This window comes from Delphinus delphis, chromosome 17 (genome assembly GCF_949987515.2).
Source record: "Delphinus delphis chromosome 17, mDelDel1.2, whole genome shotgun sequence".
NCBI lineage: Eukaryota > Metazoa > Chordata > Mammalia > Artiodactyla > Delphinidae > Delphinus > Delphinus delphis.
The window spans coordinates 6,282,936-6,427,114 of NC_082699.1; the positions used below are offsets into that span (position 1 = coordinate 6,282,936).

At 42.1% G+C, this 144,179-nt stretch overlaps 2 protein-coding genes across 5 annotated transcripts; one reads left to right on the forward strand and one right to left on the reverse strand.

Annotated features, from left to right (window-relative positions):
• Window positions 1–7,336: 7,336 nt before the first annotated feature.
• SDCBP (syndecan binding protein) lies at window positions 7,337–39,074 on the forward strand. Of its 2 annotated transcripts, XM_059994682.1 has the most exons (9): window positions 7,337–7,466; window positions 23,712–23,777; window positions 28,229–28,307; window positions 29,419–29,528; window positions 32,296–32,457; window positions 34,207–34,382; window positions 35,728–35,899; window positions 36,661–36,752; window positions 37,996–39,074. In XM_059994682.1, exons 2-9 carry the CDS (start codon window positions 23,727–23,729, stop codon window positions 38,048–38,050), a joined length of 897 nt encoding a protein of 298 aa, XP_059850665.1. In that variant the 5' UTR covers window positions 7,337–7,466; window positions 23,712–23,726; the 3' UTR covers window positions 38,051–39,074. The 2 variants fall into 2 exon arrangements, with proteins under 2 accessions (XP_059850665.1, XP_059850664.1); XM_059994681.1 differs by lacking the exon at window positions 7,337–7,466 and having other exon boundaries at window positions 32,299–32,457.
• A 305-nt stretch (window positions 39,075–39,379) lies between these two features.
• On the reverse strand, window positions 39,380–100,554 carry NSMAF (neutral sphingomyelinase activation associated factor). Of its 3 annotated transcripts, none has more exons than XM_059994679.1 (31): window positions 100,452–100,554; window positions 85,957–86,046; window positions 82,836–82,914; window positions 82,671–82,738; window positions 82,555–82,591; window positions 76,454–76,504; window positions 73,842–73,913; window positions 73,486–73,533; window positions 73,329–73,381; window positions 63,614–63,743; window positions 61,901–61,972; window positions 60,088–60,196; window positions 57,908–58,084; window positions 56,796–56,875; window positions 55,818–55,908; window positions 55,656–55,719; window positions 53,428–53,479; window positions 53,203–53,323; window positions 52,701–52,832; window positions 51,927–51,969; window positions 51,453–51,616; window positions 49,911–50,010; window positions 47,557–47,615; window positions 45,341–45,408; window positions 44,518–44,585; window positions 43,987–44,110; window positions 42,969–43,052; window positions 41,942–42,092; window positions 41,399–41,501; window positions 41,162–41,271; window positions 39,380–40,240 (listed from the first exon to the last, which is right to left on the reverse strand). In XM_059994679.1, exons 1-31 carry the CDS (start codon window positions 100,508–100,510, stop codon window positions 40,146–40,148), a joined length of 2,754 nt encoding a protein of 917 aa, XP_059850662.1. In that variant the 5' UTR covers window positions 100,511–100,554; the 3' UTR covers window positions 39,380–40,145. The 3 variants fall into 3 exon arrangements, with proteins under 3 accessions (XP_059850662.1, XP_059850661.1, XP_059850663.1); XM_059994678.1 differs by having other exon boundaries at window positions 49,911–50,019; XM_059994680.1 differs by lacking the exon at window positions 52,701–52,832 and having other exon boundaries at window positions 49,911–50,019.
• Window positions 100,555–144,179: the final 43,625 nt, after the last annotated feature.

Sequence of the window (144,179 nt, forward strand, 5' to 3'; positions counted from 1 at the left end):
TAGATGTTAGGTTTACGGTCATATATGCCCCCCTTGCAGAGGGTGGGCCTTCTTAGGGTCAATCTCTGGAGCAGAGGCTAATTGGAGGAAACGAGACCCCCTAAAAACTGCCCAGGGTGACGGAAAGGAATTCTGGCCTTTACATTCTTTCTGGCCTTGTTGCCTTTAATTGCACAAGCTATCTGTTTCTTCCCTAGTGGTTTTGCGTTACTTCACTGAGCAATCTTTTTGAAGGCATTTTCAGTGACAACAAGGAATCCAAATTTAAGTTAAAAATGTAACAGTTGGAGTGCTAATAATGTAACTAGGTGACTGTTCACAGGGTTGCCCGTGGAGCTGAAGGGGAACGCTGAGCTGGCAAAGAAAACTGTCTCAACTTCTCCCGGCAGCTGAAATATTCCACTGACATCATTACAGAAATGTGAAGTTCTGAGTTGTTCAAAATGTGGAAAACAATGTGGCTCATAGAACCAGGAAAATACGGTGATTCTAGAACTCTAGAAAACTGTTTTGTTTCTTGGAAATTGTGCCAGGCATCAAAGACCTTTTAAAGCATAGCCCCAGCCCTCAGGAAGTTTCTATAAGATGAAGTAATGATTAATACAGAAGAAACCACAGGGGAGAGAAGCAAAGACCACTGCTGATCACATGTAAAATACGGTAAGGACTATAATAGCTGAAGGACAAGGGTGAGGTCCAAAGGTCAAATTAATACAATTGCCCTATTATCCACACACACGGAACTAAATTAATGAAAGAAACTACTGTAATTTTCCACACGAATAGGGTTCCGAAGTTATGCATTTTCCTGGCTGTGTAAACACAGCTAATATGGTTGATTCTGAACATCTGGAACACTTTTGGCCACGTGTAACTTGGAACAGAACATTTGGCATCCTTTCTAAGGGTGTGTGTATTCACAACTTGGGAAGGAATCTTCAACTAGAATTCCACAGTTAAAAGCAAATACAGTTTTTAACATACTGAAAGAGTACTACTATCCTGTGTGGTAGAGAGACACCAGCCAATAAAAGATGGAACCCAGGGCAACACAATGTCCACGTGGCACATGTCCTGTGGAATGTGGATGTATTCAGAGACTTCAGTGATTTTAAATTCTTAATGGAACCCAGATGCTCTTAAGTATTCCAGATATTATTAAAAATTAAACGGAATAAGAAGTGGCCACAAAATACTGTAGTGTTCCTATAATAATTGTTTTGAACACTGATGTACAAAGAGCTGCCTCCTTTTACCAACATGGCTGTTTCAAACCTACACTAGTAAAATTTTATGTAGTATTGATTACTTTTTTATATTTTCTGTTATAGAAATCCTGTACCAAGGGGGATAAGATATATTTAAATTTCTTTCCTTCTAATTATTATCCATCATGGCCAATGCAAGAAGGTAGAAAATAGAACCTTGAAAATGACCCAAATGACAGTTGAAGCTCCTTGTTTTTAAAGTCACATGTTATTTTACCTTTGCTCTAAAGTTTTTCAGCAGCCCCACAAAATATTTTGTGGTGGAAAGAAATTTCTAAATATCATAAAATTTGTTTTAATTTTTTAAGAAAGCAGAATTCAACATACACCTTTGAAATGGGAGACAAGTGCCGTACGGTAAGTTAATTTAACTTATATTTGCAAGTTACGTTTGAACTTAATGGGATGTCAACCAACCATATTTGTATCAAATGTCAGAGACATGGCTCATGACTGTGATGGAATCTTTAGTACACATGATCACTAGGGGCAAAATAATCTCTGATGAAAGAACTTTACAAATAGCTTTGTAAAAATGGTAAATACATGGGGAAATGGTAATTTAGGATGAGACTATTATCGTTTACAGAGGAATGTTTCTATTATCAAATAACCAGCTACACTCTATCCAAACTTAAAAAGTAGTATTTACTAAGAAATAGTTACTCGCCTTTCACAAATGTCTAGGCTGTACAAAATGATTTGCTTCAATGTTCTTTTTAGACAGTGAGCAGCCCTTGTGCATTTAAAAAGTGATCGAGTTGACAAAGTATCATTTACATTTTTTTTTCAGGAACATATTCCCTCTTAAGTGAGATTCTCTAGAAGGTACATAAACAAATTTGTTCCAGGAAAGTCAGCTGAGGAGTGTTTTGAGTGGCAGTTTCACTTCTGAACAAAGCGTTGTTTATAACCTTGTTGATATAAAACCCTGAGGAGGAAAATGTATTTTGGAACAAAGGCTAACGTCATAAGGAGTTTAGGGCAGTCTGGTTTGTCATGTGGCTGAGATTTTTAAAAGGAAGCGGAAGTTACATAATTCAGTAGATCAAGTGGTCTGCAAGGGTTTGACTATTTTTGGTTCTGATGGTGAAGTTAAATCTTCAGAAATAACACTGCTAATTAAGATAGTGTTCATATTTCAGGAACCTTAAAAAGACAAAATTCTCAGTTCTGAAAATTGAATACAAATGCATGCGCCTCTTTACTCCTTCCCATATGCAACATTATCAACCAGAAAGATATCTAAGAGGCATCCTTTTAAGTAAGAGCGCTGTACTTTAGGTTTCCACTGTACATGGAATATTAAAGAGATTTTAATGTGCAGTAATATCCTTGGGTAGTCATGCCCTACCATGGTAATTGTTAGCGTATATTCATATTTGTGGTCTATTTTTGTATCAGACCACTGAAAGTTCTAAAGAAAGTAACATGTTCTGGAAAATAACTGCATTTCAGCTGTAGCTAATATATTTATGATCACGGTTTGACTCTAAACCGGTAATATTTTGATCTTACTATGTCTACATAAATATTCAAAGATGAGTCATGTAGAGTGATTACATTTCTTGGTCAATTTTCCTCACTTTTTTTCACTGCTTTGTACTCTAATTTCTTATCATTAATTCACCTCCCCACTCCCAGAAGCAAGAATCCCTCCCAATGTTCAAATTATTATTCTTTGGGGAATTCGGTGGTTAAGACTCTGCGCTTTCACTGCTGAGGGCGTGGGTTCCACCCCTGGTCAGGGAACTAAAATCCTGCAAGCTGTGTGGCATGGCCCAAAAAAACAAAACAAAAACAAGTTGTTACTTTTTCTGGAGACATTCCTCCTAGAGCCTTCTATCACCCAGTTTCATGTGGGACTGCATAGCCATCATCCTAGAATCTCCCTTCAACATTGTCCTTTGACTCTCTGGGCCTCTCTCCAGTGCTCTGGGAACCTTCTCATCCCAGTTTTCCTTTCTTGTAGTGTTCTTACTAAGTGCAGCAAAGTGTACATTTCCTTTGTCGTTTACTTCCTGACAGAGGGAACACGAGAGAGGAGCTTGTCGATTCCTTGGTTGATATCAAAGTGTCTTCATTCTATCAAACTGGAATGACATAGTTTAGCCCGGGATAGACTTCCAGGTTAGACATCACTTTCCGTCATAATTTTGAAGGCATTGCTCCATTGTTTTCTAGCTTCAGGCATTTCTGTTGAGACGTCCAATCTATTCTGATTCTCAGTCATGGGTATATGGCCTGTTTCTTCTACCTGGGAACTTTTAGGATCTTCTCTTTAATGTTTAAAATGTCACATCTTCAAATTTGCCTTCCTTGAACTCTTAGACTAATTTTTGTTCCCTTGTATATTTCCACAGTCCCCTGACCTTTTTTGTTTTTTAATTTACTGAAGTACAGTTGATTTATAATGTTCATTTCTACTGTACAGCAAAGTGATTCAGTTATACATGATCTATTTTTCATATTCATTTCCTTTATCACAGGATATTGAATATAGTTCCCTGTGCTATACAGTAGGACATTGTTTATCCATTCTCTATATGCCCTTGAGCTTTTTCTTAAACACCCATCACAATTCTATTTGTGTAATTATTATATTTTAAATTAATAGACTTTATTTCTTAGAACAGTTTTAGGTTCACAGAAAAATTGAGCAAATAGTACAGAGTTCTCAAGTACTCCCATCTCCCCACAGTTCACCCTTAATCTCTGGTATTAGTGTTGTACATCTGTTACAAATGATGAACCCATATTGATACATTGTTGCACATCAGGGTTCACCCTTGGCATTGTACAGTGTGTTCCATTCCATCAACAATTCTTTGACACCACCTGGGTGTCCTACAATTTCATTCAATCTGGCCCTAGCTACCCAGAGTTATAGTGTCAGATCCTACAGGTTAAGGACAAGGTCTCTAACAAGACTGCACCCATATCACCCAGGAGCCACAGATGGCATCCTCATGATGTCAGCACTTCTGTCCAACTTGGTTATAAATCTGGTGATTCCCACAATGCACCTTCAAATTTGGTGCTAAGAGTGACTCACTGGAAGCACCAGACTTTGGATTACGGTTTTATTATAAAGTACACAAATAGCCAGATGAAGAGATACACAGGGCAAGGTCTGGAAGAGTCCCAAGCGCAGAAGCCTCAGTCTCCTGAGTTGGAGGTGCGTCACTCTCCCGGTACCTTGATATGTTCACTATGATCAGGAAGCTCCACCATGCACTGGTGTTCAGACTTTTTATCTGGGGTTTCATGACGTAGGCGTGATTGAGTAAATTACTGGCCCATAGAGGAACGAACTCTTCGGCACCCTCCCCTTCCTGAAGGTTGGGGAGTGGGCCTGAAAGTACCAACCTTGTCATCTTGTGCTTGGTCTTTCTGGTGACCAGCCTCCATCCTGAAGCTTTCTAGGGCCCCTATTCCCCCACCCACATTTCAGCCATGAGCTACCTCCTTAGCATAACAAGGACACGCTGGCACTCATGAAACTCCAAGGGTTTTGGATAAGACTAAGTATATATATACATATATAATTATACCACGTATTTCCGTAATGTCATGTACCTACCATTCTAGTATCCTACAGAATAGCTTCACCATCCTAAAAAAAAAAAATCCCGTGCTTCACCTACCTTATCCTTCCCCGTATTTTCCAAACCCCTGGCAACCACTGATCTTTTTTTTTTTTTTTACTGCTGCTACCGTTTTGCCTTTTTCCAGAACGTCACATGATTGGAATCATATAAGAGGTAGCCTTTTCAACTGGTTTCTTTCACACACACAGTATGCATTTAAGGTTTCTTCATGTCCTCCACGGCTGCAAGTCTTTGAGCAGATATGTATTTTGCGAATATTTTCTCCCAGTTTGTGGCTTGTCTTTTCGTTCTCTAAACAGTGTCTTTCATAAAGAAGAATTTTTAAATTTTAATGAAGTCTAACTTGTCAATTTTTTCTGTCATGGATTGTGCTTTTGATGTTGTATCTAAAAAGTTATCATCAAACCAGAGGTCACCTAGATTTCCTTCTGTGTTACCTTCCAGAAACTTTATTGTTTTGAGTTATAAATTTAGGCCTATGATCTATTTCAAGTTAATTTTTGTGAAAGTGATAAGTTCTGTGTCTAGATTCTTTAAAAAAAATTTTTTTTCTTTTGCATAAGGAGGTCCAGTTGTCCCAGTACCATTTGTTGAAAAGATTACCCTTTGTCTATTGAATAGTTTGCTCCTCTGTCAAAGATCCATTGAATGTATTTGTGAGAGTCTGTTTCTGGGCTCTGTATTCTGTTCCATTGATCGATTTTTCTATTGTTGATACCCCACAGTCTTGATTACTGCAGCCTTTTTTTTTTTTTTTTTTTTGGCAGGCAGATTCTCATCCACTACGCCTCCAGGGAAGCCCTGCGTTGGGTCTTTGTTACTGTGCGCGGGCTTTCTCTAGTTGCGGTGAGCGAGGGCTACTCTTCGTTGCGGTGCACGGGCTTCTCGTTGCGGTGGCTTCCCTTGTTGCGGGGCGCGGGCTTCAGTAGTTGTGGCTTGCGGGCTCTAGAGCTCAGGCTCAGTAGTTGTGGCGCATGGGCTTAGTTGCTCCGCGGCATGTGGGATCTTCCCGGGCCAGGGCTCGAACCTGTGTCCCCTGCATTGGCAGGTGGATTCTTAACTACTGCCCCGCCAGGGAAGTCCCTACTGCAGCCTTACAGTAAGTTTGGACGTTGGGCACACACAGGCCCGTGACTTTTTCTTCTTCCAGTTTGGGTTGGCTCTTCTGGGACTTTTGTCTTTCCATACAAACTTTCGAATCAGTTTGTTCATATCCAAAATATAACTCGCCGGGATTTTGACTGAGATTGTGTCAAATCAGGTTGGGAAAAACTGACATCTTGACAATAACAAGTCTTCCTATTCATGAACGTGGACTGTCCTTGCATTTATTTGTATCTTCTTTGGTTTCTTTCATCAGAATCTTAGTTTTTCTCATATAAATTTTGTACATATTTTGTTAAGAGTTTTACCTAAGTATTGTTTCATTGTTTTTGTGCTAATATCAGTGATATTGTGTCCTTAATCTCGAATTCCAGTTGTTTATTGCTGTTATATAGGAAAGTGGTTGGCTTTTATATGTTAACCTTGAATCCTGCAACCTTGCTATAACTGCTTAGTTTTAGGGTTGTTTTTTTGGGGGTCAATTCTTTGGGACTTTCTACATAACCATGTCACCTGTGAACAAAACCAGTTTTGTTCCTTCCCATTGCAATTTTTTTCCATTGCAATTATTTTAAAATGTCTATCAGACCACAAACTCTCTGAGGGCAAAGTTTTCATCTTATTGTCACTTCTTTTATGCTCAGGTTTTTATTTTACCATAGACTAAATTATTATGGCACTAAATAATTTGGCTAGAAATAAAATGCTTCTAAGTTAATGCTATTTTGTCAAGTACTCTGTTACTCCATGGTAAGTACAGAAAACTTAGGCAAACTGTGCCTCAGTGTCTTTGCATGTTAAAGAAGATGCTGTATCTGTCTTTGATGTAAGGACCAAATAAGACTGCTATACATCAAGTTCTTCGGACAGTGCTTGGAACGTAGCCCTTAAGAAATAGTTTTTCAGTTTTTGTATTAGGATAAAGCTATTACTTTTGTGCACTACCACACATAACCTTCAACAACCAGCAAACTTCAGCTCAGACGGACAAAGTAATAAATGCCAAAGAAAAAAGTTGTAACGCAAAGAAGGCAGGAGTCGAGAAGGGTTAGTGGGAGGAACGTTGCGGAGTCCGTGGGTGTGGTGGAAGTTTAGGGCTGGCTGGGAAATGGACGAACGGTAGGTTCTCGGGCCTCTCGATGTGTCGGAGGTGATGGGGAACTAAGTGACCGTGAGAGCGGATGATCAGCAGTGAGCTGGGGGCCCCCGGCCGTTAGGCAGGGAACTGTCTGGAGAGCGGAGCAGGTGGGCGGGAGCGGCGGAGCAGGCGCACGCCTCGCCCCGCCCCCGCCCCGTTACCATGGGGAGCGGGTCACCTGACCGAGCGCGCGGAGACGGAAGGCGTGGGGGGAAGGCGCGGGCGGAAGGCGGGGACGCGCGGCGCGGGCGGTCCTCGGGCGCGCACCGTTCTCCTCTCTCTGGGTCTCGGAAGTCTGAGCCAGTGACCGGCGGCGGCTGCAGTGTGTGCGTCCCTGCGGCCTCGGTGAGCAGCCCTTGGGGGGGGGGGGCGGGAACGGGGAAGCTCACGGCATCTCGGGCGCGGGGCCCCGGACCGCTGGGCGGAGGGCGTCTCGGCGCCGCCTTCCCCTCTGTGGGCTCCGCTCCGCGCTCTTCCCGGCGCCCGGCCGGGCCCGGGGCGAAAGTTTGCGCGAGCGCCCACCACCCTGTGGGTTTCGGGGTTCCGTCTGGGGGTGGAGGGCGAGCCTGGGGCCCGGCCGGGGGCGACGCCCGCCGCCCCCAGTCCCCGTGCGCCTCGACCCTTTTTGTTCGTGTCGGGTGAGCTACCCGGGTCTGGTGAGGGGAGAGTCGCCGGCTGCGGGCTGTCCCGGTGCCGCGTCCCCAGGCTGGGCTGCGTCGCCTTCCTCGGTGGCCGCTTCGGAACGTCGGGACGTGGACGGAGGAAGGAGGTGTCCGTTGCGCGGGCGAAGCCTTGCCTTTCGGGAGGGGGAGGGGGAGAGGTGTTCGCGGGGCGCTGGCTTCTGGAGAAGTTGGAGGAAAGGGAGAAACGCCCCCAGCAGGGTGCGCTCAGCAGGAATCCTCCCTCGAGGGTCGCGATTCTCAGCTTTCGTTTCAGGATTCGCTTGTAATACGGGGCAGGCGGAGGCATGTAGATGTGGGTAAAGTTTTCCCTTTTTACCAAAACGGATTCATTTAAGCAGGGAGTCTGTTAAGGCGCTAGTTTTTAACGGGAGATTTCTAGGTTTATCTGGTCTGTGTATATCATCTGTACAGCCGTTCCCGGTTATTTTTAATATTATGTACCTCTCTTAGGAAGTACGTTTGGTTTACGAATCTCACAACATCCAGTTGTTTCAAAGAAGAAACAGTTGATTAAAAAGGAAAGTTACAGGGGAACTCAGCCGCAGCCTGGTTAGCTTTATCGCCAGTATATACAAATGGTGAAATAAAATGTGTCCATTCTTTTAAGTTTTTCTCTTTGAGGTTGAGGGCAAACGGTAAAAATGTGTGCGTTTGTTTTTTGATTTGCTCTGTTACCAACTTCGTTCTACGAACTTCTGTTCTTTGAACGGTGTGTAAACATTATAGATCAGATAGTTTGTGCTGCAGAATAAAAATAAGGATATGGAATGTCTTTTTTTTCTTTTACATCTTTATTGGAGTATAATTGCTTTACAGTGGTGTTGGAATGTCTTTTAATAGGTTTAGGAAAGAGTCATTCTATTATAATTCACATTTAACTTTGGCACCATTAGTTTTTAGTTACGTTTGGGTGTTATAAGAAAGGATATGAAAATCGTGACTAAAAGAGGAAGCGTTTACTAATAGTTGGCGGTTGAGTGTACTATTCAGTAAACAGTTCCTTTAATTGAGCATGACTCAACTCTTTTTTCTTTCCTGTTTTTTTTGTCGGATTTAGGTACTTCTTTAGGTAGTAAATGCTGTAAGTTTCTAAAAAGAAAGATTCCCCCCCCAAAAAAAAACCAACCGTTACATCTAGTCATAGTTATATTCACATTTATTCATTTCTTTCCAAGTGCTGCCAAGATTTTTTGCACGTTTATTTAGTTTTTGAGGAGGTAAGCAGTTACAGCGCTCAGCATTTAAGCAAAAAAGGGTATACAGTGTAAAATTTCCTTCCTTCAAGGTCCTCTAGCCAACCGTATTCTCTTCCTGTGGGAGCCAACTGTTCGGCATTTTTTAGGTATCGTTCCAGGGATATTTTATACCTGTACAAACCTATAAATATATTTTTCCCCCTTCTGTTGTTTTTCTTTTTTTTTTTTATTGTGGTAAAGTACGCGTAAATTTTTACCATCTTAACCATTGTTAAGTGTACAGTTCAGAGATATTAAATACACTGACATTGGTGTGCAGCCATCGTCCATCCCCTTGAGTCTTTTCATCTTAACACTGGAAGTCTCTGCGCATTAAACAGTAACGCCCCATTCTGCCCTCCCCCCAGCCCCTGGCAACCATCGCTGTACTTTGTGTCTTTATGATTTTGATACTGCAAGTACCTCATGTAAGTGGGATCACATATTTGTCTTGCTTGTGTTTGGCTTATTTCGCTTCACACGATGTCCTCAAGGTTTCATCCATGTTGTATCAATAGTACGTTGCAGAGTTTCCTTCCATTTTTAAGGTAGGATAAAGTTCCGTTGTGTGTGTGTGTGCGCGCGCGTTTGTGCGTGCATATATATGTGTTGACATTTTGTTCATCCGTTCATCTGTCGATAGACACTTGGGTTGCTTCCACGTTTGAGCTGTTGCAAATAATGCTGCTGTGAATGTAGGTATACAAATACCTCTTCAGATCCAGATTTCGATTCTTTTGGGTGTATACTCAGAAATGGAATTGCTGGATCATACAGCGTTCTATTTTTAATTATGGGGGGAACTGCCATACTGTGTTTTATAGCACCTGTACCATTTTCCATTCCCGCCAACAGTGAATAAGAGTTCTAATTTCTCCACGTCCTCGCCAACACTTGTTTTCTTTTTTTGATAGTTGTTACTCTGGTGGCTGTGAGGTGGTATCTCATAGTTTTGATTTTGTTGTTGTTTTAGGAGTTCTCTAAATATTCTGGATATTAATCCCTTATCAGTTATGATTTGCAAATATTTTCTCGCATTCAGTGGGTTGCCTGTTTACGCTCTTGATAGTGTCCTTTGATGCACAGATTTTTTTAAATTTTCATTAAGTCCAATATGTATTTTTCTTTTGTGACCTGTGCCTTTGGTGTCATATCGAAGAAACCATTGCTAAATCCAATGTCAGGAATGTTTTGTCCTGTGTTTTCTTCTAAGAGTTTTATTGTTTTAGGTCTTACCTTTAGATCCTGGATCCATTTTGAGTTAACTTTTGTATATATTGTGTTAGGTAAGGGTCCACCTTCATTCTTTTGCATGTGGATATCCAGTTTTCCCAGCGCCATTTGTTGAAAAGACTGTCTTTTCCATTGAATGGTCTTGGCACCCTTGTCAAAAATCATTTGACCATGTATACGAGGGTTTATTTTAGGCTGTCTGTTCTATTCCATTGGTCTATGTTTGTCTTTATGCTAATACTATACCATTTTGATTGGTTTTTTAAAAAATTTTTCAAATTTTTGGCTGTGTTGGGTCTTTGTTGCTGCACGTGGGCTTTCTCTAGCTGCAGCGAGCCGGGGCTCCTCTTCGTTGCGGTGCGCAGGCTTCTCAGTGCGGTGGCTTCTCGTTGCAGAGCACGGGCTCTAGGCTTGTGGGTTTCAGTAGTTACCATTTTGAATACTCTAGCTTTATAGTAAATTTTGAAATCAGGAAGTGTGAGTTCTCCAGTTTTGTTTCTAAGATTGTTTTCAATTTCTTTCAGCAGTGTTTTGTGGTTTTCATTGTACAAGTTTTTTACCTTCTTGATTAGATTCGTTAAGTAGTTTATTCTTTTTGATGCTATTGTAAATGGATTTGGTTTCGTTTTCCTTTTCAGATTGCTTGTTATTTACGTATAAAAATGCAGCTGATTTTTGTGCATTGACTGTATCCTGTTACATTGCTGAATTTGTTTTTTAGTTTTAATGCTTTTTTGTGGAGTCTTTAAGGTTTTTTAAACCCTAAACATACACGGTCGTATCTGAAAACAGAGATAATTTTACTTCTTTTCCCGTTTGGATGCCTTTTATTTCTTTTTCTTGCTCTGGCTAGAACTTGCAGTACTGTGTTGAAGAGTAGTGTTGAAAGTGGGCATGCTTGCCTTGTTCCTGACCTTAGTGGAAAAATATTCAGTCTTTCACCATTGAGTATGATGTTTGCTGTGGGTTTTGCATATATGGCTTTTATCATGTGGAAGTTGTTTTCTTCTACTCCTATTCTCTTGTGTGTGTTTATCATAAAGCGGTGTTGAATTTTGTCAAATGCTTTTCCTACATCAATTCAGATGATCTTGTGTTTTTTGCACTTCATTTTGTTGATATGTATTACTTTGAACAATTTTCATATGTTGAACTATCTTCGTATTCCAGAAATAAATCCCATTTGTTAAGAGATGTCTAATCCTTTTAACATGCTGTGGAATTCTGTTTGCTAGTATTTTGTTGAGGATTGCATCAGTGTTCATAAGGGGTGTTGGTCTATAGTTTGCTTTCTTGTGTCTTTATCTGGCTTTGGTATCAGGGTAATGCTGTCCTCATAGAATGAAAGTGTCCCCTTTTCAATTTTTTTGCAAAATTTTGAGAAAGATTGGTATTCAAGTGTTTAGTAGAGTTCACCAATGAAGGTTCAGGGCTTTTCCTTGTTGAGACATTTTTGATTACTGATTCAGTCTCTTTATTAGTTTTGGGTCTATTTAGATTTTCTATTTCTTTCTGAGTTAGTCTTGATAGGTTTTGTGTTTCTAGGAATGTGTGCATTTCATCTAGTTTATCCCATTTTTTAGTGTACAGTTGTTTATAGTGCTCTCTTGTAGAGAGACTTAATGTTTTATTTCTGTAGAAACTCTGCTAGTATTTCCACTTTCATTTTAACATGTTGAGTTTTCTTTTTATTTCCTAGTCCATTTAGCTAAAGGTTTGTCGATTTTGTTGATCTTTTTAAAGAACTAAATTTAGTTTTCATTCTCTTTTTTATTTATGTCTGTTACTTCCTTACTTCTGCTAGCTTTGGGTTTAGTTTGTGTTCCCTCTTCTGGTTCCTTAAGTTCCCCCTTCCTTTGAACACAAATTTGAGCATACTTTATATACTGCACTAAATAATGCTTTGTTTTTTCCAGTTAATGTGATAATATTTTCGACCTCGTTTACTATTTTGTGTATCTAGTACTTCCTCCTTTGTTTAAAGAATTTTGCTATTACAGTTGGTGTTTCAGTGAATAAAATGTTACATTTGTTGCTTTTTGTGTGTAGGTATATTTATAGACTAAAACCTGAAGTGGTATTGCTGGGTTGGAGGGTATCTGCATGTACAATTTTCGTAGATATTGCAAACTTACTCTTTGTGGAAATTATACTACTTTACACTTTTACCAGTAATGTATGAGTGTTTCTCAGAGCCTCATTATCAGAGTGTTGTTCAGCTTTGGATTTTTGCCAGTTCAATAGGTGGGAAATGGAATCTTATGGGTAAAAAGAAGTTGTACTTAGAGTAGACTTCATATGACCATAATTCTCAATTGCTTATCATCATAGTCTCCTGGGATATTTATTAAAAGAATAATTCCTACGTCCTTCCATGAAATCTGTGTCAGCTTGGTAAAGTATTTTTAACTAGTGCCCAAATAATTCTGATCTGGTGGTGAGCCAAGTTTGAGAAACACTGCCATGAAGACTGTTTAGGACTTTATCACAGTGTGTTGCTTGACACCGTATGTGAATCGTCTGGAATGCTTATGAATCCACAGTGTGCTAGAAAACATGATCATTACTATTTATCATCTGGGTCCAGTGAATATTTTGTATAATTTAGGTCATTTTATGAATAACTTGCAGAAATGAAAATAAAGGCATAGGGAAACACGGTTTTACTAGAAACAGAATTTTAATAACAACTTGAACATAAGAAACCAAAAATTTTGTTCTAAGTTTTCCTGGTTTTGAAGGTATATATAGCTGAAACGGGCAACATCTTTGAGTGCAACTAATTGCTCATCAACTGTCCTCCATACAGTTGGGAGATATCCTTTTTATAAATATTGTTCCAGATTTCAGTTACATCTCTAATATATCTTAGCTTATCATTACTTTTAGGTTTTTTTTCACGCACTTGGTTGTCAAAACACAATACTGGATTTTAGATTTCATACCCATCTCTCATAGGTTCTAACGTTACTGTTCAGTAATTTTTGTACTTGCGTTGTCAAAATGCAGTATTTTTGCAAACTTTCATGGTTCATGATTTTGCAGGGATGACCATCTAACTTACATTTGCAAAGAATTTTCATTTATACTTTTATAAATACCAATTAGAATAGTCAGTGCAACAGATTTTTTAAAATTTCTCTACATTGCTATTTTCATCTGGTCACCTTTGTTTAACTACCTGCCTTCATTTGGCTACTTACAAACCAAATCCAGTAAGTTTTGCTGTATAGATGTAAAAGGGGAAAGATGGTAAATATCCTTTTAAACAGGATCTAGGGACTTGTTTCAAAATATTGTACGATAAAGTGCTTTCTTCAGAATGACTAACTGAAAAATTGTATTTTTTTAATTAAGTATAGGCATATTGTTTACTCATTGATCTTTAAGTTTGAGGAATTTCAATTAAGATATCTTCATCTGAAAACTCAGTCTGAGGTTTGCTTTTGATCAATTCCCTCATTATCATAAAAGTCTAGAGTACAGCTATTTGTTTCTTTGTATTCATTTCTGATTTGTCTAATGTCTTCCTCCAGTTTATTCTCTGTGCCATCATGGGTGAAAAATGAAAAATCCCATATTTTCTACTGTGTTCAAAGAGTACAGTTTAAAAACAAGGCTACAAAGATGGTGTCTCCAGACTTCATACATTTTTGGAAGAGGATGCAGTACTTTGGGCAACACATACTGAAGGATGACATAATGTATTCCTAGAATGAATAAGAATGATTCTACTTTTTGTTGCTATTGTCATTTTAGTTTTTTCTTTAGCATACTTGGGAATAACGGATGAATAATGATTAAGTAATTCCTAGATACAGTAGCAAAACTGTTTCAAGATATGGGAAAAATAAGTTCACTAAGATTCCATAACGCATCTTAGATTTATAAAGGAGTCCAGTTGAACCCTTGTGATATCTGTAAGGTAGGGTGATTTTACTCTATTTAAAGATTTTTTTTTTCCAGTTCATCCCTCCCTCCCTTTCTTTTGTCTAAGAAAGAATAAAAGTCGTGAAATAGAACTTCTGAAAAAAGAAACTCAGAATTTAAAATTGTGTCCATTGGACGCTGATGGTATACAAAGGGTTAAAGGGCAGATTTCTGGAACTCTACTCCAGACTTACTCTTTTAGTTTCTGGGGCCAGGACTCAAGAATCTGTGTTATTAACAAGATTTCCAGGTTATCCTTATGGACTTGAAGACACGATGTTTTAGGACCTTAAGAAGGTTTTTACTTCACTACCATATGGAAGTACTTTAGATTACTTCTCTGATAGAGCATTTCAATTGTTTCCTGTGCTGTGAGGTGATAATCTCACTGTGGTTTTGATTTGCATTTCCCTGATGATGTTGAACACCATTGCATGTATCTGTTGACCATCTGTATGTCTTCTTTGGGAAAATGTCTGTTCAGATCCTCTGCCCTTTTTTTAATTGTATTTTTTATTTTATTTTTTTCGTTGTGGAGTTATATGAGTTCCTTTTTTAGCTTGGCTGTTAATCTTTATCAGATGCATGATTTGCAAATATTTTCTGCCATTTGGTAGGTTGCCTTTTCAACTGATTGTTTCCTTTGCTGTACAGAACCTTTTTAGTTTGATGTAGTACCACTTGTTTATTTTTCTTCTGTTGCCTTTGCTTTTGGTGTTAAATCCAAATAGTCATCACCAAGACTAATGTCAAGTGGCTCATTGCCAATGTTTCCTTCTAGAAATTTTATGGTTTCAGGTCTTAGGTTCAAGTTTTAATACATTTTGAGTTGATATTTGTGTATGGTGTAAGATAGGGGTCAGATTTCATTCTTTTCCATGTGGTTGTCCAGTTTTCCCATTTACTGAAGAGAATGTACTTCTCCCATTGTATATTTTTGACACCTTTCTCACAAATTAATTGACCATACATGGCGTGGGTTTGTTTTGGGGCTCTTTATTCTCTTCTGTTGGTCTATGTGTGTGTGTTTATGCAGTATCATACTGTTTCAGTTACTATAGCTCTGTAATATAGTTCGAAGTGAAAGTGTCATGCTTCTAGCTTTGTTTTTTCCCTCAAGTTTGCTTTGACTATTGGGGTTTTCTATGATTGCATACAAATTTTAGGGTCGTTTATTTTCTTTCTTTTAAAAATGCCATTGGAACTTTGACAGAGATTGCATTAAATCTTTAGATTACTTTGGATAGTATGGACATTTTAACAATATTAATTCCTCCAGCCCAGGAGCATGGAATATCTTTCCAGTTATTTGTGTTGTCTCTCATTTCTTTCATCAGTGTGCTGTAGTTTCACTGTACAGGTCTTTCACCTCCTTATTTAAATTTATTTCTCTGATGCAGTTGTAAATGGGATTGTTTTCTTAATTTCTGTTTCTGGTAGTTAATTGCTAGTGTATAGAAAGGCAACAGATTTTTGTGTATTGGTTTTGTATCTTCCAGCTTTCCTGAATTTATTAGGTCTAACAGTTTTTTGGTGATTCTTTCAGCTTTTCTACGTATTAGTAACATTTCACCTGCAAATACTGACAGTTTTACTTATTCCTTTCCAATTTGGGTGCCTTTTATTTCTTTCTCTTGCCTAGTTGCTCTGGCTTGGACTTCCAAGAGTATGTTGAATAAAAGTGGCAAGGTGGGCATCCTTGTGACTACATTTTTACATCCCCCACCCCCGTTTATACTTTTGATGTCACAGTTTACATCCGTTTATCTGTTTCCCTTAACAAATGGTTGTAGTTAGTTGTGTTTTGTTTTGTCTTTTAACCTTTATTCCAGCTTTGTGATTAATCCACCATGTTTACAGCTTTAGGTTACTCTGAATTTTTTATATATTTACTTTTACCATTGGGATTGATACTTTGTTTTCCTGTTACTAATGAGCACCTTTTTCTTTCAACTTAAATCCCTATAAAATTTCTTATAAGGCTGGTCTAGCGGTGATGAACTCTGTTAGCTTTTGCTTGTCTGAGAAACTCTTTACCTTGCCTTCAAATCTGAAGGACAACTTTTCTGAGTGGAGTATTTTTTTGTTAAAGATTTAATTTATGTTTGGCTGTGTTGGGTCTTTGTTGCGGTACGTGGGCTTCTCCTTGCGGTGGCTTCTCTTGTTGCGGAGCACGGGCTCTAGGCGCGTGGGCTTCAGTAGTTGTGGCACGTGGGCTCAGTGGTTGTGGCTCGCGAGCTCTAGCGCGCAGGCTCGCTAGTTGCAGTGCGCGGGCTTAGTTCCTCTGCGAGATATGGGACCTTGCCGGACCGGGGCTCGAACCCGTGTCCCCTGCATTGGCAGGTGGATTCTTAACCACTGCGCCACCAGGGAAGCCCCCTGAGTGGAGTGTTCTTGGCGGCAGTTCTTTCTTTCAGCGCTTTGAGTTATATCCTGCCACTTCCTTCTGGCCTGCGGTGTCTGCTGAAAAGTCTGCTCAGAGTCTCTTGGGAGTTCTCTTGTACATAACAAGTTGTCTGTCTCCTGTCACTTTTTAAGATTCTCTCCTCGTTTTGATATTTTAATTATAATATGTATTGGTGTGGGTATCTTCATCTCTTTTTTGGAACTCCCTGAACTTCCTGGATCTAGATGTCTGTTTCCTTCCCAAAATTAGGGAAATCTTCAGCCATTGTTTCTTCTTTCTTATGTGAAGGAAACTTTCTTCACGTAAGTTTTCTGCCTCTTTCTCTCCTTTCCTTCAGGGAACCTTACGATGCAAATGTTGGTTAGCATGTTGTCTCATACCTCTCTTAAGCTATCTTCATTCTTTTTTCTTTTTGCTGCTCTGATCAGATGAGTTACACTGCCCTGTCTTCTGCTTTGTTTCTTCCTTTCTTCAGATTCATTTCTTCCTTTATTCTGCTTTGTCTAGTCTGCTGTTGAACTCCTCTGTTGTGTTTTTTAGTTAAGTTATTGTATTTTTTGGCCTTATGATTTCTACTGGGCGCCTTCTTAGATTTTCAGTATCTTCTGAAATTCTTTGTTCATCCATCGTTCTTCCGAGCTTGGTGAGCATCTTTATGACGGTAATTTAAACCCCTTTATCAGGTAAATCACTTTCATTAAGGTCTTTTTTTTACAGAGCTTTTATCTTGGTCTTTCGTTTGGGTCATATTCTTCTGTTTCTTCGTTTTCCTTGACTCTCTGTTTAGATAAAACAGCCACCTCTCCTAGTCTTAAACGACTGGCCTCATAGATGAGCCTTCTCCTTCGACCCTGCACCAGCCTTGGTTGTGTCTCATAACCATTCAGCTTTCCCAGCAGCCTGCTTTATTGCTTTTGGCTCCCAGTAGCTGAGGGTGTGTCAGGTCTGTCACTGGCCCAACGGGGAGGATTGCGGTCAGCCCCTAGATTCAGGCCGTTGGGAAGCCACGCTCTCAGACAGCAGTTTTAAAAGTGTGCGAATTTACCTGTTTCAGGGGCAGATTGGGAAATAGGCATTTCTGTCTGCTCCCTCTGCACTGAGCCCTGGTAGGACTGCCAGTTGACTGTGGCCTGTTTGCTACAGTCCTGCTGAACTGGTGGCCGCCAGGGCCAGGGATGTCCCCTGTGGGCGGCAGACGTGTACACTGGCACTAGGTCCTTGCTCAGAGACGCTGGCTGCCTCGGGTGGGACAGAGAGAGGGAGAGTGCACAGATGGTACCTGCTGGCCCTCCCAGTTTCTGGAGAGAATTATAGCCCCTGGGTGTGTGTTTAATTACAAGCCTGCCTGCTCTACAGGCCCCAGCTTTGAAGATAAGGTAATCGACCTCTTTTACGGGGAGTCTGGGGTGCAGTTCAGTCTGCTGTCTTTACACTGTGCCCTGGAGGAGAACCTGTTAAGAACTGTTTTCTCGTAGGCCAGCTGGTGGGGCACCAACTTGTATGGGTTCCGCAGTTAGACCATCACTGGGCCGCACCTTTGGGCCGACAGAGCCAGATGATGGTGCCGTTGTCCTCTCCACAGATGCAGCGCACTGTTGGCTTGGTGGTGGTGGAGGGGACTCAGGTAGGGTCTTCCTCACACCTGAAGCTGCCTTCGGGGTGAGCCTGTCATACAGGTCCAGCCCCTTCCATGCAGCCGTCAGTAGGAGCGCTGTAGTCCTGGGGGACCTGTGAACGTACGCCCTGCTGGCAGCCGGAGCCAGGCGATCAGGGGTTGTCCCCTGGGCGGCGGCTACAAAAACCGGAGCACCAGACGTGTTGCGCCGTGTTTTTTTTTTTTTTAAGATCAGTGGTTCTGCAGTCCTGAATTTTCGCCATCCCAAGATTTTTTAAAACCAACTCCGACTAAACAAGCTGACAAACATTGTTTTACCTTGAACGATCACACCATTTTGAAAAGGGGAGGCCAGTTGTAGTGGGTGGTTTGAGAGAAGGAATGAGTCAGTCGCCCAGAAAATGATAAGTGCTGCCATTTAGGTGACATTAACGGGACATCTTCACGAGCATGTTTCCTACTTTGTTGATCAGAGCCTTGCTGCTAGAAAGCAAGTTAACTGGGTGTTCCAAAATATCACAGTGTCTGAATTTCGGAGTTCTTTGGTCTGTGCACATACTTAAGGACTGAGGAGGTTACCCTGACATTGCCCTGAGGAGGTAGAGGGTCAGATGGAAAACTTGATACTGAGGCAGAATTAGTCAAATTTTTTGTCTTCAGTTGCTCTGGAAGAACCCTGAAACTGTTCGAAGCACTGAGAAATCTCTTCGTAGTAATTGATTTGGGGGGTTATTTTCTAAAGGCCTGCACCACGGTGTGCAGAGGCGTTCAGTGAGGCGTGAGATGCAAGGAGGTTGCCGGAAGCATAGAGTGGCCCAGGCCTGGGTTTAGGGGTCAGTGAAGAGCACCAGTTCTTCCCAGGAATTAGACCAATGAAACAAAGTTGTTATTTTGTCAGGAATGTTGTGAGCAGACCATTAGAGTACATGGCAAAGGTGTGGTGCCTACTGATCTCAGGAGCAGTGAGAGCTGTAAGCTCTCCCTTCTCACTGATTGCTCCGTCGGCTGAAGAGAAGGCCTGCAAAGAGATTTTGTCTTTAGTTGGTACAGTCATAGTGTTTGATAGAGTTTTAAGTGAGAGTAAAATGGGAATTCTCACACTGATGTAATGGAATTATTTTCAGAGTTCTCTTAAATCTCATTATTGATCATTCTGAAATTCCAAACGTAATTGAAAGGATTTCAAGAGTAGCCTTGTGGTTCTTCAAAAAGGGCTAAGTATTTTTTTTTTAATATTTATTTATTTACTTGGTTGCACTGGGTCTTAGTTGTGGCAGGCAGGCTCCCCAGTTGTGGCTCATGGGCTCCTTAGCTGTGGCATGCGGTCTTCCCAATTGTGGCATGTGAACTCTTAGTTGTGGCGTGCATGTGGGATCTAGTTCCCCGACCAGGGATTGAACCCGGGCCTCCTGCATAGGGAGCGTGGAGTCTTATCCACTACGCCACCAGGGAAGTCCCCAGGGCTAAGTATTTTTGACACTTAGCTTTAGGTCAAAGGTTTAAATATACCATACAAGTGAGTTAATGGAGTCCTTCAAGAAAAATAATACAAACATTTATTATTTTCCTGGAACGCTTTTAACAGTGTTGTTTGAAGTAGTAGGTTTGTTGGGAGTTCCCTGGTGGCTTCGTGGTTAGGATCCCAGGCTTTCATGGCCCTGGCCTGGATTTAATCCCTGTTCTGGGAACTGAGACCCCATAAGCTGCTCGATGTGGCAAAAACAAAACAAAGCAAAAAAAACCCAAAAAACAAAAAAACCAAACCCAACAAAGTAGTAGACTTGCAAGGTGAGACAATTAGAACTTTCCAGTAAGTTTTAACCATATCTTGTTTACTGTAATTTTGATACTATTGGCTAAAATATTTGATAAACAGTTGTTTCCTGTCAGGATAAGGTATTGTGTTAGATAAATAAAAAATTAAATGTGGGCCTTGATCTCAAGTAGCGGAGTTAAACATAAACCAGCCGTGATGAGAGGCAGAGTGAAACTGCTGACCTGAGAAACAAATGATGTCTGACTGAAGTCATCAAAGGTGACCTCACAGAAGTCACCTTGACTAAGATGTTGATAGAAAAGTCCTGGGAGAATATTCCAGGAAGAAGACAAAGCTTTTATAAAGATGTGGAGACACAGAAACACTTGACCTGGGTAGGAAATGGCAAGTCATTTGTGGCTGGAATGTTGTAATGTTTGGAAAGAAACTGGATGAAATGAGACCAAGAAATAGTTTGAAGTAAAAACATTAAGGAATCCTTTGTATTTTAGAAGAGTGGTGAGATTTAATTAAGGTCAACATACTTAAAATGAACAAACTAAATTTTTAAAAAAGTGTAAGTTGGGGTGATATTTGTTTTTAAAAAAATTCTGGAAAGCCCATTTCTTTTCTTGGCCTGAGTGTGTGGGGTATGAGTGACCTCAGAGTTGTTGAGACAACTTCAGTTAATATTAGTTTGAAGAAAAGCTGCTGTGGGGAAAAAAATGGAGAAAACTACTCGGTGAGTTTTGAAATGAGCCACTCGTCCATTTCATTTTTCATGAGGAAAAATGGGATCTTGTAGGTGACCAGTGGCAGAACCAAACATGGAAATAGCACCTGGATTACTGGTCAACATTAGTTACAGTGAATTTAAAATGATTGTGTTTATGATGTCGATAAAATGGTTGAAAGTTTAAATAAAATGTGTTTAAGGAGAAAGCTTCTAGGGAAGTGATCTTTTGAGACACAAAAGGTACTTCATTTTGTTTCCCCGGATTAACAGAGTTAAGCCATGTTTGATTGTGCTTTCTCAAGAATTTGCATTTTATCCACAAACCTAGGCCCCGTTTTCCTCTTCAAAACTGTATCAGGCTACTGCTATTCAGCATTTTATTGGAGGTTCTACCCCAGGGCAATTAGGCAAGAAAAAGAAAGAACATGGGCAGAGGATTTAAATAGACATTTCTCCAAAGAAGATATAAAATAGCTACTAGGCACATGAAAGATGCTCAACGTTATTAGTCATTAGGGAAATTCAGATCAAAACTACGATGAGATGCTGCTTCACGTGCAGCAGGATTGCTGTAATAAACAGCAGACGATAGCGGGCACGTGCTGTGCCGTCTTACGTAAGGGCCTTGAGCCTTCACAGGCTGTACGTGTGCGGGCGTGGGCAGCGGGGCTCTTAGAACCAGTCCCTGCAGATGCCGAGGGACAACCGCACTGGCCAAGATAGAGAGAAACTGGAACCCTCTCATGCGCCGGTGGGAATGTAAAGTGGTGCAGTCACTTCAGAAACCAGTTCAGTTCCTCAAAAAGTTAGAGGATGCCCATATAAGCTGGCAGTTTTACTCTTAGCTGTATACCAAGACAGGTAAGCAGTGTTTACACACAGATTTGGATATAAATGCTCATTAGCATTATTAGCAGCATCGTTCGTAAGTCAGAAAGTGTAAAGCCACCCAAAATGTCATCGACTGCTACCCAGAAGTGTCATGTCCATACAATGGAATATTGTTCAGCCATTAAAAAGGAGTGAAGTACTCGTACTTGCTACAGCATGAATGGACTTTGGAAGCATTATACTAAGTGAAAGAAACTGGACACAAAAGGCCACATGTCCTGTGATTCCAAGTTAAATGTCCAGAACAGGCAAATCGAGAGGCAGAAAGTAGACTCATACTTGCTGGGAGCTGGAGGGATGGGAGAATGGGTGGGCCTGGGGCTTCTTTCTGGGGTGATGGAAATGTTATATTAGATGATAGGGACGGTTGCACAGCTCAGAATGTACTAAAAACAGTCAAATTGTATACTTTAAAAGAGTGAATTTTGTGGTATGTGAAGTGTATCAATTTAAAAAAGAACTGTCATTTAGTATCCAACTAGGAGACAGAAACCATATAGTAATTTGAACAGTGAAAGTTTAGTGTACAGAATTTTTAACGATACCATGATTGAAGAAACAGGGATTGGCCAGTCAGAAGTAAAGAGAACTTTAAAGAACACAGGAAGAGCACATTTACTAAGTGTCTGCTCACCCCAGGGCTGAGATAGAGTGCCCCAGGATGAGCTGTCCTCTTCCTGTATCGGGATCCAGGCTTTGTTGGAGAGAGTGCAGCCGTCACTCAATGGACGGTGAAGTTGCTGAGATACCAGACTTCCTGGATAAGTCTCCCTTTGGGGTGCTGCACCTTGGAACTCGCTGCAAGCCACAGGAAGGGGGTGCTAGGGAAAGCTACTCATGAGGGATGCCTGGCTGGTGACACCATTGCTGGGAACGTGCTCGACAGAGTATTGGGGACGGTTGGCTGCTGTGCACTGCGGGAGCTGGGTGCTTAGGCTGCTCCAAGCTGGCGCCTGGCTGGAGCCATACACTGGAACTTAGAAAGGAAAAAACCCTTTCTCCTGCGGTGTGCCTCCAGCTTCCTCTGCTGACAGAGCTCAGTATCTTGCCACCTGGCAGAAGAGCAGATAATTAGAGGGCCCATCTCCATTTCCACAGAGCAGCCAATTATGGGTGGATTTTGATTGGCAGGTAATAAATTGATATGTCAAACGCTGTACCAATTTAGAATATATTCTGATTTGTTGGGTTTAAAGGAAGTGTTCATCTCAAAACAGCTAAACAAAATTTTGGAGTGTATATCCCTGTAATTCTTTTAGAGAATTGTGTTTTAAATTACTACAAAAAGCAATTCATGGTCACTAAAAATCGTTGAACAATATAGGAATGTTTAAAATATAAAAATGTCCCTCTTATCCCTCAGTCCCTTACCATCTATTTCATTCATTTCTCTTAAAGATAGAACTCTTGATAACAGTTGGTGTATATTGTTCTTTTACATATACATATTTATGTAATATGTGTATATATATATTTTCCTAATAATAGAGGTTTTATACATAGGTAACACGTATGAGCTGTTGTAGATTTTTGTTACAAGGATGTAATAATACTGGCTCAGTTGCCAAGCCCTTGTGTAAGCTAGATGAGTCACATAATCGTTCTTTGATTTTATTTTTTTTGGGGGGGTACGCGGGCCTCTCACTGTTGTGGCCTCTCCCGTTGCGGAGCACAGGCTCCGGACGCGCAGGCTCAGCGGCCATGGCTCACGGGCCCAGCCGCTCCGCGGCACGCGGGATCTTCCCGGACCGGGGCACGAACCCGTGTCCCCTGCATCGGCAGGCGGACTCCCAAACACTGCGCCACCAGGGAAGCCCCTCTTTGACTTTCTAAACTTCAGAAATCAAGGGGCTTTTTACTAAGGGACGTTTAAGATCTGTAATGGATGTAGTTTGATCACAGAAGGGAGGGAGAGGTAGTTTGGCAACCATTCATCAGCCAGCAGTTTTTAGTATAGCTGCACGCTCATATTTTCCCATGTGTTTTGCAAATTAAATGTCTCTTGTGTTAAACATTTATACACGTTTATGTGTATGTTGCTGGCTGCATGTACTGTTGAAATTTCAATAAAATCTGAATCGTAGAAATTTTTTTTTTTCTTTAGGAAAATCCTGCAAAAATGTCTCTGTACCCATCTCTTGAAGACCTGAAGGTAGACAAGGTGATTCAGGTATGTTTAAGTCCTTTAAGTACTTTTTTTTCCCCGTGTACTCTGCCATACGTTCTGGTTATAGGTGAAGTGAAGTAAGAAACTTAAATAGTAGATGTATTTGTCCGTTTTAACACTTTATAAACTTCAATTTTTTCTAAAGTTTTTCTAACTAAAAAGTTAGAAAAGCTAGAGATTCTTCTTCATTTCACTGTGGATTAATGGGTACAGGTTATTATTTCTTTGAAACGGGACTTAAACTCTTCAAAGATAGCTTGGTTTTATAACTAAGGTTTAAATTAAATACATTTTTTTTTTCTCTTGTTGCGGTACGCGGGCCTCTCACTGTTGCGGCCTCTCCCGTTGCGGAGCGCAGGCCCAGCAGCCATGGCTCACGGGCCCAGCCACTCTGCGGCATGTGGAATCTTCCCAGACCGGGGCACGAACCCGTGTCCCCTGCATCGGCAGGCGGACTCTCAACCACTGTGCCGCCAGGGAAGCCCTAAATTAAATACATTTTTAAGTTGGTAAAATATACTCCAACTTCTTAGACGTTCATTGTCTTGTTTAAAATTCGTACGTTCTTTTGGGTTTTCAGGTATGACAAGTCTTTAACATAATTGTCTTCTCTGAAGTTAAAAATCATAGAAATAGGGAGGTACATGCTGCTTTAGGAAGAGTAGTAGTGTAAATGCACAATGAAAGTGTAGTGATTTGTTTCTTTTTAAATGTAAGCAGCAGACAGTTTACTTGTTCCTGCTCTAAGTGGCTGTGTTAGTACAGTTTTTCTAATTTCATTAAGTCAGAAATTTTTGTATTCCTTTATGTAAGTATTAGTTTTGAAGGTAGATGCTTCTGCTTAAGAAGAAAGTTTGCGATTGGGATCAATTCTTGCAGTTCTGTAAATTTCTATTCTTTTTAACTAGAGATAATTGTATTTAATGAACCCATCGTGTTTCCAGTTTACTTTCAACTTGTTCTCTCAAAGTCAGAATTTTTCAGCTGTCATTTGTTCTTCTAATTTGACAAGACAGATTGAGCTCCCTGTTATACTTCTTTATTGCTGAAATCTTTTTGATATGATAAATGTGATGAAATTCTTTCATTTTGAGTTGTTTTAGTACTTCAAAGCTTCTTCCCCTAAAGATCATTTTACTTGAGGTCTTGACCTCAGTTTACTCTAAATGAGATTTACTGCTTAACAATTATTTAATGAACAGAAAAACGTTTATTAGAAACTTGTGAGAAGAATACAAGAATACAAGTGTTTTTTAGGCAAATTGTTGGCCCTTTTAGGGTGAAAAAACCCCCAGCAAAAATAGTGACAAATGTGTAGCTGAAATTGTTCGCCGTGTAGCAGTGATTGGATAAAAATGGGGGGGTCACGGCCACTTGCTTTCCATCATGGCGCCCCTGCGGATGTTGATGGGTGGTTTGTAAAATCGCTGACATCCGTTCAGCTGCAAAGGCTTTGGTGCCGGACCGTTTTAAGTGGACTGTTCGGTCATCTGAAATCTCTTTTTTTCTTTGGTATTTTGTCATTGTTTTTCTCATGGTTTTTATTTCCACGAAGTTCATCTGGACAGGCACTTTCTTTTTAAAAAGCTTTTATTTGAAATATTTACCCTTCAAGAATAACACTTAAGCCATTAATGTGATATCAGGGCACTAAGTGATAGGATTTGCAGATGGGTCTGAGAAAATGACTCATTTCCTTTTCGTGCTTTTTTTTTTTTTTTTTAGTTTTGATGGAATTGAACTTTAAATTAACCATAGTAGACTTTGAGCAGAGGTTTTTTATTTTGAGAGCAGCGGAAAGAGAAGGAAACAGTTGATACTGGCAAATGTTGGATTGGAAGATAAAGAGGGCTGTAGTCTACGTCAGGCTGACCTCTTGAAGGAGAAGGCAAATCATATGGGTATTTCCATTAGAAGACTTTTTATGTCCTGAGCAGAAAGCTGGCTGCCTGGAGATATAACAGCACGTAAGGAGGGGGGACAGATGGTTCTTAAATTCTCACTGGATTTTAAAAGATTCCTAACCCAGCCACTGCAGTCTGGGGCTGGTTTTATTTTTTGTCTTCATTTTCTATGGTAGGTGATACTTGGGCTTTTGTTTTTGAGATGCCTCTGTAAAGGTGGTGGTCATTTTCTCCTCTCCTGGCCTTTTATACCACGGCAAAACTAAATTGCAGCATTTTGTAAACTGTCTTACAATCAACGTTAGACTTGTGGCTTTCAGTATCATACAGTCCCTGAACCTCCCTGTCCCCTGTGAGTCTTTGAGAGGAACCTGTGGTTGCCACACCTGTGCAGAATAAGCTGGTAAGAAACCGTGATTTCGTTAGTTTCCTGTCACAGTGAGCAGAGATCGACACTGGTGGCTCCATGAGCATGGTGTCTCCACATGCTTTCTGTAGTGGCGGAAACAACACGCTCTGGCATAACTGTGCGCTCCGTGGGACACCCCCTGCCTCCAGACGCCATCCCCCTCCCACCCTTTTATTGAAAAAATAGTTTGAGATTTCAAGTATGTGTGAAATGCTGTGCTACATTTAATGGCTTATAGTCCTTAAGCCCTTATTGTACCATCTTTCTTTTGTTTTTACTACAGAATATATAGTAAGTAAATACATAACTTTGCAGAGAGCTTTTTATATATGTTCTTACTTCAGTATTCCTTGGATGAGAACAATAGCAGTGAATGAAAGAACAGAAAATAATAGATCAGTGTAAAAAAGGATCAACTTTTTAAAATTAGTAAATTCTATTTTTTCAGAGCAGTTTTTAGGTTCACAGCAAAATTAAATGGAAGGTAGTTTCCATGCCAGTGACCCCTCCCATGCACCTCCCCCCGACTCCACCTACACAGTGCATACAGTGCCCGCCTTCCCCACTGCCAGCATCCTCCCCAGCACGGTGTATTTGTTACCGTTGATTAACCTGCCCTGACACAGTACTGCCACCCCAAGTCCAGAGTTACACTTGACGTCCACTCTTGAGGTTGTTCGCTCTGTTGGTTTGGACAGATGTGTGGTGACATATGGCCACTGTTGTAGTGTCGTGTAGAATATTTTCACTGCCCTCACCGTCCTCTGTGCTGTCCATTCCCCCCTCCTTTTCCAGAATGTCCTATAGTTGGAGCCTTTTCTGATTGGTGTCTTTTGCTTAGTGATGTGCATTTAAGATTCCTCCATGTCTTTCCATGGCAAGCTCATTTCTTTTTAGTGCTGAACAGTATTTTTTTTCTTAGAGATTAGCCAAGAAGCAGTCCACTGGCCACTAGCTCCTTTTAGCTGATAGTTGGTGAAAGAATTTTCATAATTCAGCATACTTTGAGTCTGTGGATATGTTTAAAATTATAAAGATTTTCATGCTGCATTTTATTTGTTTAGATTGTGACAGATTATGAAACAGTAAATATTAAAGAATGACTCAATAACAAGCATATCAGAACATTTACAATCCAGAGAGTGAGGTACCTTCAGTGGTTTTGTAGACTTTCCTTATTTAATTAAGCTTCTCTCTCTCTAAGCATCTTTGGGACTACTCTTAGCATTAATTTCAGTGCTAGGTTGATATGTAGGTATAAACTTCATTACCTAATCGACATATTTCTGACTAAGTAAAAAATGATATTAGAGATGGATCTTACAACTTACTGCCAACCAGTGACATGTCTCTATTTTAGAAAGTCAGATGTATCTGTAAAGGAAAAACGAGTTCCTTCAGTGGAATACTTAAAACGACACAGGCTGCAAAGGCAGCCCTGGGAGGAGTTCCTGGCATGCTTGCGCATGAGTCCTACTGATTGTGTGCGCACTGCACTGTCAAAGTTTCTGCAAGCTTGACAGTTATAAGTTACATTACTTTACCATCATTTTTATGTCAGTGATACAGTATGTGTTTTGCATAGTTTGTATTATTTATGTATTTAGTATAACATAACCCTTTCTCATACTTGCTAAAATGTAGATAAAGGTTATTTCAGTGGGATATGCTAAAATGGCGAAATAAATATAAGTAACTTAATAAATATTTAAATTTTCAGGTGTTTTTCTGATATATGACGTTTTATATAAATACGGTTAAGCTTTTTTCACATGTAAATAAGATACTTAGACTAATTAGCAAAAGAATAACGAAAACGTAATGTGTGTAACCTTCATTTTATAATGCATTTTGAAAATATTAATTTGCAGTAGCACTGTGAAATATTGATTATATTTAGAATGGTGCTAAGTCACGTTTTATACGACAGTGTTAAATATTTATAACATGAAATACATTTTTGATTTGTGGATTTTCTTTGAAAAATATATTGCTGAAAGTGTTTGGAATTAAAATTTCTTGAATAAAACTAAAGTGTTTTAGTTTCTTTTTGGAATTACTGGATTTAACTTATAAATTATATAACAAGTTTAAGTATCTGTATAGCATTGGTGTTAGAATTTTCTTCTTTTCTTTTTCAGGCTCAAGCTGCCTTTTCTGCAAACCCTGCCAATCCAGCGATTCTATCTGAAGCTTCTGCTCCCGTCTCTCAAGATGGAAGTAGGTTTATACTTTGGGTTCATTCTCCTTGAACACAGATACTTGTTAAGCCTTCTTTTGCTGAAATAGGGAATCCAAGATTCTTTTTTTTTTTTTAACATATACAGCATGAAATGGTGGTTAAAGCTCTAATAGTAAGAAGAAAAAAAAGTTCATTTCAAAAAATAACCCTTTAATCAAGAAGGTGAACTGTGAATATGAGGGTGTGTTTTATGACTTAATGAAAATTAAGTTAAATGGAACTCGCTGGCTGAACTGTCCTCTCTTTGCAGGGCTTGGGGGTTGGTAGAGTTGAAATTTCCAGGTGCTTCCTTCTGAGGGAACTTCCCAAATCCTGGAATCTCTCCCCGGGTTTCATATCCTCCTTCCTGGTCCCTTTTCCTTCTAAGTTCATAGGGATTCAGGACAGAACCCTTAAGTAACATGACTTAAGATACAAAAGGAGTGTTCAATGGGTTTTTATGGCCTGTCATCTTAGAACATTGTTTCTTTTAGAAAATTCATTTTAAGTCACAAAGCATGTCAAAAAGAGCTTTTGGAAATAGTATCTGACTTTGCTACTCGGTTAAATACTGTCAGTATTTAAATGTACTGTTTCCAAGATTTCATTGGTATGTGCTTTTCACATTCCTAAAACGATACGACACTAAATAAATTTACAAGCTTTCAGTTTTTTTGTAGTTCAGAAGAATCATTTCATAGCTGTGTTTACTGAATGAATTTAAAAGGTAGCTGACTGGACAGTGTACATTTTGGTCCGTTGTTCTTAAGTGGAGAATCAGTGGTATGTTTACAAAATTCCTAATCAAATAGGTTTAAGAAAAAGGCAAGGCAAGGTAATTTGGAAAAATTATTTCTACTCTTGAATATTGTGAAATCTGAGGTTTCAGTTCAAATGTCTTATTTTACTTTCATCTTTAACTTTTTCTGTATTTTCCATTTCTACTTGTCATTACAGAGAGAGTGGGATTTTCCAAATTGCTAATTTAAATCCATCTTAGATTTTATAAGTTAAATGTAATTTTTTAACACAAGTAAAAGTCCATAATAACAACAGTTTTTGAGTATTCTATCAATGTTTTTTCTTTATTCATTTATTCATTTATATTAGATCTCTATCCTAAACTGTATCCGGAGCTCTCTCAGTACATGGGCCTGAGTTTAAATGAAGAAGAAATGCGTGCAAATATGGCCGTGGTCCCTGGAGCACCAAGTCAGGGGGTATGTATAGTGTGATGTTGAATTATGTGAAATCATACTTTACACGTAGATATAAGCTGACTCGTCTCTGTGGCTAACTCACAAATGTATAACTTTAGCATTGACCTCTTCTCAGGGATTTTAGATTGCCTTCTAGATATCGCTTTTTATGTAGTCTACTTATGTGCTATGGCCGCTTTTCTAATTTATTAGGAGTTAAAGATTCAGATGCCTCTGACTGGTCCATTCTCCTTCATCTTCTGCATTTAGTCAGTTAAAGACCTAGTGATTCTGTTTCTACTGTGTTTCTTCTATTCATGTAATCCATTCCAGTCCTGGTATAACCCTATTTAGGGTTCCTGTACTTGTAACCTAGATTATTATAGTAGTCTCTGACTTTTCCTCTAGTAACTTCTTATATCAAACAGTACTAGGCTGCTGCTGGACTCGTCATTCTGAAATACAGGTCTGTCATACCTTCTTGTTGCTCATAATCTTCTAACGTTAAGTCTAAAGTTCCTTGTAATTAGACACCAAGTTCTCAGCTTAAATATAGTGTATCTCAGTCTTTTGTTAAGACTATTGCGATAAGACCATAGTACTTTATAGCACTTGTCATAATTATAGGTAAATGCTTAACTTCATGAAGATGGGGTCCATGTCTGTGTTGTTGCCATGACCCCAGTGCTTAACACAGTACCTGGCTTTTATTTATTCACCAAATATTTATTAAAAACTTAAATGAGTCAGGACAGTTGGGACCATAGAAACCACACTAGATTTTTCAACAGAGATAACTTAAGAAATCACACAGGTTGAAGAATTTAAAAAAGCAAAAGTGGAACACAGATGTAATTGCAGAAGGTAGCTGCTTCTCCTAGGACTGGGGCGCTACACAGGGTGGAGGTTGGAATTATCAGAGCTGACAGGCATGGTGGAAGAGCCCCGTGACCTGGACCTGAGGCGGGGACGCTGGCTGTGGGTACTGGTGCCTCTGACGGGTTGTACCAGGGAGGCTGGTCCTGGGAGTGTCAGTAAAATCTGGAGAACGGAATCAACTGCTGTCAGCAGCGTTAAGGGATAGACTGAGGCAGTGCTGCTAGCAGCAGGGGGCAGGCAGGAGGAACGAGACACTTGCCCTCCTCCGCGTGTGCTGGGTGCTAACCAGAAACCCCCGGCAGAGGAGTGTGTCATTTGCATGGTCAGGCCCCAGCCGCACCAGCTAGGGTGGGTTCGGAGCTGACAGTAGCTTATACCTGGTGCTGCCTGCTCCTCTGACCATTCAGTATATCCACATGCTTCCTTATAGTTTCCCTTAAAAGATGCAGTTCTTCCTAAGATTGAGGTTCAGCAAATATTTTCTGTTAAGGGAACCATGGTAAGTATTTTAGGCTTTGCTAGCCACATATGTCAGTACAGACAGAGAACTCGAAAGCCTTCAGGCAGAAGTGAACTTGGCAGACCTGAGAGACAAGGCCTAGGTGATGGGCAGACAAGGCAGAACATGGTAGCAGATGGCATTGGAGGGGTTGGCATTGGAAGGGTAGTCAGGGCCAGGTGGCCTGCAGCCTCGTAGCTGCCCTTGGCAGGAGGGGGCAGAGGTCACGTGGTGTTGATCATGTGGTCTTCTTAGTAAGAATACTAGGCAAGTGCTTAACAAAACTTGGTGGAAAGAATGAAGATTTCTTTTCCAAAAGCAAGGCCGCTGCAAAGCTGCTCCTTTTTTTGTCCTATATTCCAGCGAAACGAAATAATTCATTTGCTTAAGTTTTTCTTTTTCTATCCTATTACCTAATTTTCCTGTGCTCTTATAGCTATAATCATTGACTTTTTGTAATTCTTCAAAAGTTACATTTTCTGGTATTGTGTTCTAATTTGTAGTATAGCTCTGTGTGTTACGCCGATAGACCATCAACTTTGGAATATGGTATCATAATTACCATGAATTCTGAACGAAAAAATTTGCAGTCCGTGGTATGTGTGTAACTGAGGTTCCTCTTTCCCTATCATTGCTGCTCTGAGCATCACAGTTATTAGGTAGATCAGAGCTTTTTATGATAGATTCCAATTAAGAAGCCTTGGTAATAAGCTCTTCCCTCACTGTCTCTGGTAGAGGGTAAAGGGTCCACTTAAAACAATAAACTGATTTTGGTCAAGAAAACTTGAAAAAATGAGGAACTTGAAACAATGGTACCTGACAGAGTCCCTAGTATAGCTATTCTAGGGCTGTTTGGTGTGTCTGTTCAGTTGGTTAATCCGTAGATGTTTATCACTGGGGACGAGAAATACCATTTGACTGTCTTGTGTGTGCCAGCACTCGTATAACATGCACTTTTCATCCTCACAGTGGAGCTGTGAGCTAAGAAGTTTTCCCCTTTTATAGAAACTCTGAAAGCGTAAGTAGATTGTTGAAGATTGTTGAAGAAGGCCATATAAAAGAACCCTCTGGAAAATGCTGAGTGAATTTCAAAAGTATGATATGGCCTTTTTAACATTCAAGGATAATTTGGCTTGAAGACAAGCCAAAGTACACATGCAATAGATGCCAGTGAATTCACGAGGCAGCAGAGAGAGTCTCTTGGAGACATAGATGTGGGAATAAGTTACCTGAAGAATTAGTTTAAAAAAAAAAGTCATTTTTGCAAAAAATCAAATTTTATCTGAAGGAAATAATTTTCAGATTACATTTTGGGAAACCACAACTGAATATATTCAAGTAACTTACCATTTTAGAGTTTTTCAGGGAGAATGTTTCTAAATATTGACAGGTTGTGTATGTTTCTGTCAGCAGTTGGTAGCAAGAGCTTCCAGCATGAACTATATGGTGGCTCCTGTAACTGGTAATGATACTGGAATCCGCAGAGCAGAAATTAAGCAAGGGATTCGGGAAGTCATTTTGTGTAAGGATCAAGATGGAAAAATCGGGCTCAGGCTTAAATCCATAGATAATGTGAGTATTTTGTACTGTTTATTTGAATTTGTCTATTATTAAGTGATCAACGTTAGAATAATTTAAAATGTAGGTGCTTTAGTTTTAATGGTGCTCTGTGATCGAGAGTATTTTAAATCCAACGTTCCACTTGGAGACGCCGCCCTGTTCTGAAGAGGCAGAGTTGGGACTTCCAGCATTACTGTGAATGAAATTTTTTTTTCTTTTTTGAGTCCTTTTCTTGGAATAAAGTTGACTAGTCTGCCTGTAAACATTAACAGTTTATACAAGTAGAATTCTGGCATTGAAATAGGGCAACACATGAGAAAGTTAAGGGAAGACTGACCAGTGAGAATCAGTGGTCTTATGATGTGTGTTTTTAAACTAAAAGATCATATAACTTGTTGTAATGTGGTCTTACAGGTCTGTTATTTCCATCCTTCAGTTTGGGTTTAATGAGGCATTTTCTAGGCAACAGTGACTTTCAAAAGTACTTTAGAGTTACTTTTGCCTCTCACCTTACCAGACTGAAGAAATTAAACCCGGTTACTCTGAGGAAACGTTCAGGAATGTCGAGGATGTGCTGAGTCTTCACCCCGATTTGTGGGTTTAGGCATTATGTATTGGATTCCTTTTCAGTCTTCTTAGCTCAGTGTGACCACCTTTGCACATAGAAAAGGATGGTGTGGCCCATGGCGGAAGGTGGCTGAGGGCATTGTGTTTGTCTTTGCACACTCGTGGCTTGTGCAAGACACGTGAGCTTGCTGCTCTGGGAAGCTCGGACTTCTCTGCTCTCCCTTCCTGTTCGGTGAATAGAGTACACTGCTGCCCCTTCCTCTGTCCTAAAGAAGGAGACCACACTCTTCACAGCCCATCCCCCACAGCAGTTATCCTTGCAGTGGGTTTGTCCACTTGACTGAAGCTCGTTGGTCCAGCCACTTTGCTGGGTGCCGCCTAGTTTCAGGCCCTGCCCTAAAGTGTAAGACATGTGACATCATGTCTGCCCCAGCTTAAGGCGGGAGAAAGGATCCAGCCTTATGAATGCTTTCGTATTGATGCTTTACCATGCTTCCTTTTCCTTCATGCTTACTTATTTATATTGTGCTCAGCATCTGAGATTGAGAGTTTACATAAGTAAAAACATCCCTGTGGGTCTAGTTCTCAGGTACTCGTACTTGAGTTTTCTGTATTTACTTCATAGGAGATTCTTTTAACTGGAATGGTATTGAATGTGCCCACCTTTTTAGGCTGTTAAATCTAATCGTAGTGATTATGCATAATTTAGCAAGTGGGCAAAGGAATTCTTCAGCTCAAAAGGTAGAGTTCTGACCTTAGACTATCATTTTTTAAACTGTAAGAGAAATCACACAACTTCTAACACTTTACTCCCTTTCCCCCTAAATAATGATCAGGTGCTAATACCTGTTTGGTATTTTATCAGACTCATAGAAGCTTACATTTATTACAGTAATCTGACTTTATTTTCCTTAGTCTTTTTATTCCAAGATGGGGGGGGGGGTGATGGAGGTTGGTCAGGTGGGTCATGATTTGAGGTAGAAATTACCACTGAGATCTCACTTTTTTACCTATTTCTTAGGGTACTGCCTTGATAAAATTTTCAGTTTCGTTCTTGGGGATAATGACACATACTTACTCATGTAATTTTTTTATTTTTAAACAGGGTAGATTCCTAACCAGTTGGTTCCTAATTTTCCAGCACTTTTAAACATGTAACAGCGGTAAATGACCGGTGATTTTCCTGTTCTCTAGGGTATATTTGTTCAGCTAGTCCAGGCCAATTCTCCGTCCTCGCTGGTTGGTCTGCGATTCGGGGACCAGGTGCTCCAGATCAACGGGGAGAACTGTGCTGGCTGGAGCTCCGACCGAGCACACAAGGTGCTCAAGCAGGCTTTTGGAGAGAAGATCACTATGACCATTCGTGACAGGTGAGCTGACTAAACAGTCCACGGGGACACTCAAGACTCGTTTTCCTTTTCTTGGGCTTTTAAGATTCTGTGAATGTAATATTTTGTTGCAGAAAATGATCAAATGTTTCTGATTAGCCTTCTACCCTTGCAGTTGTGCAGTGCAGATTTTTCTTACGTAGTTTGACTTTTTAAAAATAGCATTCTGGTTTAGCATACACTTTATTTCAGAGCTTATAGAAATCGGTCCTCTAAGAAGTCACTTTCCTTTCTTAATCTGTTTCTCTAGAAAATAGAAAAGAAGGATAGAAAGGTAACTAAGCAGGCGTCTCAGCCTTGCTTTCCGGTTTCCTGCTCAGGGTAGACACGTGGTGCAGGGCCCCTGCAGAACTCCACGGGGTCTGCAGGTTCAGGAAACCCAATCTGGCCTTTTGGGTGGATGAGGCTCTAGTTGTCAGATGGGAGGATGAACGCTTTCTTTAGCGTTTATTTATATTGGAAACATTCAGCACACGTACTGCGGGCTTCCTTCCCGGCCACATGGGCGTTGAGGGTGGACCTGTATCACATTGTTAGCTTTAGGGGCTTTATTCGTCTTAAATTTGTTTTATCTACCTGTGTGTTTCCATATCACACGTGGTAGGTGGTAAACATTTTGTAGAGGAATGCCACCTTTGCTTTATATCTAAGGAAAATTTCAAAAAGTAACTTGGACTAACACGAAGACATGACTGTTGTGAAGTTTATAACGTGCAGTTCGTATTTTGTCATGAAACCTGTGCAGTCACGTGGCAGCAGAGTTGCAGAGTGGGCAGGTGCAGCTGGCGGGCGGCCGGTGCACACAAGCACACGGCCGTCTTAACCACCTTTTCTCCTAAGGGGCTGGGGAACTTCCGTCTCGCTGCTTCTGTGGTTCTTCTAAAACAGAGCAAAAATATCTTCTATAAAGTTTTCGAAATCAAGATGTGAGAAATATTTTAAAGGTTCTAAACAAAATAAGTATTTCCTAAGAAGTTAAAAAGATAAAAATTCATTTTTAAGACTCATTTTTGTTCAAACCTGTCTTCATGTTAAATTACAGCGAGTACTGTAATTTCAAGGGAAGAGCATATTGCTAAACTCACGAAGGTTAAGTCTTTGATGCTTATAAGAAGGAAATCGTAAGGCAGGCAAACCGTCATGGAGAGGATTTCTTAAAAAGTCATCTTTTGCACTAAGATGTACAAAATCCGTGCCAGACATACTAAGTAGCTCTCATTGGAAACAGTGAGCTTATCGTGACAAAGTATCCAGTATGTCAGAATGGAGAGCCATGAAAATGCTTACTTTGGAATTAAAGTTTTAATTGAAGCCATTATGTTTACAGGCCCTTTGAACGGACAATTACCATGCATAAGGACAGTACTGGACATGTTGGCTTTGTCTTTAAAAATGGAAAAATCACATCCATAGTGAAAGATAGTTCTGCAGCTAGAAACGGTCTTCTCACGGAACACAACATCTGTGAGGTCAACGGACAGAACGTCATTGGACTGAAGGTCAGGAGCACAACTTAGGACTCACTCTGCTGCAGTTTGATTTTAGCAAAAGCGTCTTTTTCATTTGTCTATTTCACTGGTGCTGTTATTGACCAACCTGTAGAAATTCAGTGGGGTCCTGGCCTCTGGCCGTGCTCTCACGCTGGGGCTACCACCTGGAATTGTGGCTTCTGTAGTGGGGGGCAGGGGCTAGGCTAGATCTCTGAAGTCCCTCGACCTAGAACCGTGGAGACCTGAGCACTGAAGATTTTGAGGACACTCTGGATGGATGAATGATTTTTTCAATCCAGGAGTTGTAGGAAATGCGCAATAGTTTACGTTCAGATTAGTACTTCATTCTTATGGTTTATTCCCTCCACATATTCCTAAATAGAACTATTTTGAGGTCTAAAGGTTTTCATTAAGACCTGCTCGTTTCATTAACCTGGGTTAAGAATACAGTTAGCCGAGGGGCTATGGTAACATTGTATATGGGGACAGTGATTTGATCGTACGTGATGAGAAGAATGATTTGTTGGCTGATATTTTCAACTCGGTTTACTTAGCAGTTACCACTCATGAAATTGTGGTTCTGTTGAATTGAAACTTGGTAAAGAAACTAGAAAAACTATAAATGCCAAGGGTCGGGATTTTAGAGGCATTAGCAAAACCTCAAAGGACATATATATATATATATATATATTTTTTTTTTACCAACAACAGTTTTATATGTATTTAACAAAGCCTCAGTAGAATTAATTTTCATTGTGTGTTTTCAACAGGACTCTCAAATCGCAGACATACTGTCAACAGCTGGGAATGTAGTTACTATTACAATCATGCCTGCTTTTATATTTGAACATATTATTAAACGGTAAGTAGACAAATTCTTCAACCTGATGCTACGTTCACGTGACCTCATAGAAGCACTGTGCTTCTTGTAATTCTCAAACCTTTGGGTTTTTTTTTTTACCTAAGAGATGACATTGGCATTATCTAGAAATTTGAAGTAAATGATTTAAATCAGAGGAGTTGGTTGGTAAGGATGACCCCTCACAAATTCCCAAGTATGGAATAAAATCCACTTCCTAAATTTTGATGTTTCCTAGTAGAAAAAGGTACACAGCAGGGGTGGGCAGGCTCTTATCTGTTTTCAGTGAAATCGTAGTTATGGTCTGCCTGCAGCTCCTCCTCTCAGTAGACACCTGCTTGTGGTTCATGAAGAATTCTTGCATGTGGGGTGTTGGAGGGAGTCTTTTTTTTGGCTGTGTTGGGTCTTCGTTGCTGTGCGCGGGCTTTCTCTAGTTGCGGCGGCTTCTCGTTGCGGAGCACGGGGCTCTAGACACGCAGGCTTCAGTAGTTGTGGCACACGAGCTTTGTTGCTCGGTGGCATGTGGGATCTTCCCGGATCAGGGCTGAAACCCGTGTCCCTGAACTGGCAGGCGGATTCTTAAGACTGTTCCCCAGGGCTTCTCTGGTGGCACAGGGGTTGATTCCCGGGAGCATCTCAGGAGGCAGCAAAGCGTGTGGGGTGTGCTGTCCGTCCTCAGGAATGGGACTGGAAAGCTGAGGAGGGAGAACAGAAAGGGGGCGGCCAGGGCTGTCTGCCCAGCAGCTTTTACACTCTGGCTTGGCTCAGCCAGCGTAGAATTCTTCTTGCAGAATCTACCTTGCATGTGGAAACAGAATTTAAAATATTAACATACCACCTGTAATGGTTTGTTTCAGCTTCTGGGCAGAATGCAGCTAGCCGCTCTTGGGGTCTTGGCGGGGAGAGTTGTCAGGGCTGATCCTGCAAGAGCTCACTTTTCTTAAACCAGTAATAGCTCCCACCCACTTCCTGCCAACAAGTGGCATTGTCGTCTTCTTAACTATCCAGCCTTGATATACAAAGAAACAAGGACTTTTCTGTATCTTATCTAACTTGACTAGCCAAGATGCAGATAGCTTTTCACACTGGGTATTTTGCAAACTACTAGATTACCTGAGACCCTTCCTTAAATCTGAACTCATTAAAAAAAAACAAAAAACCTTCCCCCCGCATTCCAACCTGATGCTAACAGCGCTAGTCTGGATTGGAGTTTCCTCGGCATTTAATAGAAGCGACTCTCTTGTAGGATGGCCCCGAGCATTATGAAAAGCTTGATGGATCACACCATTCCTGAGGTTTAGAAGCCGCGGCGCAGTGGAAACTTCACTCAAGTTCTCCCGTTTACATCTCTGGCAACGTACCTTTCTATTATGCACATGAAGCTTTCTAGGAGCCAGCAGGCGTATTTCCTGTCTTACAGCAGGGCTGGGGATCTTACTGTCTGATCCGGTATCTTGTTCAGACTTCAAGATAGTTGTAGCCTTATCCTGATTTTACAGTTGAAAGACTTACTTTTGTAGACTAGTGTCTTTACTGGAGACCGACTGATACAGGCTCAGCTCTGTTGGAACCAGTCACCTTCAGTCCTGGGTATCAGGTAGTGCTGTTCATATCACTTTAGTTCTATGGCATATGTGCATTTTTACTGTTACCCATAGTACATTTAGAATGATTACTTTTTTCTTTCAGTTCTGTTTGTATAAAACACCAATTAAGTAACACTGGTTTCATTCCATGTAAAGCATTATTATACAGTGTATGGAGGCTGCAAGAGACTGTACTGACTCGCATTACGTTTTAACTGCCTTTACTTAATATGCTTGGAGTGTCACCATAACAACGTTAAGCCTCTAGAATAAAAGCCAAACTCTTGCTGCCTTTCTCAAACCCCCAATGCAGTTCTCTGTTAAACGGACACTAGCCCAGAGCAGTGTAACGGTACGTGCTGAGCAATAGCACAGCTGCTTAGCTGCATTTGAGATTTTCTAGTCCTTGTGTAATGGAAACTTCTCTCAGTTACCAGTATCATTTTCTGAGAAATGAATCACTATATATGTAATGTAAAAATTCTTGTGCTCAATAGGAGAAACTTTGACTTCTTTTCCATGTGTAGATTAAGTGGGATAAGACCTGGTTTTAGGCACTTACATGTAACCCAGCTGCTCTGGGATGCCTTAGAATGCTATCATTTGTTCCATTTCCTGACCCCTCCCTGCAAACAGAATGACAGAGACACTTCATCCTGATTTGTTTTTCCTTCTCTTTGGTTTATGACTATTCTATTTTAATTGAAAATGTATAAATAAAGTTAGAGTTTAGTCTGTCTGTTATTGCGTCATTGGAAACATTAGGCCTGTGGGAGAGAGTCAGCTCCCAGAGCGGCCGCCACCCGGGAGCCTGAGGAAAGCCCCTCTGTCCTGAGAGGGCCTGAGTGTCGGGAGAAGGGCCTCCAGGCGGGAAGCTGGACCACACTGAGCCTATTGCTTCCCTGGGGGCACCCAGGCCGAGTCATAGTTAACATTCAACATACACCAGGGCTTGTAAACGGTGCAAAGATCTTACGTCGCATACTTGCTGTGGTTCAGAGGTCGTCAGTGCTACTGCTTCACAGCTTACCTCGTGCGAAATTCAGAAAAGCCAAGCACAGCACGTTTCTCAGTTTGATTCTCTACCTCGTTATCTGGACTTCGGTCTGAAGATAGTTACGAGGATGTTCACGGTACTCAGTATGGTTTTCTGGAAGGATCAGTACTTGAAGTACCCAGTACTTTGTTAATAAATCATTTAAATGAGAAAATGAAAACTGCTTTCATTACAGAAAAATATTTTTAATGTCATAGAAAAGATGGGCATTTAATAGCTATAATGAAATAAACCGTTCCCAAGAGCTGCTAATCCTTCCCCAGGTTCTTAGAACCTGGGGCCAGGCGGTTATAGAAAGTAAGCACTCTGTGGAAACACACGTCCCAAAACCCAGCGGGCAGCAATTGTGTCGAGTAGGAAGACATAACGGAGTGCCTCGGCAGCAGAGCATACTCACATTTTCTTGGAAAGTCCTTAAATTGTTCAGTGCTTTTGGGAAGTTTCCCCAGCGGTTTAGTATCTCTTAGCTACGCTCTTTGCCACCCAAACCTGTCTTCTGACCATGGTCATCCTGGGCTGACCACCTGCCTTACAAATGTTAACGTTTTTCTCCCCAGTACTGCCACATCTCCATCTGCCTTAGAGCATGACAACTAATGGCTTTCAGTGAAGTCACCATGATTTATAAAGTTTAAAACCACAAATTTCTCATGTGGTAAGACTTCTACTATAATTGCACGTTCACCAGTTCGTTTAAAAGTTTGGTTTAAAAAAGCATTACATAGAGTTCAATAATATTCGAGGAAAAGGCACTTAATACTGCAATTTCCAGAACATAATTTGTCTGTCTTCCCCTCCCGTGATGACACTGCTACACTGGTCGTTCATCCACATACACGTTACGGCACCTGCGAGAAGAGACGTGTGGTTAGGGGGTGAGCTGACCAGGAGGTACCACGTGGTCTCGTCCTATAATACAATCTGCATGAACTCAGAATAACTACTCAGTACAAGGAACTTGGGAGGAATAAGAAACTATTTGAATGTAAAGCTAAAGCAACTGGGAATTGCAGAACAGAATACAAATATTATATACACCTGTGACAAAAGTCAGGCAGCAGATGAGAGAAGTAGGGAATTGGTGTGAGTTTGCTGGTTTACTTCCATTTCTATCAGGAGTCAAAGTGTTATTTAAAGCTTGTGAGCTGGGGAAGAAAGGCATAGACAAGTCACTTCAATGTATAATGTTACGAAGAAATAACCACACACAACAGTGACAGGAGGAAGAGAGTGAAGGTGGGCAGTCAGTAGATACTTATAACCACAGCCATTACAAGAATTAACCATAAATCCTCCAAGTGCTTGAGAGGAGAGGAAGACGTGCAAATGTAAGCAGAGTGAAAACCCAACGGGCAGAACGCTGACGCACACAGCAGCGCATCCTTCACTAATGTGAGACATCTCCAGAAACCCAGCTGCAGAGTCTTCCCAGGATGAGGCCCGGGGCAGGGGGGGGGGGGGGGTCTGTGGGAGGAAGACTTCATTTCCACTGATTCATTACTTTGGTACCGTTTCCATTACTTCCGTATTGTCTCTTCCTACCGTGTGCATGCATTAAATGCACGTGAGCTTCTACTTGGCTTTTAATTCTCCACGTGGGAGCTAAGAACTTCCACTCTGGAGTCGAATGTCTCAACCCCGCCAGGATCTGGAGGGGAACGTCCACGGCACAGAGGACACACGGGGAGTTTTCTGCTTGAGAAGGGCTCGTCTGCTGGTGGGAAAAGCAGGTTTGGTGGAGTCAGGTCAGCGGCAGGCAGACAGCTTACCTGTGTGGCCCTGGATTCTCTCCCTGATCTTCCCCCCGAGAAGGTCCCAGACAAGCAGCTCACCGGACTGACTCCCGGATAAAACAGAATTTCCGTCCCAGAGAAAGCACCTGCAAGAAGGATTCAGAGATCATCCTTTCATCGTTGGTCACGAAGGAAGGGCCAAAGCAGGCCCTGCGCCGTGATCGTGAGCCCGTCCATAAATGTCTTCACCACGAGTAACTCGAGAAAGTGCACCTCTGGGGCTCTTCCGAAGTCATAGAAGAGATGAGCATTCCTGTCTGCACGTCGACGACGTTTAGACAGCCGTCTTCTCCTGCGCTGAGGACATGGCGACTGTCTGTAACACAAGGCGGAACGTGGATACGGGTTACGGCTTCACAAGTGTGGTTTAGATTAACCTGAGATTTTACTGCTGAATCCAGGGGCCAAATGTTCGCTTGAGCTACAGCTGCTTGTTGTAGTTAACCAACGATGACTAGCCTCTCCCTGAAACGCTTCTGTTTTTAAGACACTGGGCCGATGACCCTTTGGTGTGAATTCATTTACACCTTATAAATTAATTTCTCCAGTGAGGTGAGGAATTAAGAACAGTACCTGATACTGCTTTTCTGATACAAATACCACATATACCGTATTTTACCATGAAGCAGCCTTACCCATAGGCAAAACCTCTTTTTATCAGCAAACAGTGCTTTGCTTTTTATGTTCTTATTATATATTTCAAAATAATAATTCCAGTTCCCCTGGTGTTAGCTGTATTAAAAAGGCTAACACTACCTGGGCTGAAAGCAGTATCACATACAGTCCCTGAGTGACATGGAATCTGGTGCAATACGGTGGCTGCAGTGAGGTCCCAGATAGTCACTGTGCCTTCTCTGGTGCCTGAAGCCAACAGTGTGCTTGCAGCGCTTAAACTGATTGTATCGACCTAGAAGAGAAGACAGACGGTACTCCATTTAGAATCATGGTCACTGAGCTGCGTTTCCCCAGCCCATTCTTTCAACACCACCTACTGAATGATAATTCATTTAAAAGTGAAATTCTTCATATGCCAGTGAATACAATGAAGTATTGCTGGGGTAAACATAACACTTTTCAAAAGAGCCTAAAATTGACAGTCTCAGAATGACGACTCCACGAGTAATAAGTGGTAGCAGGGACTGCCTGAAGCACAGCGGCTCCACGATCACCTGGGGAGGTGGGCATCTCTCGGGGTTATCCTCGCACGCCCTTCTTGAACTACACAGCAAATAATATGTCTCAACCCCAGTCAGTCTGCTGACCGTGCAGATTCGGCACCAGTTCACAACCTCAGAGGAAAGGCAGTAGTACCGCAGGCCACGGCAGGAGATGCAGCCGTGACCTCGTGGAGACAGAGCGGGTGAACAGGACGCGGTGCCAGGCTTGTGCGCCCGCTGCACGCACCATGCAGACAGGTTGGTGTCCTCACCTTAGACAGAGGGCCCCCTTTCCACCCTTGGTGTCAGAAAACACATCTAGTTGCCCCGATAGTGTGAGGATACCCAGGTATTCAACGTCGTGCTCAGACACTGGTCTTTTGGAAGTCTAGCTGGACGGTAGCTAATTCTCAAAGAAACAGCAAACTGGGGGAAAAGAGACAAAGAAGACTTGGAAGCCCAAAGAGCTCCAAGAAACGAGCTGAGAGTTTGCCTGTGCTCTCCCCTCCGATGAGCAAAATTAGTAAGCAAAGCAAAAGATCGTAAACACACAAGTGAAGCCAAGAACCTCCACCACCCCGGATGGGTCAGCTGGGCTCCCGTGCAGCTCTGTTGCCGGTACTCACGCTGACATCGTGCTCCAGCTCGGCCAGCAGGTCAAATTGGTGTCTCCTGGAGCCTGGCATCTCTGCAGGAACCCCGGACCACACCTACGACGGGACCCATTGCAGAAGGTAGTTGCAAACACTATAAAAGCATTTCTAACACGTGCAGGAAGAACTCTCCTGACTGACCAACTCCCCAGCTGCCAACAAAATGAAATGTCGTGAGGCTCGGTCCCTCTGCCACATGCCTGAGCTTTTATTCCCGCCACCACGTGCTTCCCGAGAGTCTGCTGTACCCGTGTCTGCTTCCGTCTCTTGCACTTGCTGCTGTGACTTAAGTATTGTGTGAACTAAAGAAATCAGAGTGCGGAAGTGTTATGTCTATTAAGGTTTTGAGAAAACTCAAAAAGGCAAGTCACCAAAAAAATTTACTGAAATCACACGTAGGCAAGAAAACTTACCTACAATAATGTCCCCCCTCAGAGGCGGGGGCACAGAAATGATGAAAACGTCTTGAAGAAATTCTAGTGGTTTTAGGTTCTTGCTTTCTGTTTATATAAATGCAAATTGGAAACCAAAGAGGATGAATACTGCTGTGGTTTATGCAATAAAGTTGTGCAGAATTCCAAAGAAAAGGCCAAGTATGGTCCTGCGTCAGTAATGGTGAAGGACTGTGTGTTTCTGTGTTCTGACTTTAAATACAATGTCTTGCCTTACAGTGATTCTCCACTTTAACTTGGTATTTACTGATCAACTGCTAGTTCCGTAGCTGCGTGAGGTAAGAGGGGCTGCTGTATGTTTCCCTCTAAGTCCGCTGTCTAATGAACCACCCACCCCCCAGCGGAACACACAGGACAAACTCAGGAAAACGTCCTCTTATATTAAGGTGTGCACACACTAAACACAGGCAGTAACCTTCCACATCCTTATACGTCACTCACACTTTGTGAAAAAGTGACAACACGTCAACAGCAGCGAGCTGAATGGCTTATAATATTTGTATTATCCAAACATTTTAATTTAGAAATTGTATATAAACCTTCACAGTAGAGTCCCACGACGCAGAATACAGCCTGTTGTCATGCCAACAGATCTTACTAACAGCATCATCGTGTCCCATTAATGTGTCTTGGCGTCTTCCAAATGCAATGGAATAAAAATAGCTAACATAAAAGATAATGAGAGCGATTAAGACAGCATTCCAGCTTAATGTTAACACTCTTAAATACATCTTCAAGAAACTTTAGATCATTTAATTCTATACTTATTAAGGCCCACTGGAATTACAAATTACTTGTTCTCATGTTATTAAACCAAATACTCAAAATGTGAATTTAAAACTAGAGATTTCCAGGTCTGGCTCATCTGTGTTTTTACCTCAATTTAAAAACTTAGAGGAAAATAGAGTCCGACTGGAGAAATTACTAGATTCAGGTAATCACATCCAAACCCAACTGTCCTCATCTGTTCCCTTTTGAAAACAACGGGAGATCCGCCCTCTCCTGCGTCACGTCCACACAGGGAGCTGCACTGCGTGTGGAATCGCGAAGGGGCCCGCGCAGATACATACACGTTGTTATCCCACGAAGAGCTTACGACAGTGGCATCTCCTGGTAAAAGTAAACACGATGATAAAGCCTGAAATACAAATGATCCAACATTAATAATTTACAAAACTTAGTGAATCCTTAATGGGGTAAAGCTATCTTACAGGTTCCCCCAAAATTCATGCTCAAATTCCGTTCATGTTGGCCTTCCTCATATTCATGAAGTTTCTTTTCATCTGGCTAATTCCAGGTGCCTAGTTTCTTCCCAAATGTAGGAAAGTCAAAAGGGTGTCGAGTGCACGAGGACCTAGCCTGACGGTCCTCACTGCCCTGGGCTGAGGGACCCCTACTCACATCAGAGTGAGTCACGAGGGGTGCAGGTGGGGACGGTCCTCAAGAATCCAAACACCGGCTCTGGGTTACAAGACTCAGGTGGGGAAGGAAAGCTTCCAAAAGTCTTTAGGGAATTTCAGAATCTTTCGGATGCTTTACATTAACAATAAAATGTATTTTTTCAGAAGAACTGATCTTCTAGTATTAGGCATCCTATCAACTCAGAAGTGCATTACGCTTTGTAAGCAGCACACAGACATTCAGTCTGACAGTTCCGAAAAAGGCAAGATTTACTAAGGAGAATTCTACTTTTTAGGTTACAGATAAAACCACAATACCATGAGAAAGGCAGCCTGAAAAAATTTCTAGTTTAGAAGGAATCTATCTAAGGCATTCTGAACAGAAATAAGCCCGATTGTTTGGGAAGAAACAAACTCATATATGCGTGTACATAAAACAAACTGCTACATGAAATTCCACCGTAACACTGATGTGAAATTAAAATGAACTCACCATATTTGAAAATGATATACTTCTTTGTAGCATCTTGGATTCTTTGGAAAACATCTTCAAGGTGGAATCTAATTTAATAATGACAAAGCAAACATATAAGAAAGATTTCCTGACCCTTACAGATGACCAGCACACGCAGAGGTAACAGGCGAGGTGACCGAGGGTCATGTCCCCGATGAGGACGCTACGGTCTGTGGAATTCTATGATCTGCGGCTCCACAACAAGGAGGTCAACTTAAAGCCATGACCGAAGGCAGATTTAAGCCTAATTACTGACAGAAGCTAAAGAGGAAGAAAAGAGCAATTTTAATATTAAAGAAAACAAAAAGATTTGGGCAATGTTTTTCTTTTTCACATAGCCCAATTATGGTGTGATATCCTTGTAGCGTATGACCATTCATGGAGGAGAAGCACTAACTTTCTAAATAATAATAAACTAGAGATTACAATGTCCAAGCTCTTAATTTCCTTGCCTAACAGAAGCTTTTAGAAGTGCATCAAGGTAAATCTCTTAAGCGACAAGACTGCAAATTACAGTGTGCTCCAAACATCCCATATTTGCAATATGTAACATTACGGTTCCTAATTTGAAAACATACAGCATGATAAATAAAAGGTCAGGTGAGCTTCAAATAATGTCTTCTGTATAGTAAAATCTAATATTGCCACCTAATTTTTGCCAACACCAACACGCAGACGTGCACTGGGGCGTCCTACAGAAAACAGTCAGCCAGCCTGGTGTGTAAAGCTGCTTTTCTCAAAATCAGAGGTTCCCTCTCGTACTAGAGGTAATCACATCAGAGGCTGCTGAGAGCTGGTCCCCCAGGTGATGGGGTCACCCGGGGGGTCACCCATAAGCCTGGACACACTCCACCTCTGAGGAAGAACCGTAACTGGGGTGATCGTCAGGGTATATATGAGTCAGTAACGCAGGTGGAAACAAAAATGCGTATAGGTCAGCAACATGAGTTATTAACGCTGAAGAAACAAACAGAAAACACAAAAGCTTCCGACTGAAAAGAACCCCCCACGCCCCCTTATTTGGCAAGTTCACAAAGAAGTGCTAGGCTTACTAAGCCTCAGAGGGTTAAAGCCCTGATGCTCGTAAAACTCACGGTTTACAAGGTCAGACCAGTACAGGGAACGGGGGGATTTAAACCATGACAGACAAATCCAGCCAAGAATGCCGGCTTTGCTAACAGGTCAGGGTCTCGTCTCGGGGGGTAGCGCCGGCAGGAACCCTGGCAAAGCGCGACTGCTCACTCGTGCCACCGCGTCGTCGTCTCGGTGACCCTGGAGTGGCCCCGTGTGTACGCCGCACGTGAACCAACTTTGGTCCACAGTGGGATCATTTTCTGTGCTTTGTGGAAAACTGTTTTACGCAATCTGAGATCATAGTTGAAAGAGAAAGGAAGGACGCTACGGATGTGAAGCCACGATCCCAGAATCTGAGAGCAGTAACTCTGATTTGCCCGGAGGTGTGCAGCTGGACAGCACCTTTCCTTAACTTCATGGATGAAAAGCAGAATTTCCTACAATGACGACCAGAGCGCCAGCAGCCAGCCACTCACAGCCAGGTACGAACTCTGTGCACCAGGCAGCCAAGCGCCTCGCTTCTCATCTCCGCTGCCCCCGGCGCGCCTGTCAGCACGCTTCAAACGGGACGGGGACCAGGTAAACAATGACTAATGGTGTAGACGGCCAGGAAGGCTTGACGCTTAGCCCTTTCGTAGGATCAAAACAGTGAAGTTCCAGTGTGTCATCAAGCTAGTTACAAGTCCCATCAAACAGCCACTGCAGGGCTTCTGCGTGACTTTGGTAACGTGTAAGACATTAACAATGTGTGAATTAGATTTCGAGCTAAATCCTCCAGTCAACACCCAGAAGCACACACCCAGTGACGAACGTGAAAAGCTGACAGCACGTGTGCCCTATGCTGGCGACGCCCCGTGTGCGGCTCAGCCCTCAGGGCGGGAAAGGTCCCAGCACACGCTCTCGCCGCCCCAAATCCTGGGAAACCTTATCAGCAACAGAGAGGGATTTTTCATTACTGTTTTTGGCTAATCACAGTGGAATGTTACACAATACACAACAAACTAACTGCTCAAAGTTTATTTTACGTGGAGGCAGCACATGAAGGTACAGTCCTGGACCGAGTCAGGAAACTTGGACATTTGTGATTCCAGGTAACCCCCCTTTCAGGTAGGAAAACCTACCTTGTGAGGTTGTAAAGACAGACGACCCACTGTGAGAGACTGCTATTCCAGTGACTGCCCTGTTGGAAAACAAGGTTTCATAAATTACCATCAACCACGTGCTAGGACACCGGTCTCCTTCAAGGCCTTGATTTAATTCAGCCCAAGTGTCTGTCATCGTTTTCGTCACAGCTCGTTCTGCGGGACCTGTCCCACCTTCCACCAGGCGTTAGCAAGTCATGGCTTGGCAACTTCTAATTCTGTCCTGACAACGCCTGCGGCTGGAAAACACCCCGACCCTTAGGTCCCGGGCCGCCCTGCACGAAGGCTGCCTGCCCACGTCTGCCCCCTAGATAACCAGTAATGCTAGTGACCGCCACCCAAACCACTGACGCCCCCCGAGCAGTCACTGCACTCGCTTCATCACTTAGCATCTGGCCAATGACAATGTCACCGTCTGGTCCTGAGGCAGGCTGGGACGGGGACCCTTGGCCACAGTGCCTGCACCCGGATGAACGTCTCCTCCGGCAACAGATACACAAAGAAACTGTGAAACTATAAGGAACTGAAAATAACTGCGTGCGTGCGCAGCTGGGGCAAATTATGGGCAGCAAGATACAAAAAGACCAAAAAACCCAACTGCCACTTCTGAAGAGCTCGGAGCAAAAGCAGGGCACTGCCCGAGCCCCCTGCACACAGCACCACCCAAGGGGTGGGCACGCCACCTAAGCCCCGCTCCCGCCGACCCCTGGACACACCCCTGCCCTCACCCCAAAGAGGAGACCAGCTCGCCACTGCCTCGTGGGCCCAGCAAGGGTACCTGCTGTTTGTTCTCACTCCCCTCCCCCCGCGGCAGCAGGAGCCCCAATAAAGCCTTGCCTGAATCTCCTGTCTGGCCTCTTATCAGTTTCTATTGATTAAGGAGGCCAAGGACCCTGACTGGTATCAGTCCTGGCACGTCCTCTTAAAGGTTCACTCATGTCTTCACTGCCTCGGGTGACAAGGCCCCTTTCTACGTGCCGTTTAGAGAAGGTGACAAAGGAAAGCCGTGTTATAACGAGTAAGGTGGGACTCTGGGTTGCTTTGCAGGAGGCTGTGCTCTGATTTGGAGCCACCGATCGGACGGGGACTGGCCCGTTCCGTTCCACCCATGACCAAGTGTACGTGATATCAAACGTCAGACAGGACGTCGGTGGCCCTGGAGCAGAACAATGGGCCTCGTCCCTGGCCCTGAGTTTTCTTTTCTGGAACAGGATGGGTCAGCAAGGTCAGTGCTTCCCCAGCCTTCCCACCAAAGTCCATCACTAGCCCTGCAGACAGGGGACCAGGGACACTCATGACCCCTCTAGGGCCAACAGCAAGCCTGATTTTGGGGAAGAAAAGGTTTGTTAGTTTTTTTAATAGATCTTTATTAGAGTATAATTGCTTCACAATACTGTGTTAGTTTCTGTTGTACAGCAAAGTGAATCAGCCATATGCACACACATGACCCCGTATCCCCTCCCTCTCGAGCCTCCCTCCCACCCTCCCTACCCCACCCCTCTAGGTCATCGCAAAGCACCGAGCTGATCTCCCTGTGCTGTGCTGCTGCTTCCCACCAGCCAACTATTTTACATTCCGTAGTGTATATACATTGATGTTACTCTCACTTCACCCCAGCTTCGCCCTCCCACCCCATGTCCTCAAGTCCATTTTCTACGTCTGAGTCTTTATTCCTGCCCTGCAACTAGGTTCATCGGAACTTTTTTTTTTTAGATTCCATATATATGTGTTAGCATACAGTATTTGTTTTTCTCTTTCTGACTTACTTCACTCTGTATGACAGACTCTAGGTCCATCCACCTCACTACAAATAACTCAATTTCATTTCTTTTTATGGCTGAGTAATATTCCATCGTATATATGTGCCACATCTTCTTTATCCATTCATCTGTCGATGGACACTTAGGTTGCTTCCATGTCCCAGCTACTGTAAAGAGTGCTGCAATGAACTTTGCAATGTTCTCTGTGTGTATAACACACACATCTGTTACCATGTTTTAAAAAAGATACATTTTCCCTGACAATATCAGTAAATGCAACACGTGGGTAAGACATATCCTGTTCCTCCCCGAAGGTTCCCACCATCAAGGACTGGAGGTGCCGTGTACTTCTCTGAGAGGCACACGGCTGCCTGCTGTCTGCAGACCCCATCCCGTGCTCTAGAATGACCGACAGCAGAAATGACACACACCCATTTTGTGCCAAGCTTTCCCATGCCACACTGACCCCTGGTGGCTGTTCACTGCTATGGACAGTTTAGGGGGATTAAAACCAATAAAGACCCCCAGGCCAAGACCCCGGCATGTGCGAAGCCGCGGCCGAGACGTTCTTACTCTTTGTGGATTTTGTGCTGCTCGTGGAGCTGCAGTCGTGTGATGTTACTCCAGGCCAGCGTTCTGCTTTCTTCGGTCAGGTCTTCAAAAGACTCTTCACCTGGAGAGACTACGTTAAATTGCAGCTCAGTCAGTCAGCTAAATTTCTGACCAGTGTCGGAGACGACAAGCGTCAGAGGCACAAGATTTTCTATTAAAATCAAATAACCAAGAAAGCAAAACGCCCACCGAAACAGAACTGCTTCGAAAGGTCCATGTTAGTCAAGGGAGAAGAATGAGGTGCATCATCGAAATAAAACAGCAATCATTTGGAGAAAGATTAAAAAGTATCTTTGAACACTGCAGGTCTTTGTATACTTCTATCAGTGTTTGCAGAGTTTTCACTCCGCCCCTAAACTGGGAACTTCAGGAACCATGACACTGAGTAACCATTTCCTTGTCAGCAATCTTTGTAAAAACCTGACAGTTCCCTAAGAACACTGCCGTTTGCTTTTGGCTTCCAGACACAGGAAGAAGAGATGAAACCAATTACTACCACGCTCCTGGACAGGACTAGCTAAGCAGTCCCTTCACTTCTGTTTTAAGAAAGGCTGGAACAATTTCCCTTTTAAGATAATCCTCGTGGATGGGCCTGGTGACTAAGCAGAGCACGGGTTTAAGGGCATCACGAGATAATCTCCAGTCTTCATGACTTAACCCCAGAGACGCGCTGCCGGCCAGCCCTGGGTCGCGTGACCGCGAGAGGCCCAGCTGTGTGGCCCGAGAAGCCTGGACACTCCTGGGATGGAGCGCAGAGCGGGAGAAAACGAGAAATCCAGCGACTTTGCTCCCGAGGTTCCATACAGTGTCAGACTCCTGGGGGTCTGAGGCTGTCTTATGTGAAATGTAAAACGTGGAAAACTGGATGAAGGGGAGCACCTTCTCCTCCCTTTCCAAATACCAGATGTGACACAGTCAAGTTCATTTCAGCATCTGGCATAGACACTCTGTAAATGTCTGTCAAATGACTGAATAAGGAAACAGAATCAAATGAAGAAAACAGAGCACCCCGCATTCAAGATCTGTGTGTCGGGGTAGAAGAGGAGAGTCAGGACGCTGGAAGTCGTTCCTGGGAAAGAGCAGGAACGAGCAGGGCGACGGGGACTGCTACAGCAGTCACGGCCAGGGCGGATCAACAAGAACACAAGAATGGCTAAGAATCAAACACCAGCTGGGCAAACCTCAGAAAAGAAAGAACATAACAGCAACAATGAAAACTACTGCCAAGTCTCATTAAATTACCAGAAAGTGAAAGTGATTTGATTTCCTTTAAGGTCAAAAGTTAAAACAAACAAAACAACAGCACAACAACAAAGCAACAACTAAAAAAACAGAAAAGATCTGTTTGTTTGCAGGAGAAATGCAGTGAGACAGTAAGACAGAATCATCTCTAAGCTGCCCAGGGTTCATGACTGGTCTTCTCTCCAGAATCCTCAGAAACGTCTTAACCAGAAAAGAGAAACAGAAGGTGCTCACATTGTTTATTCTCTTTTCAAAATTTACCTGGAGTATCTGCCGTGGAAGCATTGTAACTGGAGGGCTGGGACAAGCTTTTAAACTTTGGGGTGATCCTTCGAGGATGCGGTGTCACAAAGAGCTGCTTTGGTGTCTGCCCGAACTCCAAGATCTGGGTGAGCATGGCTACCTTCTCATCAGGGTCCTCAATGCTTTAGGACAGAACACAAACCATGTGGTGACCTCTAGGTGCAAGCTCCTTGATCTGTATCACTTGAAATTTGTGCATTCAACAGGAGAGAGATTAACCCTCAAACAGCAATAGACGCTGCATGCCGGGACTGTCTAGACCGTATCACACATCTTTAATTTCTGAGGCTCGGTGATGTACACAGTGGTGAAAGCAAGCCGTAATTCACGGTAACATTTCCATACCTTAATATCATCAAATAACTGCACTAATCATGTAGACAAAGAGGTCATTTGTACTCATGTAGAAACTCCTTACTGACATATAAATACCTGTTCAAGTCGACACCTCCTTCGTAGGTCAGGGGATGAAACACTGAAAAAAAGAGACGTAAAACACTATTGAAAGATGTACTATTTTGTTATAATATACACTCTGTTTATTTTAAAAACTCAACAACTTTAAACTTTTATTCAAAGAAACCGATTTTCACTTTGCGAAACAGCCTGATAATATCCAGCTTGGGTAAGTATCAAGCTGAACTGTTATCTTTTCTGAGCAGCGATCCAACTGGCCGTGGGACGGTCTGCTACCTCAGGGTGCTTCTCGGTCAGCAGGCCTCTCCCCAGGAGAGTGCAAAGCACCCTGTGCGGCACGTGAGGGGTCAGGTCCACACCCATCCCCGTCGCCAACGCTGAGAAGCCCGGCGGAGGAAGAACCGGCCCCGAACAGGAGAGGGCGACCGCGGGCTTCCCTCCGCTCAGTCACAAAGACACTCTGGGGCCTTCGTGGGAACCAAGGCCACCGTTCCATCCTGCTCTGACAGAGCTTTGGTAAAAGTGATGGAACGGGATGGAGAGTACATGCTAAAATTAGAAGACTCTAGCAAAAGACCTCTTGGGACCATGGCGAAGCGGGTATTTTTAGACAAAAGCACTTTCTCTCCCACCTTTTATTCAGTATCTAGTCTGGGGTCGCTGAGCCAGGAGGCACCGTCCGCTGAGACAAGATGCTTCTGCTAAGGAAATAAGCTGCTCTGAGCTCAGTTTGGGGGTTGCTTTTGTTTCCATCGAATGCTACACGGAGTTTCAGTGACTGTTACACACCATTGTGGGCTCCAACAGCATCCCTGCCCTTCTGCTTGTAGCCAAACACGAGATCGATCCACTCGTGAAGGTGCTCTGACACGTAATCGCTTTCCAGCGCGTCTCTGCTCTTCTGGAGAAAGTCCTCGGGACCTAGTAGGTTAGACTCGATCAAAACACCCCATTCCTTTCATCTATCCATATGCAGACAGAGCTTCTGGGACAGGCACGTGGGACATATTTCTTAATGAGTCTCCCCCCAGTCATATAAAATATAAATTCTGGGGGTTGGGCGGAGAGGCAAAAACCATTTTCACCACACTTAGCTCTCTCGAATGCGTAATAATGGTTTTACATCACAGACTCATGGAATACTTACAATCTGGAATAAGACGTTACCATCTCATTTAGGTTGAGGATTATACTGTTATTTTGAAAAATCTAAGCCACTAAATAATAACACTGAAATTGCACGACTAAGTAGAGAATTTCTATAATTCAATACTTCCAAGGTGGTACTCACTCCGTGCCCAAGGGGGGAGTTCTACGTCATCAACCATCTGCCCTCCTTGTCTCTTTCCCAAATCCAGCTTCAGACTATTGACTAAAAAGCTGACATCATCACCATAGAATTCCGGAATCAGCTGAAAGTTTCAGGGGAAGAAAAAAAAAAAGAACAGTGACAAACATTTTTTAAAGCAGTCACAAACCACAAGCCCAGTGAGTCATTGGCTTGGTAACTGCTTACCTCTTTAAAATCAGTCGCACCGTCCAAACAGTTTTTCCAAGTTTCTGCAATACTAAATATGAAAACAAAATTCAACTGATTTTAAATCTAGGGAATGGAAACAGCAACAGCAGCACTTTCTAGGCCCCTGGGTGCTATTCTACACTGTACCTAAACCACATCATCTCGCTCATTAATCCACAATCCCCAGTATTCACAGGAGCTACCCCATCGGAGGAGCTCACGTGGATACTGGGGATTCACAGAAAACTCTGGGCCCACACAGGGAGTGAGCAAGGAGTCGGGATATGGACCTGGGGGTGGGTGTCCCCAAGTCCAGGCCAGGGACCTCCCCCATACATGGCCTCATTGAAGGGCCACTCGGGGCAGGTGCTTAAACATGAAACATCAGCAGTTATTCTAAGGGCTCATTTCGAAAAGGGATTATAAACAGCCATGTGCAGAGCTTAGAAAAAGACTGTAAAGACACAGACCAGGGCTTCCCTGGTGGCGCAGTGGTTGAGAGTCCGCCTGCCGATGCAGGGGACACAGGTTCGTGCCCGGGTCCGGGAAGATCCCACATGCCGCGGAGCGGCTGGGCCCATGAGCCATGGCCGCTGGGACTGCACGTCCGGAGCCTGTGCTCCGCAACGGGAGAGGCCACAACAGTGAGAGGCCCGCGTACCGCAAAAAAAAAAAAAAAAAAAAAAACAACACAGACCAAAAGATGAACAATGAGTGTTATCTCAGTGTGGTCAGGTGCCACATGAAATTTATTTTCTTCTTCATATTCTGATTTTGGGGGGTAAGAAAAGATTACCTTTATAATAAAAAAATTATTTAAATACTCACAGGGATCGTATTCAATTCATAGCAAGATTATTTAGAATAATGAAATGTTGGAAACAGCCTAGGTGTCCAACCATAGAGAAATAGTTAAAATAGTTAAATTATGGCATATGTTAGGATGTGATACATTAATTTAAAAAAAAAATCACCATTTTGAAGAACATCCAATAATACAGGGAAAACTTCAAGATCTAACAAAAGGCTATAAAATACAAAAGGCAGGACAACAATACTGTATTTAAAATATGTTCTCCATCACTAATCATTAGAGAAATGCAAATCAAAACTACAAAGAGGTATCACCTCACACCAGTCAGAATGGCCATCATCAGAAAATCTAGAAACAATAAATGCTGGAGAGGGTGTGGAGAAAAGGGAACCCTCTTGCACTGTTGGTGTGAATGTAAGTTGATACAGCCACTATGGAGAACAGTATGGAGGTTCCTTAAAAAACTACAAATAGAACGACCATATGACCCAGCAATCCCACTACTGGGCATATACCCTGAGAAAACCATAATTCAATAAGTGTCATGTACCACGATGCTCATTGCAGCTCTATTTACAATAGCCAGGACATGGAAGCAACCTAAGTGTCCATCAACAGATGAATGGATAAAGAAGATGTGGCACATATATACAATGGAATATTACTCAGCCATAAAAAGGAACAAAACTGAGTTATTTGTAGTGAGGTAGATGGACCTAGAATCTGTCATACAGAGTGAAGTAAGTCAGAAAGAGAAAAACAAATACCGTATGCTAACACATATATATGGAATCTAAAAAAAAAGAAATGGTTATGAAGAACCTAGGACCAGGACAGGAATAAAGACGCAGACGTAGAGAATGGACTTGAGGACATGGGGAGGGAGAAGGGTAAGCTGGGACGAAGTGAGAGAGTGGCATGGACATATATACACTACCAAATGTAAAACAGACAGCTAGTGGGAAGCAGCCGCATAGCACGGGGAGATCAGCTCGGTGCTGTGTGACCACCTAGAGGGGTGGGATAGGGAGGGTGGGAGGGAGACGCAAGAGGGAGGGGATATGGGGATATATGTATACGTATAGCTGATACACTTTGTTATACAGCAGAAACCAACACACCATTGTAAAGCAATTATACTCCAATAAAGATGTTAAAAAAATATATATAATACTTACACAATTGAACAAATATCAAAAAGAAAAAAAAGATGTTAAAAAATAAAATATGTTCTCACATTTACACACACACACGACTACACAAAGCCTGAGAGGAATAGATACAACAATTACTGTAGTGGTGTTTTTCATTTCCTTCCATTTTTGTTTAAATCTGGTTTTTTGAAAAGAACGTATTGCATATGCATAATGAGAAAGTTTAAAAAGTGCTAAGTGAGGCATTTATGCCGAACCTGTTGAACATTCTGTCTGCGTTGTCGAATCTTCCGTTCTGCAGACACAGCATATACTCTGGTGCTAGAGGGGGAAAAAGTCAGAGTTAAGCAAGATCACAAAACCACTGAAGAGTCCACGTGAAATAGCATGTCCCTGGGAGAGACGGCGAGGAGTCTTACCAATCCTGACCAGATAAAACAGCACGTAGCCCGGGGAGGAGTAGTGGCTGCCGTACATGAACTTGGGCTCCGGCATCTCCTGGTAGCGTGTCTACAACACAGAGAGAAAAAGTCCTGCTGAGCGCTGGCTGTGAAGACAGTAACCGACTCCAGTAGTAAAAGCCTAAGGAAGTCGTGGCCTGGACACATTCTAGCCCCTAATTTCTCTCCTAAAGAGGAAAAGGAGAAGATAAAAAAGAGGGGGGGCTTCCCTGGTGGCGCAGTGGTTGAGAGTCCGCCTGCCGATGCAGGGGACACGGGTTCGTGCCCCGGTCTGGGAAGATCCCACATGCCGCGGAGCGGCTGGGCCTGTGAGCCATGGCCGCTGAGCCTGCGCGTCCGGATTCTGTGCTCCACAATGGGAGAGGCCACAATGGCGAGAGGCCCGCGTACCGCAAATAAATAAATAAATAAAAATTAAAAAAAAAAAAGAGGGGTGAAAATCTGAGTAAACAGAGCATTCTTGCAACAAGTATCTTGGTGTTCTTGGCCTCATGGTAACAATGTCTGCCGGGGCAGGACTGAAAAGAAGAAATTTTATGCATGTCTTGTGCAGTTCACCAGAGAGCACCTTCGTGAAAATAAATGGGTAAACCTGTGATCGGCTCAGCTTCCTGCCTCCTGAATTGTAAGCAGAAATGCAGATGGTGAGCTGCTAAGTTCACAGGGGAAGGAAGGCAGCGGGCAGAGGGAGAGAGGATACGCTCAGAAACTTCGGTCTCTCCAGATAGACTTCCCCTAAGTCTTGAAGAAACGAGTTTCAGGTACTATAAAAACACAGGGGAAGGGGGTTCAATCCCTGGTCAGGGAACTAAGATCCCACGTGCTGTGTGGTGTGGCCACAGAGTAAATTTAAAAAAACCAACAAAAACAATCAAACAAAACATACGCCAAGGCTCCCAGGTTGCTTAGACACCAGGAATCTCTGAGTCCACGTACCAGCAGCCTCTCCAGACGTTCCTTGTTGAGGGCCCCTACTGGCTTACTGAGATCCCGGAAGGTTCCTGGATTTGACAGATCTATAAAAGAAATAAATTTTTAAAAATTACTTACAATAAATAAAGCCAACAAGCTTACCCTTAATAACATTATCTCCCTGAACGAATTCACATGCACACATTTATTTCCAAATAATAAATAGCTTTTTAAAAATTGAGACAGATCCATTAGAATTAATATTTCTGATGATTATTAATATAGCTGTAAAGGTTAGAATTTGAAGACCTACTGACACAAAAAACTATATTCCAAGTAAAACAAAGAAAAATAAACAAATTTCAAAAGCGATTATTCTACCAAAATTTACTTTTTAAGTTTGAATTATAGTGAATAGTATTATTCTGTGATAACAGCATAATTTGAGAACTGGGCACCTGAATATTATCAGATAAATAAATTATATTCCTAGAAAATCTGTTACCTCTTTCAACTACAAGGGGGCAATCAGTGTCAAAAGTGATTCAGTGTTCACAATATCTAATTTTAAGATACTACAAAATAAAATTACAGTACAATCACATTTTTCGTAAAATAATTTGAGAGAAAGAAAGAAGTATATATACCACAGTTAAAGTGGTTCTCTCTCGGTAATGTAATTACTGATGAGCCTTATTTCCTTCTTTGAGTGTTTCAGTACTTTCTAAGTGTTCTTTAATGAACAGCTATTATGTTTGGTAATCACATGTTTTCATGTGAATTGAAAAATAATACGGTAACCTGAGGCGCAATTTTCAAAGTGAAAATTAAGTATTTGAAAACACAGTACTTATTGGTAGCAGTGGTAACACTGGCTGAAGATCCCATGCATGTCTTCTGGGTGTGGCTTTCAAGAAGTATGTGAGTACTTTTAGAATTAAAAAAAATTCAGAGACAGTAGAGAGAAAACATACAGAACACACATAATTCCCATGACACCCATCCCGTATCGTGGCATGGAGACGGGCCATCGTCAGTAATAAAATCAAACGGGTCCTACTCTGTCCACGAATCACAACGTGGCTCTAAGAGGGAAGGTGTTCTTCGCTCTAAAAGCCAGGCTCTGTGGCACGCACCCAGCTCGGAGCTGCTGTAGTCGCCGACGACCCAGGGGAACACGGGGTACTGGGAGAGGTCGTTGCAGCTGCGGTCGGCCAGCGTGTTGAGGTGCAGCAGGTACTGGTAGTTGGACAGAAGCCCGCGCTGCCACTGCAGCGTGTAGCCCTCGGCCGTGCGCTCCGCCACGTGGTGCTCTGGGGGGACAGGTGAGGGCAGGCCCGGGTCACACTGAGCTCCACGTGTGTGGGCAGCGGTCACTCAGCATGTGAAGGCGCTACAGAGGCTTTCAGTGTAGACCCTTCAACCCATTTTTGAAACGTACATTTTAAAACAAGAAAAGTAGGCTACAGTTTGCTTTTACCGAAGAGTTGTTCTGTCAGGTATGAACGAGCATCTCCAAGATCCAGGAGGGAAATTATTAAATGTATGATATAAAACATATCACATCTATGAAATATATGATATAAAACATCACATCTATGAAATATATGATATAAAACAAATATGAAAGTATGGAGCAAATACATAAACATGACATGGTAATATATGTAACATCTGCAATATTTATATATAGTCTACAACAATATGTACTAACAAAGAATCCTTCCAAACGTGCTTGAGTTTTAATGCCTTTAAGAAACCATGACCATCTGTAAAACTCATTTCCTCCATTTCTTATGAAAGTAAAACGAAACAATCTTTTAGTTTTCTTTCAGGTCTGGAAGCGGGGTACACTACGGCTAATTTGTCACTGATTACGTATTATTTATGCAAGTGAGGAATCAGGAAAAGAATAGAAACTGCTGAAGGAGAAAACACGTATCTGTCAGAATTCTCAAAGCAGAAGGACCAGAAAGAGCCCCCAGAAAGAACCTCAGGAAAGACGGAACCACAGATGGTGTGGCACCAGTGATAACTTCCCTGTAAAATGAGTCAACTGTTCTATTTCGTTTAGAAAATTCTGCTTTCAGCTTTGTATTGGCTGCATCAAACTTATCTAACTCATTTGCTGATTCAATATTTATTCTTATTACTTTGCCAAGTTTCTTCTCTAATCAGCTACCAGGAAAGGGCTTAAAAACTCAAAACACTTATCCTCTGATTTTCTGCTCTCAGAACGTCTCAGAGAAAGTCTGAACGATCTCAGGAATGAACTCAGAGAGAACAGACGCTTCACAGAAGCAGACCTTTTAGGCCGTGGCAAGTTTTTTGACTTGAGATTTTAGGACTCACCATGAAAGTTGAGTTTTTTGTTGTCATCTTGTTATAGTTAGAAAAATTAAATCAGGAGGCAGGAGATAACAGTAAACTTATACCAAAGCTATACTTAAGCCCTAAGTTAAACTGAACAGCTTAGTGTGAGAAGAAAAAAAAAAATGAACTCAAACCTACTGTAAAATATGTTCTTTATTGAAAATAAACTATTCCTCCTTGAGAGAAAACTTCTAAGGGAGTAAGTCACTACACATCTCATAAATGATTTCACTGCACACGAGAACAGCAAACTAAGATGGTATTCATAAAATCCCAACATTGATTTTTTAAAATTCCATTCTAGTCATCTGACAATTTTGAAAACAAGAATAATTTAATTCAACCATACAACTTAATATGTTTATACTTGAAAAGAAAAATACAGGTGTTCTCTCTGATAAAAGTGGGAAAATTCACATTTCCCATGGAAGATTGAGGAAATATTAGTTGTAAGCAAACTGAGTCCCACGGTTCCATACTGAGCATAGAAGGTTCCTGTGTTCCTTTTGTACCGTTTTCCGGTTTTGAGATTAAGACCACAATTAATGATCACAGACACATGACTGGGTAACTGTCTCACATGAAGAAACTGAGTCCTGGTTTTCATAAACTAACATAAGACAGGACTGGACATAAAAATAATTAGGTGGATTCTTATAAAATCCATTCAACTTGGGGGTTGTTAAAATACAAAAAAACATTTAAATATATTTATCAAAAGTTTTTAAAACACAGGATTGAACTATTACCCAATTTCATTTATATTTCCCTTAATTTTCAGTATGCCATTCTGCTAACTATAGTTACTGATGAGAAGAAGTAAGCAGAACCACAGAGAGGTGATTCCAGATACAGAATTGCTCTCCTCTCACTTCCCATCCCAGTTACTCGGGAGTTGAACCACCTTCACATGAACAGATACAATGAAGAGTGAGCACCAAACCTAGGTATGTAGCAATGTAAAAATAGAGGTCATCTCGGTCTTGACGTTCATAGAACTTCAGGTAGACGTCGGAACACAGATCATCTTCTGTGCAAAACACTTCCAAGCCCTACAAGTCCAGAAAGAGAAGAAGAAAACAAACGGCATCTCAATGTGAGTGACGCAAGTACAAAAGCCTTTCAACTAAACACTTGGCATTTTTTTTTATTTTTTATTTTTTGCGGTATGCGGCCCTCTCACTGCTGCGGCCCCTCCCGTTGCGGAGCACAGGCTCCGGACGCGCAAGCTCAGCGGCCATGGCTCATGGGCCTAGCCGCTCCGCGGCATTTGGGATCTTCCTGGACCAGGGCACGAACCCGCGTCCCCCGCATCAGCAGGCGGACTCTCAACCACTGCGCCACCAGGGAAGCCCCTGCATTTTTTATTTGTAGGTTTTGTATGCATATTCCCCAGCAATAAATTTGATGTATAAGGACAAGACATGTGTCTCAGCTAAACTTTACAAAATCCCTTTGACCTTGAGGATCTTTATGATGACAGCATCTGTGAGTTTATTATGTTGAAATTCAGAACTGGCTAATCCAATGTCTTCACCTGTCTTCTTCAGAGACAAAGGTGTAGCTTTCTTTTACAAATTAAGTCGTAATTATGTCAACTTAAACTGATAATCGAATAACTCATTTAATTAGTAGGATGCAATTATTTTAAGAAAACTATGAGCTGCGTGAATGTTGTGAGGGTGAAGCCGAGACGGGACAGGAATAGACAGAGAAAGGATGAAGGCGCAGCGCTGTCCTAGGTTCAGATACAGGCTTCCAGCGCTACTAGTGAGGGAACCGAGGGAGTGAACTCCTGGTCTCGATTCCTTTGTGAAGTAGGGTATCATCTACCTCACGGGGATGGCGCTGATAAACGAATATTGTACACAGATTGCCCAGTAGGCAGAAGGTACTTAATCAATGCCAATTTCTTCTTTTTCTGACTGCATCTCTATACCCAAAGGAGGAGGAGATTTTTCATAGAATCTGTTTCCCTAATCCTCTGTTGGCACTGGAAATGGAGAATTGCCTTTTAAGTAAAATAGGCAGGAAAACGGTTAAATTTCATAAATACAAAACACCAAGATGAGATGCTTAAATATCCACAATGCTCTTGTAATGCCACCAACTTACTGGTTAATCTCTGAAGGAGAACAAACAGATTTATATCGATGTCCAGCTAAAACCCCTTGGAGACACACCTTCCGCGGCGACTGGTTTCTACAATAAGCGTGTGAGCCTCATGGAAGTGCGGACACGGGCTTATTCAGGAGAATGGCGGGGAGGGCCGCCTAGGTGACTGAAATGGTTATTTTATCCATTTCTCCCTCTCACCAAGCCTGAAGGCTGAATTCATACAAGTTAACCGTGAGGATACTACAGTTCCACTGAGAGCTGCCGTCGCAGCTTCCAAACTGCTTGGAGACCTCGCTGCTGTAACTGGACCGGTTCTGCGTCCATTATCCCCACATCCCCACACAAGCCTGGGAGGACCCTGAGAACTAGGCAGGGAGAAACTCAAGGGCACTTGAGCCCCCCTGCTCTTGGAGCCAAAGCCTTTTTCCCAACAGCCCTCCCCCCACAGAAAGAGTCGCTCCTTGATAAACTTCCAGCACAGCCAAAAGAAGGGGCGGCGGGCCTCACGGCCCCTCTGCTCGCAACACAAACACCCGCGCCTTTCAGACGAGCCCGAGGTGGGTGCAGGCCAGTAAACCACTGGCCAAGCTGAAGATAAGACAGTCACCCTCTAGAGGGGATGTTCCCCTCGAACTCACCAGAGGCATGAGGCCATGTCTCCTCTTGTAAATGCGGCGGACGTCGTGGAGTGTTATCTGGACCATGGGTTTCTTCAAAAGTAGAAAGACAATCTCAAATGTCAAGATTCTGACACAACTAGAAGCTGCCCTTCAGCTGTCCCACCCTAACTTCCTGACGGGTCACACCTGAACACCTGGAAAGTGAGCTCTGAGAACAGGGCGTGCCTCACTTTACACGCCGGTCTGCCCTTTTCACTAGCTTTGTGACCGTGGACCAGTCCCCCTACCCACCCCACCCCCGCTGGTACCCCCCAGGATGATAACGCAGGCATCTAGCTTTCAGGTTTCTGCAGGGTTGCTGAGGGGTAAGAAATATTAAAGGACTGGTGTAGACCTCCTCTCAGGAATTCTCCTATTTTTATAGACCTACGGTTTGCTCAGAACTGACATACGGCTTTTTTTTAGGATCCTGTCTTTTAGCTCCTTACACTACAGTGTAATAAGGCTCATAAACAGATATAGTATAAAGCAGGGCCTCTAAACTTTACAAGGAGGAAAACTGTCTCGCTTCTCCGGAGCCTTAAAATGCTAGTGAGAGAGCAACAAGGTCGCAAAAGGTACTGAGATCGGCTAAAAGGCGACAGGTCCACCCTCCTCCCTCCAAGTAAGAGGGAGGGAGAGCCTGCAGACGCAGGGTGTGTAGCCGTGGAAGCTGCCTGCAGACTGGCCACGGCCCCCAGCCCAGACCTGGGACCCTGAAGCTGTGGCTTATACTCAGATATTGTTGCTCAAATATTGACCGAGGCCACAGCAACAGCGCTGGTCCAGCCAATCGATGACACCACAAAGAATGCCGTCAGCAACGTGTACTGTGTCCACTGGAGGGCCCGGAGAGTGTGCCCTACCACCTGGTGGACAGAACTGTTATAGCATCACCTTTCACTTAGGAAAGTGTTCACGTTTCAGTGACATGTAATGACTGACCAGCCTGGAGAATTTCTTCCATGGCAGAAAACACTGCTATTCTTGAAGCTACCTGCTAAACGGTCCAACTGCACTCGCAGAGTATTAGGGTTTCTGTTCTTTCAATAAACCACTCTGAAAAGGGTCCGTATCTAGATAAAGCCGCCAATCTTTACAAGTTTTAGTGCAGAAATCTGAATTCATCTTTACTGTGTGGCCTCGTGAGCCTGAAGTCATCGTGCAAGAAAAGATGTTTCCAGCATCACAGCAGCAGAACTGCAGCTGCCCAGTGACAGCAGTGCCACACGCAGCTCTGCACTGGCTGGAGAGGCGACAGATGCAGATCTACCGATTTGGTTTGTAATTAAGGGAGAACGAGAAATACAACTTAGGTGACATATCAGCAAATACACAGAAAGCATCCATCTCTTCTTAACCTTAGTATATTTCATTGCTCTCTTGCAGAAGTGCTTCCGAGTAGAAAGGTATAAACCTCTAATGACCCTTTACTAAAATCAGAAGGGGCAGGGTTTCTTTTCCCCCGAAGTAACAGAAAGTCAGTCACAAGAGCTGAAACACGGGTGAGGGTGCATCAGGATTCCACGGGGAGCCGTTAAATACCAGATGCTGGATGGGGACGGGCGTAACTCTGACCCTCCCCAAAATGTGAGAACACTCTAACTGTCAAGTCAAGTTCACAGGAAAGAGAGCTTGAAGACGCAAACGGGAACACCAGAGGAGCCCTCCGCTGGCCTACAGACTACTTACCGGGTACCCATTGAGAGGCTGGAAATACAGGTTGGTGTCAGTGATGCACACGTGGCCAGGATTCGTCACCAGAGGTGTCACCATTTCTGCTTTGCATTCCATGTGCAGCTTTTCAGAAACACTTTGGAATCTGAGAATATGTTTTTTCCAGCAAAAGCAAGAAAAATCAGAAATCGATCTACTTTCTAGATTTAACTTTATCTGAGGGAGCTACAAAGTGACTCTGCAGAACAGGTGTCTAAACACCGCATTTGATACAAGAAAACTGGTGATATAAATCAGTCGCCTAAATAAAACTGACTTTCTTTTCAATGGTATAATGAATACTTGATTTTTTTAAAAGCAGATGAGGTTACGTATCAAAGAAGAGAAGACAGACAAGTAAAAAATACCAAATAACCCTGTTACTGGTACTCTTCACTCCTCCCCAAATAAGTCGGCCTTGAAACTGTTCTTACATTAACATAATTTTCTATTTTTGTGTCATTAAGACCTATTTTATTGTCATAGAAACTGTTTTGGCATGGGTAGCACTTACTGCACACCACGTTCTATAAGGCTATGAGTTTACTTGCATGTCAGTTCCAACGTATAGTCTTTTGTGGACCTACTGCAGTAAAACCAGTCAAAGGTGATCACCACGCCCTCCTAAATTATGTTAACTCATCAAAAAAGTCCATTTTCGTTCTGCTTTACTAATTTAAAAAAAAATAGAAGGGAAACAACCAAATCATCAAGAGTTTAGGCAATTACTTAGCTAAATAACTGAGCTAAAAATAAGTCTCCTCTGGGACTTCCCTGGTGGTGCAGTGGTTGGGAAACCACCTGCCAACGCAGGGAACACAGGTTCGATCCCTGGTCCAGGAAGATCCCACATGCCGCGGAGCAACTAAGCCCATGCGTCACAACTACTGAGCCTGCAGCCTAGAGCCCGCGAGCCACAACTACTGAAGCCCACGTGCCTAGAGCTCATGCTCCACAACAAGAGAAGCCACCACAATGAGAAGCCCGCGCACCACAACAAAGAGTAGCCCCCACTTGCAGCAACTAGAGAAAGCCCGCGCACAGCAAGGAAGACCCAACGCAGTCAAAAAAAAAAAAAAAAGTCTCCTCTTTAAGTAGTAGAACAAAAGCAGGGCTTCCCTAGTGGCGCAGTGGTTAAGAATCCGCCTGCCAATGCAGGGGACACGGGTTCGAGCCCTGGTCCGGGAAGATCCCACATGCCGCAGAGCAACTAAGCCCATGTGTCACAACTACTGAGCCTGCGCCCTAGAGCCCACGAGCCACAACTACTGAGCCCGCAAGCCAAAACTACTGAAGCCCACGCACCTAGAGCCCATGCTCCGCAACAGGAGAAGCCACTGCAGTGAGAAGCCCACCACCAAAACGAAGAGTAGCCCCCGCTTGCCGCAACTAGAGAAAGCCCGCGTGCAGCAGCGAAGACCCAACGCAGCCAAAAATAAATAAATGTATTAAAAAAGCAAACACAAAATCACACAGGAGCAGGCTTCCTCTTCCAGTTTGGACGTGAAGGAGACCTCACAGCTCTCATCCCAACCACAAAACCTGCCAGATGAGCTACACAATCCTTGCTATGTTTAGAAACCCATCAGAAAGCTCAGGTGCAGAGAAACCTAAATGAAGGGACAAGCAGTTGAGTGGCAGGAGGAGGGGCAATCTTCCACAGGGGGTGAGGGCTGCAGGATGAGGGAGACGCCAGACAGCAGGAGTTGGGCCTGGAGGGCACAGATGCTCCGTGGGCGGAGAGCTGGAGGCTCAGCTGGGAAGCACAGGATGTCTGCAACTCCTTCAAGGGCACCGACCCCAAGCCCCACAGAGGACAGCTCTGCGCACTCCCACCGTGGAACTGGGCATGGGGACCTGGATTTAACCCAGCTCCACTCATTACACTGACGGAGTCCCCAGGGCAAGCAGCGGGCAGGATGGGGGTGGGCATGACCGCCTCCGGAGGCAAATATTCCTCAGGTCAGTCTCTGCAGTTCCTTTAAAACAAACTTCCCAGCACACAAAAAATTTACAAGAAACACAAAGAAGTGAGTAAATATGACCCGCACTCATGAGAGAAGATTCCACGGAAGAGGACCCGGACGTCGGATCCATCAGAGGGAGACGTTAAGATAACTGTAGTAAATCTGCTAAAAGATCCAGAAGAAAAGATGGAAAACACACGTGAAGGGAAGGAAAACTTCATCCGAGAAGTAGAAACTACGAAAAAGAACTGAAAGGAAATGCTAGAAATGAAAATCTGGGCGAGAGGAAATGAAGAATGACTTAAACAAGCCTAACAGACTGGCACGGCAGAGGAAAAGCCCAGTGTGGCTGAAAACAAGGCCAATAAAAAAGTCCTAACTGAAACAGGACAGAAGGAGAATAATAATAATTTAAAAACACACAGAACAGAGTGTCTGAGATCTAAGCCAAACTATAAAACATACTAACACGAGTGTAACTCAAGTCACAGGAGAAGAGACAGGAGACGGGGCAGAAGAAACACTGAGTGGAGAGTGGTGAAAACTGTCTAATGTAAGACACCAGTTCACAGGCTCCGTTACCCAGAAACCCCCAGCAGGACAGGCGCAGAGAGACTACACCTTAATTCACAGTAACAACAGGACAAATGATGTGACTTTTCACAGGAAACAATGGACAGCAACATACAACGGAATGAAAACCCTTCAAGTAGTGAAAGAAAACCCTGTGAACCTAGTATTTTATCTCCAACAAAAACACCCTTCAAAAATGAGAGTAAGATAGAGGTATTTTCAGACAAAGCTGGGAGAATCCATCCGGACCAGATATGCACCGTAAGAAATGCTATAGGAAGTTCTTTGGGCTTAAGAGAAATGACACCAGATGCAACACCGGTTCTGCAGGAAGGAAAGACAAGCATCAGGAAACATAAGTATTCAAATCTCCAAGTAAACAGAAAAGAATTATTTCTCAGTATTTTAATTTATGTACCTATAAATGCATGTATCTCAATTCTTGGGATGGGGAGTTTCGGATTGACACGTACACACTGCTATATTTAAAACAGATAACCAACAAGAACCTACTGCAAAATAAAAAAAAAAAAAAGTAAAAAAAATTCTTTAGAAACCTAAAAGGGGGCTTCCCTGGTGGTGCAGTGGTTGAGAGTCCGCCTGCTGATGCAGGGGACACGGGTTTGTGCCCCGGTCCGGGAGGATCCCACATGCCGCGGAGCGGCTGGGCCTGTGAGCCATGGCCGCTGAGCATGCGCGTCTGGAGCCTGTGCTCCGCAACGGGAGAGGCCGCCAACAGTGAGAGGCCGCCAACAGTGAGAGGCCCGCGGACCGCAAAAAAAAAAAAAAAAACCTAAAATAAGAACACCGTATCATGGGTTTTATAGAAATTTAATATAAAACCACAGATCACAAAGGGCAGGAGGGGTTATGTGGAAACACACTGCTGTAAGGCTCTTGAACTACTGTAAAGGAGTGTAATATACTCTTACCTGAAGGTACGCTACGTACAAGGTGCATATTGTGAGCTCCAGAGTGACCACTAAGAATGACACCAAGCACTACAGCTAAAAAGTAGAATACTTAAAAATACCAGATTCACCCAAAAGAAGGCAAGAAAGGAGGATCAGAGAAACAAAGAACAAATGAAATGCTAGGAAACAAATATTAAGATAGTGGGTTTAAAAACCAACTATATCCATAATTACATAATTATAAATGAATTAAACAATCCAATTAACAAGCAGAGACTTTCAGACTGTATAAAAAGACTCAACTATATAAAGTGTTTTTTAGAAACGGAATAAGACACAGACAAGTTAAAAGTAAAAAGGATAGAAAAAGATACAGCATGCAATCACAACATGTAAGAAACCTGGTGTCATAAATGTATGTAAACCTAATAACAGAGCCTGCCAGTACACAAGGCATAAACTGACAGAAATACAGGGGAAAATAAACAATTCCACAATCATTACTGGTAATTTTAACACCCTCCTCTCAGTAAGTGACAGAGCAAGTCAACAAAATGTCAGTCAAGTATAGATGATCCGAACAACCATCAGCCAACTGGCCCTAAATGACGGGTACAGAGCACCATACTCCACAACTTCAGAGCACTCGTTCCTTTCACAGGCCTGGGAAACCTGTGTCAGGACAGACTACGCAGAGCCATACAACCCATCTCAACAAACATCAAAAGACTGAACCAGGGCTTCCCTGGTGGCACAGTGGTTAGGAATCCGCCTGCCAATGCAGGGGACATGGGTTCGAGCCCTGGGCCGGGAGGATCCCACATGCCGCGGAGCAACTCAGCCCGTGCGTCAACTACTGAGCCTGCGCTCTAGAGCCCATGAGCCACAACTACTGAAGCCCGTGTGCCTAAGAGCCTGGGCTCTGCAACAAGAGAAGCCACCGCAATGAGAAGCCCGCGTGCCACAACGAAGAGTAGTCCCCGCTCGCCGCAACTAGAGAAAGCCCACGTGCAACAACGAGGACCCAACACAGCCAAAAATAAATAAATAAAATAAATAAATTTATTTAAAAAAAAAGACTGAACCATATACTCTCTGAACCAAGAGAGTATTAGATTAGAAATCAATAACAATACAACAGTAACAAGATCCCCAAATACAGAGAAGATAAACAACATACTTCCAAATAACCCAAAGAAAAAACCCAATGGGTCAAAGAAGAAATGACAAAGGAAATTATGAAATATTTCATATGAATGATAATAAAAACATATCAAAATCTGAGGGATGCAGCTGAGCAGTGCTTAGAGGTAAATTTATGTTCTAGTCCTACTTATAAAAGAAGGTCTAAAATCAGTGATCTAAACTGTGTAGGAAGCTGGAAAGAGAACAAGTTAAACCCAAAGTAAGCTGAAGGAAGGAAATCAATTTTATATAAAATGATTTTTATGTAAAAATAGAGAAAAATCAATAAAGTCAAAAGTTGGATCTTTAAAAAGGTTAATAAAATTGGCAAACCTCTGGCAATACTGATAAAGAAAAAACATAAAGCATCAACGTAAGGAATGAAAGAGGGACCATAACTGCAGATCCTACTGACGTTCAGAGGACATTAACAACTTGATGCCCACATCTGACAACTTGGATGAACTGGACAAAGGTTTTGAAAAATGCAGCCTGACAAAATAGACACAAGAAGAAACAGACAACCTAACTATGTGTCAAGCAAATAGACTGACTAAGTAAGAACACTTCAGGCCTCCATGGCTTCACCAGTAAATGTGGTTAAAAATTTAAGCAAGAAATACAATCCTACACAAACGCTTTTGGGAAACAGAAGATAAAGGGAGATTTCTAACCTCATGTTATGTGGCTAGCATAACCCTGACGGCAAAACCTCACAAATACACTAGGATTTACAGAGCAACATCCCTAAACAGAGATGCAAAGATCCTTTACAAAATACTAGCAAAGCAAGTCCAGCAATACGTAAAAAGAACAACATATCGTAAGCAAGGTGGATTCATCCCATGAATACAAGGTTGTTTTAACACTGAAAAAACAACATAATTCACATTAACAGAATTAAAGAAAAAAAGATCATCCCAATAAATGCACAAAAAGTACTTAACAAAATTCTAAACTTTTTTTGAAAATACTCTCAGCAAACCAGGAATAAAAAGAAACTTCGTCACTCTGATAAAGGGCATCTATGAAAAACCTACAGCTGGAATCATTCTTTTGTTTTTTGTGTTTTGGTTTTTTTTTTTGTGGTACGCGGGCCTCTCACTGTTGTGGCCTCTCCCGTTACGGGGCACAGGCTCCAGACGCACAGGCTCGGCGGCCATGGCTCACGGGCCCAGCCACTCCGCAGCATGTGGGATCTTCCCGGACCGGGGCGTGAACCCGTGTCCCCTGCATCGGCAGGCGGACTCTCAACCACTGCGCCACCAGGGAAGCCCTGGCATCATTCTTTAATGGTGAAACATTAAACTCTTTTCCTGTAAGATCAGGAACAAGGCAAGAATATGTCTGCTCCCACTGCGTCTATTAATCAAACTGTGCAATGAGGCAAGAAGTAGAAATAGAAGCCACAAGTATTTCTGTGAAACTGTCATTATTCACAGGTTAAATAATTATGGATATAGAAAACTCTATGGAATCTACAAAAAAACCTGCTAGGACTAATGAGTAAATTCTGAATTTGGAAAAGTCACAGGATACAAGGTCACTGTTTCTAAAAAACAAAAAACCAAAAAACAACAACAAAAAACTACTTCTATATACCAGTAACAAATTGGAAAATAAAATTTCAATAGCATCAAAAAACAACAACAGGGCTTCCCTGGTGGCGCAGTGGTTGAGAGTCCACCTGCCGATGCAGGGGACGCGGGTTCGTGCCCCGGTCCGGGAAGATCCCACATGCCGCGGAGCGGCCGGGCCCGTGAGCCATGGCCGCTGAGCCTGCGCGTCCGGAGCCTGTGCTCCGCAGCGAGAGAGACTGCAACAGTGAGAGGCCCACGTACCGCAAAAAAAAAAAAAAAAAAAAACCAAAAAAAAACTACTTCTATATACCAGTAACAAATTGGAAAATAAAATTTCAATAGCATCAAAAAAGTCTAGGATTACAGCCAACAAATCTACAATTACAGCATCCACACCCACTAAACATATAATAATGGGGGAACTGGATGAGGGGAAAAGAACTCTTTGCACTCACTGTCTTTACATCTTTTCTTTAAATCTAAAATTAGTCCAAAGTATTTTAAAGAGGACATTTTGGGGTACAAATGGGGAAACCTGAATATGGAGCTATAAGTTACCCGGCATACAGAATATTGCTACTTGAGTGTTATAACAGTATGGAGGAATGTCACAGAACTTTCTTGTGAGAGATACATGTTGAAGTAGTTATGGGTGAAGTGTCAGGAAGTCTTGCAGTGTCATTTCAAATGGTTCAGGGAAAAGTTGTATGCATATATTTTATATGTATCACACAAACATACATACATATGCACATCAGCTATACATGTATACACACATACAACATATATACAGACATATATGCATTATTTATACATGTACACACACACACACACACAGGGCAAGCAAGAGCATGAGCCTGAGCATGCAAGAACCAAAGCAAATTCAGCAAAATGTTGACAAATTAACGCTTGGTGACCCATAGGGTATCTGTGTTCACTATATTATCTTTCAACTTGTGAGGACTTGAACTTTTTCAGAATGAATAGGGAAAAATGAATACAGTTTCAATAAAAAAGCATTTCCTTGGAAGTATGATGAAAATTTATCTCAGCAAAAATTTACCTTCTTTCTTTTGGAGGAAGTATACAACCCTGAAATATCTCACTTCACGCTGCAAAAAAAGTCTTCCCCAAATTCTTCAGCCTAACACTTTAGAGACTGGATAAATCAAAAGTTTCATCGTGAACCATTTTAAAAATTAATGTCATGCTGAAGCCCAGGATTAAAGTCTAAACTGCTACTTAGAAAAATTACGCATTCTAGGTAGGTCAAAAGAAACTAATTCTTATTACTCCTTTTCCTTCCTAAAATGGAAGCTATTCTTTCCTCCCAACAGTCCACTTAACTAATATATCCTACAAGTACAAAAATGAAAAGAAAATTAATGCTATACAGGTGAAACAGAAAAAGAAGTAAACAAACAGAAACACAGAAAACACGTTATTAGCCAGATGGCTTTTCTGGCAAATTCTTTAACATTTGAAAATGTAGTGTAAGGGTCACAAAGGTAGCAATAAAACAGAATATTACAAACGAATCTCATTTATACACATAAGCTTCTAGCAAAAGCCTAGCACATAATAATCCATAGATGAATCTATTCAACCAATACTTTCTACTCTGTCCTAGGCCTGAGGATTCCAAATACAAAAATCTAAAAATAAATATCTAAAATAAAAATGGTATCTAGTGACTAGAGACTGAAACAATCGCTACAGAAGATTTTGTACATATTAGAGAACCTATATATAAAGTTAATGGAATGGATCACAATGTTTAGCAGGGTTGCTGAAAACAAAACGAATACACAAAAATACTACATTCTAAGTATCAACAATAAAATGAAATATTTTAGGATATCATTTACAACACCATCAAAAACACGAACTACCTGGAATAAATCTAGCACAAGAGAAGAAAGAACTTTATAAAGAAAAATCATAAAGAAGACTTAAATAAATGGAAAGTTTCACTGCAATCACAGTCAAAATCCCAGCAGGCTTTTCCTTTATGAAACTTGACAAGCGGAGTCTAAATTTACACAGAAGTATGTAAGACCAAGAACAGTGAAGACATAAGTTAAGAAGGGAAATAGGGTGCAGGACCCTGCACTGCCTGACATTAAGAGTTGTCCTAATAAAGACACAGACCTACTAGAGAATGGACTTGAGGATATGGGGAGGGGGAAGGGTAAGCTGTGACAAAGCGAGAGAGTGGCATGGACATATATACACTACCAAACGTAAGGTAGATAGCTAGTGGGAAGCAGCCGCATAGCACAGGGAGATCAGCTCGGTGCTTTGTGACCGCCTGGAGGGGTGGGAAAGGGAGGGTGGGAGGGAGACGCAAGAGGGAGGAGATATGGGGATATATGTATATGTATAACTGATTCACCTTGTTATAAAGCAGAAACTAACACACCATTGTAAAGCAATTATACTCCAATAAAGATGTAAAAAAAAAAAAAAGTTGTCCTAAAGCTACAGTAATTCATACAGTGATACCGCAGATGGAGATAGAGACAAATAGCCCAGATCTACTTAATAGGAGGAAATCTACTTAAAATAAGGCAAGAAACAAATAAGAGAACAGGTTAGTATAAAAGTATACTTACTTGCAGAAAATATATTGGATACTTAGAAAAGCCAAAAAATCCCAAAAACAAACAGAAAACCCAACACACCCCAAAACCAAAAACCGAAACAAAACTCCATTAGATCAGTAAGAATGTGGTCTCTAGGTCCCTGCAGGACACCTCAGGAAGGTACCTAACAGCCTGACGGGACAGGAAAGACCTTCCAGAACAACGCCAGCTCAGCTGAAATGAGAAGAGTAAGGAAGAGTTGGGCGGGTGCAGAAGAGGCAGGAGGCCATAAGGCACCTCGGGAATCGCACAGAACGCAGAGATCCAGAGCAGAGCATGCAAGAGGCACCGGCGGCCGGAACAGTGACGAAGGCTACACCAGAGCCCCGCGTGCAGGTGCGGTTAAGGCTCTACCCTGAAGGCGATGGAAGTCTGGAAGAGTTTCAAACAGACAAGTGATATAAAGAAATAAGTTCCTTAGAAAGAATGTATTTTAAAAGTACATTCGACACAGTGAGGGAAACGGGATTGGAGCAGGGAAGGCTGGAGCTGGAGACAAGCTAAACGCTGTCACTGTGATCTTAGTGGCAGGGGCTGGTGGCCTGAACGGAGGCGCTAACATATGAAAAGACAGGAGCTCGTAGACTAGGAAGATCGTGGAGAACCCCTGGCACCAGGCCTTTCTGATGGACAGATGTCAGCTGGGAGAAGTGGCAAGGAGACCCCAGACTGGTCTGGCACTGACGCCAGGGCCACTCCCCCAGACGAGCAGGTTTGGGGTGAGGCAGGTGGTAACACCCACTATCGGTTCTGGACACACTGAATGAGGCACGAGGTGACGATGCCACTGCTTTCGTAATCAGGAAACAAAATCATTGAAAACTTACCTGTTTTTGTCAAATGACGTCCTAGCCAAACGGGACTGCAAAATGGCTGTTATCTTTAAAACAGAATCATTTAAAAAGTATGGATATAAGGATTTATAAGTGACATATCAATACACGTTCATTCACAATAAAGATACAGATCTTCAGAAACTCTTACCATAGCAGTTTGGTCCCCAAGTTTGTCCAGACAGGATGCTCTGTGAAGCTACAATTATATAAATACACAAGAATTTATTTTTTCTCTCAGATGCTTTGAAGATATTTCCTTAGAAACAATGAAACACAACCACCATTCTGTTACTTAGTAACAGGTAAGAATAACTCTGATATATGTATGGCTTCTGCCTAATGTGTAGTTTTCAAGTTCAACATATTCAAGTAGATCTGTTTCAGATTTATAAAAAAGGTTATGGTTTTGGTAAGACATATGAGTATGAAATTCTTAAAAAAAAAAAAAAAAAAAAGTTTATGCCTCAGTTTGCCAGTGCATGTCTGAGAAAAGCCCTGGCTTACCTGAAGCAATGTCTCCACGACACCTTCCACCTTCCCTGAAACATCCAACTCGAAGACATATTCCATTGTGCCCTAAAAAAGAGGGAGACCAAGCACGTCAGGCCCCATCACTTTAAGACATTTGCAGCCCCCTGCTGGCCTGTGCAGGGACCTGCCTGGCGCGCCCTCCCTCCGCCCACACGGAATGAGCGCCCCGGGGGAGCAGAGTCTGTTGGATTTGGGCTGTATTTACTATCTCCTTCCTTCTGCTAATTTTGGGCTTAGTTTGCTCTTCTTTTTCTGGTTACTTGAGGTGTGCAGTTAGGTTTTTTAATTTGAGATCTTCAAGGTAAGCGTTTAACACTAAACTCCCCTCTTAGGACTGCTGTTGCGGCATCTTTGCAGTTTGGGTATATGCTCTGTTTTCGTTTTGATCATCTTGAGGTTTTCTGGTTTTGGTTCTTTTACTTCTTTATTGGAGTATAATTGCTTTCCGATGTTGTGTTAGTTTCTACTGTGCAGCGAAGTGAATCAGATGTATGTACACCTATATCCCCTCCCTCTTGAGTCTAATTTCTTTATTTCTTTGACCCATTGGTTGTTCAAGAGTGTTGTTTAATTTCCACATACGTGTGAATCTTCCCGCTGCTATGGATTTCTGGTTTCACTCCACGGTGGTTGTAATTTTCTTAGATTTGTTGACTTGTTTTGTGACCTGACACGCGACCCGTCCTGGAGAACGTCCCGTGTGCACGTGAGAAGAGCATGTGTCCTGCTACCGTTGGGCAGGACGTTGTGTGTCTGTGAGGTCCATCTGCTCAGAGTGCTGGTCGAGTCCTCCGTTTCCTGAGTGACCTTCTGTCGGGATGATCTACCCATGACTGAAGGTGGGGCACGGACGGAAGTCTCCTCTGTCCTGTGCTGCTGTCGGCCTCTCCTTTCAGTCCTGTCAGTGCTGGCTTCATACACTCAGGTGCTCTGAGGCTGGGTGTGCAAGTGTTGTGGCGGTTAATTTTATGTGTCACAAGCTGCACTCTTCTCTTTCCCAAGGGTGAGTCTCCTGGGCTGTATCTGCCTGTGTCTCTGGTGCAGGGTCCCCTGGAGCAGCTGCACAATGCCCAGCTCTTTCCTGTTTTCAGGGGTCCCCAGGCATCTAGAGCATTATGGGTCCTGTCAGAGGTCCAGGACAGGTGAGACAGAAGCCAGTCCCTCAGGCAGCTGCCCCCAAAAGCCAGAACATTGGACCTACGGTCCTGTCTTGTCTTTCCCTCCCCAGGGAGAAGATGGGAGCTGGGAGTTCCCTCCAGTCACGTGGCACAGTGCCAGGGGAGGGACTACGGTGAGAGGATGCTACAATGTTCCCACAGCTTCAGGTTGGCTCATTTCATGCTCACCTGGGGCGCAGGGCACTTTTAACTGGTTTCTGGATTTCTCACAAAGGGAACTGAGTCAGTCCATAAGAGGAACAAGGGTCTGGGCTTCCTAGTCTATCAAGTCTCATCTCCAAGGTCAAAGTCACAACCCCGCCCCTTTAAACCTGAGAATCCTTTGGTGTCCTAATTCACAAGAGCTTTTCTTTGCTTCAGAAAACCTTACTCATTTCCTTTTATGTAACTTTTCAGCAGCTTTGCACTTCCAGTGGGTGACAGGAGAGCCTCTGCAGGGAGAGTACACCAGGCAGCGGTTCTCAACTTGGGGGGCAGGGGGGCGTTCCGCCACCCTTGCAGGGCACTTGTCAATGTGCGGTGCCACACAACAAAGGGGGACAGTGCAGAGGGGGCACCCGTGGGTGGGAACAGCCTGTAATGTAAGCGACAGCCCCTCACAGTGAAGAACCGTCCTTCCCAAAGTGCCAACAGCACCACGTGTGAGTGACGAGGTCGCAGTATTCACCGTTTCTGAGTGACTGGCGCATGCAGATATTTCTTGTACATGAAACTCAGAGGGGGCTGCACGTGGCTGGCGCGTCCCCCCCCCCCCAAGCTGCTGAGAACCCGCAGGCTGGCCTGTGACCGGAACTGCCATCCAGCCTGTCGGACGTCTGCTCGGAGAGGGTGGCTTTTCCTAATTCAGAGGTGTCGTGTACAGGAGCAGTAGTCCCATCTCTAGGTCTCGTAAAAACTCTTCTGCTACGAGTTATCCCTTTACTGCACACTAAGCTGCAGCGTAAAGCATTAATTAAAGCACAGAAGGGTTGGCTGTAACGTCTAGTTACAAGTCTTGTGTTCACGGCCCCTCAGAGCTTCTACCCAATCAGCAGCATTTATAAACTATTACTGAGCTCTTAAATAAGGGTATTTTATAGCCTATAAGTAGTTCTCAAACATTTAAAAGACGTTCTCATTGATATTCAATAAATAATCTTTTAAATGATGCATATTCTGATTTCAACTTTTAACCTAATAATTTAAGCTTTTTTTTCCCCTAATAGACACACCTATTTTGAAGTTAAAAAGTTAATTGAAATCTCTCGGACTAAAGTCTGTCATTCCCTTGGTATTTTGTTATAACTGCTAGGGAAGAAGCTTTTAAATACCCATTACATTGCATTACAGAAGTTAACAGAGACACAGAATCTTACTGCTCAAAATCACTATGTAAATTGTGGGGGATAAATGAAAAGCTTTACTTACCCTTTCTATTTTATATGGTGCAACAATGTTGTGTTCTTTAATGAAATATACCTGAGAAAGACAAATCAATACTTGTAAAATATTAAACATTATCACAGTAATGAGTTACTGTTAATTAGGATGTTATGAATCAAATTTAAATCATGGTTACATAATCTGTTTCCAAAAGCACTTGCATTAATATCAGTATGGCTTTCAAATTCTGATGTTAAAATAACAAACATCAAATTAAAAAGAGATTCATCAAGGCAACAAAGTAGCAACCGCTGCTGGATAAATACAACGTCTAAGATGTTTTATGAATGTCATCACTTGTACCCAGTAACCAGACAAGTGAAGGAAGCTAATCTAAGGCTGATTTTCTAAGAAATGAGTAAAACAAAGTCACTGCGGTATGAAATACATTCATCAACATAAAGAAAACTCTCCTCTAGACAGACACACACGCGCACACGCACGTGTGCACGCGCACACACACACACACTCCTCTTTATTCTATCAGCAAAAGTATATTTGGAAGCAAAACTCTAAAAGCCTGAAGAACCATAACATATTTCTGAAACACTGTGACCTGGTAAGTAATCAAAAAACACAAAAGTTGTGTTTATTTGGTTGTGTGCTTAACCCAGGAAGCTTAATACTTGAAAGAGTAGCTTGTATCTAGTCACACCTTGCTGTAAAGCTGATTTTGAGTTTGACATGAGACCTCTTATACAAACTATTGAAAGGAGGTGGGAGGATTTGGGGGCTTTATTCTTAAGTTTATTAAAATTATACTAAAATGTGTGTGTGTGTATATATATATATATATATATATATATATTTTTTTTTTTTTTTTTTTTTTTGCGGTACGCGGGCCTCTCACTGTTGTGGCCTCTCCCGTTGTGCAGCACAGGCTCCGGCTGCGCAGGCTCAGCGGCCACGGCTCACAGGCCCAGCCGCTCCGCGGCATGTGGGATCTTCCCGGACCGGGGCACGAACCTGTGTCCCCTGCATTGGCAGGCGGACTCTCAACCACTGCGCCACCAGGGAAGTCCATACAATGTATATTTTTATAATGGAAACCATACTTTCAACTGAAGAAGGACCTACTCCTTTCAAGAGAAGGACTTTCTAGAATAAAGCGACAGTGTAGAATGATACTCTAGACATAATGAGAATACAGGTGTGGACGAGAATCATCAGTCGTGGTGCTCCTTCCCCAAACAGATGTGGCCATAACTGCTCTCATATCCGCCAGTCAAAGCAGCATGAAGTCAAAGAGAGCCTCTGAAATGCTTTCTTCCCTAAAATTATTAGAATCGTGGAAGGCAGACTTAGAAAATCACCTAATCTGATATCTCCCAGGCTTCATAAAATAATTTTCAATATGCATTAAAAAGAGTCAGGAACAAGAGGGCTAAGTGATCCAAAAACCACCGGAGGCTCTCTGCCCCCGACCATTCACCCCTTGAGAATCTCAACGCTTCGCGCCCAGTCCTATAGCGTAAAGAAATCTCTGCATCTGTTTCCCACAGCTCTTCCCACGCCTGCTCGATCACAGAACGATACTTTTCTTTGAACACTTCAAGAAGCTGGAGATCCGCAGAGAGCGGAACCAACGCTGACCTCTACCCTTTCATTTTCAAGGTGAAGAAGGTGAGATTCACAGCAAAAAGGCAGTGGTAATGAGCTCTACTCCTCTCTCATCTATAATTTTTTAAAGATCTCCAGATGAATTGAGTACAGCTAACCCTTGAACAACATGGGTTTGAACTGCATGGGTCCACTTACATGTGGATTGTTTTCAGTAAATATACTGGAAAAGGATGTGGAGATTTGGGACAATTTGAAAGAAGATGAACTGTGTAGCCTAGAAATATCAGAAAAATTAAGAAATTGTTATGTCATGAGCGCATAAAATATACGTAGATACTAGTCTATCATATCATTTACAACCATAAAACATACACAAATCTATTATAAAAAGTTAAAACTTATCAAAACTTACGCACACGCTAACAGACCGTACATGGGTGGCACCAATCTTAGTCGAGAGAAATGTAAATAACGATAAAGATGCAGTATGAAATCACAGCTGCATGCGTTCGCCGTAGTTCACACTGTACCACGGTCATAACTTCATAGCCGCCTCCTGTGATACTGCGCTGAGGTCAAGTGCTGAGAGTAACCTCAGAAGGCCGCGGGACGCTATTCATCTTTGCGTGAGCAGCAGGGAATCGGGCATCACAGTAAAAAGTGGTCCCTCCTGGTTCTTGTGCATTTTTCATCGTGTTTAGTCTAAGATCACAAACCTGGAATAACACCACGGGACCCACACGAAGTGCCACTAGTGATGCTGGCCGTGCTCCCGAGAAGCAAAGTCACGACGTTACGAGAGAAAGTTGAACTACTTGATACGTGTACCATTGATTGAGGTGAGGTCAGCCGCTGCGGTTGCCACCATTTCAAGATAAATGAATCCAATGTAAACACCATTGTAAAAAGGAAAAGGAAATTCATGAAGCCATCTGGCAGCTACCCAGCAGGCGGGAGAGCCTGGCACCTTTTGTGAACTACCTTTTTATCACGTATTGAAAATGCAGCTTTTATGTGGGTGCAGGGTTGCTGCATGATGACTAACATGGAGTCATCATATGACAACTTAAAGCAAAAGGAAGGTGAAGGATCTAAAGCTGGAAAAGTTAATGTCAGCAAAGGATGGTTTGATAATTTTGGAAGGAAATTTCGCTTTGAAAATGTCAAGATAACAGGAGAAGCAGCTTCTGCCAACCAGGAGGCAGCAGACGAGCTCCCAGACACCATTAAGAAAATCACTGAGGAGAAAGGATATCTGCCTGATCAGGTTTAAATGCAGATGGAAGTGCCCTCTTCTGAGAGAAAAAAAAAAATCCACAAAGGACGTTCATTAATAAGAGACACGAGGACCTGGATTTAAGGGCAGGAAGGGATAGGCTAATTCTGCTGTTTTGTGCAAATGCAATGGGGTCGATGACCAGGACTGCCCTGATCTATAAAGCTGCTGACCCCAGCCTTGAAGGGAAGAGGGAACCCCAGCTGCCAGTCTTTTGGTTGGACAACAAGAACCCTTTTTCTGGATTGGTTCCATCGATGCTTTGTCCCGATACAGGAAGTATTCTGCCAGTACGGGACTGCCCTTTAATGTTCTTTTAATTGGACAATACCCCTGGCCACCTAGAACCCCATGAGCTCAACACCAAAGGTGTCAAAGTGGTCTACCTGCCCCCAAACCCAGCATCTCTAATTCAGCCTCTAGATCAGGGGTCGTAAGAACCTTTAAGGCTTATTACATATGGTACCCTGTGCAAAGGACTGTCAATGCTGTGGAAGAGAAATCATGAGAGTCTGGAAGGATTACACCATTGAAGATGCCATGGTTGTTATAGAAAAAGCCATGAAAGCCATCAAGCCAAAAACAGTACATTCCTGCTGGAGAAAACTGTGTCCAGACGCTGTGCACGACTTTACAGGATTTACAACAGAGCCTATCAAGGAAATCATGAATCAGATTACGGATATGGCAAAAAGAGAGAGGGGGTGGAAACGTTTCAAGATTTGGATCTTGGCGAAATTCAAGAACTAATGGACACCACACCCGAGGAATTAACAGAAGACAACCAGAGGGAGATGAGAGCTCCCAAACCAGCGCCAGATGATGAGGAAGAAGATGTAGAAACAGCAGTGCCAGGAAACAAACTGACATGAGACCACCTAGCAGCAGGCTCTGATTTCTGAGGCTGCTTTTTCACTTCTTTTATGACGCGGACCCTTCTATGACACAGGCGCTGGAACTAAAGCAAACGGCGGAAGGAGGATTGCTACCGTATAGCAACACTTTTAGAGAACTAAAAAAGCAGAAAAGTCAGCCAGAAATCATGATGTATTTCCGTAAAGTTAAACTGAATGTGTCCTCTCCTGCCCGCCCCGTCCCCCCCATATCTGCCACCTGCGACAGCAAGACAACCCCCCCCCGCCCCCCGCCCAATGTGAAGACAGACGACAGGAATGAAGACCTCTGGGACGCTCCACTTCTACCTAATGACTAGTGAACAATCATCCTGCCGTGCAGTTAATAAACTCACCTGTTGTGTTTGTGTGTGTCTTCATGTGAACATCTAATAAGCACGTGGAGGAAGCGTATGATACGTTTCTGTGTTCATCACTGTCATCACCTAAGCGTTCATAGTGTAGAACATCGTGTGCGAGACTTGTACTGAAGTGGACAGCCTACCCTTGCATAGGCATAAGGGGAGTGATTTTAATATAAGACTAATCATGTGTTAGTTTTCTGGTTTCATAACTTTGCTTTCAAAGAATTACATTACTGTTCAGATGTCTTTCTCTATCATCACGGGTTTAAAAAAAAAAAAATGTAATCATGTTTGGGGCTTCCCTGGTGGCGCAGTGGTTAAGAATCCTGCCAAGGCAGGGGACACAGGTTCGAGCCCTGGTCTGGGAAGAGCCCACATGCCGCGGAGCAACTAAGCCCGTGCACCACAGCTACTGAGCCTGCGCTCTAGACCCCATGAGCCTCAACTACTGAAGCCCGCGTGCCTAGAGCCCGTGCTCTGCAACAAGAGAAGCCACCGCAATGAGAAGCCCATGCACCGCAACGAAGAGCAGCCCCCACTCGCTGCAACGAAGACCGAACACAGCCAAAACTAAATAAATAAATTTTTTTTTAATTTTGAAAATTAAAATGTAACCACGTCTCCATACTGAATTATGAATCTGATACGACACTGTGTGCCGTAACACTTTCATAACGATTCACTCAACAGTGTACAGGCCGGGCTACTGGGAAGCAATCATATTGATGACACAGGCTACGATAAAGCAGTCATCCTGCTGCTTCTTCATTATCAGTGCATGAATCATACTGAATAACACGTTCCTTTTTCACATTATTCTTTTTTTTTTTTTTTTTTTTTTGCGGTACGCAGGTCTCTCACTGTCGTGGCCTCTCCCATTGTGGAGCACAGGCTCCGGACACGCGCAGGCTCAGCGGCCATGGCTCCCGGGACCAGCCGCTCCGCGGCATGTGGGATCTTCCCGGACCGGGGCACGAACCTGTGTCCCCTGCATCGGCAGGCGGACTCTCAACCACTGCGCCACCAGGGAAGCCCCTATCTTTTCATTTTTGATGTCTAATGTTAGTAACACATCTAACATCTATAGTGTTTTGTGTCACATTAAGACAACATTGATGTCGGTCCTGTCATCTTATAAACAGATGACATGAACTTACAGTATGCATAAGTACAGTAGATACTGCAAATGCATCTTCTCTTCCTTATGATTTTCTTAATAACATTTTCTTTTCTCTAACTTATTGTAAGAATACAGTACACAATACATATAACATACAAAATATGTGTTATCAACTGTCTATGTCATCGGTGAGGCAACAGTAGGCTATTCATAGTTAAGTGGGGGGAGTCGAAAGTTATACATAAATCTTCACCTGTTTGTGTGTGTGGGCGTGGGGGTCAGTGCCCCAAACTCCCACTTTGTTCAAGGGTCAGTTGTGTATGACGGGAGAAAAAACATGTCATTTATCTCTGTATTGCCAGTGTTCACACAGTACCGGATGCACAAATCTATATTGAGCAAATGTGAACTGAAGCAAAGGTCATGACCCCAAGCATTATACTGTAATTAGACAAGGCTACACATCCTGAGCTGTGGCCTCGGTTGTCACCACGAGCCCCTCTGAGCTCACTGAAGCGGGAGGCGCTGGCCTCCCACCTTCCAACTGCAGTCCTTCATCTCAAGCCTCACGCACTGTCCGGACTCCTCAGGACGGACCCACACAGCCTGCAGGTACCACACGCTTAACGAACGTTAAGGAACGCATCAGGCATCACAGCTTCTAAGACATACCGTTCTCAATGACTAACTTTAAAAGGATTTCAACATCATTCCCTGTGGCCTTCGTCTGAGATTTCTACAAATAATTTCATTGTGCTTAAAAAAAATGTGTATATATATGTATGCATATACACACACACATATGTATGTATTTATTCATTTAAATGTTCGTTCAGGTTAGAAAAAAATGTTTACTAGGTGCTTCTTACCTGACTGAAAGTGAGTGAGATCCCCCCGGATACCGCCCTAAAATGCAGATAGAAGTTATTAAATACATGTCATTTTTTGGTAGAAGTAAAATGACACGGTTAAGACAATGACATACTTTGCAAAGTGTCCAGTGGCTCCATTTTCTCCATGTTTTCCTATTTTTATACAATCTCTCAAAGGAATCTGGAAAAAATTGAGAGAGAAATATTATAAAAATAAGCCAAGGTAAAATATATACAAAAAATAGAACCGTTTCTGTTCACACTTAAAATGCATTTACCTTAATGATGGGCTGGGATGTTGCATCCGGTTCAAAAATAACTGATTTTGAACATATTTTTAAGGAGCCTCTGATTTTCCTAGAGATGAAAGTACAAAAGGTTATTATTAATGAACGTAACAAAAGTCACAAAAGAATCATAATACATTTTAACAAGAATGTAGATGACTGAAGTATCAACTAACGAAAGATCAACAAAGGGTATGAAAGGTTGGAAAATATAGCAAAAATATTTTCCTCATCTCCCCCTCCCTAGAGGTTAAAGAATCTGCATGTGTTGTAATACGGTCTCACTGGTTGAGCACTGTTGCATGTATTTTATTCGCATTACTTCATCTGGTCCTCACAACTACTGTGAAAGGGAAACAGTTTTCTGATCCTTAAGAAACGCTGATTCCATCCTGTCTGTGGTAAATTCTTTTGACTTTTAATTTCCTATATCTTAAAGAACGATTCAGAAAGCAATACTAAGCATGTAACGTTGATTAGGTAGGAGATTTTTTGTTTTCTTATTTATAATCATGCAAGAATAACAAGAGTTTGAATTTAGAACCCAGAACGCTTTTACCGGTGATTCTGGGGTACATAGGAATTCCGAGAAAAACTGGTTCTATGATGATAAGCAATTTTAAAGACCATCTGCCTACTACTATAATATCAAATAAATCAGTTATCGGCTTCACCATTCTCCTCCTTTCTTGGGACACTTATAAGGCGCCAATGAGTTTTGGAAAAAGCCTGCCTGAGCATGTTAGAGGCCCATGTGCCTCACTTGCCTGAAGCCAATAAAAATCTACACACTTGATTGTCTTTTATTGACTAGATGACTTTTATCAATTGATCAAACCAAGGCAATAACTTATTATGTAATCAAAACACAGGTTAAGAAATGCTGGAACATCATCTTATAAAAAAATCACCTTAAGATTAGTTTCCAAGAGTATCTACAAGTGAAGCTCTAAGGATCTTACGTTTTTTAAAATCACTTGTATGACATCTGGACTTTTTCTCCAGTCATTCCTCAGTGTCCTAGTAAACGCTTCTTTTTTTTTTTTTTTTTTTGCGGTACGCGGGCCTCTCCCCTTGTAGAGCACAGGCTCCGGACGCGCAGGCTCAGTGGCCATGGCTCACGGGCCCAGCCGCTCCGCGGCACGTGGGATCTTCCCAGACCGGGGCACGAACCCGTGTCCCCTGCATCGGCAGGCGGACTCCCAACCACTGCGCCACCAGGGAAGCACGTGAACGCTTCTTACTCTGGCCGTTCCAGGGTCTCTTAACTGAAGCAATTATGTTACTTATACTCTAGAAAGACCGACCTGCTCTTCCTGCTTCTGTACCCCACCCCCACCCCCCAGGCCGAGTCAGTTCTTCTTCTATCAAAGAAATCTCACATTCTTCCTGGCTTACAAATACGCCAATGGTGTTCTAACCCACAGGATAAAGTCCCATCACAATCTGAGGAAGGCCTGCCTCTGTGTACGTAGATAATATGTACCCAGTGCACAAGAAGGCTGGTCATGCTGAAGGTCATGATTTAGCCTGCAATTCTTCTTCCTCAAAAGCTCTTTTGAATTTTGATTTTGTATCATTTCTTTCCATGCTGTTATCTGCATTTACTTTCCTAACACCCTAAATCACCTGATAATAACTTAAGTACTTCTATGGCAAGTACTAAACAAATACAAATAGAATAGAAAATTCCCCAGTATCAATCACCTAGTTTCTGCAGTTGTTAACATGCAGTCATTCTTGTTTTGTGTACAACACCTCAGAACCCTGCAGGATTTTAGATAAATTCCCAGACACCCTATACTTCATTTATATATACTTTAACATGAATCTCTGAAGATAAACTATTTCAATAAATGACCTATCACTGTCACACCTAAAAAAATTAATAATTCCTTAATGTCATCAAGGATACAGCCAGGATTCAAACTTTTCTATTTCGTAAGTGTGTTCTTATAGTTGGTTTGTTCAAGTTGGAACACAAAGTCCATATTACATTTAGTTGACAGGTCTCTCAATATCTCTTAATCTAAGGCAACTTTCATTTTCCCGCATTACGAACTTTGCTAAACACATCTCTGTGGTTTTCCTCTATCCCATTTCCTTAATATAATTGGTAAGATTAAAAGACTTGACCAGCTGGGGTTTGATGTTCTGGTAAGGGTTCGTCAGAGGCAGTGCACATGTACTTCCCTCGTATCAAGAGGCCACAGTGGCTTCAGGTAATGCCTATCTTGATATGTGCATTAAAAAATTTCTCAGCAGCTTTTCATCTGCTGTTTTAGCAGCCACTGAAGATTCTGTCTACATCAGAGGTTGGCAAACTTCTTCTATAAAGAGCCAGATAGTAAATATTTTCGACTTTGCAGGCCATTTGGTCTCTGTCACTATTCAGTTCTACTTCCGTGTTGCAGGAAAGCAACCACACACAATATGTAAACAAGTGGGTGTTCCAATAAAACTTTATTTACAAAAACAAGTAGCAGGCCAGATCTGACCATCGTTTGTCGACCCCTGATATAGATCCATTATTCACTAGGGGTTGAAATTTTTAACATTCCCTGTGTTTATTATCTAGAATTCATCAACAAAGAGCAGCTTTAATTATCTGTGATTTGGTTACCCTAAAGTACAATTTGTACAAGGAAAGCAGGAAAAATGCTCGATTCTTTACGTTTATCAAGTTTTAGAAAAATGAGTTGGTGTCCTAGTACCTTCAAAGGTAACTGATATACATATATATACACACACACACGAGAAATAATATATTTATATTACATATATGTCATTATGAACTCATGGATTTGAGCCCTTCTGATACATTTCAATCCACTGCCCTCATTATTCTTTTTTGGTGTTCAATCTGTCCCATTTTTTGCCCAGCTCTTCAGGGTGGCCTTGTGCCCTTTTAATTCACAAGCAGTCATTTCTGATACCTTCCTTTCTTGCCAGTCTGACAAGATGGTCCAGGCTCACCTCCCACATTTCCTCCCCTGACTTAGACAAGTCTCTGAAGAGCCCTCGTTTCTTTCAGTGGAGAGTAGCATTCAGAGTAGCTCACTGCTACTGAGTTCTCACTAGGCCTTTTCAGAGATCCGAAAATCTTCCTTACCTTTCATTCTGACTGCCCTTGTGCTGAATATGATTAGCTGTATGCTGTTCAAAGTAGTACTCCTCCAAGTTAAGCAGCAGCAAGGAAAATCTAAATTTGGGAAAAAAAACAAAACCGCATGTTTATTTTTTTTAAGTATAAGAAAGCAGAATATTTCAAGCATGTGTTCCCAAAGTGCTTTTCCATCCATTACATCAACAAACACTTACTAAGTGTATATTACATGCCAGGCACTCTTCTCTATCAAGACAGACCTGCCCAGCTATGCCAAAAATAAAATAAATAAAATTGTTTACCAGGTGGATTTATTATTCCTTTACAGAAACTCCAAATTTCATGAAATAAAACCATGTGTAAAACAAATAGCTGGTGGGCACCTCCTCTGTGATGACCTAGATGGGTGGGATGGGGGTGGGTGGGAGGGAGGTCTAAGAGGGAGGGGATATATGTAGACATACAGCTAATTCACTTCACTGCACAGCAGAAACTAACACACCATTGTAAAGCAATTATACTCCAATAAAACAACAACAACAACAAAAGTTACTGTTGCCTGAACAGAGCTCGGAGCTTTCCCACCTACAGAGTGTTCATCCTTTGTTCCCCAGGACTACACACGAGGCTTCCCCACCCCCTCTTCCCCACCACAAACCATTCTCCACTGTCATGGCTGGTGGGTGGGTGAGTTTCTCTTGCTACTTCCACAAGACCAGTGCCTCTGAGAAGCAGATCTTTAGATATTCCTGTTATAACCAATCTAAGGCTTTGTACGCAACAGCTATTTAATAGATAAAACGAGTAAGCTGAACCCAATGGGAATCAGTTCTTTTTAAAGCTTTAAGTGCTTTAAACTTTTAAAAACAAAATAAAGTAACAGAAAAAGTATTAATTTAGTTGCATGGCCACAGAAACAAATATATGGCGAAGAACTGAAAACAACTGTTTTGTTTGTTTTGTGGTAAGGACCAGGAAACATCAACGGCACCCAGAGTCACGGGGAGATGTTTTCATGAAAAGTGTGGTACTTGAGATGTGTCTTGAAGTTCCGGTGTATTACAGGAAGGCATCTCGATTAAATACGGCAGAATAAACGGCAGAATAAACGTAAGTGTTTATTTCTGCTCCCTCTGGAAAAACACTACAATGTGAACAAAAATATTTTTAAAATAGTAACCCCCCACACAAAAAAGAGTAAAACCCACAGACTAATGGAAATCGGAGAGACATAAAAGCAGATGAGAGATACCTATAAATTTGTGAGACGTGGAAAGCAGAGGGGAGGAATGAGCAGTGATCAGAAGCTGGAAGAGCAGATGCCTCCAGAAAAAGTACAAACCAGGAGGAAACCACAAGTTCCACAACCGCAGGTACCAGGTACCAAGAAGGTAGGGATGGAGCCTGGGGGGATGCTTGAAAGTCCAAACGAGGCCAGCAGCTGCGATTCCTCCCCGATGCTTCTCCCTACACATGGTTTTTCAACACCAGAATTAAACAAGAGACTCCAAACTAGGCACCAAGCACAGTGCAGAGCAGCGCCACTGCATGAAAAGACAGTGATTACACAGAAAGCAGGAGGACATGTAACACTCCAAGCAGCAGACTGTGGGTTAGTTCTGGAAAAAACTAAATAGCCCTAGAGAAAAGACCTATGGATACTAACATTTCAAAGAACCGTCTACAACATCATCCCACAGTGAAGCCCAACAGAAAAGGCCTGCCCACAGTGACACAGAATTACGTGCTTCACCCTTAAATATGAACGCACACCCCAAGATCACCAGCCTCTAACGTGAAAGAACTAGACCAAACAAGCAGAAGAACACAGCGTGAAGGACTAGAGACAATGAACAGAAGAAAAGGTCAAAAGACTCTAATTAAGATCCTCACAAAGAAGAAATTATATCCATGAAACAAGATACTGCTTGCTTGAAAACAAACTGGACCAACAGAAAAATAACTCATAAATTAAAAATGATGACAGCGGGAACTAGCCTTACCATCAAAACAGGCAATTTTTATTGGCCTGTTGTACATTGTAAAATCCATGAGCAAGAATTCATCACAGGCTAAACTGCCAGAGGTCAATGTAAAATGCTCACTGTTAACACTTACTCTGAATTTCGGAGCAACCACAAAAGTTCAGATTGGTAGGAGCGGCCTCTGATGCCCGAGATAATTTCCAAGAAGGTATGAATCAGAGAGATACTAAGTACCTTGGCCCTTACTTTTAGCTTGTATTAATAAGTTGAAACCTTTTGCTTGGGCTGGAGCTATGCAACCGTCTCTCCTTCTTCCTCTCCCCACTCCTCCTCTTAGAGAGAGGGTAAAATAACTATTCATCAATAAGACAATGGCATAATTTTGTTGCTATCAAAATAGCCTTCATATGGGCTTCCCTGGTGGCGCAGTGGTTGAGAGTCCGCCTGCCGATGCAGGGGACACGGGTTCGTGCCCCGGTCTGGGAAGATCCCACATGCCGCGGAGCGGCTGGGCCCGTGAGCCATGGCCGCTGAGCCTGCGCGTCCGGAGCCTGTGCTCCGCAACGGGAGAGGCCACAACAGTGAGAGGCCCGCGTACCGCAAAAAAAAAAAAAAAAAAAAAAAGGCTAAAATAGTAAATCTTAGGTGTGTGTTTTTTTAAGCTTTTTTCTGGATTTTTAAAAATTTTATTTAAGTATGTGTTTTTTATGCCAATAAAAATATAATCACATCAGCTATTGTATGACTAAAGTCATTATTTTGGTAAATGAATTATATCCTCCTTAATTTACTAATATGCCTATTTTGTAAGTAATGTAAAACACACGATAAAGGGATATAACCACATCATTATTCAAAGGATTAAGAAACTTTTCTGAGTTTATTTTTTTCTTTTTACTTAAGTATTCAGTTATACCTGCTTGAAAATTTTTGTATGTAAAAAGTATTACTGTAAAGTTTCATGGTGTTCTGAACAATGATTTTCAAAGTGCATTCCATGGAGTAAAACGTTCCAAGTTTTAAAAAAAAAGTAAAAATAAAAACACTTTTATAATTTTATGATCTCCCTCATTAGTGATGTATCAGACTGTAAATTATCTCTTTAGGAGACTCGGGGCCCTGCTCCTGGGTATTCCTTAGTTTACTTCATCTTTACAGAGGTGTAGTGACTTTTTCTTTAGATAAACTGACTCATTCCGCAATTTAACTTCCCTGAAAAAGATGCTGTCCCATCCTCATGTCACCTAAATTGCAAAGCATACTGTTCAACACTTAACCAACAACGTAAGACAAGTTCACCCCAGGCCAGCCCTCAGAGTTAACCCTGCCTTCACGGCTACCCAACAATTATTCAACACTCTGTTGATAAACAGTATTTATAATGGAGCCAGAAGATTTTGCTAGTCAATCATTTCTCTAGTTGGAGATGTAAAACTAGATTCACCGTGAAGAGGATTGTGAGACCGCAGGAAGGGCCAGGACACCTTAGTGACATGTGCACGGCGGCAGAAAGGGCCCGAGTGGCCTGTATTTGCATCTCTCCTCTGAACACCCCACTATCCTTGGATTAAGCTAGACTGTAGGGCCCCCACTACCTAGAGAGCTGGTTGAACTAAACTGGGCATTTTTGGTAAGCTTCATAAAATGGCCTCTGAAACAAGGAATGAATTAAGAAAACGTTTAAGAGACAAGAACACTGTCCAGTGACCCACTGTTAGAAATGTGCCCCCAAGAATACATCTGACAGCAACCTCTGAATAGGCAAACGAATCTTACCTAACTATACGAACATCCATTTCTCCTTTCTCAATTCTGCTATTAAGACATCACAAAACCAAACCTTATTCTCTGCGAGAGTTCAGCTGAACGAAATCGACTGCATTTTCCTGACCTACCAGTCAGAACTCTGTCAAAAAAGATCAGATTAGCATGAAATGACTTCATACTGAATTCATGCTGGAGACGGATGACAACTTCCTCTCCTAGCCGTTTATAAAAATCTGTCTGATCCAGAATTAGCACTCAACCTACTTATGCACATATGCTCTTTCTGCACCTTTCCAAGTTCCTAGATCATGGAAACATGCTGTGGTTCCAAACTCAAACTCTCCCAGGAGTTTACACCAGGAGACCCAGGCACATGGGTGTCCTCTGCATCTTAACCCATCTTCTGAAAGTCTAGCCTGTCACTTTCAGTCTGATGGTATCATTAATAGAATACAAAATAAGAGCCACTTCCTCTGTCGTGAGTAATATTTTACACTGCTGGGCTGGGCCGGGCCCTAGGCAAGAGCCTAGTTTTACACACAACTTCAGGAGACTTAAAAAAAAAAATATATATATATATATATATTTTAACCTGTAGCATCGTTTAAAGCAAGCACTCCTCTGGGGCTTTAACTTTCTTGATGCTAACTTATAGGACTGTGATATCCTCTTAATCTGTCCTTGGTTGTTGCCTTTCTTGTTTTATATATATATTTTTTTAAATTATAAGCTCGGAGGAATACTACGTGTACCACCATTCTCTGTTTATTTGCTTGTCTGATTTTTTTTGTAACTCTTCACCAAAGACCATTTGGATTGGACGTTCTGAATTCTATTTCTGACAGTTTGACAAACTTCCTAGGTCAATATCCTTTTCAGAACTGTCCAGTAATGATCCTGTTTTATTCCCCTTCCTGGAAACTTATAATATCTGCCTTCTGAAAAATTTAGTTTCTATGCATGTCAGAATCCTCCTTAATCCCCCTGGGCTTCAACAATAAATAACTTGATACCACTGCCTTTTCTGATGGTTTCTGTCATTGCTACTTGCTTAATGACTCTTTAATACTCAGAATTTTGAAAAGTTCTCAAGCTCTCTGCCTTAAAATAATTCAAAATTTCAACAAGGGAAGGCAAGGAACGGGAATTAGATCTCATCAAGCTTCGGCTGGGTGAGGCCTCTCATTTTCTGTGTTGCCACTTCCTGTTTTCAATCTCCCTCAGGTACACATCCACCATTTTTTCCCACCCACTTGGGTGTCCTGTAACAAATGAACACAATTACGTTATCTCTGTTCCTCTTTCCCATAAGTCCTCCGGGTCTTTCCGCGTGGTTCACGGACTCCCCTGCAGACGCAGATCTTCAGAGCCCACTGCCTCACCTCCTAATGGGTCTCCCCTTTTTGAACAGGTCTACAGCTTTTTAGCACTAGATTCTGATCTTGAGTCCCATCCCATCAAGCTTCAGTGACACCTAAACACATATTAATCCCCTTTTGTAAGAAAACTTGACTCATTTTATGATCCATGTTCTATGCATTTTTGCATAGAGACATCTGAGTGATTACATATTATTTCTAGTCCCTGAACCAGTTGTTTTCTCATGTAAATTACTGGCCCTTCCACCCTGGAGCAGCATTTCATGGCTGTCCCCCAGGGTAACCAATTTCACTATTTCATCTGGCCCTCTGACCCCTTCCCTTGGGAGTAAGTTTAAAACTCTATCAGACCCTCGGAAATTACGTTCTCCTTTGACTATGTGAGACGCAGTTACTTCCTGGCCAAGATGGCTCGGATACCGAAATGCCTTTCACTGACACCATCCATAAGCCAGTTTCTATTTTCACGTCTCAACAACCTGTGAGAACAAATGGCCACAGTATCACCTAAGCTCTCAAAGTCTTTCAACTTCTTCACCAGGGGTCACAGCCCCAGGGAGGATACTTCCGTGAGCCTTCTCTACACTACCAAGAAGATAAAAGCTGGAAGATAAGTTTGAAGGAACAGACAAGGAATCTAGATGAATGCTTAATTACTGTAATCTACAACAGTGCTTCCCGAACTTCAAGCATCTGGGGATCTTGTTAACATGCAGATTCTGGGGGACTTCCCTGGTGGTCCAGTGGTTAAGACTCTGTGCTCCAATGCAGGGGGCCTGGGTTCGATCCCTGGCCGGGGAACTAAGATCCCACGTGCTGTGTGGTGCAGTCAAAAGAAAAGAAAAAAATCAAATTTTAAAAAAAAGACAGAAAAAAAAAGCAGATTCTGATGTGGAAGATCTGAGTGGAGCCTGAAATTCTGTATTTTCTAACAAGTTCCCAGGCGGAGCTGAGGGGATGGCCCATGGACCACCCGTAGTAACAGGGTACTAATGTCACCATAAACCAGGCGTGGAGCGTTCCTGAATCGTAGTAAGTTTCAGAGATACCATAAAACAAGCACTGGCCTAGGGTTTACAACAGCAGCAGCACGCTGTGGTAGAAAAGCGGCTGGACTGGCTCGGAGGACATCTGCTCTAGGCTTGGCTTTGCACATCTAGGCTTTGGACTTTTAGCCAAACACTTTGCTTACTCAGGCCTCCAGCTACAAAGTGAGGGGAGGGAGCTATAGATTAGATTACCTCAAGAGTCCTTCCTTAACCAGTGGGTTTATAGATTAAATAAACCTAGGCCTAAAGAAATCAGCAGGAATTCCATTTCAGGCATCAGGGCAGATGAGATGTCCAAAGACATCTCGATACAGATCCTCTAAAACTGCTGGATAAATTGCTAAAAATTTCAAATGCTCGGCTGAGGTGATAGAAAAGTAAGGGAAAGTCTTAGAAGAGAGAAACAAAAGCCAGCAGGCACTGGAGCAGGCTTTTCCCAACTCTGAGTAACAGAGCCTGAATTCAGGAGGGGACAGTCATGGGGGGAGGGGGAGGGAGTAGAAAAAGCTAGGATCCCTAAAGTAACACCCTTTGAGGGTGGAAATAAAAAACCACCCACCCTACTTCCCCCAGAGGGATATGGTAGGACCCTGGCTCTGGGCTGGGGACAAAATAAGTTTCCTTTAGAGCCTGAAACCACAAGCCTGCCTTGACACACATCTGGGGTTAGAATTCACACTACCTTTTTAGCCGAATAAAACTCAAAACAAACCACTGTGGTCTCTCCCCCAACCCCAGGCAGATATACACGCAAACACTTTCTGGGAAAATACACTTTAAATTCAGATCTCCAAGAATTCCCGAAAATAACTCAAGGAACAAAAAGGCCACAATCCAAAATCATAAATCAAGTGAGGAAGTAAGATTACTGAATGGAGGTCAGTACAAGAAGCAAACTACTCAATGAAACCTGTAAAGGCTACAGATAATTATTTTCTGTATCTGATCGTTACAAGGATAAGTTTAAAGAAATAGAAGGACATCAAAAGTACAAGAAAGGAACACACTTTCATCAAAAATGATCAGGCAATTGTAAGCAACCCAAACAAAACTAGAAAATTTAAAATATAATAAGTGAAATTAAAACTTTAGAGGGATAGACAGCAAATTAGGCAACTAGAAGAAAAAAATAGTAAACTGTAAGATGGACTTAAATAAGCCACAATGCAGCACAGAAAAAAGATACGTATTAAACAGTCATTTTGAGATATTAAAAGAATGGGGAGAAGCAATATTCCAAGAGCTAAGGGCTTGGCTACAAATTTTCCAAAACTACTCCAGCTTTAGGAACCCCATCCAGGAGAGATGAATAGAAGGAAATGTCTGTATAGACAAACAGCAAAACACTACAAAGAAGGGACCTTAAAAGCAGCCAGAGAAAAGGCAGATTCCTTACAAATAGCAGTGAGACGAATGACAGGCGTCTGTTGCAGGCTGGTCTCCCAGAATGGAAGCTGGCCACCCACAAAGCTCCAGAGAGACCCGCCCTGACCTGCGGTAAAGGCAACAGTCTGGGTCAACAAGACTGAACCCCTGGGACTTCCCGGGTGGCACAGTGGATAAGACTCCGTGCTCCCAAGGCAGGGGGCCCAGGTTCGATCCTTGGTCAGGGAACTAGATCCCACATGCGTGCCGCAACTAAGGAGCCCGCCTGCCGCAGCTGAGACCCAGCACAACCAAATAAATAAATAAACGCATAAATATTAAAAAACAAAACAACAACAAGGTTGGACCCCAGTACCTTAATCATGCCAGAGGAAGCGTTGGCAGCTCCCTAACCATGAACACAGACACGTGAACCTACCCGACCATATTATGCAGACCCAAGTGCAATACTTAGACAGCCCCCAGTCAAGCCAGGGAAGGGACCAGGCCAACCCACACACAGCCACAAATGTCGCACTGGGCCTGGCGAGCAAGGTTCCATCACAGCGTAACTCCGCTGTGTCCCAGCCCTGGGTCACCCCATGGGGTCCAGGCTTCTGCTGGAGTCTGCAGCCTGACCCTGCCAGGGAGCTAAGAGCCACACCAGGAGGGCACGGCGCATCTGTCACTGACCTCCCTCTCCTGTGCTGAGTCTCCCCCACCAGTGCTGCCCCAGCAAAAGCCTGACGCATATTCCTGGCCATTTGCCTTCCTTTGCAGAATCTTCAAAAGGCTGAGAGAAGTATACATCCAGCAAAACCGATTTTCAAAACAAGGGCAATATAGGGACATGTTCAGACAGACAAAAACAAACATAGTTTACTATCATCACACCCTCATCAGGGGAACTTCTAAAGGACGTTCTTCAGGAAAGAGAAAATTCTGTAGGGAAGATATTATATGCAAGAAGGAATGCCAAGACAATGGTAAATATGCATGTAAACTATACAAGCATTAACTAAATAATTATAATGTCTAATTTGTAGGCTTAAAATATATTGAAAATACTGGACAATGACAGACTATAATTTTTTTTTTTTTTTCGGTACGCAGGCCTCTCACTGCTGTGGCCTCTCCCGTTGCGGAGCACAGGCTCCGGACGCACAGGCTCAGCGGCCACGGCTCACGGGCCCAGCTGCTCCGCGGCACGTGGGATCCTCCCGGACCAGGGCACGAACCCGCGTCCCCTGCATCAGCAGGCGGACTCTCAACCACTGCGCCACCAGGGAAGCCCCAGACTATAATTTAAGATGGGCCAACAGGAATTGTTCCAAGGTCCCAATATTGTTAGGAAGGAGGGTAAAGAGAATGATTAGCCTCACACCTTAAGTTAAATATAAATGTTAAAATTTCGAGGGTTAGCACTAGAGAAACAGAAACAATTTGTAACTCCCACACTCTTTTTTTTTTTTTTTTTGCGGTACGCGGGCCTCTCACTGCTGTGGCCTCTCCCGTTGCGGAGCACAGGCTCCGGACGCGCAGGCTCAGCGGCCATGGCTCACGGGCCCAGCTGCTCCACGGCATGTGGGATCTTCCCCGCCGGGGCACGAACCCGCGTTCCCTGCATCGGCAGGCGGACTCTCAACCACTGCGCCACCAGGGAAGCTCACTCCCACGCTCTTCAGGACAAATGAAAGGGAACAAGGGGATCTTAGTTAATCCAAACCAAGGAAAAATAAGAAAAAATTAAAGAATAAAAAAGTAAAAATGATTCCAAATAAATTGGTAATATTAACAAATGTAAATGGACTAATCTGTCAAGACAAGAAGTATCAGAACAAATTAATAAAAAGTTCAACTACAAACTATTTATAAGAAATAAGCCTAAAATCTAAGGACAAGAAAAGTTGGAAGTAAAGAATGAAAAATTATATATAATGCAAATAACCAAAAGAAAACTAATATATTAATATCAGACAAAATAGAAAAAGAATCATTACTAGGAATAAGGAGTCATTATCCATTGATGAAAGATTCAATCTGCTAAGACATCAATTCTAAGTTTAAATAGACTTAATAACATACCCTGAAAATAGTTATAGCAGAAATTGATAGAAATACAAGGTGAAGTTAGCATCATGAACCCTCTCTCAATCAGAAAAAATTCATTCAAGATCTAAATAACTAACAAGCTTAACGTAATAGATATATATACAGAATCCTGTACCAATATTAATATACATCTATTTTCCACCTCACATCAAACATTTGTGAAGATTGACTACATACTAAGTCATAATACAAAACTTCAAAGTATTAGTATTATACAGACCCCATTCACTGAACACACGTTAAAAAATTAAAAAAACAAAAAGATAATTTGCAAAATCCATGAGTTGGAAATGTTAAATATCTGATGAGAAAAAGACGAAATCACAGTGGCATTTAGGAAAAACCCAGCGATGAATTCCTTAAATGCCCATTTTATATCACATTTGAAAAACCATACAGCCAACACACTCAGAATCCATTTATGGGAGATTCTGGTGTCTTCTTAAATGGTAGCCATTTTGGAAGATGCTAATTTGAGACAGTAATAAGGGAATAAGATGGTAGGCTAGTAACGCATTTTGGGTAAAGCCAGTATAAATTCTAAGTTAATCAAAAAATTAGCAACACTTATTTCCACTTTCACTGTTTTTTTGTTATGTAAGAAAAGTAACTATGATGTAAAGAAATAGGATTTATGTCGATTTCTCTCAGCCCATCAGCAGTCCTGACTAACTGAGCGCTGATTCTGCAGTTTACCTCCATTTTCGACACCTGGCAAATCCCAGAGAGGTATTCAAGGAATAGGATGACCAGTCTTAAAAACGAAAGATTAAACCAGAGTCTAGCAAATCACTTTGCCACCTCAGCAAGTATTTTCAGTGTAACAAACACAGAATCTATTGACAAAATAAACCTATTAAGTAAAAGACATTTAATATCAGCCAAGAAATTTAATATCAGCATAAGCAAGAGAATTATCCACACATGGCATGTCTGAAGCAAAGAGGAAGTCTAAGGAATGCCTGTAGAACGATTAATGCAATATGTGAGCCCAATACAGAACTCATAATCATCACGTTTTATCCTGGAATGACAACTTACAAGCCACAGCTAAGCAATTTGTTCTGTGACACTTAGAGAGAAAACGGACTCTCTTCCAGTGGGGACATGCCTCAACTATCTCAATTTCTATATCATCCAAAACGAAAACAGCTGTGGTTCCCCCACACCACTCCTAGATGTGAACGTAACAATATACAATTAGCTTACTCCTAAATCTTGAAATAGAAATATCTTAAGTAGCAGCTGTTTGTAGAATACCCTCGTATGCTAGCCCACTGTACACATCTGCCTTTCCCGACAATTCCAAGGGAAGCGATGTGAATTGTCTTTTTAGATTTGTTTGCATTTATCTTAACACCTGCAATGGACATTTTAGAACACCAGTAAGATCAACATGGCTCCTTCCCACTAAGTCTTAAGCGGGATAACACCGTACTTAATCTGAATAGCCGGTACCTCTTGTTTTCTAATACTGAAAACTACTCAGAGCATTTCTTTACAGCATCACCAATAAATGATACCACTGTATAGTCGTTTAAATCAGAAACCTGAGAGTAGGACTGCTAGGTTTAGCAAGTAAAAATACAGGACACCTAGTTAAATTTGAATTTCAGATAAATTACAAACATTTTTTAGTATAAGTACGTACCAAATATCACATGGGACATACTTATATAAAAGGTTACTCACTGTTCATCTGAAATTCAAGTTTAACTGGGCATCCTGTATTTTATCTGAGACCTCTAAGCTGGTATTCTTCCTCTATTACCTTCTACATGCAGTCCACTCCGCCAAGACCTATCAGTGCTACTTCCTAAAAACATCTAAAATCCATCCACATGGGCTTCCCTGGTGGCGCAGTGGTTAAGAATCCGCCTGCCGATGCAGGGGACACGGTTCGAGCCCCGGTCCAGGAAGATCCCACATGCCGCGGAGCAACTAAGCCCGTGCGCCACAACTACGGAGCCTGCGCTCTAGAGCCCACGTGCCACAACTACTGAGCCCATGTGCTACACCTACTGAAGCCCGCGCGCCTGGAGCCCGTGCTCTGCAACGAGAAGCCACCGCAATGAGAAGCCCGCACACCGCAACAAAGAGTAGCCCCCGCTCGCCACAACTAGAGAAAGCCCGTGTGCAGCAACGAAGACCCAACACAGCCAAAAATAAATAAATAAAAAATAAAAATCCATCCATTTTTCTCCATTTCTTCTGCCACCACCTTGGTCTAAGCCACCAATCTAAGAATCTCCCAACAGCCTCTCTGCTTCTACTTTTGTAGAAATATCACTTATTCTAAATATATCAGCATTTATTTCTCTTAGTGTGAAGCTGATGCTAACTTCAAGCTTCTCCTTTCTGGATCATTATTGGGTAGCAGTAGAAATCTCAAATCACTAAAGCAGCGTGACAGGGACCAATGAAACTGCAACTCTGAAGAGGTGAGGCTTTCATGGTGACCTCTGAAACAGTTCCAAGGAAAGTAACAGTTCTCTTGGGTATGCCGGAGTCAATGACCTGTCAATCAGTTTGCTAAATGGTGTTTATTGCCACAAAGAGATAAGCTAGGGGAAAAAACCTGTGCAGCCAAGGTAAATTTGGGGCTCAATAAAGTTGGTTTAAAATACTCATCTTGGGACTTCCCTGGTGGTCCAGTGGTTAAGAATCCATCTTGCAATGCAGGGTACGTGGGTTCGATCCTTGGTCAGAGAACTAAGATCCCACATGCCACAACACTACTGAGGCCTTGCACTACAACAAGAGAGCCCATGCGCCTTAACTACAGAGCTCATGCGCTCCGGAGCCCACACGCCACAACTAGAGAGAAGCCCGCGCGCGCTGCAACAAAGAACCCACTGCAACGAAAGATCCCATGTGCTGCAACTAAGACCCAATGCAGCAAAAAAAAAAAAAAAAAAAAAAAAACCCACCAAATAAATATTTTAAAATAAAATAAAATACTCTTGTCTTTCAGAGAGAATTCTAAGATTTAGAAAGAGACTGCTTGATTGTGAGACATATTCCTGTCATTTAAACTGCTATTCTAGGGACACCATCCTGGTTAGTGTACCCATCAACCCAAGGTTGCAAAGCCACGGGGCAGGGCATTAGAGAATTTGGGCAGTCAGGAAGTAGGATTCAAATAAAAATATGTAGCACTGACTTTTTCCAATTACCGATGCTTAAGAACAGTTGCTGCCTCCTGACTGATGAATAATTATTTTGTTGTGAGAGCTACAGTCATCCCTGAGGGCTGCTAGCCTGTCACGCTGCCCGATCAATGGATACCAACAAAGCAGCTTATACACAGAAATGCCAGGGCGGACTTTAAGATTGCTGTGACGCTGCAGAGCTGCACAAGCTAACCCAATTAAACACAAATTACTGTCGCAGAAATAACTGGCAGGTCTAAAGAAAGCAGGATTCCCTGTATACCAAAGAAGCCATAGAATTGTTACAAATGACTCCTAGATCATAGAACATGATGGCAACTCAAGTGTTTCAAAGTTCTTACAATGTAAATGTGAACATTCATCTATTTAATACAGAATACCAAGTCTTAATGTTGTTGGTACTGAACAAAGAAACTATTCACGCTCTCTCCACATGAAACAAGCATTACAGACGAAGTCCCAAAAGCCTCTTACAAGAGTGAGTTACTTCATTCAGGATCCAGTTATCACTACTCAATAAACAAGCCTGTCTGTGGATAAAGCCTAATCACGCTACCAAAATCGTTCTTGGAAGCCCTATCCAAGATACGTTTTTTTGGTATATCTTCTTCTCTACAGTGGAAAATGAAATTCCAGGCTATGGATATCCTGGCAGAGGCCAACATTAGAGATGAGAAAAGGGTATGAATGTTTGCACCGGGGTCCAGTCAATCCCCATACAAAGAAGTGTGGGCGCTGCAAGATCGCACAAGCCTTAAAGTCTGCACTTGTTATCTCATGTACCATCTGCTTCGTTGGTCCCCACTGATCACACAACACCAGGGCAGGCTAGCAGCACTCCGAGATAACTGGCTCCCACATCCAAAACACTGTGTAAAATGACTCATTCCCAGCTCCTTTTGGCACCTGGGACCACAGACCCAAGGACCAGCAAGCTGTCTCACTAGAAAAGCCCTGGAAGTCTACTTAGAAGTGAGCTTTCTCATAAGGGACTTCTTCCCTTGGAGGCTGAGGATCAGAAACTCTTGAACCATAACTGCTTCGAGGCCATTTCAGCCTTTGCTCGTGGGACCCCAAATCCTCACCGGGATGCCGGTGATCCCGACTGTCGTGCCTCAGCGCTCAGTTCAGAGCCTTCACATGCACTTACAATAAGGTCCACTGCTCGGCAGACAACGTCTGGCGGGCTGGACCCGGGCTTTTCTCAGAATCAGGCCTCCCTCAGAGGCTGTCTCCCAGCCCAGGAGGGCAGGGATCTGCCCAGGCATTTGCTTGAGGGCTCAAGTCCGCGGTAACAAGGCGCGGTGATGGGGGGCACCTGCGTCTACCCCGCAGGCGGGGGGTCCCCGAGCCGCGCGGTGCCGCCCGAGAGTACAAGCCGGCGACAGGGGGCCGAGCGCTGGGACCCGACGCCTGGGGCCTGGGGGGTGGGCGTCGGGGGTCCGCCGAGCCCACTTACACCCCACGCCCCCACCCACCCCCGCGCGGCCCCTTCCGGGTGAGCCGCGCCGCGGCGGCGGGACCCGCGTGGCCGGCCGGGCTCCGCCTGCGCTCGGCTCCGCCGCGGGATGGGCCCCGGTCCGGCTCCCGCTGCTGCCCCCGCGGCCTCGGGCCCCCAGCGGGCCCGGCCTCCGCCCGCGGCTCGGCTCTTCCCCGGGGCCGGGCGCTCACCTCTCCTTGGAGTAGAGCTGCAGCTGCTGCTCGCGCCGCTTCTTCCGGATAAACGCCATGGAGGGAGGGAGGAAGGGCGGCGCGGGCGGGCGGGGCGCGCGCGGCTCCGGCTCCGGCTCGGACTCCTCCGCTGCGCCGCCGGCCGAGGAGGTCGGGGAGCCGCGGAGGCGGGCCCGGCAGCCGGCCTGCGAGGCCCGGCCGGGAGAGCACGCCTGCGGCCTGGCGTCCCGAGCGGCGGCGCTGGCGTCCCGGAGCCCACGCTGCGCCCGGCGTCCGGCAGCGCTCACCGCCGCATCCTCTCGGCGTGGGGACTCGGGGCGCCGTGACTCAGGCCGGAGGAGGGGCGCGCAGTCACCCGAGGCGCCCCGAGCTCAGCCGCCGGGTGCCCGGGACACAGAGGCCGGCCTAGGGTCTCTCCTTAGACCCCAAACGTCCGTTGCTTCACCAGCTACCCCGCAGCTCCGTTTCGCTAACTTTACGCTTGAAGACGGAAGACAGCCCGTGATCTCTGCCAATTTGTTGGCCACAGGGGTTCCGAATAACATTTGGGCCTTTTATCTCTTGGTAATTGAAATAATTAGTCACATGACTTTCTCTTTTTCTTAACAGCTTTATATAACTCACATGCCAAATAATTCAGCTGTTTATAGTGTAGCATTCAATGGTGTTTAGTATATTCACAGATATGTCCAATTATCATTAGAGTTGAAACTAAGCAGGACCCGCGGGGCTGGAGGATCCTGGGTACCAGAGCCTTGTCGTGCTCCTTGTTTTTTGTTTGAAGAAAAAGGCTTTGGTCTCCTAGGCCTTCCCTGCGTTGCAAAGGGCAGATTCAAACAGCTACTAATCAGGGAAGTGAGGGATGGCAGAAACAAAGGAATAGCAGTGAAACAATAGCGCTTCTACAAAGCAAAGCCCTAGTTCCTCCTCAAGGGAAACACATAAGCTAGCTCTGAGCTCAGAATCCTGTAGGAACTAAGGCCCCCAACCAGGTGGAGGATGGGTAACTTCAGGCTGAGCCCAGGGTTCCTGGAGCTCCGCCCTGTGACCTCCACCAACCAATCAGATAAGTCACACACCCTTCGTCGCTCACCCCAAATTTCGCCTATAAAAACCCTTCCCTGAAAACCACCCAGGGAGTTCAGGTCGTTTGAGCATGGGCCATCGGTTCTTCTCGGCTGGCCCCTGCAGTTAGCCTTTCTCTGCCCCAGACTCTGACGTTTTCAGTTTGCGCGGCCTTACGGTGCGTCAGGCCCGCGAACTTGGGTTTGTCAGCACAGTTTTGGAACATTTGCACCACCTGAAGAAACCCACCCACCGATACCCTTTAGTTATCCCTGCAAGCCTCCCAACCCCATCAAACACTAACCAACTTAGTCTCTAGGAATTTGCCTATTCTGGACATCTCATAAAATGCAGTTATAGATTATATAGCCTTTTATGTCTGGCTTCTTTCATTTAGCATAATGTCTTCAAGGTTCCTCTCAATACTGTCAACAGATAGGGTTAGGGTGTCCACAGAGAAAGTGAACCAGGCATGGCTTTCTTGACATAAGCCGAAGCCATTTTGTGATCTAAGCCTGGACACAATGCTTGTCCTTGAACCGGTCGCAGTAATAATGAACTTAAGAGAATAAAAGGACAAACTTATCAGGCAGGAGAAGCAACAACAGCAAAGACAACAAATCAGTTGTAAAGACTCCCAGTTCTATTTCAATGGTAAAGACTAGCTTAAAACACTGCCTTGAGCTGTTTTGCAGAATTTAAATCCCACCTCCGGTGCCCAACCACCAGATCGAGTGGAATCTAAGGGATGATGACGGTGACCTTTTCTGACCCTCGACTTCAATCAACTAAAATTTGGACTCTGCCTACTGCCAAGCCCCTTCATGAATATGCATGTACCATAGCATAGGACTTCCCTAATTTTGTTGTTTGGAGAGACACTGCTTTAGGAAACGCTCGCAGGGTTCTCCTTATTCACTGCAAGTCATAATAAACCCTTTCTTCTCCCAGTCTTTGGCTTGGTTGTGTCTTTTGCCTCTACACCCACCAAGAGGTGAACCCAGTTTTCGGGTAACAGTACGTCATTCCTTTTTATGGCTGAATAATACTCCATTGTATGGACTTACCACATTTTGTTTATCCATTCAGCAGTTGATGAACACTTCAGTTGTTTACACCATTTGGCTGTTATGAATAATACTATGAACATTCATGTACACGTTTTTGTATGGACATATGTTTTCATTTCTGTTGACTACACACCTAGGAGTTCCATTTCCACCAGCAGGGTATAAGGATTCCAATTTCTTCACATCCTTGGCAACACTTGTTATTATCTAACTTTTTGATTATAGCTATCCTAGTGGATGTGAGTTATGACTCCTTAATATATCCTAAGAATGAGCCTGTGGTTGTTCACCTTTGAGGGATTCTTAAATAACAAACTTTAAGTTGTATATATGCTGACACACACCTAATATTGTCTTACAGACCAGGTTCTGAAGGGTTAAATTTTTAAAGCTTCAAGGTCAATGTGTATTTCAGCCCTCTAGTATGTGGAAAACAATATGCATAAGGTGGCCACCATTACAATTTTTTGGAATGAATAAAGGTACGTGGGTGCCCTGTGACCTGGATTGAGTCTAATTGAAACCGTGGACCTCATATTAGGACGTGAACCCATGTGCCAGGACTGGAACCCAGCCAAAACCCAAACTGGGACTTGAACCCAGGATCTTTTGAGATCACACGCCTGGTCTCAGGACTTAATGAAGCTCAGGTTCTTTATGTCTCATCACAGAAAGAATTCAGTGAGTGGCAAAGTGATGCCTAAGAAGTTAATTTATTCAGAGAGATACACCCTCCACGGACAGAGTGTGGGCCATCTCAGAAGGCGAGAGGGCCCGAAATATGGGCTGGGTAATTTCATAGGCTAATGAATGGGAGGATTGTTCCAACTATTTGGGGGAAGGGGTGGGGTTTTCCAGGAACTGGTCCACTGCTCACTTTTTAGCCTTTTATGGTCGGCCTCGGAACGGTCATGATGCTGGTGGGTGTGTCATTTACCTTGCTAATGTATTACAATGAGCGCATGAGGCTTGAGGTCTATGGAAGTTGAATCTTCTGCCTAGCTGGACCTGGTTGGTTCTCACCAATTTTTGTCATGTCCTATGGCTACATCATTCTTTCACGGTCCCTCCTGTTTTGTAATGACCAAGTGCTGCACAGAACCTACGATGTAAAAAGATGTTGCCAATATTAGCCCAGTGTTCCTATAGGAAATTGTGATGTAGGCGGGTAGCCAAGACAAACATGAGAAGGTACATGATGAAATAAGATAATAAAATTTGCCAAGAGGTACAACATGGTAACTTTCTATATGAGAAGTGCTACAATAGATGCTATGAGTTCGGAAGAGAGAATTCACCTTGGCTGGAATAAGGCAGGAAAACAGCATGCAAGTTTTCTCCATGTAGTTAAACGATAAAGGATGATGTGACCCTGGTGGGTGGAGAGTGACAACGATTCTTTCCCTGACCGAACTCTAGTCAAGCCCCTTTGAGCTTTCTTCTCAACTAGGCCTCAGCCTTGGCCTAGAAAAACGACAGACCCTCAGCACAAATGATTTCGCCTACCACCCTCCCGCCACGTTAAAAGACTTGTACAAACACTAACAGCTTCTTTTTTCTTTTTTTAAACAACTATCGTTTTTTTTTTTTTTTTTTTTTGGCTGCGTTGGGTCTTCGTTGCTGCGCACAGGCTTTCTCTAATTGTGGCGAGCGGGGGCGGGTTTCTCTTGTTGTGCAGCACAGGCTCTAGGCGTGTGGGTCTCAGTAGTTGTGGCACACGGGCTTAGTTGCTCCGCGGCATGTGGGATCATCCTGGACCGGGCTCGAAACCGTGTCCCCTGCATTGGCAGGTGGATTCTTAACCACTGCACGACCAGGGAAGTCCCAACACTAACAGTTTCTGACAGCTCAAGGCCTCATCCCTAAGATGACCCCAACCCCCGCTTAAGTGCCTGCCTGAGAAAGTGCGAGGCTGCCCAAAGAATTTACTGTTTGTTATAGCCAACACCTGACATGGGCCCCGACTGCTGTTTCTTAGGGCATTTACTAAAAAGGGCTTACAGCTGTGAATTCTTTCTCTGAACCCTTGAGATGGATTTGTACCTCTTACAACCCAGGCGTGCCTTTCTCAAGGACTTGAATGCCGTTCCTTTGAAATGCAATCATCAGGAAGGACAGCGCTTCTGTCTCCTGGTCTCCTGGGAAGATAACTGGCAGCCAGCAGATGGAGACACGGCCTTTACACCCCCTTTCTGTGGTTTTGCACTTCCCAGCCTTATCTTCCACAAGAGAAGGGGAGGAAACTCACTCAAAAGGATTTTCTTGAACAACAGCTCGGAAGGATACGCCTCTGCTGTCACAGAGTGTGTGTTTGTGGAGAACTAAGGGAGAACTGAGGCAGGAGCTCCCTCACCCTCCCACCCAAAATCACCAGTCCCCGGCATCTGCTCCCTTCTCTTCATGCCTGCTGTTTCGAAGTATATTTGCTCCCATCAAAGGCAAACTTCTCCTTCCCACTCAACAACTCAGCCTTTGTAATTATCCTTTCTCTCTCCCCTCTTTCTCTCTCTTGCTTTGTCTATTTCTCCCTCACTTTTGAGCCATTCCCATCTGAATATAAATATAGTTTTCTTTTTATATATATATATTTTTATTTATTTGGCTGTGCCGGGTCTTAGTTGCGGCACGCGGGATCTAGTTCCCTGACCAGGGATTGAACCAGGGCCCCCTGCATTGGAAGCACAGAGTCTTACCCACTGGACCACCAGGGAAGTCCCTAAATATAGTTTTCAAAAAATGTTCCCTTTATCTCACATCTCCCTCCATCTCCCCACCCTCAGTGAAACTTCTTGAAACATCTGCCTCCCATGCTGTCTCCAGTTTCTCTCCCTGCCTGGTCGTCGATCCATCCCACTTGGACTTCTGGTTCCAATCTGATGCTTCTTGTAAGTTCACCACATTCACTGGTCACTTCTCCACCCTCGACTCTTCTGAACTCTCTGCAGAATTCAGTGCCGTTGAACATGGCCTACAACACAGCTCTTCCCCCTTTACTTCCGAGACCCCACAGTTTCCTTGCTTTCCTCCTACCTTGCTTCTTCCTCTTTCTCAGTCTCCTTGGTTGGTTTCTCTCCTGCATGACTTCTTAATGTTAAGTCTCTGTACTCACTGTACAGGTCATTCCAACGAGTGCCGTGATTGGGTGGCGGGCGAGGGGAGGATAACATCTTCCGTTTGTGTGTGTGTGAATTAAATTTAGTAGCGCATTTTCATGGTTTTCTCACATGGATATCTACCAGGGAGACATGGGGAAAAAAAATCTCAGGATATACAGCCAAGTAAAAGTTTTCAGTGGAGGCTGAGTGAGAGGTTACTTTGAAATGGATGTCCCTCAGGAAATAGAAGTTTTAGGACATTGGACTTCCACTGAAGCTGAGGAAAACCTTGAGCCAGTCTTACCTTGACCTTGAGTTGCTGACAACCATAGTTTGAGGTAATAACACCTACCTCAAATGAAGGTGATTGTGAAACCACATAACTCAGATTCGGACTTGAGCCCGCTGTCTTTTATATTGAGATCACACACCTGGTCTCAGGACTTAATGAAGCTCAGGTTCTTTATGTCTCATCACAGAAAGAATTCAGTGAGTGGCAAAGTGATAGGTAAGAAGTTGATTTATTGAGAGACACACTCCACAGCTAGAGTGTGGGCCATTTCAGAAGGTGAGATGCCCCGACATATAGGCTGGGTAATTTCACAGGCTAATGACTGGGAGAATTCTTCCAACTATTTTGGAGAAGGGGCAGAGAGTTCCATGAATTGGGTCACTGCCCACTTTTTAGCCTCTTATGGTCGGACTCAGAACTGTCATGGTGCCCATGGGTGTGTCATGTAGCTGATGTATTGTCATGAGCGTATAATGGGGATCAAGGTCTATTGGAAGTTCAGTCTTCTGCCATCTAAGGCCTAGCTGGTTCTAACCAGTTTTTCTTGTGTCCTCAACAGCTGCGTCATTCTTTTAAAGGTTGTGCCCTGCCCCCTTCCCTCCTGTTGCAATTGCACATTGCAGGAGATATGGTAAGCTCTGGGAGAGACCTTATCCCTTCCTCCTGGCCCCCTGATTCTCATCCCCATAAAACTCAGAGCATTGTTCTCTTGAAACAATTTCCATTCAGAGCTGTTCTGCATACACAAAACACATCTTTGAGCTCTTGATAATGTTTTTATTTTCACTTCACAGACTAAAGCTCTAAAAACGTTGAAGAGCTTTGTACTCACCGGTGCAGATGAGGATATGCAAATGTATGTACCTCCCATTTGCAAGGTATCACTTGTCAGAGTAAACAAGAACATTGTTTGCACTGTATTCTGTTTGCAAAATAAATATTTTTCACTAGTGTGTATCTGCTTAAGTTAATTTTTAAAATCTTATGAAGACATAAATATTTACCTATCACCCTTTCTTAAGTTAGAAGCCGTAGCATACATTTTTTTACCTAGAAAAAATGCCTATTTTTTACCTAGAGAAAAAAGGGCAATCTCCAATCTCTTATGTATGTTACGAGTTCCTCCCATGAGGCCTTTGAGCCTGTGCTCTCTCTGCCTAAGTTGCCTGCTTACCTTCCTCCCACCATTTCTCCCTGTTGAAATCCTACCCATACTTGAAGCTGCCACTCAAGACTTTGAAGTCTTCCCCGATACACCCAAAGGGAGCTCATCTCACATCCATTCACTCAGTACGTTTATTTCACACCTGTATACATCAGGCAAGGTGGTGGGCACTGGGCAGTGACTTCACAAACCTCACAGTCAGGCGGGGACTTCAGCGTGTTCTCACTCCTCCTTATTAGGGTGTGTGTCCACATTAGGTTGGAATCTTCGGGGACCAGGAACAGTGAGTTGTTGGTCATTGTAGCCACAATGCCACTCACCACAGCGTTGTGCACTTACGATGCTCAGTAAATATTTGTTAAATATTGTACTCTTTTTTGTCACCAATCTGTTATGATTTGTTGCGCTATAAGTAACAGAAAACTCAGTCAACAGTTGGGAGTTCATTTTCTCATTATTGGCATTGTTTGGATAGCTCAGTCATCTGATGACTTTTCTCTTAGTCCTGTGGTCTTTTGGTCACAAGATCACTGCTTCATCACCACGATCACCCTGGCTTCTGAGCTGAAATAAGGAGGAAAGACAGTCCGCCTTGCTTGTTCCTTTTGCCAGGCAGTCAAAAGCATTCCCAGAAACACACTCCAGACTCCCACTTACGTCTCATCAGCCAGAACTGTTATATCGGCAAAGCCCACAGCAGCAGTGAAGACTAAGAAAAGCAAGTATTTAAAATTTGCAAGCATGGGACTTCCCTGGTGGTCCAGTGGTTAGGAATCCACCTTCCAGTGCAGGGGACGCAGGTTCGATCCCTGGTCGGGGAACTGAGATCCCACCTGCCGCGGGGCAACTAAGCCCACGGGCCACAACTACAGAGAAGCCGGCGCACCACAACGAAAAATCCCACATGCTTCAACTAAGACCCGACACAGCCAAAAAATAAGCTAAATAAATAAATAAATAATAAAATTTGCCGGCAGGATAGTGGAAAGCATCCAGGAAGAAGCGGGTAGGGAATGTTCTTGGGTCACCCGACCAGCAGTGTGTACCCCATTACCAAGATAAAAATAGCCAACAACTGGACGTTGATAGCTCTTCTTAAGGAAGATCACTCTTTGAGACTTTTATTCTCTTCTTTATTTTCTCTTCAATAAAAATGTATTGACTGTTTACTGTATGCCAGGAAATGTTCGAGGTGCTGGAGACACAGTTGTGAACAAAGTCAAGTCTCACCTTTATGGAACTTACATTCGGGTGAGATTGACAGATTTAAAGAGCAAGTGATATAAATTCAGGCAGGGATAAGTACCAAGAAGAAACATAGAGCAGAGTAAGGGACAGAGTGTGAAGGGGGTAGGTGCTGCTTTAGATAAGGGGGTCATCGAAGCCCCTTCTGATGACCGATAGTTGAACTGGTAAATGAATGAAGTCAGAGACGTACATGTGAAGACCTTGGGCAAAGGCATTCCAGACAGAGGAACAGTAAGTGCAGCAGCCCTGAGACAAGAGCTGTAGCAGCTGGAGCCCCCGAGGGAGGGACTGAGGCAACAAGGGGCCAGAGGCATGTGGCCAGGGAGGGCGCTAGATGCTTCGTCATTATTATTATTATTATTGTCACTGTTAGTCATGTGTGACAGAAGCCACTGCAGGCTTAAGAGCAGGGGAGTGACATGATCTGTTTACAGTTTTAAAATCTGACTACAGTGTAACTAGCCTGATAGAAGCTCAGAACCTAAACGGACAGCTTCAAAAGTTGGATGGGAACAGTTACCAGCTCTTTTCCTTTTCACTTCTCGCTTAAATAACAAAGAGAATGTTCAGCTTAGGTACCTGGAAATCAGAGGTATAACCGGCTTCAGGGTTCATCGAGCCAGCGGCTTAACAATGTCATCGAAGACAGTTTCCCTCCCTCCATGTTAGACCTTCAGCACCATTTAACTGGATTGGAAGTCTAATTCCCCTCCGCACAGGGCCGATGGGTATTTGCTGGTAGCAAACCAGCAGCGAACTTTCTCCCTCACGGCGAGAGGTCACAGGTAGCCCAGTGTGCATAGCAACAGACCAGGGCTGCCCTTGCTCGCTCAGACCCCTTAGATCACGGCTACCCTTTGTAAGCCAAAGACTTTGTCAAGGAGATGGAATCGTCCGTGGGATTTAGATGGAGGCCATCTCTATAGCTGAAGGTGGAGTAAGCTTTCCCCAGAGCGTACGGGCTAAGTGAAGAAGGGGAGGAAAAACAAGTGAAAATGTGCATGTGAGGAGGACCAGGTTGTGAGGCAGCAATGAGGTGCTAGGCGGGCACCACGGGTACCACTTGTGTTTCCTCACCGTAAGCAATGTGGGGCACACCCCTTCTCCCTTTCATGCCTGTCAAGGCTTTTGATTTAGTGCTGAGCTTACTGGAGGATGAAGACCTCACATTTTCTCAGACAATTCTTACAAACTAGATTAAAAAAATTTTTAATGATTTTCCCATGTAGTTAAAATTGTTTCTGAAACGCTGATTCTTATGTCCAGTTGCAAAATCACCGTGTGCCTCAGGAACTACATATGCCCATGTTTGCACCAGTGTCCCCTCCCCGGGTAATGACAGCTGTCCAAGGGCACCTGTCAGCTGTCACCTGCATAGTTTATTTTCCCTGCGTGAGTAAAGATGACGGTAACTGCTAGAACCATTCCTCATTTAGGATCTTCTCCCTTGTACTTTGTAAATCCAGGAACTTTTTACCAGGCACGTTACCCACTGGAGATTAGAACAGATTCGATTAGAAAGTAAACAGGAAATGATAAATAAAACAGTGATTAAAGATATACATTATCTTCTCTCAAATACAGAAATGTCAACTTCATTAATAAATACATGAAAATTAAAACAAAATGCAGACTTCCCTGGTGGTGCAGTGGTTAAGAATCCGCCTGCCATTGCAGGGGACACGGGTTCGAGCCCTGGTCTGGGAAGATCCCACATGCCGCGGAGCAGCTAAGCCCATGCACCACAACTGCTGAGCCTGCACTCTAGAGTCCAGGAGTCACAACTACTGAGACCACATGCCACAACTGATGAAGCCTGCACGCCTAGAGCCCGTGCTCTGCAACAAGAGAAGCCCGCATGCAGCAACAAAGACCCAATGCAACCAAAAATAAAATAAATTTAAAAATAAAGTAATTAATTGTTTAAAATCCATATTAATATTTTCTTAGTCATTTTAGGTCTACCACTGAGGATTCCTCATGTTCTTCCATAAAGAGTCCAGGCTCACAAATTCCCACCCCGCTTCCCTCTAGCCTCTCCAGGACTAAGTAGTTCGCCTCAGGATCAACCGGGGGCTTGTTAGAAACACAGATTGCTGGGCCCACCCCGGAGTTTCTGATCTAGTAGATCTGAGGTGGGACCTGACATTCTGCATTTCTATTAAGCTCCCAGGTAATACTGATGCTGGTCTTGTGACCACTCTTTGAGAAACAGTGCTTTAGAAAAACAAATTCCTTTCCAGTGCTTTAGAAAAACAAATTCCTTTCCAGTCTTAAAGAGAGCAGTTCCACTCCCTTCTGTTCATCCTGGTGTCAGCAAATACGCAAACCCTGGGGTGCGCACATTGCCCTGCAACTGCAAGCACTCATCAGCACATTTTCCCCAACAAATACAGCTCCCTTTCTAAAAGGAATTGTGTGACGGGTTTAAAGGAAAGATGCCATTTTTCCCCCACTGTGTTGCCTCATCATCGTAATTGTCAATATCATTGCCATCTGAATTTATGACGTGATTACTTTGTAGAAAACACTACGCTTAGTACTTTGCATTCATTTATTCTTCAGTCCTGTTGGGAGCTAATTCTCCATGACTCTCTCACATTTCTCCATGTTAGGCAACATCAGTCAATCTGTTCAGAAGTATTTCCATTCCAGGAGAATAAAGATCGAGGGCATCCTCTCCCTGGAGACATCCAGGAGCGTAACGATGAAGACCTCATCCTCCCTGCCCCGCGGAAGACTTGCTAACATCTCAGGATAATGAATGGAATAGTTCTCTTCAGAGCACAGAGTGGCCAGGTCTGCCAGCAGCCTCTGGATGCGGTTGGGGGTTTCTGAAGCTTGGTATTCCTGAGCTGTGACGCAGGACCACTGTGCACCCATGTCCACTGGGCCTCTTCGTTTCTCCCATGTGACTTGAGGGGCCGTAAGTAACACACTACCCAAATCCACGTGGGCGCATTGTCCCAAATCTAGGGACATTTGCCAAGCCGATCTAGCAGCTGTCACCGGCCACTCCTGAGGAACTGCTTGACTTCTTGGCAAATCTCTAAGATTGTTCTGTTATTTCCATTCTTCGGAAGAGAACAACTGAAGCTTTAGGCAGTTTAATAACATGTCCAATGGTGAGTGACAATGTCAATTACTAAGTGACAGTGACAAGATTTGATCTCATGTCTGCCTGACTAGAGTCTACTTTCTTTGCAATTGCACATTTCTAGTAGCAATTCTGAGGCCTTTAAAAAACAAAGAATCAGAAGTCCTCATTCCTGTAGCAAAGCTCTAAGTAACCTCACAGGAGGAAAACAAACTTTTCCACTCCTGTCAATACACCCAGCGGAGCCCCGAAGAGTGAGAGCTGGTCCTGGACAATCTTCCCTGAGAGCAGTGGCTTCAAAGGGAAGAAGGTGGGAGGCAGAAGGGCAAACATGTTTCCGACATCATCTTAAAGTTTGCTTTTCCTCTGTTTCTCTTAGTAATATTGGTAAATCTGTACAAATATTGTAAATCTGTAAATCTGTATTTCAGTCAGGTTTATCGAGGTACAGTTTACGTACAATAACACTGATCAATTTTAAGCGCGCCATGCGATGCGTTTTGACAAATGTGGACAGTCCCGTGACCTCCACCTTGCTTGTGATACAGATATTTCCATCACCCTAAAATGTTTCCCTGTGCCCTGTTGCAAGGAAGCCCTGCGTCTTTTCCTGGTTCCTGGCAACCACTGATCTGCTTCCTGTCTATTGCTTTCTCTTATCTAGACTTGCATATAAATGGAATTATGAGCAATTATGTAGTAACTCCTGTCTGACTCCCCTCCCTCAGCACCGTGCTCTTAAGATTCATCCAAGTGGTTACCTGGACTACTGGTTCCTTCTTTTTTTTTTTCCTGAACAGTAATCTTTGTATGAATACACCACAATTTGTTTATCTCTTCAACAGTTGGTGGAAATCTGGGATGTGTTCAGTGTTTTGGGCTATTATGAATAAAGCTGCTATTAACATTTTTGAGTACAAGTCTTTGCTGGAATATATATTTTCTCCCATGTCCTGGGGGCTATCTCCTGGAGGTTCCCGGGGTAAAACCCAGCTCTTAGCATGGCATATGATACTTTTTAAGAGCCTTTCTCTGTCTATCTTTCCCACCGTATCTCTAAATATTTTCTGACACAAAGTCTGTAGTCCATTCATTCATTAATCCAACATCCGTGCACCCAAACAATGCTAAGGACTGGGGATAAATATGAACAAAGCAGAGACAATCCCAGTTCTTACAGAGCATCTAGTGGGTAAAACTGACTATAAACAAACAGACATATAAAATGATTGCAGGGAATTCCCTGGCGGTCCAGTGGTTAGGACTCCACGCTTTCACTGCCGAGGGTTCAGTCCCTGTTTGGGGAACTAAGATCCCACAAGCCGCGTGGCACGGCCAAATAAAAAGAAAAAAAAGCGATTGCAGATCATGAGTGCTACAAAAGAAACGAGAGATGAGAGGACACTAGCTGGCCGTCATAGGGCAGAGGAAAACATGGCTGGAGGTGAGAAGATCATAGAACAACAGACGGGGAGGTCGGCTGGCTCTGCCGTATGGGTGCAGATGTCATCAAGAGTAACGATAGGGTAGGAAAGAGGAACTCGGTGAGCGCAGAGCCAAAGCCTTTCACGAAGCAGGTGTCAGTAGATGATAAGCCCTGATGTCATTAACTTCTAAGGAATTCTGGGTTTTGAAGGAGGGAGGAAAAGAAATCGTTTGAATGCAGCAAAATGGAGCGAGGAAGATGCTTCTCTCTTGGTCTTAAGGTATGTGGGTGTAAGAAACCAGGATTACACAGGACAAAGGACGAAGGGTTTGGGAGGATAGGGGAGAATGGCGAGGAGCTGGGATTCAGAGTGAGTGTCCTGTGTCAATGGCTTGAGAAGTTTGGGCTACTAATCATAACAGGAGTAAACAGATGAGAAATGGGAGGATGGGTAGGAAAATTGTAGCTTTGGGTCCTGAATATATGGGTCCACGGCTTCTGCTATTCGCTCACTTCTGCTTTCTCTGAGATTCAGAAGCCCGAACGGGGTGCTTTGACTGGGAGTCTGAACATGCTCGCCCACACACTCAGGCCTTTGCAAAGCTGTTTTGACTCGGTCATTTCCCTGCGCTCTGACTTCCCGTTCACGATTTGAGTCAAACTTCACTTCCTCTCTGAGCTCCCCCATCACCGTTTCTACCGACCCACAGCCTGAGTGAGCCAGAGCAGACTCGGAAGCTCGAGCATCCTCACGGCTTCCCGTTTGGAGTCTAGGTTTAGCTCACACTCTAATGTAATTATCGGTCTACATTCCTGTCCGCCTAACTCTCTCAACAGCCCTTTCGGGACAGAGATCATGTCACTCATTTCTGATTTGTAGCAATCATAGCAATTCACGAGTGTCTGTCCCATGCACACCTTATCAGCGAAAGTTGACTGCAAGAATAAGAAATTCAGCTCCATCAGTCTATTACCCGCTTTGTGAGGTCGTATCTCCTCTTATTTATTGTACTTACCTTGTTCAAGTTGCAGAGGGTGCTCCTTCCTTTAGTATTTCGAGCTTAGCTAACAAATCCATCTCCCCTGACTCACGTGCTTTAGAGTTGTGCTGTGTGTGAGCCTATATCCCGACAAACTGAAGTGTCCACACGTGGCAGCTTGTTCTTCCAATGAACCTTCTCTCTTCCATCGTTGCAGTCACGTCAGTTGCCCTGCTCCACCCTAATAAGTATAGACTCCCTTTGTTTCATTATTCAGAAAGCACTACTTGCTTTACCTTACTTTTGTTGCTCTTCACTAGGGCTTAAGGTCAACTCGGAAAGCTGACTGAAAACAGGCCTGGCTGTCATTGTGTGAATGAGTAGAAAATATCACTCTACACACGGCCTTAACATTCAAGAGATTTTAACTGAAAAGCAGACTAGATTTCTGATCACTGACTGTTGTGTTGCTTGCCACATTTAATAGAATCATTTATTTAAAGGGCAGTGACAAATGACAGGTGTAAACGGATTACTTGTTTGTGGATACATAAAGAGTGTGGAAATTAGAACATAGTCATGGTTAGGACCACACGAAACATCCAAATCTACTTTAGCACAGATTAATGAATAAGATGTTTGGGGAAGCCCATGCAGATATGGCATACTGCTTTTTAAATGATATCAATTGCTTTTGAAAACAAGGAAGCCTCCTCTGAATGCTGCCAATAATCGTGGAAGGCAAAAGAATAGCTCCCCAAAGATGTCCACACTTTAATCTTCAAAACCTGTGAATATTTACCTTACATGGAAAAAGAAATTTTGAAGATGTGATTAAATTAAGGGCCTTGAGATGGCAGGATTATCCTGGATGACGTCCATGTGCCCAACCTAATCACACGGGTCCTTTCCTAGCTGTGGTCAGAGGGAGATGTGAGCATGAGATGGCAGTGGGAGAAGCACTCAAGCCATGCTTGGTGGCTTTGAAGACAGAGGCCGTGAGCCAGGGCATGTGGGCGGCCTCTATAAATTGGAAAAGGCCAAGAAACAGATTCTCTCCCAGAGCCTCCAGAAAGGAACACGGCTCTGTTGACACCTTGGTTTTAGCTCTGTGAGACCCTGCACAATGGTAAGATAATAAATTGTGTTGTTGGAAGCCACTGAGTTTATGGTAGTTTGACAAAGCAGCCATAGGAGACTAAAACTTGATAGTATCGTAAAAGTGATAGAACTGCTTTCCAGAAGGAAAAGAAAAAAACAGTGAAAACTTGGCTAAGAGTTGTATCTAATTTAGATGGAAATGAGGAAAGTAACTTTGGAGCATGAATTACTTGTGATTATTTTTTTTCTAGACAGGTCTAATGACAACTTAAAACAAAACAGAGGAAAAGACAACATGATATGCACCAAACGGCTCACAGTGTTGTCTTAGTTAGTGATATTGTGGGTACAGCAGTCCCCCCCTTCTCCGTAGTTTCGCTTTCTGTGGTTTCAATTACCCACGGTCGACCTCAGTCTGAAAATATTAAATGGAAAATTCCAGAAATAAACAATTCATAAGTTTTAAATTGTGCACCGTTCTGCGCAGCGTGATGAAATCTCCACCCCACACAGGGTCCCAGCCATAGATGCCATGTGCTCCTGACAGCTGACCCGAAGCAGATGGTCTCCCTTCTGACTCAGCGTCAGAAGCTCCGTAGCAGCCTAACGCTAGGTCACAGTGCCTACGTCACTCACCTCGCTCCATCTCATCACATAGACTTTTTATCATCTCACATCATCACAAGAAGAAGGGTGAGCACAGTACAATAAGATATTGTGAGAGAGAGAGAGATCACATTCACACAACTTTTATTACAGTAACTGTTCTAACTGTTCTATTTTATTATGAGTTACTGTTGCTAATCTCTTACTGTGGCCAATTTATAAACTAAACTTTATCATAGGTATGTATGTATAGGAAAAAACAGCACACATGCAGTTTCGTCCTACACGCGTCAGGCATCCACTGACAGTCTTGGAACGTATTCCCTGCAGATGCGGCGGGGGGGACACTGTATGTGTGTGTGTGTGTATATATATATATACACACACACACACACACACACACACACACACACACACACACATATATAGCCCCTATCTATTTATCTATATACTTGTTTAGTTTTTTAATTTTTCTACAAATATATATAATTTTTCTACAAATATATATTAACAAAATATATGGCCCAAAACAAATGGAAGCGAGCAAAAGAAGAAATGATTTATTGCAAAAAGATCTGGTTCAAAGGTCACTCATAACAAAAATCATGAGCCAAGAGCAAGTTTTCCAGAGTCAGTAAGAAATTCTCTTTCTAAATAAGGTAGCAACACACACACACGTGCGCACACACACACACGTACACACACATCTGTGAATCAAAAATTAGAATTTTTAGGGACTTCCCTGGTGGCGCAGTGGTTAAGAATCCGCCTGCCAATGCAGTGGACGCAGGTTCGAGCCCTGGTCTGGGAAGATCCCACATGCCGTGGAGCAGCTAAGCCTGTGCACCACAACTACTGAGCCTGTGCTCTAGAGACCACGAGCCACAACTACTGAGCCCGTGTGCCACAACTACTGAAGCCCACACGCCTAGAGCCCGTGCTCTGCAACAAGAGAAGCCACCGCAATGAGAAGCCCGTGCACCACAACGAAGAGCAGCCCTGCTGGCCGCAACTAGAGAAAGCCTGCGCTCAGCAACGAAGACCCAACACAGCCAATAAATACATTACTTAATTTTTTTAAAATTTAGGATTTTTAAAAACCTTCATATACCGCCATGAGCTTGAGAGTTTCCTAATATTCAAAAGAATGTTCTCGATGAAATCAGTGTGGATATTAGCAACTGTGATTTTTTTGTTAACATAGTAATAATGAAATTTGTCAACATTTGGAAGTTACAAAATCATACATGGGTGAAAGATCCATTCAGAGTAGGAGACAGATTGATGGGTTTTCATGTAACAGAGGAAGAAAAGTTCACTGATACGGTTTTGGTTTCCCCATTCAACCAACCTTTAAGAAGTTACCACTTGTCGAGTTCCAGTGTTGTACCAAAGAAGAAAATCCAATTATCAATACATGAGAAGGTTATTAAATACTCCTCCCTTTTCTAACTACATATCCCTGTGAGATCAGATTTTCTCCATATACTTCAGTCAAAATGAGATATCACAACGGATTAAAGGCACAAGCATATTGTGGGAATCCATTAAGCCAGACATTAAAGAAATAGTCAAAATATGAAACAATGCTATTCTTCTAATTAATTTTAATCCAAAAACATGTTTTTATGCAAATATTCATTTTAACAGGCAGTGGGTTTATTACAGTCATTTTATTTTTTTTTAATTTTTTAAATAAACGTATTTATTTATTTTGGGCTGCATTGGGAGATTCTTAACCACTGCACCACCAGGGAAGCCCTTATAGTCATTTTAAAATATTTTAAAAACATCTCGCTATTAATTTCTAATATGGTAAATATTAATATATATAACCTCCCATAAACAAGAGTTGTCAATAATTTTTAAGAGAGCAATGGGTTTGGGAGAGGAAGTTTGAGAACGACTAAATAAACAAAGCCATCAGGAAGTTCTAGAATATGACAGCTTCTGAAAGAGAGATTGCAAAATTTGTTAGCCAGAAATATCTTGTTTATTTGACACACCTGTCGTTTCAGGAAGGGTTAAAAATATGAAGGTTCTAAGAATAGTTCCAGTTATCCACACAACTGCTAAGATTTCTGGTTGTTGTGATAAACTGAACTGTAAATGAATTACTTTAATATAAAAGAGATTTTCCTATCCTATATATAATAAGAAGTGCAAAAGTATGAAAGACATTTTGATCCTTTGCTACGGGGGAAAATGGTACTTTATTAAAAGAAAGGAGGAAAAAAAATGAATGGACATTGATACCAGAAGGTAAGAGTTTTGGAGCCATTCTAGAGAAAATAGCCGCTAAGAAACTTTGTGATAAACAGAATTATAGACCATGAAAAGACTGGAATTTCTAACTTGACTGAAGGGATATTTGAAACAAAAAGAGTAATATGGCAGCTAAAATAAAACCTCAAGTTTAAGAAACATTCTTTATTCCTGTAGTTTTTATAAAGTATACCATCAATGTAAATAACCAGGGAAAACATATTTTTTATCCATACAACTTCTCAGCTGCCATGTCACTGACTAGCTGGGTCATGGTCATGGCCATGGCGGCAAACAACAGCCCTTGAACTGACAATCTGGAATGTGAATAGTTCACATATGGAGAACTGGGAAATCATTTCATGTAATTCAATTTTCCGTCTCTACCCAGCAGGGAAAATGTCTCAGCTATTTTCCAGAGTCAATGATCATGTTCCCCTGATTATGATTCTAGGGATACAGTATTTTAATGCTAGTTAATTGAGCCAATGATTCCTCCCTCACTCGGGCTCCACTCATACACAGAGGAGCTAAATGGGCTGAGACACAGCACTGGCCCGAAAGGGCTGCTGAAGAACTCCATTGCTCCACACCGTTCAGCCACGAGGATGACGACTCGATGGTGATCCGGATGGATGGCTAGAACTCACCGATGTCACTGTACCACTGGCCATTCTTTTTACTGCTCGTTCACTTAAGTCCCGTCACAGCACATCTTACTGTCTCACAAGTTAGCAGTTGTTGTTTTTTTTTTTTTTGGGCTGCGCCGTGCAGCAACATAGGATCTTAGTTCCCCTACCAGGTATCAAACGTGCGCGCCCTGCAATGAAAGCATGGAGTTTTAACTACTAGACTGCCAGGGAAGTCCCCATAAGTTAGCAGTTTAGAAAAAAATATAAAAGCTTTTTTTTTTTTTAAATTGGATTAAGGGTGTACTCTGAGTGAAAAGCTATAGATGAAAAATCATATGATTTAGTAATAACTGGATAACAATCGTTATAGTGTTGGGTTACAGTTAATTTTAGGACACAAATGTAGAAGGTGTTTATGGGATTTTTGGCAACCAGCATCCCTTGCCTCTTTCCCATAGAATACTCCTTTCCTTTTGAGGACTGTCTGATCTCCCACTGAATTTAATCTGGAGAACTTCTTGTTAGACAGATGTTCCTGCCTCACCACGCCAATGGTTGGGTAAGTTTAGCCTTATTTTGCAAAAGGGGAAACCAAGGCTAAGAAGAGGCTAAATAATTTCCCCAGGTCACACTGCTAGGAAATGTTTAAGCCGGCCGTTTAATAGGGACCTAACTGCCACGCTCAAGCCCTCTCCACTGCCTCGTGGCCACCCCGCTGCCCTGCAGAATTGTAAGAAGTACTGGGCAACGCTGGAAAGCACAGGAGTGTTATGGGCTGAACTGCATCCCACTCAAATTCATATGTTGAAGATCTAACTCTCAGTAGCTCAGATGTGATCATATTTGCAGATGCGGCCTCTAGTTAAAATGAGGTCTGCAGGGTGGGCCCTAATCCAATATGACCAGTGTCCTGATGAAAAGAGGAAATTTGGGCACAGACATGTACGTGTGAAGACACAGGTAGAAGGCAGCCATCAGAAGCACAGGAGAGAGGCCTTAGAAGAAAACAAACCTGCAGACACCTTGATCTTGGACTTCCGGCCTCCAGAACTGTGAAAAAGCCTACTGATATTTCTGATGGTTAAGCTATCTGTCTGTGGTGCTTTGGAATGACAGCCTCTAGCAAGCAAACCAGCACAGGGAGTTTGTTACATTGTTTGTACTTCGCTGCGGTTGCTGATACTGTTCTCTTTCCACAGATGCCCATGTTCCTGGCAGATTCCCTAATACAATATTCCACCGGCTACAGTCAGAGCTTTGCACACCTGGCCTTCTCCCCATAATTAAAAATTATCATCAGGTTAACCTTCAAAGCCTTGCCTTCCTATCATATGATGGTGCATAGCAAAAGATTAAGCCGTTTAAACTAAATCCTGGCAATAGTCAATATTAGCCCTCCAAGTTGAGGTAAAGCCTTTACTCAGACATTAAGAATGCTATGACATAATTAAAGCTCTTAAGGTGGGATATAAGTCTTAAGAATTTCAGGTACCAGCAGTTAATCAGGAGAGAGATTTCTGAGTAAACTTTCAGCATCTTTGGAATCATCCTCCAAAGCTCGTGCAAAAGGCTGACTCCACTAAAAGGAATATTTTGGCCGATGGAGGGGTTGAGAAGCTCGTGAAAATGTACTCTCATGGCTTGTTTGGCTTCACTAATTGGATCGATATTTCTTGTGTATTTTTTTCTCTTAAAAAATAAAACCAAATACAGTACTAACCCAATGCCTTTAGAAACCTGTATTTTGTCTTCTGGAGACTTTTTAGTGTTTTAATTCCCTCAGCCACTCTGTAATTCTTTATTAAGTTTTAAAGTGGTTTAAACTCTCCATCTGCAGACAATGCATTATTTCCGCCTCTTTGCCAGCAGGTGTAGTATTTCCCAGGAGTCTGTTTTAGAGCGCCTTCTGGTGGTTTACAGCTATTATGACACATCCATCTGTAGCATCTGCATCATCTCACGGTGATTGCTAAGACCTGCTCACCAAAACAATAATAGAAGTTATGTGTGCAACAGATTGCAGCAGAATGATGCTCAGCTTTACAAATTAAGGATAATTACTCAACGTGTGACTGTCAGGAAAAGGACAGGAGAGATTTGGGGAGGCAGGTTACAGCCACTCTAGCAAACGGCTCTTTCACCTGGAACTGTAAAACATACTCTGAAGGATGTATTGTGTATTTCTATTGCTTGCTGAATTCGGCTAATTTTCAGTCTGGGGTGAAGGTAGAGAAAGTGCTCTGGCTTTGTGTTATGTCTGCTCATATTAAGGTCTCTTCGAGTGGGACAATATGACTAATTACTAGCTCCTTCCAAGACTTTTTATTACTTGGTGATGAATCGTTAGAAGAAAGAGCTCAGTGACTTGTGTTCACATTGCTCTCTTGCCTTACGATCTAGGTCTCTGTGCCTTTCTTTTTATTTACTATTTGTCTTTTATTGTGGTAAAAACACATTAAATTTACCACCTTAGCCTTTTTAAAGTGTGCAGTTTCTGTGCCTTTCTGACTTGACTTTTTTTTTTTTTTCTCTCCGTCTGATCATGCCCTTTTCCTTGGTACTTATAACACTTAAGTACTGATATAGAAATGAAATAAAACATGTAAGGATTACAATGATAAATTGGCCCGCATTATGATGTGACCAGAAAACCTTGTGAAAAACTTTCAAAAACAGCAAAAAACCAAGCCTAGATGTATATCAGAATGAGTGTTCTTTTCAAAGTCTCAACCTTGGGAAATTAAACACTTACTAGAAAGACTTTATCTAAAATTCTGGCTTTTACTTCAGAGAATATTGAATGTGAGTTATGTCTCCCTTGCTGCAGAATCATCCGTCTTCAGAAATAGGTTTGGTTTTCAGAAACTGACAGAAGAGATATGGTTAATAACATAGATGAGCAAAGCTGAATCATGGGTAGTTGGGTCAAAAATAAACCTCAACTTAGTTAAGGAGATGTGTTTTCCTATGTAACTTGTAAATGGATTTTCCAGGCAGTTCCCAAAGAGGAAATTTTTAAATGTCTTGGGAAATAGTAGCATTTTTTGGAATAAAGAAAAAAAAGGTGTCGAGCTATTTGTCGAGGTGACAAAGCATTTCAACTTTATTTTCTCATTTAACCATAACACAGCAGAAAAGTAGATGAAAGGGATTTTATTATTATTATTATTGTCCCCGGCATGTGGATGAGAAAATAGAGACTTGTGGAGGTCCAGTGCCTGGTTCAAGGTGCTGTAATTGTCCACTGTGGGAGTGATTAATCTGGACATGGGACAGCAAATCCCATGTTCTTTTAGCTCCACCACAACTCTACAGTGACTAGCTGTTCAGGGACATTATTAGAGATATAGTTTATGGTATTTTTGCTTTATGAAAAAAATCAGATAACTCTTATCATAAACCTATACATCTTGTCACATTAAAAAACTATCTGATGAATGGGAAGGAAGTCTGGAAGAATATCTGTCCAACCTGTTAACAGTTGAATGGTAACATGATATTATTTTCTTCTTGAAACAACATGAATGTATGTATTGATAATCAGAAAAAAAGGTGTTATTTGTAAAATCAATTTCAAAAGAACTAATTGCAGAGTTCACAGTTCATAGGTTTTTTTAAATTAAGATTTTATTTTTTTAGAGCACTTTAAGTTCACAGCAAAATAGAGGGGAAGGTTCAGAGATCTCCCATATGCCCCCTGCCCCACACCTATACAGCCTCCCCCATTATCAACATCCTGCACCACAGTGGGGCATTTGCTACAATTGATAAGCCTACCTTGATACATCGTAATCACCCAAGGTCCGTAGTTTAAACTATGGTTCACTCTTAGTTGTACATTCTGTGGGTTTGGACAAATGCATAATGACATATACCCATCATATATGTAAGATGATGATATCAGAGTATTTTCACTGCCCTTAAAATCCCCGTGTTCTGCCCACCCCCAGAAACCACTGATCTTTTGACTGTCTCCATAGTTTTGCCTTTTCCAGAATGTCACAGAGCTGGAATCATACAGCGTACATCCTTTCCAGATCGGCTTCTTTCACTTAGTGATATGCATTTAAGGTTCCTCCATGTCTGTTCATGGCTTGATAGGTCACTTCTTTTTACTGCTGAGTAATATTCCACCGTGTGAATGTACCAGTTTACCCATCACCTCCTGAAGGACATGTTGGTTGCTTCCAAGTTTGGGCAGCTATGAATAAAGCTGCTGTAAATAACCACGTGCAGGTTCCTGTTGCTGTATATCCTCAGCAGCACTGAGTTGTCAGTGTTCCAGATTTTGGTCATTCTAATAGGTGTATAGTAGTATCTCACTTTTCTTTAAATTTATATTTCCTTGAATTTGCATTTTCTTTAAATAAATTTTCAGAAGAGGAGGAGTTTTTGTTTTTTAAATAGATAAATTCTTGAAAATGTATATAGGAAGAAGTTATCCTAAACTCCTAACTGAATAAGAACACATATGGTGGGGTCGGACTTTTTTTAGTGATCTTTGATCTATTTGTTTAAAAACCTCTTTGAAATTCTAATGAAAATTGTGAACTCTTTCATCTGGAATATGTACATGATTTCAGAATTTTGCCTATAGTTAATTTGTGGGCGATCTAAGCACCATCTGTAGGCCATATACTACCTATTCCTGTTTTGTTTTTTTTCCTGAGAATTTTCTTTACAACTATCAAAAGTTTATTTTTTATGTATTAGATTTATAACATCTTAATTGGTAAAATTAAATTAATATCTTCTCTATAAATGGAGAAAATATTTCTTTATTAGCATAGAGATATTATTTTTTATCGTCTCTCTGTGCATAAGTAGCTGAATGGGTTAAGGTCTCCTTAAGAACATTATTCAATCTATGGACTAAATTTCCTCCCTTTCCCTTCCTTGACTCCCTTCCCTCCATCTCTTTCCAGAAAGGATTTAAGGCAGTTTACAAACATGCACTAGATAAAGGAAAAGTAAAGATAATTCAGTGAGTAAATTTGGGCAAAGAGACTCAGCATAGGGCAAGTGAATTGAAATAACGTCTGCTTGGATGATCTAGAAGTGGACCACCTCTTGGACTCTGAGATGATGACATCGAGAAGGAAATGTGGTATCTCAGGTGAGTCAGTGATCATAAGAGAAGACTTAATCACGGCTTAGGAGAAGCACATTTATTTTTGGCACTAAGTCCAGAGAAAATGTTTTTATGGCGGTTCTTATCAGGAGGACAGGAGCAGTGGACTGAACAATATCTTTAAAAATATCCATACTGTAAACAGAGTAATGAGTTACTCAGGGCTGCTTCTTATAGAGAAGATCTCAATAGAGATCCATCACAGTTCAGTGAGCAACTTCCTGGGTAGGGAGCCTAAGGGATACGGCCCCTGTAACCAACGCTACGACACTCTGACCTTAGTCCAACAATATGAGTAGAGGAAGGGTTAGATTGTCTGTCCTTCGGCAATCTTCCACAAAGATAGCTTTTCTCAACGACTTTTGATAAATATTTTTAAAAGCTCTATCAGGATAATACATGCATACAGTAAAGTACTGTGAAATAAAATTCGTATTTATGGCAAGACAAGAAAAATTTAAACATAAAAAATTTTCTCTTCCCTTTGACCTCCTCTCTCCCCAGTTCTGTGCAATGTGTATCTACATAATGCGTTGACCAAACCTGCCCCATCGGCAGAAATACCTGCTTAACCATAAAGAGCAACATTCTTCTAACCTCAACAGGACAACTCCTAGAAGACAACATTCCTACCTGATCATGTAAGGGGCCAGATCTGGATTGTGTAAACTGTCAATAATACATCATTTAACGTACAGCCCTCTGTTTCAAAAAACTTATATAACCACACCTTGACTTCTAACGGGCGCAACAGTTCTGGAAGCTTTCTGAGATTCTGTTCTGTTTCTGAGTTTTAATCCTCAATTTGGCTTGAATAAAATTTTCCATTTCCTTCTTAAATGGACTGATTAATCCTTCGTTGACAGTATCCAATAGTAGATAACAGCTTTGACACAAGCAACAACCTCCCCACCCCCCCCACCACCCCCCCCCTGCTGTCCTCCCCACCCTCTAGATTCATTCCGCAGAGACACTTATTACACTATGCTTATTTCTTCTAGTGGTTACTTTCAGAACACTAAGTAAACTTTCTTGATTTATAAATTTTAGATAAAATCTAAATTTTAAATTTAGATTGAGCTGAGCTATACTACTCATCTCTGATTGACAACTATTTTCAGTTCTTCTAAAAACTTACACTAATAAAACTCTATCTCATATTTCATCTGCATGAAATAAAACTCTATTTCATCTGCATATAAGATGAAGATATTGGCACGTCTAAATTTCTTCCCCCTTACCTGCCTTCCTTTGTAAATTATACTTTTATTTTCACATTGTAAATATTGCTAGTTTGCTACCATTGTATTATATTCTGTAACCTTGCCTTCTTCATATGCTGAATTACTTCTGATAAGCAGTTACCTTATTATGGTTACATTATTATTATTTACTTTTAGACCAAGTGGTACACTAGGATTCTATGTCCTTTTTGGCGGGTCCATAAACATCATACGACATTTGAATTTGCTAATTTGGACCATAGTTTTCTTTTACAGCATTTGATTTTGCCTAGAGTTTCTAATGAACTTTTATTTCTTGTTCACAAGATAGTAGTATTGATATCCTCGTATCCTCATATTTTCACATTCTTGCAGTTGTGCTACCTGTGTGTGGGGTCCTTTTGCTTGGGGTCCCCTTTCTCAGTGGGGAGTCCTCCCCATGCTTTGTCCTCTGCCCCCATCTGGGTCATGTGTTCTCTGGAGCTGCTGAACTGTGTCACCTTTGGGTTTGTCTTCACTGCTCAACCTCTCAATGGACCAAACCTTACATCTTTCTCTTTCCTCTGTTTTCTTTCATCTTCCAAGTAACGTCCTAAGAAAGGGTATGAAGGAGTTAAATTTTCTAAGTCTTTCTTTGAATGGCTCAATGTGTCTTTATTCTGCCCCGACATGTGATTGATCATTTGTCTGGGTAGAGCATTTAGGTTAAAACTCACTTTATGTCAAAACCTTGAGGGCCGTGCTCCATCGTCCTCTCACATCCATTGTTGTTGATGAGAAGTCTGGCATCAGTTTGATCCTTGAGTTTTTGTAGGTAACCTGTTCATTCTCTCTGGCAGCTTTTAGGAAATTCTCTTTATCCTGATGATCTAAATTTCATAGCAATATGTGTAAATGTTTTCCCCACTCATTCCATGGTCCTGTTCAATTGGTAGGTCCTGTCCTTCTGGACTTATTATTCAGATGTTGAACCTAAAGAAATGATCCTTTAATTTTCTTATATTTTCTCTCCTATTTTGTAGTCTTCTTTGTTCTACTTCCTGGGATATTTTCTCAACTTTATTTACCAACTTTCCATATTTGACTGACCCTTTGTGCCTCTTTTCTCTCATTCTCTATTTTTGAGGGGATATCTTTACCCACTTATTATACTTTACAAAATCTGCTTTGACTATTAACATTAAGGATTTTTTTCCCAAGAGCTCTTACTTGGCTTCTTGATTATTCTCTTTCATGGCATACTGTTCTGCTTTTGTGTGGTTATAATATCTCAGTTCTTCCTGAGTATACTAAAAATACATTTTAACAAATCTATTTTCTGAATTTTCTGTTTTCTCTTTCTTTATGTTTGACTTTCATGCTGCTGGGTTTTCTCCTATTCCTGGTGATTTATGATTGACATTCCTATTTAAGAGAAAGCTTAGGGAGCCCCAAATGCCACAACAAGATCAGGTGTGATCTCTCTCGGCAACCAAAACCCACACTAGAAGCTGTAAAACTCTCCAGGGAACATTCACATCTTTAGTAAACAGTCCTCTGGATTTTTTTTTTCCCCCCAGAATTAAATGCTAGATTTCCTGATTACTTTGAGTGGTTAGGCAGGCTGAGAAACTGAAGGGTATATCCTTTGTGTACCCAGACCTTTAACAGATTCCCTGCTTCCAGCCCCACTTGTTGCTCCTGCCCTCTGTCAGATCTTCTGACTCTGAGCCTGGAGAATCATGCATGTTCCCAAAGGCAGACGGTTCCCATCTCTTGTGCAACACCCTTGGAGCACATTCCTGACGGTCGCCCCTTCTGCTGTGTTTCACCTGACAATACATTCCACCCACTTAATTTTTTTAATATTTATTTATTTGGTGGCACCAGGTCTTCGCTGCAGCACTCGGGATCTTCGTTGCTGCATGCAGGCTCTTAGTTGTGGCATATGGGATCTAGTTCCCCGACCAGGGATGGAACCTGGGCCCCTGCATTGAGAGTGTGGAGTCTTAACCACTGGACCACCAGGGAAGTCCCTCCACCCACTTTACATGGTCCGCCAATTTGCTGAAATCTCTCATATGCTCTTGATCCTTCTCATTTGCACTGCTACTATAAGATATTCTTTTAATGTATTTCTATAATTTTACTTCATTGGGAGGAATAGAAGACTTTCCTTCCATAAGTACTCAATGGCAGTCAGCTTCAGATTATGCTCTGTTATGCACTCAACTGTGTCACCTCAAAAGCCATAGGTTGAAACCTTAGTCCCAAATGCGACTATATTTGGAAATAGAAGCTTTAAGGAAGTAATTAAGGTTAACTAAAGTCATATGGGTGGGGCCCTAATCCAGTAGGACTGGTGTCCTTGTAAGAGGAAGAGAAACCAGGAATGCACATGCAGAGAAAAGACAATGTGAGAATAAATAAGAAGTTGACCATCTTCAAGCCAAGGAGAGAGGCCTCAGGAAAAACCAAACCTGGCAACACCTTTCTCTTGGATTTACCACCTCCAGGACTATGAGCAATAAATGTCCACTTAATCCACCCAGTCAATGGTATTTCGTTATGACAGCCTCAGCTGACTAATACTTGCCCTAAGAATAGTCCCCATAGTTCAGACAGTCCATATTACCAAGTAAGTTCTGGGCTTGCTATTTCAGCTGACACATTCCCATGAAAGTGAGGAGTTCTAATGCTACCTGGCAGTGGACTACGGGAATTCTCAAGGCTGGCTCCAGACATTCATTTCTTAAGAAATGGTTTGGGGACTTCCCTGGTGGTCCAGTGGGTAAGACTCCACACTCCCAATGCAGGGGGCCCAGGTTCCATCCTTGGTCGGGGAACTAGATCCCTCATGCGTGCCACAACTAAAGATCCTGCATGCCGCAACTAAGATCCTGCATGCTGCAATGAAGACCCGGCACAGCCAAAATAAATAAATAATATTTTTTTAAAAAAGAAAGAAATGGTTTGGGCTGTAGGTGATTTTATGTATATATATATATATATATATACACACACACACACACACACACACACACACACACACACACACACACGTGTGTGCACACATATACATATATATATGTATGTATGTATTAGTAATGGGAAGGCTTTTCTAAAATTTATGCTAAAGACATAACTCAATGGAGAAAAGTGATCAATGTGATCACATAAAAATGTAAAAGTTCTATACAGAAAAAAATTGCCTTGATAAACAAGTTCCGACCATATAGCACGGGGAACTATATTCAATATCCTGTGATAAGCCATAATGGAAAAGAATATGAAAAAGAATATATGTATAACCGAATCACTTTTCTGTACAGTAGAAATTAACACAACATTGTAAATCAACTGTACTTCAATAAAATAATTTTTTTTTTAAATTCCCTTAGGCAAACAAGAGTTGAAAAGCTGGGGAAAATATCTGGGCAAGACATTTTAGAGACATGGGCTCAATGTTTACCAGTTAAATAATTTTTTAATGAAAAAGGTAAATACCATAAGAGAAAACAATAGAAATCAAAAGATAAGAACAGGCAACTCATTAAAAAAAGAAATATAAATGTACAAAAATAGATGTAAAAAGTATCACTGGTTTAGTATACCTGTACCCAAATACCACCACCTGGAATAGAACTGATCATAACGCTACCTGTCTTGGAATTATTCCCCACTTGCTCTTTGTATGTATGAAACAGCCATTGTCTGTGGTGTACTTCCAGCTAATAAAAGCTAGCAGCAGCACGAATTATGCTCTCCGCGCCGTGAGCTTCGGCACACTCTGCTGCGCTCTAAACGAGCACGCGCTCTCCCAAATCAAATCTGCTCTGCTAAATGCGGTATTTATTGCTTGGTCGCTAAGATATTTATTTTGTGTTTGGAAATAATTTTTACTTATAATGGCTGAAAAACGTATGCATGTTGTAGTGTTGAATTATGCAAACAATCAAAGTTAGAGCACCACCATGGATGCTGAGATGGAAATTTCACAACAGGTGCTTAAAGTATTTTTTTAGAAAATGTTGAGGATATAGAATGTGTGGTAGCCACCTTCTTAGGTGGGTTAGTTTCCTGTGGCTGTTATAAAAAAAAAACTACTGCAAACCTGGTGGCTTAAAACAGAAATGCATGTGTTCATTGTTCTGGACGCCAGAAGCGTGAAATATATCACTGGGTCAAAGCCAAGGTGTTGGCAGGGCCATGCTTCCTTTGGAGGCTCTTGGGGAGAATACACTCCTGGCCTCTTCCAGTTTCTAGTGGTTCCTGCCTTTCTTTGGCTTGGGGCCTCATTTTCAAATCTGTCTCTGCTCCATACTTACATTACCTTCTCCTCTGTACGTCTGTGAAAACTCCCTCTGCCACTCTCTTGTAAGGACATTTGTGATGACATTTAGTAGTGTCACCCACTTGGAATGTGCAGAATAGTTTTCCCATCTCAGGATTCTTAACTTAATCACATCTGCAAAGACTTTGCCGTACGAGATAACATTCACAGGTTCCAGGAGTTAGGGCTTGCTAACTTTCGGTGGGGGACAGGATTCTGACACCAGTCACTGTGTGTGGTTTCTTCCTGCACCAAAGCCATTCTCAGACACCAGGTGGGTGTCCTACAATTCAACTCAATTCTGCAGTTAAGGGCCTACAGGTAGTGTCAGATCCCACAGGTTAAGAGCTCAGTCGTTCAAGATTCCCTCCCCCACCACTGCCCCAACTTCAGAGGCTATTTGCAAATCCTCGCTGTCATCTGTGCTTCTGACCAACTAGTTATAGACTGAGAGTTCCAACAACCCCTTCCTTGGGTTCAATTAATTTGCTAGAGTGCTTCACAGAACTCAGAGAAACATTTTACTTATTAGATCACCAGTTTATTATAAGAGAGTTTAGCTCATGAACAGCCAGATGTAAGAGATGCATAGGGCAAGATATGGAGAAAGGAACGTGGAGCTTCCATGCTCTCTGAGCAGGCCACTCTCCCCACAAATCCATGTGTTCACCACCCAGAGGCTCTCCGAACCCTGTCCTTTGGGGGTTTTGCGGAGGCTTCGTTACATAGGTGTGATTGATTAAAACACTGCCCACTGGTAACTGAACTCAATCTTCTGCCCCTGTCCCCTCCCTGGAGGTGAGACTGAAAATTCCAATCCTCTAATCCCATGGCTGTTTCCTCTGGTGACCAGCCCTCATCCTTAGGTTACCTTGGGGCTTTCCAAAGGTCACTGACGAACATAACCAAAGATGCCTTCGTGGCTCTTCTTAGGAAGTTCCAAGGGTTTTAGGAGCTCTGTGCCAGGAATAGGGATAAAGACCAAATATATGTTCTGATTATAAATCACAGTTCATGGACAGGGGCACGATTCTTTCTGCCACAGTGGCCCCAATAACCCCTATCTCCTGGTGCTCACAGCCTTGTCTAGTTCTCTCGCATATTGACTAGGGTTGGGCAATGTGACCAATAACATAGAGCGGAAGTGATGATGTCCCTTCCGAGATTAGGTTATAAAAGACTGCAGCTTCCATCTCAGGTGTCCTCTCTCTCCCCGCCCCCCAAACCCCACCCCTAATCACTCATCATTCTGGAGGAATCGAGCTGTCAGGTCTTGAAGACAATCAGACAGCCCGCGGGAGAGGCCCTCATGGTGAGGAAATAAAACTTCCAGCCAACAGTCAGGGGGGAACCGTGGATTCCAGCTTTAACACGTGAGCGAGCCTCCTTGGAAATGGACCTTCCAGCCGCAGTTAAGGCTTCAGACCACTGCATCCCAAGGCGACTACTTGACTGTCACTTCCTGAGAGACCCTGAGACAGGACCACCCAAACTGCTCCCACATTCCTGACCCTCAGAAACCATGAGATAACAAATGCTGTTTTAAGCCACTAAAATTTGAGGTTAATTTGTCAAGCAGCAATAGATAACTAAGACAGAAAGTAGATTGGTGTGCAGCTAGGGATTGGTGGAAATCCACTGATATTGTGAGGGGCCTCATACATACCCCTACAGTCTGTATTACTGTCCAAAAATTGCATAAAAGATAGAAGAGTTATCGTAGGAAACCTGCCATGAAAACATGGAATTTTAAACAACAAAAAGAACAATTGCTGGGCTTCCCTGGTAGCGCAGTGGTTAAGAATCCACCTGCCAATGCATGGTACACGGGTTCAAGCCCTGGTCCGGGAAGATCCCACATGCCGCGGAGCAACTAAGCCCATGTGCCGCAATTACTGAGCCTGCGCTCTAGAGCCTGCAAGCCATAGCTACTGAGCCCACGCGCCACAACTACTGAAGCCCACGGGCCCTAGAGCCCGTGCTCTGCAATGAGAGAACTTGAGAAAAAGTTGTATTTTGTTTAATGGATTATCCTATGTCAATCAGAGCAACTTGATTGATAGTGCCATTAGATTATCTGTATTGTTAATACTTTCTGCTTCCTTGACCTATGGATTATTGACAGAGGGGTGCTGAAGTCTCCAACTATAACAGTGGCTTTGTCTATTTCTTCTTTTTTAAAAAAATCAGTCTTTACCTTGTGTATTTTGATACTCTTGTTAGGCACATACATGTTTAGGATTATTATATCTTCTTGGATAATTATATAACCTCTGTAGCATTATGTAATGCTCCTTTATATTTAAGATAATTTTCCTCGTTCTGAAGTTTTGCGTTTGTTCTTTGTATATTTCCTCTTTTATGCCTTCTCAATTTTTAATGAAAATTTTTATATAATCCCATTTTATCTTCTCTCTCAGTATATTACACTTCTTTTTTAACATTTTCTTAATGACTATCCTAGAGTTTGAAATATACATTTTAAATTAATCTAGAGTTTGAAATATACATTTTAAATTAATCTGAGTTCACTTTCAAATAACACTACTCTGCTTCAAGTGTGGTACAGGTATCTTATGACAGAATTCTGAACTCCCCACTTTGACATTTCTATCATGCATTTCACTTATCCATATGGTCGAATGACCCAATTATTGTTACCATCATTAAACAGTTATATTTTATATCAAATAAGAATAAGGAAAATAACATACTTTATTCCTCCTCCAGGACTCAGCCTTTCTTTGTGTGTATACAAGTTTCCAACCTGTATCATTTTCCTTCTGTCTGAAGAATTTAACATTTCTTGAAAGGCAGGTCTGCAAGCAATGAATTCCTACAGTTTTTGTTTGTTTGAGAAAGTCTTTATTTCTCCTTCACTTTTTTTTTTTTTTGGCTGAGCCACATGGCTTGTGGGATCTTAGTTCCACGACCAGAGATAGAACCTGGGCCCCCTGTAGTGGAAGCACAGAGTCCTAACCGCTGGACCACCAGGGAATTCCGTCTCCTTCACTTTTGAAGGATAATTTCTCCGAATATAAAATTCTCGGTTGGTGGTTCGTTTTTCTTTTTTAATACTTTAAATATTTCACTCCACTCTCCTCTTGTTTCATGGTTTCTGACAAGAAGTCTGATGTAATTCTTATCCTTGCTCCTTTATAGACAAGCTGCTTTGTTTTTCTTTCCGGCTTCTTTCAAGATTTTCTTTATTTAAAGTTTTTTTTCTGTAGTTTAAATATAATGTGTTGAGGTGTTTTGTTTTTATATTTGTTCTGCTTGGTGTTTTCTGAGCTTCCTGGATTTGTAGTTTGGTCTTAGTGAATAATTTTGGAAAAAATTTGAGTCATTTTTACTTTAAACGTTTCTCCTGCTCCTTTCTCTCTGTCTTCTCCTTCTAGTATTCCCATTATGTGTATCTTACAACTCTTGAAATTTCCTACAGTTTTTGGATATTTTGTTCTTTTTCTTTTTGAATTTCAGTTTGGGAAGCTTCTAGTGACTTATCTTAAAGCTCACTGATTCTCTCTTCAGCCATGTTATGTCTACTGATGAGTCCACCAAAAGCATTTTTCATTTCTGTTGCAAGGTTTTTGCTTTCTAGCCTAACCTTTTCTTTCTTGAAGTTTCCATGTCTCTGCTTACATTACTCATCTCTTCTTGCATGTTGCCCACTTTTTCCATTAGAACTCTTAGCGTATTATCATAGTTATTTAAAATTCCCAGTCTGATAATTCCAAAATTTCTACCATATCTAAATCTGGTTCTGATGTTTATCCTCCCTCTTTAGACTGTGTTTTTGCCTTTTATCATGCCTTGTAATTTTTTTTAAAACCTAGATATAATGTACTGGATAAAAGGAATTGAGGTAAAGAGGCCCTTAGTGTGAGGATTTATGTCAGTCTGGTTAGGAGTTGGGCTGTGCTTAATGTCTATCGTAGGTATAGGTGCCAGAGGTTTAAAATTGCTCTAGCATCCTAATTTTTGTCTCCCTTCTTGACTTTGGGCTTTCCTATGTACTCCTTCTTGGAGACTGTGTCTTTCAGCTCTTTTAGCTGTAACTCACTGTTATTATAATAAAGCCATGTCAGTGTGGTGGTAAGGTATGGGGGACAGGGTAGCATTCTATCATCTCAGTTTATTTATTTTAAAGGATTTTCTCTTTTTCAGGCCCTTTTAAATTTATTTATTTATAATTTTTTTGTCTGCGTTGGGTCTTCGTTGCTGTGCACGGGCTTTCTCTAGTTGCAGCAGGTGGGGGCTACTCTTCATTGCGGTGCGTGGGCTTCTCATTGCGGTGGCTTCTCTTGTTGTGGAGCACGGGCTCTAGGTGCGTGGGCTTCAGTAGTTGTGGCACGTGGGCTCAGTAGTTGTGGCACGTGGGCTCAGTAGTTGTGGCACATGGGCTTAGTTGCTCCACAGCATGTGGGATCTTCCTGGACCAGGGATCGAACCTGTGTCCCCTGCATTGGCAAGTGGATTTTTAATCACTGTGCCACCAGGGAAGTCCCCCTGCAGACTCTTCTTTACCTTTATGGGAACAGGAAGGCTAGAGGGGACTGGAAAGTCAAGCTAAAAGTACCTCTAGCAGCCTCCCACCACCCCCGCCACCCACCTAGTGCTCAGTTCCTGTAGAGAATGTGTCTCTCAGAGAGAAGCTTACCACTGTCCCCACCCTTATCTTAGCTCCAGAGTCCTGACTTAGGGATTTTATCTGAAATGGAGAAGCAGGCTGTAAAACAGATAGCTTCTAATCTTTTCTTAAAGGAACTGATTCCATATACAATAGAGTATGGAGAAAGTCAAGTCTAGGGGTGACCTCAAAAAGAGTAGATTATGATGGAAAACAACTGGAGCAGATTCAAGATCCAGATACAGGCTAAGCTGTAGGCTGGCCAGGATGCCAAAGAAAATTAGGGAATAAGTCAGCTGGGAGAAGCCCTCGTATTATGAACTAAATGTTGTGTGTTTCTCCAACATTTATTCAAAGTGACTGTGAACATAATCAACTCTGTGCCTCCCTGAGGAAAAATATCAGAAGCTTATGCTCTGGGAGGGGAAACAGACTTCTCTAAAATAATCCAGCCAATCACTAAACAAATAAACAAGCATATATCAACAACAGACCTCAGAGAGGGGTGGCCAGTATGAAGAGTTGCTATCATGTTATATAATATCCAGTTTGCAACAAAAATTTATGAGGTATAAAAAGGAACAGAAAAGCAGGACCCAAAAAGTAGGCAACAGAAACTTCCTGTGTGAGTAACCAGATGTTGGATTTATCAGGCAAAGATTTTAAAATAGCTCTTATAAACATGTACAAAGAATTAAAGGACACCATGATTAAAGAAATAAAGGAAGATATGATGACAATGACACACCAAATAGAGAACAGCAATAAAGAAATAGAAAGTTGGGGCTTCCCTGGTGGTGCAGTGGTTAAGAATCCGCCTGCCAATGCAGGAGACACGGGTTCGTGCCCCGGTCCGGGAAGATCCCACATGCCGCGGAGCGGCTAGGCCCGTGAGCCACAACTACTGAGCCTGCGCGTCTGGAGCCTGTGCTCCGCAACGGGAGAGGCCCTGACAGTGAGAGGCCCGCACACCGCGATGAAGAGTGGCCCTTGCTCTCCGCCACTGGAGAAAGCCCTCGCACAGAAACGAAGACCCAACACAGCCAAAAATAAATGTAAAATAAATAAATTAATTAAAAAAAAAAAAGAAATAGAAAGTATAACAAAGAACCAAATGAAGTTGGAAAATAAAATAACTGAAATAAAATATTCACTAGATGCCATACGCTCCAGAAATTGTGCTCCTTAGTATTTATCCAAATGGGTTGAAATTTTACATCCATACAAACACCTGCACACAAATGTTTACAGCAGCTTTATTCATAATTATTCATAATTTTGTTCAGAATTCAAAACTTGGATGCAACCAAGACGTCCTTCAGTAGGTGAATAGTTGAGCAAAGTATATTTCATACAATGAAATATTATTTAGCAATGAAAAGAAATGGGCTATCAAGCCATGTAAAGACATGGAAGATCTTAAATGAGCATTGCAAAGAGAATAAAGCCAATTTGAAAAGACTACATAGTGTATGATTACAAATACGTGATATTCTGCAAAAGACAAAACTTTAGAGATGATAAAAGATGAGTGGTTGCTAAAGGTTTAGCAGGACAGGGGCAGGGAATAAATGGTGGAGCAAAAGGAATTTTTAGGATAGTGAAGCTATTCTGTATGATACTATAATGATGGATGCATGACTTTATACATTTGTCAAAAACCATAGAATGTATAACACAAAGAGTGAAACTTAGTGTATACTATAAAATTTAGTTAATAATAATGTTTCAGTATTGACTCATCAATTATAAGCAACTGACTCATCAATAATAGAAAAGTTACAGGAAACAAGATTGAAACAAATCTAAGAGGACCTTTCCTAAAATAAAATATTTTAAATTAAAAAAATAATAGTGTTACAGGAGAAAGCATACATGGGAACTCACTGTACTTTTTGTTCAGTTTTTCTGTAACTCTAAAAATATTTTTCAAAAAAGTCTCTTCATTAAGAAGTATTCAATAGAGGGGCTCACGAGTATATTTGAACTGACAGAAGGAAAAATTAAGTGAACTTGAAGATAGAGATTATTCAAGCTGAAGAACAGAGAGAATAAAGAATGAAAAAAAATAAAGACAGTATCAGAGAAATGTGCAACGCCATCAAGAGCACCAATTTATGCAAAATTGAAGAGGAGAGAGAGAAAGGAGGAAAATATTCAACAAAATAATGGCCGAAAACTTCTCAAATTTAATTGAAAGTCAAAAAACCTACACATCCAGCTAAAAAACTCCAAGTAAGATTAAATGCAAAGCTATCCACTAAGAGATACATTACAGTAAAAAATGCTGAAAGTCAAAGATAAGGCAAAATCTTGAAAGCAGCAAGAGAAAAATAGCTCATTAGTTGCTAAGGGTCCCAATAAGATTAACAACTGACTTATCAGCAGAAACACTGGGGGCAGAAAACAAAGGAATAATATATTTAAAGTGCTGAATGAAAATAAAACAACTATCAACCAGAAGTTCTATATCTGGCAAAGCTATATTTCAGAAATGAGGATGAAATAAAGGCTTTACAAGTAAAAAAAAAAAAAAAGTAAGAGATTTGTTGTTAGTAGACCCGCCTTACAAAAAATACAACAGGAAATTCTTCAGGCTGAAAGCAAGTTACACCAGATGGTAATTTAAATCCACCCCCCAAAATAAAAAGCACCGGTAAAGGTAATTACATTACTATAAAAGATAATAAAAATGAATATTTTCCTCCTTTCTTCTGTTAATTGATTCAAAAAGCAATTATATAAAATAATATGTATATAATACATTCTTGGGCCTGTAACATATACAAATGCAACACTTGTGTAATATATTTGCCAGTAACAGCATAAAGGAGGTGAGTGGGACAAAGCTGTGGTGGGCTGAGGAAATAACTACAGATGCTAAAGTAATTAACAATGTATTATTCCATTGCAACATTAATAGGTGTAACATGTATAACAGTAATATCACAAAAAAAGTGGAAAAGGGAAAGGAGTAACATTTCTATATATTATGGGAATTAAGCATCTATAAACCAAAGCTGCCTTCTACCGAAAGTTTAAATTAATGCCAATGACTAATAATATATGCACATTCAAAAGAGATAGTAGTCTTTTACATACATAGAAAAACATATGTAAGGCTAAGTGTTGAATGTGGTTATCCTTGTTGGTGAGATTATGAATATTAAAAATTTTCTCTTTCTGTACATCAATACTTTCTACCATAAATATCTACCTACCTACCTACCTACCTACCTATCTATCAACTTTGTACTGGGAAAGATATTTAAAAATGATTTTGTTTCTGCTATAACACAATCAAAATCCCAGAGATTGTGGCTACAGCATTTTATCTTGAAAAATTCTCAAAGAAATTTTAAGCAAGAATCTAAACTTTCATAAAGCAACAATCTCAGGGACTTCCCTGGAGGTCCAGTGGTTAAGACTCTGCCTTCCAATGCAGGGGGTGCGGGTTTGATCCTTGGTTGGGGAGCTAGGATCCCACATGCCGTGGGGTGTGGCCAAAAAATTTTAAAAAAACCAACAATCTCAGTAAAAGACTCACAGAATATGTAATTTTGAATAATATAATCTAGCGTGCCCTTCAAGATTAACTGGCTAGAAAATCCTGGTAAAAAAGAAAGGGTACTTTATTGAATAGGGCAGTAAGCTTTAAGCCCATTAAATGTTAAACAATATTTATGAAAACACAACTTTCACTTTGAAATAGTTTATCTGAATACTTTCTTTTTAGTAGCAATTAGATTGTTTAAAGCCACTCCTAGATTGGAACAATAAGACCTTGCTCTCTGTGTTTGGGCACTTATCTTTTTTCTAAGTGAAAGTGTTAGTTGAAGAGTGAAGGGAGTAATGTGTCTAGTTCATTCAAAAATGTCATTAAATCTTTTTAAAAAATTTTTATTGAAATATAGTTCATTTACAATGTTGTGTTAGTTTCAGGTATACAGCAAAGTGATTGTTATGCATATATATATTCTTTTTAGATTATTCTCCATTATAGGTTATTACAACAAAAAAATGTCATTAAATCCATAAAGGATATTCAAAAGAGCAAAGAAAACACTGTGCATTCATATACTATAAATAGAAATGTAAGGTAGCTGTGGTATGTGGGAGAAGTATAGATATTTATATAATAGACTTATTTACAAATCTCTCAAATGCTGTTTCATTCATATATATTTTAGATATATTATGCCAGAGTAAGGATATAGTTACCTACAGTCATCCCCCCCACATCTCATCAATTTTTTTCCTTTCTGTTCCCTATTCCAAACATGGGAAAATATTTATAGCCTGTAACTGAAAGTGTTTTTTATCATATCAGTGTAGTACTGCTTCCTTTTGCTCTTAGGTACCTCAGTTTATACAATAATTTATAAGGTCACCTGATCTGTAAGAATATGATTTAGTGTCACAGTTTGAAATATCGTATTTTTATGGATTTAAAATTATTTTACACATTTCTCTGTATGTATATTAAATGTGAACTTTTCAAATGGGTAGAAATGCAGACGGGCCCAGTGAGTACAGAAATCAGGAAGTAATTCAGTAACATTATAGGTAGCATTTATTAAATACCTACTATGGACCCAGCACTACTAGGTACTTTGCAGGTACCTTCTCTTTTAATCCACACAGTAAGCTAATAAAGCAGGAACCTTAGGCTCAGAGAGTTTATATATCTTGTTTAACGTAAACACACACTCGGTAAGTTACAGTTAGGCTTGAACCAGGTGTGTCCATCTCCAAAACCTAGGCGTTTTCCCTAATACCTCAGGGGAATGAAAGGATTCCTTTCTGATCATCTCACAGGCCTGGCTAACTTATGGGTATACTCCTTGCACTAATGTTGGACAGTAAGTTAGGCTTTAGCATCAAATACGGATTTATGCTACTTACTACGTGTATAATTTGGGGAAAGGCAGTTAAGTGTACCCGTTTCCTCATCTGAGAGTAGGGTAGAATACTACTGACTTCACTAGGTTGGTGTGAAGAGTAAAGGTAATTGCTACATATAAAGTCTTGGCACTGCTAATAATTGTTGGCTCTTATTGTAATAATGAGAAAACTGTCCTATCGAATGCTGTGATCATACTGGGTATCCCTTGAGGAGAGATGAAATTCCTATTGTGAGCCATCTTTGGAATTAGAATATCCTGGCCAGGAAGTGAGACCTTGTAGGTTGACTGTAAACTGGGGTAAGACACATACGCTTCTTTGAGAATCTCTCTCAGGCTTGGACTCTGGGGCATCTCTATGTCATTGAGGACATTCTTGTTTGGTGTAGAAACAATGGCTTCTTCCTCATGGAAGAAGCTGTGTTCTAAGCAAAGAGGCACACGTACAAAGGCAAGAAGGCAGTCATGCTGGAGACCTCAAGTACCCAACGTCTTGTGCCTGCAGGTTCCCGGAGCAGAGTGACCACATCGAAAAGGTCAACGTAAGTTTCACTCAGAGCTGTAATTTCCTCAGGACTTTAAAACTGAATGCATGTTTCAGTCTGGTCTCAGCGCTGCTGTGGGAAATTAACCAGAGGCTCTGCATTCATGCTCTGGCTGGAATGGGAAAAGGCAAGAGAAAATGCCATGGTTTAACACTTGCAATTGTTATATGGTACAAAATTCTATTCTACATGTATTTGTGGTTCATTGAAATGGGTAGTTAAACGTGTTAGTTTGGTTTTCAACTGAAAATTTGCTCCTGACACTGACACTGAAGTGAACCTATGCTTTGTTTCATTCCATTCATTCATTCATTCATTCCATTCATTCACTTATTTAACAAAAAATATAAGTACCACCAATTATAAACCAGGGCTTTTTCCAAGTGTCGGGGACGTAAAGCTGATCCCTGCCCCCTAGAAAACAGACACATAATGAGGAAGCTGGGTATCTGAATAAGTTACAACAGGTTTAAAATGGGGCAAGAAAAAAATTCTTTGAGACTCTAGTAGTGATAATTCTCTAGGATAAATACAGAACTACAAACAAAAGGATTCCTTCAAATAGGAACAGGTTAGATATTGGGCATACCCCAAAAGACAAATGACCAATGTAACAACCCTAGGGGAAGATCCTAATAATATTCCCATTTGACTTATGAACAACTGAGGTAAAGAAAAGTTAACTAATTTGTACCTGACCACACAACCAGTGAGTGGCAGAACACGGATTTTAATCCACTTATGTCTGACTCAACTCCTGTCTAGACTAAAAATGACTGCTATTACCAACTTACTTGGGCATAGTTTGATTCTTATGTGGAAAAAAGATAATTTAGATGGTGCCTCAATTATAAAAAAGATCCCTGATTGTAGGACTGTACCTAGTATTAACTAATACAGGTATTTTTAAAATTATCATTTCAGATGGCATTAAGTATAATTTTAAATAAGATGGGTACCTTATTTAGGAATATCTGGCATGTTTGGCAACTTTAAGATGGTTCTGCTGACCTTACCTCTTCCTATTTATGTCATTGTGTAATCTCCTCCTCTTGAGGGCTGGTTCTGGTAACTCACTTCTAACAAACAGAATACAGCAAAAGTGATTCTTGATATAAATAAAGAATCAATCAATTGAGCAATCAATCAATCATCAATCAATCAAGGAGAAGAAACAGTTTTTCCTCACAGGAGAATTCCAACTAATAAGTTTAAAAGAAAAGTGGGATATAGAGAATCACATTAGGCAAACACCATAGTCACAAACATTATGGACAAGACCACTGCTGGATGCTAAATTGATGGGCAAAAGTTTGAGAAACAGGCCTAGTCTCAAATTATCTCCGCCAAAGATATTACCCATTTCAGTGAGAAAGAGAGTAACTACAGTGGAAAACCCAGCCGACATCCACCTAACCAAGGGCTCAAGGCAAACATAACTGGTGATAAGACATTACTTTGGAATTTTATAAACAAAATATGAAACACAAATCATTAAAAGAGACTATAATAAAATTAAGAATGTTTACTTATCAAGACAATTTAGAAGGAGAGTAAAAAGGCAAGTCAAAGTAGAAGAAGAAATCTACTCATATATGACAAAGATCATGCCCAGAATATGTAAAGCGCTCCAAAAACCAGCATGAAAAAGACAACCCACTGAAAAAAAGGAAAAATTTTACTTTAGAATTACCGAGCAATTCTACTCATGTTTATACCCTCCCACACAACTTCAGAATTTTATGCTGAGAGGCACCAAAACACATGTATGAACACGTTCAGAGCAGAATTATTCATAATATCCTCAAATTGGAAGCACCCAGATGTCCACTGAAAACAGAATGGTTAAATAACTCATGCAGTGGAATATTATATAACAACACAAGTGAGCTCACTACATACCCTTCAATGTAGATCAATCTTAACAATCTGTGGTTCAGGGGAAGAAGCCAGTCACTTACACACACACTGCATACCTTGTGATTTTATTTAGGCAAAAACTAAAATATTTCATTTAGGGCTACTCAGTTTGAAGCTAAATTATAAACAAAAGGAAAGGGGCAACCTGGGGCCTTTGGGGGTCCAGAGAATGTTCTATTTCATAACGTAGGTAGTGGTTACATAACTTGTTAAATTATACATTTATTTATTTAAAAAAGAAAGAATATGATATCCACGCAGCCGTCTTCTGGGCAAATGACACTTTCCTAGTGCCACAAAAATATTTAATACATGACGCAGTGTGTTTAAGTGCTTCATTTTTAGGATCATGAGTATTTAGATTTTTCTGAACTTTTGATAGTCATATATTTTTTTACCATAAGTGCTGTAGACAGAAAGATTCCTCACAAAATTTGTTGACAATGACAATCTGTTTTATCAAATTTTGCAGAAAATGTGAGCCAAGTTCTCTTATTATAACCATATGTAATGTGAAACTAAAAGTGAAGATTTTCCTTAATTTACTCCATGTTCAGTGAATGCCTCCAGGCATAAGAGGGGGATGAAGTGTCTACAAGTCAAACTGTAATGAAAACATCAGAGATGACACTTCTTCAACTAGTCCACTTGATGGCACTAAACTAACATAGAATGTGGGCTAATTCTTCATAGGCGTTCGATGCATTGAGTGTTTTCAGTATGTTGTCATAATCTTAGACCTTATGAATTCTAAAGGTCTTTTTTGGCTTAGAGCTTTGGATATATTCAGTAGGGAAAAAAAAGGATTAAAAATTCTTAAAGAATTAAAGCTGGTTTTGAGTGCTAAAGAAAGATATATTAAAAGTCTCAGGACAAATTGAGCTTTTCATGTCTTCCTGCCTCTTGCTTCTCCCACATCTCTAAATTATGTACCCTAGGAAAATAATTTTTGGTTCTAAGATTTTAGAAGATCAGGCTTGATAGATCTATATGCATTGCAAGACTTCAAACTGAATTCTTTTTTGAGGAGAATGAAGTGGAGAAGATTTTGCCCCTGTTGTCAGCTCGGGCTGACTACCATAGACTGGGAGATCTTAAACAACAGACACGTATTTCTCACAGTTCTGAAGGCTGCAAAGTCCGAGATCAAGATGCTGGAAGAGTACGTGTCCGGTGAGGGCCCGCTTCCTGGTTTGCAGGTGGGTGTTGTCTTCTTGTACCCTCACAAGGCAGCGAGCAGAGAGGGGAAGAGAGCTCTCCTGACTCTTCTTAGAATGGCACTAATCCCATTCACGAGGGCTCCATTCACAAGACCTATTTACCTCCCAAAGCTTCCCCCACCCCATACCATCACAGAGAGGATTAGGATTTCAACATGTGAATTTGGGGGGACACAAACATTGTTTATGATGCCATGGTCCATGCTCCGCACAGCAGATAGAGGAAGGGGCAGAGCCTTTGCATGCTGGCAGTGAGGATGCAGTTTCACAGGCTTGGGTTCTGCAGTTCAAGGAAAGAGGCTGCTTTCCTTCTTGGAGGAGCATCTTCGCTATGACTCCTCATCTGTAAGCCGTGGGAAGTGGTTCTTGGCTGGTGAAGAGAACTGGGAGACTGAAGAAATGGGAGAGGCTACTGTTTTGGGGGGTGCATTTACTGAAAATGGAGTAAATTAAGTGGCCCTGACTTCTAGTTTCACAATACATACAGCTCTAAAGAAAGAAACTGTCCCACATTTTTCTGAGTGAAATAATTTGTTTTATGTGTGTCAGAATTTGGCATTGCAAAACAGTCGACAAACCTGTTAGTGCTACATGGAATACCAATAATGATCCCCAAAGAGAGCTACAAGGATCTCTGTTCTTAGATTAACCATAACAGGTCCTTTTCCTGACTTGTAATAAAGTAAGATATTTCACCTAAATTCTTTTTAAAAATCCTGCAATGACTCCCTCTTGTGTGTGAAGACTTCAGGGTGCCGCTTGCCTGTCAATGACCTCTAGAGGTGGTGGGCTCTATTTTCCAGGGAGACAGGACGCTTCTTGAGAGCAGGAAGAAGCTGCTCTTATCTCTGTTCCTTATAGCAGAAAACCCAATGATCTAGAGAGATGGATACTCAATAAGCATGAATATGACGACTGAACTGTCATTATGCTCAATCTAAGACCTGATCTTATAGTTCCTTCCTTCCTGTGAAGATCTGGTTGTCTAGCATGTCCACATATGAATTAAGGTCATCGCAGCTTTTAAAGGTAGAAAATGTGATAGAAAATGAAATACTTTGTGTGCATACTTTTAAATCTAAATGGTGTACTTTTTAAAATAAAGCACCGCTCTGTGCCTTCCTTTCCACTTCCTTCCTCTTTTGCTGCAAAGGACCAGCAGTTTTCTCCATAATACTTCAGATAACGTTTATTTCCCTCAAGAACTGAAAAAGTTTGTGAGCACTCCTTCAGCATTATTTGACAATATTAAGCAATTTTAGTTGTCTATTTAAAGTTTTAAAATGTTACCTGTAAGAAACAAACCAAAAAAAAATGTATTAGAATAAGAATTTAAAAATAAGTAGACCTTTTGGACTTTAAAAATATATAAAACACAAAAACCCAACACAGGCTAAAAAAACACGCAAAATCTGATCCTTTTTTCACAACACAGGACTCATCTTTATGTTTCTTGAATCATCAGCCATTTGTCAAAATGCCAGCGGCAATGTTATACACAGGAGGGTTATTAACCTTAACCTTAATTCAGCCAGGAAGAGCTCTGTGAGCCCAATTTGCGTTCATGGAGCCTTTACACAAATTCCCTGAAACGTTAGAACAATAGGAAAGGACCACAGTGTATATTTCCTAAAATTTAACAACATAGTTTAAAAGCTATGAATACAAAATCTCCCACCTTTTTAAAAAATTGCAGTATAGTTGATTTACAATATTGTGTTAGTTTCAGGTAAACAGCAAAGTGATTCAGATATATATATGTATATATATATGTATTCTTTTTCAGATTCTTTTCCATCAT

What these genes read in the sequence shown, in the direction of transcription:
- NSMAF (XM_059994678.1), bottom strand. Translation starts at nt 100,510, where the DNA reads ATGGCGTTTATCCGGAAGAAGCGGCGCGAGCAGCAGCTGCAGCTCTAC. An exon ending in GGAGGTGTCGACTTGAACAG is followed by an intron (nt 51,617 to 51,926) that starts GTATTTATATGT and finishes TCTGTCCTAAAG; the next exon opens with CATTGAGGACCCTGATGAGA. An exon ending in TGTCTTTACAACCTCACAAG is followed by an intron (nt 45,409 to 47,556) that starts GTAGGTTTTCCT and finishes TTATTAAATTAG; the next exon opens with ATTCCACCTTGAAGATGTTT.
- SDCBP (XM_059994682.1), top strand. Translation starts at nt 23,727, where the DNA reads ATGTCTCTGTACCCATCTCTTGAAGACCTGAAGGTAGACAAGGTGATT. An exon ending in CTGGAGCACCAAGTCAGGGG is followed by an intron (nt 29,529 to 32,295) that starts GTATGTATAGTG and finishes TGTTTCTGTCAG; the next exon opens with CAGTTGGTAGCAAGAGCTTC. An exon ending in TTTGAACATATTATTAAACG is followed by an intron (nt 36,753 to 37,995) that starts GTAAGTAGACAA and finishes ACTCTCTTGTAG; the next exon opens with GATGGCCCCGAGCATTATGA.